Genomic DNA, 112,396 nt, shown 5'->3' with positions numbered 1-112,396 from the left:
GATTAAAAAAAATAATCTATGCACACATTTATCCATTATGCAAAAACACATGTGCAGTATAAATGCCATGGAAAAAAGCAAATAAATTGACGAGTATATATTTAGAATGAATTTTCTAAACTTTAAATTTTCACCAAAAGGCCACTAAATATAGAGTAATCTATAAAAAACTTGAAAGTCCAGGAATTCCATTATATGTACAGAACATCTATGTACACGAAATTTTCTCACATTAAATGCAGTAACACACGCATAAATATAGATTTTAAAAAGTGAAATACAGCGATAGGCAGATCTATAACCAGAGATTGAATCAAAATATCCAATCGTGAAGTGAATCGTTCTCGCTCATAGCCACATTGGATATATAGAATGAGTTTTCGTAAATATTTTAAAGTTTGTTCATCAATGAAATGCTTCAATAGTTTGATGAAAAACAAAAAGTCAAAACAATTCTTCAAATTCCCTTGACTATTTCGAAAATAAAAAACATTTTTTGCCTGCCAAACTGTTTTTCGAAACTTGGTTTTACTACTTTTACTGCATGTGCATACAGAAGACTGCAAGAGTCAAAATGAGAGCATACAACTGAGATAGATAATACACTTCAAAAGAATACTTTTTACCACCAAATAATATTGTAACAACACCACACTGCACAAAGAGATACAGTATAAGTCCTTTATAACAAGAGCTCACAATGTTGTTGGGCATCCATGTCAAGAATGGTCTCAGTGCTAGCGACATCAAGAAAAGCGTTGTAATGACTGAATGCCAATTTTTTGTCATGTAATATAAATTGCTGCTTCACTAGCATTAAAATGACTTAGATAATTTTTTATATGAATGTACAAAACTCCATTCAGGAAATTGATTTTTGAATCTCTTTGACATTTTAACATTATCAAAGCAATTTAGCTGACCAACTGAGCAATTAAAATTCTCAGTTGCTGCTCACTTCCATGCTGTATGGATTCATTAATGGTTTTCCAGGAAATTGGAAAGTTTTTCAAGTCATTCAGAAACCACTTTCATACTTCAGGTTCTGGTCGAATAATTCCAACCGGGACAAAAGTCTAATAAAATCCTTACATAACCTGTGTATATTGGGAAAGTCTAAAAACAGGAAAAGGAGGTGAAATGTGACTTTTCGACAGAGTCAAAACTATCTAAATTTCAATTTGCTGTAATAGGATATTTTATCTTTCACAATCACTTGTTATATAAGACTTTTACTGTACTTGAAGCTAATTTTTGCACATTGACTGATTTGACGATTCTTTAACACACTTTTACACTGATCTTACATCAACCAAAACAATTGAAGGCAGTGTTTTCATTATAAAATGACTTCCCATCATAAACATACAACTTAGTTTAAGATTAAAAATAATTATGATGAACACCAAACAACACTCTAGCACCGGTTCCTTTATGGTGAGGTGAGAAAAGGAAAAAAAAAAAACAACACGAAATAATGTGCAACTGAATAAATAAAAAAATGTAATAGTTTGTTTTCAAAGTTATCCACAAGGAATGACTGATTTTTCAAAACATTCATAAAAAAATAAGTGCATAATATTGCTAAGGCACATAACAACAAAAAACGACACTGATCAATAAATAGGAACACCTCGTTTTTTTCTTTTTCTAAACATGTTATGTAATCAAAACTTCATTGTATTATTGTAACGTGCTGAGATGAACCCATTTTTTAAAACATAACATTCTATAAAGATTTTCATATGCGACAACAACATCACTAACAATTATCATTTGTGTACAACTCTCATGTGTGTTCAACGATCTCAGATGCGTAATTCATCTTAAAATGAACAACAGATATGTTCTGTAAATATCAAAACTTTATGTTATCACCATATTTCTTAGCCTATCTTGTGCATCAGTATAAGTTCTGCAGAAAGGGAAAAAATTTATGTACTTGTGTAACCCCCAACACCTTTCCAGCATGAAATTTAACCGTTTCATTGGTCATGTTTTTCTCTTTCAAATTTCTATCTTTTTTGTGATTTATTATAGATTTAATAATAATATCATAGGGCAGGGGTTCTCAAACTGTGCACCACGGCTTTATAGAAGGTTTTTCGAAAATATTCCTTGTCAAACAGCTCTGGGGAGCTGCGAGCTCGCAAATAAGCATTGAAAAGGGAAAAGGGACTTTGCTGGTGAAAAAAGTTTGAGAACCCTTGTTATAGGGAATAATTTTTATTTTAATGAATATATTCCTCAATGAATTTTTAGGGGAAAAGGGGATATCTCTCCCCTAAAAATTCATTGAGGAATTGGGGGGGGGGGATATCCCCCTCCCAAAATTCACAATCTTGAGGTTGCAAGAAGTGATCCCAGTCACTTTCAAGAAAGAGAATTATGAAGATTTTTGAGCAGATCCGAATTCTGTACAAAATCAGGGAACAGACAGATGACATTGGGCTAGCCATTCCAAATCATCACAAAGTCGGCAATTATTGCTGAACAGTAAAGTAAACTCTCGTCATCACTACACTTAAATCAAAATTCCAATGAAAAACCATCATTGTGCAAATTATGCAGACAAAATGGGATATATGGTCATTCAGGATTTGGGTCACCTCGACGATTCAACGGTGGAAAGTCTGAACTGAAACTGGCTATTTGGCAAACTTTTGTCTTTTCCTCACTAAAATGGAACATTTCTCAGTGATTTGGCATATATGACATAATTTTGGGACAGCAATATAGGCAACCAATTTTTCCCTGTAAATTCTGTGAGAATATCACCCCCCATAAAAGGGTTTTTTCAACCAAAGTCAAAATTTGGGAGACTTGGCAGCTATGATATAACAGCAAAGCCAGACTATTTTAGTGGGCAATGCACTTCCCAAAGGACTATTCGATTAGAAGAAGTGGGGGGAAGTATAGATCCCATGGCCCATGAAAGGGTTAAATTTCATGTAATCAATGGCATTATCAATCAATTTATTGTACAATCATTGATTCTGAACAATATATAGCAAGCATTTCCAAACAAATCTTGAACAGTTTAAAAACACTATTTAATTAATTTATATTTGAATGCTGCACAAAAATTTTCATACTCAATTTCTTTAAGATTGTGTTTTCAGAATTTCAGAAACAGAAATTAATGAAGGTGCCACATCAGTGTAAGCACCATAAGCCATCAAAGAAAAAACCGCATTTACAACGTAACCGCTATAGTAGATAGGCCAAAAAATACAGTTTTTTTATTTTCCCTTGCTCTAACAAACACAACTCCATAGACCATCACGGTGGGACAATTTACTGTGCCACCACTCTGTTGTATTAAAGATTTGGTACCACATATATAATATATCAGGGACATAAGAATGGGAGCACTGAATTTCTGTAAGTTCTGTGAATGTTGTTAAGTCATCATAGATTGTTTCTCATAATTAATTCATAACTACAATACAAAAAAAAAGTTTGTCTTCTCTTCATGGTTCTTTCTCTAGCCATATGTATGCAAAACCATAAAAATACACGATAAAGAAAATAATAGTTAAATATTTTATGATTAGACAAAAAATACCAGACTTTTCAAATATTTCTCCAAGGAGGGGAAAATTTGAATTATAAAAAAATTCTCAATATGATCATAACTTTTTCAATAACAATATTTTGATAGAAGACATATTTTTCTCTTAATTTTAGTCTTGAACATTGAACACACAAAAAATCAGTATGGAAAATTCAGCTCTTATGTAATATGTCAAAATTCACTCTCTAATGAGATGGAATTTATTTTTTCACATTTGAAATAAATTTTTAAAAGAAGAAATTTTTTCTGCACAAAAAATCATTCAACTAGACAAATAATAAAAACACATACATTTAATTTGCTTTCTGCACTGAATTTCACCAAGATGGAACAGAAATTATACAGTAAAGTGACTCAAGATTGCCCGAAGCTTTCTCAACTCAAAAATGTAAATCTGCTATGCAGAATTTGGATACTTAAAAAAACGTTAATAAAGTAAATTTTAACCTTTCATGTAAAAATAATTACAAATTTCAAATGATGATTTGAACATGTTTTTTTTTGATACAAACACTGTATAATATGCCTTATTCTTCTGCCTTATGCTTCTGTTTTTATGAAAGCTGATGTTACAAAGCCTTCTTGGTCATTGAAGAAGGGCAAAATAAAAAGTATTTTTTAATGTCGAAAAAAAAAAAAAATTCCATGAACATGAATCCAGGTCGGAGCTGTTTCACACCATGCAAGAGAAGCAGATAGTCAAACACCAGAAAGCAAGATAAATTATATTTTACAAAATAACCAGTAAAATCCAACAAATAACAGTTTTTTGATGGAACAGTCTTTTAAACCAGTTGCAATTTCACATGGGTTTCTCTCACTAAAACTGACACATTTAGTTTCACACCTTTAAAAAAAAAAAGAGAATAAATTGCTATTATCATGAGTGCAATATACATCAGCTTCTCCATATTCATAGTGCTACATAAGATGGGCTGCGAGTCAAAACTAGAAAAGTGGATTCTGTTGATACACATGTATACACCTGCTTCAAATACCTCAAGAAGGTGTACATGGGAAACACTTGTAATATAAGTACATTTACAATATTTCATGATATATGTTTGTTTTTGTTTAAATTTGCTATATTTGTTCTGTTTAAAAAAAAGAAGAGATATTTCCCGTTCATGAATTGAATATTAGGCTTAGGCTAGTCACACATCCACTGGAAGTGACCACAAGCGCTGAACAAGTTCTCTGCTTGCTGCTTATTTTTTTCTCTTGAGACTGGCCCCAATGAACAGAAAATAATAGAATGTCATCCACTATAAATGGCCTTGAGTAATGGACTTCCTGTGGGAATAGGGTTTTATGGGTCTGGTCAGCAGTTGCAAGTGTAGTTGCGAGCTGATCTCTCCTTTAAAAAGTCTCGCCACAGAGAGCAACACTCCTACAAATGGTACAAATATTCAATCATTACATGTCACTGACTTCACTTCCGAAATATAGATGGCAGTACTGAAAAATCAGACAACATTAGATACACATTCATATTGTTAGGTACATACACTTCTGGCACAACTCACTAGGTAGTAAATTGCCCATGGCGATAGACCTGAGTGTGTTCAGTTTAAAAGAAAAGAAAGAACAAGGTGGAAGTGTAGTTGTTTAGTTACTTTATTTTAAATCTATTTGTGCCACTAGCAACCTTTTTTCCTCCTCTTTTGGTCCAAATACTTTCCTCCTCCACAAGACTATGGAAGCTGAAAATTTAATAAAAATGACTGTTCATATGAAAAACCCTCTTTGTGGGACATGGACGATGTGGAATCATTCTTGTGATACACAACAAAAATTGGGGGCAAAGTTTCTGAGGAAATCTGCTGTAGGTACCATAAATAGCACTTAATAAAATAATAATGCTTACAGTGCTTCAACTGCTTGGTTAATTTTGTTCAATTTTCAAAAAAAAATTGGCAAGTTATTTAATTCTAATTAAAAATTTGTCTAGTCTTTGGATTCCAAAAAATAGCCTGAAATTTGTCGAGTCACAAAACACCCTCATTTATGCATAGCAAAATCTGCTTAGTGTTCTGTGTTGCTTGATATAATGTCTGTACTTGTTGTGTTCAAGTTATAAGTCATTTTTATCTATAAATCTCCAAAATGCATAGAAGCTGAAAATAAACTTACCAAAATTATAATGGTTTTCAATATTTCCAACATCACCAATAATTACACTTGCACGCAGGTGCGGATCCAGGGCAATGTTTTTGGAAGGGTATGATTTATTGTCGGTTTGTTGGATCATCCTGTATTTTACAGGCCAGACCAATTTTTCCCATGTTATTTGCGGCTCTTGGGAGGGGGGGGGGGGAATCGCACCATCACCCCCGGATCTGCATCTGCTTGTACGAAGTGGAATCACAGTAGCATTATAGTGACTCATGCTAAGTGGACGATGTCAGATACCCCTGGTCACATAATCTAATTTAATGTGGACTAGTTCTTGCGTTGTTTGTCACATGTCCTAGATTCCAGAGGACGATTAACTAAAGCAATTTGTTTTTCAAAGTCTAATAATGCTTTTGCTTTCCATCAACACTTAGTCTATTTTTTTGGGGTGGGGGGGGGGGGGGGGGCTCAAGATAAATTATGCGGATGCAGTAATATGATGCATGGATTATGATCGCTTCATTCAAACACACTTTATGAAATTTATAATATGCATATAATATAATAAGCCAACAGCAAAAATGTTGTTTTCACACATGGACATCTGGAGAAAATTAAATTTCATAAATATGGAAAGTGATGTATATTGTCTGCATGATAACACTATATAATGATACAAAAGTTATTTTTATAAAAAAAAAAAAAGTGTATTTGGAGTAATTTTAACAAACAATGAAAACAAAAACGCACTGTAGCTATTTAACAGTGTGTGGTATTTCTATATATAGATAATAATTAGATGAAAAATGCACTTAACACACACATATGAACTGGAGAAAATAGAAAAATTATTGCACTGAATTTTTTTCTCTTTTTCTCACCTAAGTGTAGCAGTCTCAACCTAGTGCTCAACCCACTAGCGTTAACACAGTAGTACCTGTCCATATCAGGAAAAAATTAAAAGCATTCCACATCACAAAATGCATTTGATAACATTGATACTGGAAATGTGAAACGTTTTTTTTTCAAAGCCTTGAAACATAGTGGCACTGTAAAGACAAGATGAAATTTATTTATTTTTTTAAACATGCATTAACAGTGCAATAAGTTGCGGCTGTACTACCCCACATGAACATTACACATACACACACACACACATTACATACAGATATTACCAAAAAAATGTTTGTATTGCATATATACTTTCGTTGAGACAAACTTGAGAAACACTTTAACCACTAGGACAACATAAGTAGCGTATCAGCTACTTTTTTCCCCCGTCTGAAACACTGAGATTGAATTACATTATTTTATAGTCCTGTTTTAATCTATTTTTTTATTATTATTCATAACACATTTAAGGCCATTTTGTAAAGGTAATTACAATAGTGACTGATTCTGTACTGATATAAAATGAAAAGGAAAAAAAAATTGACAAGTTTATTTACACACAACAAATCACTTATAATCATCAAATGATTTTTTTAAACATGTTTATTATTAAGTAAATATTTTTTTTTTCAGAATTAGATATCTGGAACAATATTTTTAGAACTTTTTTGCATAAAAAATACTTTTAACAACTTTGTAATGATGCACACTCGTTTTATATGATGAAAGTTAACTCTTCTGTGTATAATTGGTGATTTCACATATAAAATCACTTAAAGCAAAATAAAACATTTCATCACAAAAAGAAGAAAGAATAAATGAAAATGGACTTATGAAAAAAATATATAAATAAATACGATGACTTTGATGCAAATAAAGGCATCAAAGTGTTTGTGACAGCAAACTTGCTTGAACACTCACTCAACATTATTAAAACTATAATTCCTCTTATGCACAAGAGACATAATAACCAAAAATTCTTTTTTTTAATAAGAGTGATTCCACATTAGCAATTTGAACTGTACACACATAAACTTCATATACATGATGATTATATACATACACACTCAAAAAGGTACATACACACAAATATGTACAAACACAAAGTGAAATGTACATTTGAAATCACAGAATCTGCAAAGTTTGTAAACACATATACCTACACACGCACACACACACTTATTAGCTGTTTAGAAAAAATCTCTAATACAACTTTACAATTAATAAATTCTCTTCATAAATATAATATAAAGGAACTAAGATTTTAAAATTAAAAAAAAAATAGTTTTCATAGCTACATAATGCTTTGTGCTTTATGCACCGCAATGTGTGACAGTTAAGTTTTAAAAGTAAGTAAGGAAATTATATATTTTTTCAAATAACGACAAGTATATATAACGAGACTTTATAAAATTTTTCATTAAAGTGCCATTTATCGCCACAGAACGAGAATGGTTCTTAAGTTGTGAAATAAGTAGATTTGAAGGCGTAAACCGTATAATAAATTTTTCATCATCCAATGACTATTGAGTTACACACACACAAACTAGTTCCACTTCATTTTGAAGCTCACTCTTTATGTACAAACATATTATAGCTAGCTGCATTGAAAGATTTCCGAATAATCCTATAATTAACCGCTTTATATCATATGGAGTACCCACAATAAACATATCAAGTGAAGCATTATGATATATACGATAAGTTCAAATATATATTAAAGTTTTGAGTAAAAAAACAAAAAGCAAAGTATTAATTTGATTATGAACCAGACAAATAACACCACTATCAATATTTTTTAGCATATTATAGCACTTTTAATAAATTTTCACTTTATATATATCACAGTATTTACTAAATATTAAGTGATAATATAATGTTTTCGATTTCAACTAAATTTTGCTGCTGCCTTTTTTTTATTCCTGCAATTTAATGATGATCAAATATTTTTGAAGTAGAAAAAATATTGATTTAAGGAAAAACTGTAAAAATTATAATATTTGCTCTTCCATCTGATGGGAATAAGGTCAAACCTCTGTAACGAGCCATCTCTTTAAAAGGGACAATTTTCTTTTCAGGACAATTTTCTGGTCCAGACATCCCTACATATTAGTTCATCTCTATTGGAACGTCACTTCTCTGAAGAGCCAATTTTCTGACGAATGAAGGGATGACTTATCAGAGAGGTTTAACTGTAATTATGCAAGGGAATTCTGAATTGATAAAAGTTAATGAATGTAAGTGATGAATGCAAAGAAGCTCTCACTATTATCATCTTGTGATGGGGTTTTATGGTGTGCTAACCATGTTGAAAAAGTAACAAGAAATGTTTTTTTTTTTTGTGTATAACCACATATTTGAGAACAATAAATAAATAAAAAGATACAGTTAGACTTTGAAAGTTTCAAATCCCAAAGAGTGTTATTATTCCAATAACTGAGAAAATTTTCTGAATTGTCAACTTCAGTCACATGCAAACATCATAAATCATAAATTAAAACTTTAAATATGTATTATACTTAACACATTGTATTTACACATAATGCCATGTTTTGCGAACCTGAAAATCAAGATGCTCGTAAATCATGCAAATACATTATTTTGATTATGTTTAATCTTACTTTCAAACTGATCTTTGCATGAATGTTATAAAATAATTTTCATTTCAGCAATCAGCATACAGAACTAGGTAAAGATTAAAGGCACAAAACTTCAATGGAACATCACATGCCAATAATTTTGAAAATTAATTTGAATCTAGGGGATTATATTCACTATAGAGCAAAAATAAAATATTTTCAAACCAAAAAATGTGCTAATATGAAATATGCCAATGAGAACAAAAAAAAAAATTTCAGAAAAATAAATATAAAATTAAACCAATAGAATTACACACCCAAATATTACAATGTAAAAAAGTTTTAATTTAAAAAGTACAAATCAACAAAAATAAATACTCGGGCACATTTTCAACAAAAATAAGGGAGTGAATAATCTTGGTATGACATATTTTCATCACCAAAATCTGCTTTATACACCAATTTATCAAGAGACAGATACAAGTATTTTCTTGCAAAACAAGATATACAGGAAAAAAAAATTGAAAGGTGAAAAAATGTTTTTTTTTAGAAATGCTTCTAAAACTGAATATTTTCAGATTTTTTTCCCATACGTTAATAACCCTAAAATTTTATAGTTCATTTTTCTATACAGTCATGAACAGCAAATAGATTGTGGGATAGTACTACCTGGCATTTTAATGGCACTGCAATTAAATGAACTAAGTTATTCTGTAACCTACAAGGAGGGAAGAGTTCATATGAAATCCTCCCCAGCATTTCAGGTTACAGTAATAACTGTTGTTTTTGTTGTTGTTGGTTTCTTTTTCTTTTTTGTAATAGCAGCAGCAGCGAAGAGAAGGTGCAACAAGCATAGATAGTTATATTCCGAGAACACCACCCAAGGTAGAGACTAAAATCACCACAAGGATGATCACACAAATCATAATCATGATTTTCTTCTGCAGAAGGAAGAGAAAAAAAAAGTTATTAGATTTATGCAAGCAAAGTATTAAAATATACATTATATTAATGTGAAAAACGTCTAATGTGTGTAAATTTTAATTTTCAATGACTGAAATAAAAAATGCTAGATGTGTTAGATATATGTACATGTATCATTTAACAAGATATATGGGTTAGTGATCTTTTTGCTAATCAACAAAGTAGTGTATTTGTTTTGTGGGTCATAATTTGAAAGTTCAAAATGTCTCATATATTTCTCTAAAGTCCGATTAAATGCACGACATATGCATCATTGCTTTCATGCCAAAATAAGAAAGAAACAATGAGAAGTTGCATTTGAGCCAGATAACAGAGGTTCTATTCAAATTTGTTTTTATTTCCAAATGGTTATTTGGCTGAAGAGGGGAAATGAATAACTCAAATTAATAGCTCATATGAACAAATTTTCAACAAAATACCATAATATCCTAATTATGTGGATATGTAGGTACCCTAGGAGATGGGAGAAGGCACTCTTAGGGTACTAGCTATTTTACCGCACATCAACTGTGGTCATCACCATACAGCAATGTCTAACCAGTGGAGTTGGGTTGGAAATGAAGGTGGCATCTATTCTGTGGTCGCCCCAGGCTCGGTAGGTAAAAAACTTTACTGACGTTTCTGATGTTCTCGCCCGAATTCGAACCCATGGACCTTGATAACGGTAACCTTCATAATGGAAGAAAGGCATCTTCCCACTGCACCACTTGGGCGCAGGGGGTACTATATAGCTGGAAAATTTTCCATAATACAAAATATTGGTGTTCGTTTACAACCTCTTTTCACATGAAAGCTCCCATGACTTCATCACCTTCACACAACAGAGCACCCCCTAAACAACAGCCACATTTTCTTGGAACAAAATGCATCCCATTAAGGTTAATCTCTGAACAAGGATATCAAAATAATAGTCAGTTTTGGACATGAAAATAAAAGAATGATGTATATCATAAGAAAAGTAACCCTCAATATTTGTGCTGAAGGAGTTTTTCATCCTTGAATCCTACGACCATAAAAATATGCATGGGTTCTTTCTATGTCACAGGGAGGGCTTAAGACAAAATTTTCACATGTGCAAGATATAGCTTTCACACCCATCGCTCTTATAAGCAGCATCAGTATAAATGACCACAAAAACTCCCAGCAAGATAAATGTATCAAAATTACAGTCTTCTCTGTGAATCATTCCATTGAATACATTCTCATAATTTTATTTTCACATACAAAACCTTTTTGAGTGGAAACTTCTATAGCAACATAACAGTGAAAGCGACATAAGAATGAATTTCTGTGAGGGAGAAAAAAATCATTAAAAGTAAAACCCTTTCTTTTCATCAAAACCCATTCCATAGAATAACTGATTGGGTGATGAAACAGGTTGTGGTAGTGGTGGGGAGGATGTCAATATGTACACATTTGACCCTTTAAGAAAATAAAGTTGAGTGGGATGGTAATAGCAGCTATGAATCGGGACAGGGAGCAATGAATATTCTAAAGCACATGCACGGAGCAAGCTACTCTCTCTCATGACCTATTGGCGCTATTAATATTTTTAGTATATTTAGGGGGAATGCAAGTTTTGTGACATTACAGTGATGGCTACTATACTTTTTTCTTACTCTCCACTCTTGTACTAGACTTCAGTCCCAATACAAAGCCCCACCCCCATTCTGATTTAGAGCCAACCACACTTATTTCCAGAAATTTTTAGTGAACAAATCGGTCCAACTTGGGATTTACAGCGGGTTCAATTATGATTTTGTATAATACCAAACTTCTATGGGGTGGATGGTGTCTTAGGGTTTAAAGAGTCAATTAGATCGAGTCAAGTTTAGGAAAAATAAGAGGTTAACAAGATCAATCTTATTCAAAATTTAATTTAAAAATTTTAAATTCAATTTTAAATAATTAAAATTAAATTTAATGGAGGTAAATCTAGCCATGTCCAACCTAGAAGTTTCACTTCTATCACGTGAAATTCTCAGTTTTTCCCTCCAAATTTTTTCTGCAATTATTTTTTTTTTACCCTTGACACCCTTGCTACACGTGTAATTTCTTAAATGCAGTCCATGCTCTCTATTTGCTTCAATATCTCAATGAGATGGGAAGCAGGGTGTGTTTGGTCTTCAAAGTCCATGCTCCCGGGCTTTCACAAGTAGTTGCTAATGGTGTGCAAGAGTTTTTATGCAAAATCGATGCATATTCAAAGTCAAATAAATGTCATGCTGCATAGTATGGATTGTTATAGTTTCACATAAAATAAAAAAATTCTCCTCAGAAATACTGAACCTCTCATCATCAACAACCTTCCAAAAAACAGTCACATTTTCTCTGTCCTGTTAGTGGCCAATGTTGGAAGGTTTCACTGTACAAAGATTATTCAAAGTGGTGCAAGAATGCAATTTGAAGGTTACTGGGCAGTGCTAGAAGTCGAATAAAAGTTCACTGAGGCTGAAACCTAGTATAAAAGTTAGGGACCACAGAACTGAATAGTGAGTTTTTGTGTAATGGGAGAAATTTCCTGCGTTATTATGTTGAAATGTAATAAAAATGTAATAAAATAGTTTTTTATTTATTTTTTCATTTTGGGCTTGAAAATAAATAAATAAGATATGTTTAAACTGGAATCACAAGCATTCAACTTTACAAAATACACCTGAATTACCCCTCAATATAATTTAATTTTAAAAATGAGAAAACAAAACAAAATGAAACAAAGGATAATTCTCTTACAAGATCTTAAGTCTTCATTAAAACATTTTGCACAGGTGGTTACATTTCTACAAAGTAGAAGCAACCATTCTCAGTTGAAAGCTCCACAAGAATATGCTATGATGAGGGACAGGATAAGTAGGAACACTATGCCAGCTATAATAAGACATATCTTTTTCTGAAGAAAAATGAACGAACAGAAGATTTAAAACAAAAACCAAAATCGAGCATGCATTAACATAAAACAAATGTTTTCTTTCAGGGATAAATCATAAATGTAACCAAGGATAGCAAAATAAATAAATTTGTTTGAAAATAAAAATAAATTATGTAAACATAAAAGGCTAGTAATTGAGTGAAAAACTTTGACTGCTAAAAAAATGTCATATATAATTTTATAAATATTAAAAATCTCAAATTAATTACAAAGAACCTGTACTGCCAAAATATTCATAAAATTTTGGTTATTTGATCAATTTTACCCATTAAAATTATTTGGTGCACTGGAAGGTAAACTATATTGGATCTTCAGTCCAAAGGTAAGTACATATTTCAAACCATGGCAGATCAAACCAAAGTATATCACATTAGCCACACAGCTTACAGATGTTAATTTAAATTTTAGTGTAATAAACTTTAAAAAAAATATAGTGTTCATTCCTTTAAATTTGCATGCTTAAAATTTTCAATCTTAATTCAGTCAATACATTATCGAAATGAATTGGAAAACAATAGGAGTGTATGGAGTTTTTTTATCAATTAATATGTTAATTTTTCAGATTTCATACATGTATATGAACTTTATAAATTTTAAAAATTCCTGAGTTTTTGAATTTAAAAAAGTTGTCAACATGATTTCAAAACAAAAATACAAACACCAAAATTCTCCAGAGCCACTTTCCTTCTATACGACAACTTACCTTCCTAGCCTTACTCTGATATGCCAGAGCTTTCTTTGTGTCTTGAACAGCAGTTTCCACGTAATCTTTAGCATGCTCACAGTGGTACTCAATCCTGTCTATCATTTCACCCTATTAATACAGATCGCACATCAAGGAAGGAAGGAGAAAGATAATTGGCATTTTTATATTTTACATATAAAAATATTAAAGCTAGTTTTAAATTTGTATTTCACAACAAATTATACTTGAATGAAACTGAAAATGAAGAGAAAAAGTTGTTGATAAAAGTTAATGATAAATAATTATTTATAAATGAGATCTTAATGATCGTTCCACCATTCCTATTGTCATAGGAATAAAAACAAGCTTTGACACCAATCAGAATTTTTAATATATTACCCAAACTAAAATTACAATGCTGCCTAAAGATTAAATATTTAAACAATTAAAGAATCTTTACTGTAGCATATAATAATAATAACTTCTACATATCAAATTCTTATGTGAAACAAAATTTTCACAAGAATGAAGAATAAATTTATGAATTTGATTCCTGTATGTATTACACAATGATAATGTGTATGTGTGTTCAATAATGGCAGGAGGAACAACTTCTAAAACGTTACCTGGCTCTCTACAAGCATAGCCATATCCATAAACATATCATGCAATTCTCTAATACTGGTTTCCAGCTTCATGATGTCAGCATGCCTTGCCTCTATGTCAGCCAGTGTTTGTTTGGCTTGCTGAGTTTCCATTATAATCTATGTAAAATTGGGGAATAAAAAAATATATGTATCAAGTTTCGGTAAAGTAAACCCCACAAACAAATTAAAACTTAATTTTTTTTCTTATTTTATACGAGAAAATTACTCTGTATTGATTCAACAAACTGGCTATCTTAACATAAGGGTTGGTTAAAAAAAAGTTTTTTGGTTTAAACCAGTTTTTTCTTTTCTTTTTGGTTTTTATAGCATTTACATCAAAACAATAAAAATTTTGGAAAATCATTCAAACTTCTAATAATTAATTAAAATAAAATATCTATTAATGCATAATTGACACTATTTCCATATTAATTAATCTATTAATATTTTTTACATTTTAACAAAAACCAACTTATGCAATTTAATTATTTTACAGCTTTACTCAGGGAATTATTTTGTGTTTGAATATTCCCTTAATACAGTCAACACTCAATATAACAACCCCCTTCGTCCCATCAAAAATGGATGTTATATTTGGAGGGTCGTTAAATTGAAAGTAAAATGTATATGATAGTCATTCTATGAAAACATTTGGGACTAATTCTACTGGTCGCTATAACGAGTGTTGACGGTACATGCTATTATTAACCCTATAATAAGTTAAAGAGATGTTTTCTCCAGTTACTTTCAATATGCTTAATTAGGAAGATATTTTGTAAAAACTATGATGAAAACTAGGTAAATATAAGTGTTTAATGAAGCATAATTAATGCAGATGAATTAGAAATGAGGTACAATATACAGGGTGATTATAACTAAAATCCCAATTTCAAAACACTGTAAAATAAGAATCACTGGTCAGAATATGACTTGAAAAGTTGCATGAACATTCCTGAAGCGATGGAATTTTCTTTGGGGGAGGCAGAAATAATACTAAAAAATATAAAATAGACGATACTGTATTCATCCAACATATAAGAAATTTACTAGCAGGAATAGAAAGGACAGCCAGTCAGGACAAAATGATAACTTAATTAAATAGTATCGCATGATTTCATAATTCATGGAAACATCACAAAAATAAGGTCATTTAAAACCAACAACTTACACAAGAAATGTTCAATGTATTGTCCAACATGTTCAGGATATGATGTGGAAGCGCAAAAATGATTGTTCAACAACAGATTAGAGTATATGTCATTGTAATGATGTGGATGTTCTTTCAATTCAGTAATTACTGAACATTAGTAGCTATATTTCTTATTATTAGCCAACGTTCATCACAAGAAAAGTACTATTAGCACTAAAAGTTTTTTTTTTTTTTTGGAATCAAATTCACTGAATTTTTAACTTTTTTGAACTGTAATGTGTTTATCTTATTAGTGTTCACAAAATTGTGATTTCAGATACAAGACAATCATAATTTATAAAATATTCAGATAAATTTTTCAAAAATTTATTTTATTTGCATTTTTTAATATTTTATACAGTTGCAAGGAGAAAAACTACCCTTTTTATTTTTCCACCATTTTTGATTTCATTCACGATTAATGAAATTTGTATATGTGGATAAATATATAAATATTTTTTTCAAAGCAGTGAAAATCGCATATTCTGATTATATGTGGGAAAATATAATACATGTGATATAAATTATTTACAATAATCTAATCTGAATTAGAGAGTTAGCAATTCTGTAGCGAAATGAAAAACCATCATTATCGATATCTCCGGAGTAGGAAAGAAAAACATAGCTTGAATGAAGTGGAATTTCTATAAAAAGGGGGATGAAGATAACCATTATTATTATTATTTTGCTTATCAAAAACGAAAATTGTTGAAAACGTAAACAAAATAATCCTACTATCAAGTTTTCTACTTCATTAGAAGATCAAAAACCCTACGCCACCTTTCATTCAATCAGCATCGAATCTACTCTTGCCAATCTAATGCATGTCAAATACTCACCAACTGAACCGAGTTTCACTTGATATGCACTTGGTAGTGTTTTGAGAATACAGATTTCATGTTGAAACTGAAATGGGTTTCAACTGATTTGCGTTTAAGCATGCTGAGTGGGGAATACAGCTGTTAAAGTTTTTCCCATCTTTTCTGAATCACCCTGCAGATTGAAAATATTTAATGTAGTCATGAAATTTACATACTCCTTGTGTGAATATTGCTGGATTTCCACTTTCTAACATGTCTTCCAATTCATCATTTGTCGTAACCTTTCCGGCTAAAGAGATAAAAGAATATCATGGCTATAAAATTGAGAGTAAAAAAATAGTCAAACTGATTATGAAAATAGATAACAAGTGCTCAAGATCTTAAATGAAAGGGAGAGGAAGACCTAACAATTATAGTTATAAATATGTAATTTTTGTCAAACTCCAAAAAGGGAACCTTCTTGAGTGAATATGAATGATTCCAATAACTAACATTTAACCAATAAAAATTTCGATTTTTAAAGTGAAAAATATTTTTTAAGATGCAGAATAGATAGTCTGACACAATGTTTGAAAACTGCAGTTCAATAATAATTCAAAATCTTAGTACAAGCAAGCATACTTATTTCTAACTGTCGTTGAATTCTTGCCTTGCACCTTTCTCTGTAATCTGTTTGAGTCTTGTTATAATCTGTCATCACTTCAACAAATTTTTGAGATAACATAGAATGCTGCAACGAGAAAAATATCTTTGTTAAAAAAAAATACAAATATTGAAATGTCACATACAGATAAACCTGTCTTCAACAGAATTGCATGGGGCCGAGATTTTTCCCCCTCAAAATAGGTTTCCGCTTAATAAAGGTTTAATTAACATAATGTGTAAAATTATGCAATGATATTGTACGTAATCGAAATAAAGTAAAAACAAATTAATTGAAAATAAAATAAAAAATTTAAAAAGATAAAATAAATAATGTACAAATTGTTTACTCTACAATTACTAAATATTTATAGGTTTTGACAGCATCTGTATAAAACTTCATGCTACACTGGTTTTTTTCAGAAAGGATGACATTTATGTCCTTTTTTGACTTTCTCCAAAATTTTCAATGAGGGTGTTAATATCTGTCATGTCAGATAAAGTTTGTACATCTATATTTGTGTAATCCTCAGCACCAGGGCTATAACTAAGATTTCTATGAGTAAGGTGGGGGCAACATGATTTTATCGTCCCTACCACTTAAAATTTGATGATTTTAAGTGTTTTTGTTCCTACCTAAAATTTGCTGCCTAGGAAGTTTCCCCTTTCTCCTTCCTCTAATTTCAGCCCAGCTGAACACTGCGATCACAGAAAACGGCAAGTATACAATTTTGTAAGTCTAGCATATCATTTTAAAATCCAACCCTTGCACTGATTTCTCTTGTATAAAAGAAAGCTTTTTCAAAAAAAATTGTTGCAATCTCCCCCCCCCCCCTCTAAAGCACCTGCTTTTGTAGAGCATTTTAACATTTTGTGTGACTTTTTAGTCTATTGGTTGTGAAACACTTGAAAAGTTTGTTAAGGTGGTATAACTTTCTTTTTCGTATTAGGCAGGTTCCATTGTAATACAGGTTGTTTTTTTAAATACATATATTTTGGCAGTGAAATCACCAGAGCAATATTTTTTTTATCCTTTGAAGACAGGTTTCCACTTAGCACAGGTTTCATTAAAGACAGATTTTACTGCACTTTAAAATTTCCAACAAACATGTTTTCATTTGTAATTAAAATGTAATAAAATGTTTTAATGCATAAAAGATACAAAAATCGAAGTAATTTTACAAAGGGGAATAATTTGTAAGTGAAAAAATAAACTGAAAGTCTGCAGTTTAACATCAGCCGGTGCAGTAACATTAGTAACTTATCGTTTCCACAGTTTAAAAATTTGTATTGGACAGATACTATTTCAGTCATACCTTTTCACTAGTCTTTAAAATCTCATTCTTTTTAAAAAAAACCCTAATTAATGTTTCAGTTCCGCATAGAAAGGGAAAAACTGTTTCATTTTCTTTGTAAATATTTTAATGTGTATATGGTAATATTACAATAGACCTCCAGTCCCAGTGCTAGATTTGATAGATACTTTTTACAATGTGACATTCAATGGTAAATTAATTAATCTTTTATTATAACACTTAAAAATCAGAACTTATATCATTACTAGGCTCATTTAGTTCCAGGTCAATTAATAATAATGAAAATGGCCTGTGTTTTGCATAAGCCAATATAATAATAAAGAAATATTATTTTTTGTTTCATATACTCTTATTGCACATATAACTGCAGATTCTTACTTGTGTCTTTTTTATCCTGAAATCAGCAGACATCATGCTGGTTGGTTCCTGTTGTTCGATGTTTTGCTCCATAACTGCAAAAATTTATGATAAAACTATAAAACTACTGTTGTTAATAAAAATATTCAAACTAATAAAAAATCTAAATTATTTTCTTTTGTAATGTAGGTTATGTAAATTATTCTATTATAATAATTATTCTTTTATAATAATTTACACAAACATTTTTTTTTTCATCAATTAATGTTACTATCTCCTTTATCAAAAATTTTCAGCATACATACATTGTCCTACTATTGTGGAACATGGTTTATAAGAGTATTGGGATAATTCAAATTGTTATGAACTCTCCTCGAGTCTCCTATCTATGTAATTTAGTTTTAAAATTAACTACTTAGTTTCACTTTTTCCAAATATTTTGGATAATTTCAATTTGGAGGGATCATGATTTCGTTACAACACAAACATGGGTAGTTCCAAAAAATCCTACAAGCAATGCTAGACTTTGCGCGAATTACTAAACAATTAACCCAATGGAAAGAACAAATAAAACTTTCCAATTTTGACTATCATTTTGTTTAGGTAGCATATTTCGTTATTTATATTCGAGCATTGGGCTTAAACAGCAATGGAATTGATTTGATGCCAATCAACAGTTATTATTTATCGTAATCATTATAATTATTTATTACAACTGTACCAGAAACCATGTGCATAAATGTCAGTCTAGTCCTGAATGGGATCCCAGATTATATAGTCCAGGTTTAATCAAGTTTACTAACTCTAATCTATAGAACTACCTACAGAACTATTTGATATTAAAACTTCTCCCTTTGAAAATGTATGTTCAAATTTTTTATTTGCCTTTCTTTATTTACCATTTAGCAACTCTGTTTGACAAAATCACATATGAAATATGTGTGTGCATGCATAAAAACTCACCTTTTAATTTTGCTCTGACTCTGTTGGCAGTTTTTTTAATGTCAGCCATAAGATCCTCCAGTTCCTGTTTTACCTCTGTTTTAAAAAAGAAATTAAAACAATTGCAGCATTACAATAATGTTATAAAAATGAAAAAAAAAAAAAAATCAAATCAAGATAAAAAATAAAAGCAATGCAAGCATTTTGAAGGTAGTTCAGAAAAAAAACTAAAAATAGAAATTGAGTTATTTATGATGGGCAAAAAGAAAGAATTGAAAAAAAAAAAACTACTTTAAATTAGAATTTGAATTGTGTGAATGAATTTATCACAGCTAGCCAACTTATAAAACTGAAAATTTTCTCACTTTCGTCAGTTTGTGGTGCTGATAATATGGCACTGTGTTTCTTTTTGACTTCTTCAACATTGCCTTGAATTTTTTCGATATTCTCCCTGATTTCTTCCACCTGTTGCATTAAAAAAAATCATAATTTTTAAACTTCGGTGCACAAATTAGCTCAAAATAAAAAAAGAATAATGTACTTGAAAACTAATTTTTTTTATATTTTATAAAAAATTTTTAACTATTAAAAGAATTTTTTTCTAATAATGAGAAATATTATTGGCATTAGCCAATCTATGTAATACAGTCTGTACACTTATAACATATCCTGTTTTTGACAATTGCAACTGCGGTTTAAACTGTCATATCAAAAACCTCAAACACTGCTTTTCAATATCACATGTAATGTTCAAAGTCACCATGTTATACAAAGAATGTATACCATATATACTTGTGTATAAGCCGAGTTTTTTGTGGAAAATTTGTTCCCCAAGTGGGAGGGTCGGCTTATACTCGGGTCAGATTTTCATGAGAAAAATCGACCCCGAAATCAGTAGTCATTTTTGTAGCAGTGTCCGAGAAATTTTCATAATTGGTATGACGAACCAGCTTATATCCCCTCCCCTAGGGGGATAGAGTGGGGGCCACGGTTGGTCTGGAGGCATTATTGGTATGGGATATGTTCAAACCTCACAGAACCAATAATGTCAAAGCCAAGGCAAAGAAATTGAAGACATCATTGGTTGGTGGTGGCTAACGTTTATTGCACAGCCTTTAGATGTGAGCATTAGCAAGCCTCCCAAAGACTATTTGAGGAATTTGTGGATCGAATGGATAAGTTCTGATGATAAAGAAACTACAAAAAGTGATGCCTTGAAGAAACTTGACATTGGTCTAGTGTACCAATGGGTACATGAGGAGTGGAATTCTGTTTCCACTAAGTTATCATCTGATCCTTTAAAAAGTGTTGCATCAGCAATGCAATGGACTGAACTGAAGACGATATCCTCTTTGAAAGTGACAATGGCGATGACAGCCCAGATGAAGATAAAAATGAAGATGCCGCACCCCCCTATAATGATCCGATGGATTACCATGAGCTTGGAGACTTAGAAGAAACAGATTAAAAAGTTTGAATCATTTTCTATTGTAAATTTACGTAAGCTATTCATTTTGCATGAAAATATAAGATTTTTTTTTCTCTGAAATGCACAGATTTTTTGGGATCGGCTTATACACAGGTTTTCAATTTATTGCAGTTTTGCGGACATAACCAACAGTATGTGGCTGTGGTCACACATGGTGAGACTGAGTCAACAGGGAGTTAATGGGGGAGGATAGCTGTCCCTTAACAACTGAATTAAGAGACGCTAGGGACCATTCAAGAATAATGTCAGCAGATTTGTAAAGTACCAAAGGATGTTTAGAGGTGTTGCGAGTTCGATACCAGGTTTGCCCTTTCAGAAAACTTTCCTGACACAGGGGTACAACAAAAAAACGACGAGTTGACCGCAGCAAAAAAATTGTTACCGCAGGAAGTCCCCAATTGAGGGATTAGCGCATCAACCTCTCGATGAGTGTAAAAAAAAAAAACCTACCATTCGGAATTGGTGATAAACTGTAGGTCCCTGTCTAATTAGCCCTCGTGTGCAGAAAATGGCAGTGGTGCAACAAAAATGGTCAGCAGATTTGTAACCATTTTTTGAACCTCCCGTCAGCAAAATTTCTTCTCAGCTCTACCTCACACCTCCTAATGCATATTGGGATCAGAGACATATGCAGGGAGGACGTCACGAGCCCTCCTCCCAGACAATCAAAAATTTATTGTTGATGCAAAAAAATATTTAAGAAATTAAGATATTAAAAGAAATCCTTAAAATGTTATTAAGATAAATTTTTGTTTATTTCAGTACTATTTAGATGCTAGGAACTCAAAAATGTTCTTTAAGATTTTTATTAATTTTTCAAATATTGATTTGCATACCTCCAAAATTTGATTTTGCATACGCCTCTGATTAGACTACTACTACTAAACCAAACATGCAACTCATCCACATGCCTCTGTGGAGCTTTTCATGAATTGATACATGTTGGAATGTGCATTTATGTGCAGTGAACCTTGCGTGAAGTTTGTTTCTGTATAATACCTGTTATTTGTAGTGCTGCCATCTGCCATCAATTTTTCTAACTGTGAGTGAATAATTTTACCACTGTAGGCCTGTTGCTCTCAGTGGTGAGACTTTTTAACAAGGAGACTGTCTCACATTAGAGCCTTGAAGTTGGGAACCACAGAAAACCCACTTCAGTCAACCATGACTGTGGTGACAGTGTGGTTTGAACACAAGTCCTCGCAATGCGAGTTCATCATGCGAATGCACAGGGATTATTACATGATAACAGACTGAAAACACTATATTTTTTGTTTGTTTGTTTCAAGTTTATAAATTATGGTTTAAGCATTGGCGGATATACGGGGGGGGGGGGAATTGAGGGCATTGCTCCCCCAGCGTCAAAGGTGGAGTCGACTGATCTATTGTATATAAGTATATATGAATTGACATCATCATCATCGTGCCCCTTCAGATTTCCAAGTCTATCTCCGCCTATGGGTTTAAGTTAAGCATTAATTAAAGGAGTGGTATCAATTGTCATTGCTAGTTAGTATGAAACTAGTTAGTACCCAGCATTAAGCGTTTGTCATCTTCTTCATCATGGTTTCTCTAAATTCCAGAGATGTTGATCAGTCAATAGCAAGATGGGTACTCAAAAACAACCATTTGAGTAATTCCTTTCTATTTAGTTATTGATGCAATGTGATTAATGGAATTATTATGTTAGTGTCTGGTTTTGGCTAGACAATGATTACCAATTTCTTTCCGAGTGCAATGTTGGCCCACACCATGCATGATCAAGGATACAAGAAAGATAAATTCTAGATATTATACCAAGGTGAACTTGAAAAAAAAGTCAGCAAGTCACGGGACACAAACCCAGGCCATCTTGCATACCGGACCAGCATGATACCATCTGCACCACTGGAGACAACCATACACCAAACGATTTCTTCTTTTTTAATATCCCACCCACAAACCAGCTGCAGTCACAACTTTCCATCATACAAGGAAATTGTTTTCAGGAGCAGTAGTTTCATTGCTTATCCTGTGAATCATCCTAGCTTGTTTACTCGCCTACATCATACAGGAGCATAGACAGTAAAGCAATGGGGGGGGGGGGGCAATCCACCACTCACGAAAAATTGTATCATTAATCATTAGCATAAGCGGCAGGACAAAAGTAGACAATTCGTCCTGTTACCATGCACACTTTCAGTGAACCAACCCCTCCCCCCCATTGTATCCGCTTATGAATGGAAGTCCAACAAATCACCCAAGGACAAAGCATGTGATGCACTGAATGGACACAAAATAGTTTAGCCGACCCCCCTTCCCCCATAAGTGAGATAGGACAGAGGAGGATGTCTACTAGAGAATGAGGTCTGTAGAGAACTTATCGATGGGGGGAATTCCCGTAAGTATCTCACACATTGAGGAGGGGAGGTCATCAAAAATCAGCAAATCAGAAACCCCTTCCTAGTATTGATGCTGATGTAATACTTGAATCCCCCATTGTTTCTACTACGTGGATAACGCGACTGTGTTATAAGGAAAGAAATAGTAGTGTCACTATGGTAAATTGGTTAGTGCACTTCCCTGTATATTGCAGGCCTGGGTTTGATTCCCTGCGGAAACAGCAAACTTTTCTTTGCTCCAAAAAAATGTTTCTACTGTATCCTCAGTATATATTCAGCAGTCATAACCCTACTTCTACATTAATTTGATAAATCATTAATTGTTTAATTTATTCACTTCACAATTCATCTCAATAATTACATCAACTTCTACATTTTAATACAAGATTTTTTGTAATAAAAGAACTATTCATAATTAACCAACTAATTACTCAAACAAACACAATCACTACATATTATATGCACACTGAGTGATGCTAACTTTTATTGCCGCGAGAAAACAATACCCCCCCCCCCACCTTGTGTTCTCACTTTGCGCCCAAAGAAACCAATTTAACATATGTTCTGCCTCCATAGTGGAGGCAGCGGATATGCAATAGTGATGGACTGCCGGAGTTTGTGCTGAGAAGGAAGGGGAGGTGGCGTCATGCAACCTCTGGCAAATTTCCAGAAAACAGAAGAGTCCAGGGACAGAAGAATCAATACGAAGGCAAAACGAGCTGCTGGGAAAACCCCATTCTCTGGTTAGGAAAGGAAAGATGGCGAAAACTTCGTTACACTATACTACCCCCTCTCCGGCTGCTTCAAACTCAAGTCCTCTTCATCGGGTCACGGAGCAAACTTTTCAAGCTTAGCTTTTCTTTAATATTTCTTCCCCACCCCACCGGTTTTTTTCCGGGACATCGAGATCGGAGTTCAATTTTTCAGAATGTTATTTTATTTTTATTTCCTATATATTTTTTCTTGTTCTTTTTTTTCGCGAGCTGGAAGTCAACGCACATCTGATTCAGCTGAAGAAAGTGGTGGTGTGGGGGGGGGGGGGAAGAGAGACAACATTAACTTACGGAAAGAAAAATAGAGGCATCTTTGCTTTTAATACAACGATATATCAAATTAACGACTTTAACATGGACTGCATGAAAGTATTGTAGCCTGGATTACTAGAGCATCTACTTTTCTTCCGCGTTTCACATTCCGGGAATGTAATCCAGAATCCAGCTTAGCTTGAAAACATATTTCGTCGCAACATGGGTATTCCATGTATACGAAGGCTAATTGGGTCAGGACCTAGTTTAAAGTTCACACCCAGACCCTAACGAGCCGTAGGCCAATGCACATATACGCACACACCACTTGGATGCCTGCATAGTCATCGAAACTTGAGGCTCGGGGCACTTGAGCACTTCTCCCCAATAATTCAAAAATATATGCCTTTCCCTGCATACGCCCTCGCATCCCGTATGTACGGGATTCTGGCAACCATAGGCATGACCTTCTAGATGTGTAATTAAGGAAATTAAACAATGTTTCGTGCCATAGAATCCCCTTCCCACCAGCGCTTTCTTTACATCGGCGCCTTTAGCATAATGAAAAAACATTTGGGACTTATCGTACCAGTCGCTATAACCAGCTTCTGCAGTACATTTGAAGTTGGTTTGGGCAGAAGGCGTATGGCACCCTCAATCCTGGCCTGACAGCATGGCAAGTTGAACAAAAGATTTTAAAATTTCGAATAATCGTCTAACATTAGTCATACTAAGACTAAACTACCAGTTAGTATCATGAACAGTAGATTCTGATTATAACAGTTCCGACTTACAACGTTTTCCTGCTTAGTACGACCAGAAAAGTTATGTGAGTTATGTGATCCCAAAACTCTTGCCAATACTCATCGAGATTTCTCGTACAAAGCGTTTTCCTGTTAAAAACGTTTTCTGACGGCTTTTTGAAAAACGTTATAAGCGGGATTCACTGTATTTCAATACGACCACGTGAGTAGTTTTGTGTGTGTGTGTTTCTTTCTCTCCCTTATTCTAATTCTGAAGAAATCAATGGAGATTTAAATTTCGAAACGGAACTCAGATTTTAAAATTGTTCGCAAATTTTTCGAGATACGAAAATAGCGGTTCAGAAAATTGTCGATGTCAATTTGAGAAAGACTTTTTCCTTTATTCAGCAATATGAAGAGACGGGAGAAAACCACAGAGCTTTTAGCGGCCGTTTCTCACGGCAACAGCTATGAATCTCTCGTAACGATCTGTTTGAGGTGCATGGCGAGCTCCCGTTAAAGAGACATGGCGAAACAAACTGCCCATACACAAACGCAACCCGTGTGATAACAACTATAATAACCGTTGCGCGGAGTGTAAAGATGGCACTACTCCCTCCAGTTTCATGTCCGTACTCCTCCTTTGAGACAATATGCACGGAACAGATCATTTTCACATAGGCGGGGAGTGAATATCGATCAACGAAATATCAAAATTGACGATACGTGACTAAATATATGAAACCAAAGAAAACCATTTTTAATACGAAATTTAAAAAAAATCCTTACCATCCACAAATTTTCTTCATTTTCATTCTTTTCAAAGCAATTAAACGAATTTCTCGATCAGCCTAGAGAAGTGAATGTAGTGCCACCCCATTTAAAACAAGTACATTTTTTAAAAATGATGCCCCTACGGTACCACTTTCAAAAGCAAAGTGCAAAATTACAAGATCCGGTGTAAATACGTCAAGGTGAACTGAGTGACTTTACTGTATTGTCCATCCCTTTCTTAAAGGGATTTTGTTTAAATTTGACTGTTCAATACCAGTGTAATTGTTTTTGACAAATGCAGCACTTTCATTTCTAGCTCTTTGCTGCGCACACATTGTAAATACTGTTTATGCCTCTATCTATCTCTTCATGCCTTAAAAATACAGAAAACAACTGAATGCTATTGGATAGCATCAGAATCACCAAACCTAGAATAGGTCTATATATCCAACTGCTTTGTAATGCAAACTGTTGTTTCACCTATACACAAAATGGGCACCATAATTTTGCATGATGTATGCTAATTACTGTGCAAGATCCCAAAGTAGTAAACACAAAATTATTTTTCCATTCAGACAGAAGTTTTTAATGACTATTCTACTTGAACCCCCAAAAAAGCAAATGAAAAATTAATAAACAAAATGGTCCACATACACCCCCTAAAATAACCTTGAAAACGATACAATTTCTGCTTTGGCAGAATCATTAATTGCAATCTACAACATTTGGGGTCATTCAAGTATTACGTCAGCATCGATGGGGGTGGGGGGGGGGTGAATTTCCGATTTGCTGACCTTTGATGACGGGGGGGAGGTGTTTGGATGATGCTTACGTCATCAACCACCCTTTATGAAGATATGAAATATTCTTAATGGCATCTTATTCGGTGCGCCAAAAACGGAAAAAAACCTTTCGATAGTTATTGGGCACCTGAACTAACATTCTACCTATTGATAAGTAACCTACAGAGCCACTTCAGTGATCTCTAAATGTTTTAAGGATCCTTCAAGTGCTCTGGAACTGTGACTCAAGTGATCTGTAATTACGCCACGCATCACTTAAGTAATCTGGGAATGTTCCGCGGGTAACTTGAGTGATGTAGAACTGCACTGGGAGCCGCTTAAGTGCTCTAAAACTGTGCCACATGTCACTCAAGGGATCTCTAAATGTGACATAGATCGTTTAAGTGTTCTGGAACTGTGTCGCGGGTTACTTAAGTGATCTTTGAATGTGAAAATGATCTTTGAGACCTACTTCAGTGATATGAAATATGCCACGGACTCCTTAAATGCCCTGGAATTGTGCCACGGGTCATTTAAGCGAATTGTAAATGTGCCGCTTAGTTCATTTTTACAAAATTAGGTTTGAGGGGGCAAGCCATATCAGATAACCTTCAGGGTCACATTTGGTCCGCGGGCCAAGGGTTTACCACATATGGCTTAAAGGGTAGATCGGAATGAATTTCTTAAAGAGAAATTTTGAGTTCTTAAATTTCAAATAGCATTGAAATTAACAGAAATCGATTATACTAACACACATAAAGGTATTTTCTTTCGAAATTTTAATTTTTTTTAAACATTTTTTTGCATTAAAAAAAATACTTTTTTTTCGTTTGGGGGGTGCACGAGACGGAGGTGGTCAAAAATAGCTAAAACTTTTCAGACGTAATACTTGAACGGCCCCTTTGTAGTATTTGGCAATACATATATCGATGATTCGTTGCTCAATTATCAATCATGTGAATTTTGTTCACAGAATTTGGTAAAAAAGTAGGACGAGTGGGAGCCCAGTAATTTGCATATCATAAAAAAATTGAATATATATATATATATATGGAATATTTTCCGATACGACAGAGAAACTACTGCGGGAGGAGGAGTATGCATTATTATTCGAAGCAGCCTGAAACCTAAGCCGGTGAAAAAAAGATAAGGTTTTACGAATGCTAAACAATAGGAAATTGCATGCTTGGCGTCAATATAGATCAATACCTAGTCAAACCACTAAAGAACAATACAATGTCATTACTAGGAACTATGCAAATTACGTCCAGGAGAAAGAGAGTTTACATCTCCTCAACCTCTGTAAAAATCAAGATCGGAACTTTTTCCACCGAGATGTCCGCGTAGACTTCGTGTATCCCGGGACATACCAACGCTAACTGTGAATGGTACCACGATAACGGAAGATTATGAGAAAGCAAACGTTTTTGCGGACATATTTTCTGGTTGATATAATTTCAGTTGTTCCGGTTACGACCATCGTTATCAAGGCCTTATGAATGATCATCCCTTCTTTCGTGACATGTTCAACACTCAGACGATAAAAGCCATTATTGCTTCTCTTCCTGGTCGATCATCTCCGGGTCCTGACGGAATACCCAGTTGTTTCTACAAACGTCTTTCAGACCCGATATCTTCTCTGCTTAGCTCCATCTTCACATCCTTCTATGACGACGGATCTATCCCATGCTCTTGGAAATCTGCAGTTATTAGTCCAATTTATAAGAATAAAGGCTCCAGGGCAGATATATGTTTCATATATGTTACGTACGGCATACCGTAAGTGTGATGCGCATACGTTGTCATATGCTTTCTGTGTGTACGTTCGCCCGACTCTGGAGTTCTGTTCGCAAGTATGGAGCCCTTACAAAATCAAGGACATAAAGCTCCCCGAAAAGCCACAGAGGTCGTTAACTAAACGAATACCTGGCATGAGCGGTCTATCTTATTGCCAGAGACTTCAATTTCTGGGTTTACACTCGCTGGAATGGCGTAGAATCGCTGCAGATCTGAAGATGTGCTACAAACTAGTCCACCAAATTGTTTATCTACCATCGAGAGAGCCTTTCTTTGAGATCATAGACAGGCGAGTTAACCTACGTAGGCGTCGCTTCCAAATAAGAATACCAACGGCTAGAAGGGATTGCTTTTTCCACGGATATAGATGCCGTGTGCCTCCTACGCAAGATTTGCTTCCGCTATTGGGGATTTCGACCCGACTCCGTATGCGAAGTGCTTCCCGTTCTATCTTTTTTTTTTTTTAATTCTTCCAGTATAAGTGAATTTCATGCCTTCTGGGGTTATTATTGTAAAATTCAACTGCCCTAGCGGGGAATCGAACTCACGTCCTTTCACTTTCCGGGCGAACGCCCTAGATTACAAAAGCAACGAATATTTCAATCTTTCCTTGGAGCTCGTTTGCACTGAACGGGACCGTACATGGACGGTCGGACCTAACTCAGGCCAAAGTTCATAATTGCTCACATTGCCACCAGATGGCGACTTAAACAAATATTTCGATTATAAGTAGGGTGACCATATTTTCTCGAGAGAAATAGGGGAAATTGAGATTTCAAATACGGGACATCGCCATATGACGGCAAAAGTAAACAAAGTTGCCAAATATTACTAAAATTACGGAAAAATCATAACGGCGGGAAAGGAAACGTTACTGCAAATCGCAGTGGATTAAAATGAATTCTACAAAATAAAACGTTCCAGACAAATGCGGGAAATTAATATTCTTATATATTTATAGTTGTAATTACCATACTATAATTATGAGCTGAAAAATAATTAAGATCTTTGACTTCAATAAAGAATAAAAATTCAAGTAGGCTTGATGTAAAAAACAGGAAAAGCCGGGACACTTTTGCCAAAAAGTCGGGACGGTCAGAAAAACTGAGACTGTGCCGGGAAATAAGGTACGTATGGTCACCCTAATTATAAGTATTGCATAATCGACTAAAAATAAGTCGATATGTATAGGGTTATCAACCATCCTCCTTAGGAGAATATGTCCTCCTTTTTTGTCATTTAAAGCGGCGTCCTACGTTTCGGAAAATTTGTCCTTTTGTCATCTTTTTCAAGTTTCGGGATTTATTTTTATTTTTCTCCGGGAAAGTTTGTTTTTCTACGCTTTGAAACATATATTTCTTCATTGATATCACTGTTTTTTGTTCCCAAACGCATTCATCGATAGCCGTTGAAATTTCCAGAATTTTTTGTGTTTCTGCTTTTTTTTTAGTAGTTCTGTTTTAGAGTTGAAAAAATTATTTTTAGGGCCGGTTTTATATATAAGATATATATATTATATATATTTTGGTCGGAAGTGGCGCCATCTATTGAAAAAATTAGGATAAGTGATGTCACTGAGGGTGAGTGCGCAGACGTCCTCCTTTCCCAGTTTTCAAACCTGGTAACCCTAGATATATGTCCAGTATTTGGATAAGTCGACATCTGGTGGCAGTGTCAGAAACTGAGCTTTCGCCTGAATTTGGTCCGACCGTCCAGAGATGCCATTGACGCGCAATATCGCATCAAATACCCGAAATTTCGGGAAAGGGCGCATAAAAATTTGGTTCACGCGTTCTTTCCTAGTTCCAAGATGAAAGATGCATATAGAGAGAAAAACCTCCCCAACACTTTTTTCCATTTTCAGTCTTATCAGGATCGCGCGTGCCCTTGAAAAAGTGGTTTTACTACTTCGTATACTGTACTGTATTGATATACACGCTGGTTGTTAAAGATATTTAGTTTCCTTTAATGAGGGGTTTTCAAAGAGAACTTCGGAGTTTTTACTCCCCTCCGCTTACATACCGGAAATTACGGTACTTTCGCGGCTATCTGCCAGCATTCAAAGCCAGCGGTCTATACGGCGTAAATCCGCCTTGTTCTTACAAGATTTCGAATGCGCATTTTTGAAAAATCTTACAGGATTTGGAACGCCCGTTCAAAGTGTGAAACATTTTGGCAAATTAAAATGTGTGTTAATAAATGCCAGGAGCTTGGGTAACAAGAAAGATTTTTTAGAAACTATGATAGTTGTGGAGGACTTGGATCTTATAGCCATTACAGAATCTTGGGCAAACGATGGGGATGAATCTTTCTTACACATCTCCGGATACGATACTTTTTTGAGAAATAGATCTGATAGGAAAGGGGGTGGAGTGTTGATATACGTGAAATCATGTTTGAAGGCTAGAGAGTGTAACGTGCAGAGAAGTGATATTGAAACCATATGGGTTGAACTTGAGAACAAAAGACGTCATAAGCTTATTGTTGGGGTTTGTTACAATCCACCGAATAGGGATCAAAACTACATCGCCAAAATGCATGATGAAATTTCCTACATGTGTAAGCGAAAGAGGGTTCTCATACTAGGGGATTTCAATTACCCGGGTATTGATTGGGAGAACCTTTCATCTGGAAATCAGTATGAAAGAGACTTTCTTAAGTTGGTGCTCGAAAATTTTTTGTATCAGCATGTATCAGAAGCCACTAGGGGTACTGCTATTTTGGATTTAGTTCTTACTAGTTCTGAGGATCTAGTTGAACATGTTTCGGTGGGGGAAGAGTTTTCTTCCAGTGATCATCGTATCGTCAGATTTCACTGTAACTTTTCCTCGGGTAAGGTTGATAACAAAAGACTGGTTCCTTGTTTTCGGAGAACTAACTTTGATGTTTTGCGAAGAAGGTTAGCGGAAGTTTTCAAAGACCGGTTGGAATCAGTAGGGGTGGTAAGTCAATGGGAAGAATTTAGTACGAAGCTGTCCTCTGTTTTGCACGACGTCATACCCTTTGTTCGAAAAAAGCGTGTTTGTACATCACACCCTCTATGGTTCACGGATAGCGTGCGGAACCTTTATCTTGAAAAGAAAAGAGCATTCAGGGAGTATAAAAGTGGACGAGGTGACCTATCATTGTTTACTGATAAAAGAGGACTGTTGAAGAAAGCGATAAGGGATAGTAAAAAGCAAGTTGAATCTAGGTTGGCAGATAACATTGGATCTGACCCAAAATCATTTTTTCGATACGTCAATAATGGATGTAAGGGGACAGTTGGCCCCCTCTCGATAGGAGGCTCAAAAGTAGAGAGCAATGTAGGCATGTGTAGTGCTTTCAATGACTTTTTCGCGTCGGTTTTTAATGGAGATAATGATATTCGATATACGGGTGTTGCATGGGGTAATAAAACGCTCAACGATATTCAAGTGGAAGACGTGGAGGTCCTAAATCTTCTAAGAAATGTATGTGCAAGCAAAGCACTAGGACCAGATGATATCTATCCCAGGGTTCTCAGGGAAGGTGCTAATGAATTGTTGGGGCCAGTCGCACAGATATACAGGAGTAGTGTTGCTGAGGGTATCGTCCCGAGAGATTGGAAACTGGCTAACGTTGTTCCGATATTTAAGAAGGGTAGTAGAGAAGTGGTGTCTAATTATCGTCCAGTGAGTTTGACGAGCTCCCTCTCGAAAATTTTGGAAATTATCATCAAAAGGCAGTTTGTGAAGTGGATAGACGAGAATAATGTATTGTCGGATAATCAGCATGGGTTCAGGAAGGGGAAGTCATGTGTAACTAACCTCCTTTGCTTCTATGATTACGTGACTAAGGCTTTGGGTAAGAGCAAAAATGTCGACGTTGTTTACCTTGATTTCCAGAAGGCATTCGATCGGGTCCAACATGGCAAACTCTTGAAGCGTTTACATGAGATTGGAATAGGGGGCAACTTGCTGAATTGGATAGAATCGTGGTTAAGAAATAGGTCGCAACGAGTTATGGTGAACGGGGAATTCTCTGGTTGGACAGACGTCACAAGTGGAGTTCCTCAGGGAAGTGTCCTTGGCCCCATACTTTTTTCACTTTTTATCGACAAACTCGATCAGGGTATCGATGGAATTACTAGCAAATTCGCAGATGATGTGAAGCTAATGGGGGTAATCGGAAATGAAAGCGATAGGGAGTTGCTCCAGACCAACTTAAACAAGATTGCAGCATGGGCAAATGAATGGAGCATGACGTTTAGCGTAGATAAGTGCATGGTCGCTCATTTTGGTTCGAACAACCCACGGTTCTCTTACGAGTTGAATGGTGTCACTATCCCGGATGCAACTAGAGTCACCGATTTGGGAATTCTCATTGACGAGCGACTTAAGTTTTCTGAACATTGTTCAGCGGTTGTCAAAAAAGCGAATAGAATGCTTGGTCTCATTTTCAAAAAGGTCTCTTCGCGTTCTCCTAAAGTCATTCTTCCGCTTTTTCGAGGCTTAGTTCGTCCTGGACTGGAGTATGCTGTAAGGTTTTGGAGACCATACCTACAGAGGGACATAGACTTGGTTGAAGGGGTGCAGAGAAGAGCTACGCGTGTCCTTATTGGCACACAGGGCTTGAGTTATGAAGAAAGACTTCATTTTTTGAATATGTTTACATTGGATGAACGCAGGTGTCGAGGAGATATGATCGAAGTGTTCAAAATTTTCAATGGGATGGATAGGATGGACCATGAACTTTTAGTACACCGCCAATCGACTGCTTTTACAAGGGGACACCAGTATCGATTGGTGAGGGACAATGCAAGGTTATGGTGTCGCAGGGAATTTTTCTCCAATAGGGTTGTTAATAAATGGAATAGCTTACCCCCGGAGGTAGTAAATTGTAACACAATTGACACGTTTAAAAAGAAATACGATAAACATGTTGGGGTAAATCGAGAAGCTATCCATTCTTAGAATAAGACAACCATAAGTATTCTTTATGGGCATTGTATAATATTTTATCATGTGTATATATTGTTTGTAATTTGTGTTAATTGCATTTTTAATTGGGTTGCTGTATTTTTGAAACATATGACAACCATATTTTTATGGGCATCTTTTTATCAGCCACCTCGTTGGGCATTTTGCCTGTTGTGGCGTTGTATTTGTATTTTCCGAGATCGTTCAAAAAAAAAAAAAAAAAAATCTAAAAACTCTACCTTGAATATTCACAGTTTTGTAATCTAGCTGCTATGTGGTAGTCACCGTTTCGCATCGCAAAAATCACTAGTGTGTACGCAGAATCGGCTTTAGGAAGGCAGAAGGATTTCTTCCACAGAAATTGTGGACACATTAACGATTGAAAAGAATTTTAAATTAACAGTAAAGACTATTTTCTCCAATATTTTTAATTTTCTACAAAAAATATTTTTAATTTTCTTGGGGCGAGGGCCTCCCTCCATACCCTCAATTTTTGCCTTTGGTGAAAATCCGAGTTTGGAACCCGCGATTGCGTAATGGTAATCGGCTAAAAATACGATTTTCTAAGGTTTTCCTATTTTGAGTTGGCTATTCCTTTGAAAAAAGCTCTAGTCGCCACGAATATCACACAGACCTACAACACAAATATGTATACGTTAAATTTCAAATCCATGAAAAACCAATTTGGAGGATAGTTTCAGTGCCGCAACTAGGGTGGGGGGAGAGCAGGCGGGTCTAGTTCCTCCCCGGGATCTGGGGATTCACCCTTTATAACTACTGCTTTTACATTACACAGGGTGCCAAAATGTGTGCTTGCCCCATTTGAAAAAGTATCTAGTTGGAGCCCTAGGTAGATGGCACCACCTACTGAACACAAAACACGCTGAATACTGGGCACACAAACACACTTGAGTTTCACCAACACAACAATCTGACATAGCTCCCATATTCAGGTATGCAAATATGTGGCAGTTAAATGGCGACAGATCAGAGTGATGGACCGACAGGGAGGGGAAACCTGGGCGGAGATACACCGTCCCCCCAGCGTCAAAGGTGGAGTCGACTGATCTAATGTATATACATATATATATGATTTGACATCATCATCACCGTGCCACCCCAGACTTCCAAGTCTACCTCCGCCTATGGAGGGAAAATAAAATCATTCTACCAGGAAATCACTTCGCAAGGATTGGTATGAAATCTTTGCTCGTATGAATAGAGAGAATCGAAAGATAAGTGTCTGAGAGTGTGTACTGAGAGAGAGAAAATCTTATTTGCTTTTTAAATTTAAATCAGAAGATATTATTGAAAGAGCTAAGATTTTTTTTAAAGAAATGAAAAATCAATCAGAAGGGAATTTATAGATTGATTTATTAGTAAATACATAAATGTGTGCCTCTAACTTTTAATTACAGTGGATCCTGCTTATAACGCTTTCCGAAAACTGTCATAAAAAACGTTGTAAGCAGGAAAACACTTCAAACGGGAAATCTTAATAAGAATTACTTAGAGTTGGGATCATGAAAATCAGTTGTACTAAGTGAAAAAAATGTTCTAAATGGGAACGTTATAAGCTGGATCAACTATATATTTGGTTTAGATTTGTTATATGTGCTACATTCCATATGTTAAATTCTCACTAATGGGCTTCTTTGCAAGCTTTTCCTACTAGTAGACAATGAAAGGAAATGAACCTTTGGATAGAACGTTTTTAGAAATGAATCATTTGATCCACAGAGATACCTCCTCCTCCTACCCAGAACATGGCCCGCTGCTCTGTCTCAACAGAGATAATAAGCAGGTGATGAAAGACCTGGGGCATGCTGGAAAAAAAATTCATAGAGATACCAGTGAATTATGAGGAGAAGCATACTTTTTTTCAAGATAATTTTTTTTCACTCAAAAGGGACCCAGATTTTTTGAAGACCCAGGTAAATTACAGTGGCATCTCTGCCGTTCATGTACGGTCCCGTGCAGCGCACACGAGCTCCAAAGAAAGATTGAGATATTCGTTGCCTTTGTAGTCTAGTTTCTAGTGTGTTCACCCGGAAAGTGAAAGGACGTGGTTTCGATTCCCCGCAAGGGCAGTTGAATTTTCCCTCTTTCTTAAATATAACTTCGCATCAGCCAGCTGTGTGTGTTATAAAAACCTTCGTAAAAATTAAACCAACAACAAAAACTATTACTGTGCAAGTGGATATGCAGTGGAACCTTGTTAATTCGAATTAATCGGGACCAGGACTTTTTTCGGACTACCGAAAAATTTGTATTACCGAACGATAGACGACCTTGTCAGTGGCCTACTAGAGCTACAGACCCAATTATTATGTTCCGTACAGAGACAATCGAGGACCGATAGGGCCCAATAGTTCTTTCTTCAGAAATACAGCACATGCACCGAATGGGCGATATCAACGTAATGGCACAGCCCCGGGGCCCCGCGATTAACACTTAAAATTAACATAATATATAATAGTGGCAAGATTGTAGAGGTCGTCAGAGAGTCCATCTCACTGGTCTTTTCACTAATTATTCGAATTATAGCAACATTTCTCTCCGAGTGGAATCGTCGCGTAGTCAACGGCACAATTAATAAACAACTCTGTTAATATGCAGTTAATCACGCCGTATTATTGATAATTTTCTTGACACGTGTTTATATAAAGATCAATCACACATAACCACTGTCAACTTGTTATACCTCAATATTAGAAATAAGGGAAGAAGAATAAGCTATCTTCACTTATAAAACTAGTTCTTAGGGCAGAAAATTAATACTTTGACATTAGATGCCACACGATTTAAAAGGAGATCCTTAAGTAGCGCCATCGACATACCATCTACCCAACTCATACTCTTTACACATGGGGGGGGGGGCTTCCGGTAGATTAATGGCACGTTGATAGAGGAAGAGCACTTCCATTTCAGAAATGAAAAACGACACTGGATTTTTTTTTTCTAAAAAAAGCGAAAAAATTATTATGGGAGGTCGAAAATAAATATAAAAAAAAGAGCAAAAACTTTTGCTTCGGAATGAGAGTAAATTTCTGCGGGGGCAATTCCAGGAGATATTATATCGATTATGCAATCAAGAGAAAGAGACTAGCGTCTATATGGTAGTGCGCCGCATTACATGCCTCAACGATCACGAAGGAAGGTAACTCAATTCGTCGATATGTATATGTGAAACGGTTTCTGCAAAGAAAAGAAGGGGGGATGAAAAATTACTTACTTGTTCCCTTTCATGATTCTTTTCTTACTTAAATCGAAAGCAAACGGAATAATAAGATTTAACTTATTTTATTCTGACTGAAATGCGATATGATCAGGAATGTTTAACCAACCAAAACTCGAATGTTTACTCGGCAAACTAATTAGTTAACAAAAAGAATTTTGCAAGAATAGAATCACCACGAAATAAAAACTGGATATAATTAAAAGTTTTTAACACATTTGAAGTAAAACTAAATATTGCACATTGTAGTTAAATAATGAATCAAACGTTAAAATAATCAATGACAAAGCACTCACGATCAATTCCTTTGCACAGAGTTTATATCTAATATGCACATTCAAATAGATCAGAACGACTTGACTCTCTCTGGTCCGGAAAGCGGTTAAGCAGTTTCAAGCTAAGTAATACTCACTTTAATCGTTGATCATTGATCAATTCTGTCGCACCACGGTCATTTTCTATACACGAGGGGAATTAGAACGGACCTACAGTTCATTGCCGGTTCCGAACGGCAGCATTCGGAACTCCCTGAAACAGCAATTTTTTATGTGGTCATGTTTCCACCGTTTCTGTTGTAACCCTCCCCCTCCCCTTTCAGGAAAGATTCTGACAAGCTAAATAGTAGCAGTTTGATAGGCTGCCGATATATGAATCTTAGATACACGGTGAATATAAATAATATAGAAATTTCAGCGTGTTTGTTTGCCACGCGAATTTTTCGTCGAACAGTCAAGAACTATATAGGGTTCCATGCTTTTAACGCGCTTTCTAAAAATCTCAAACACAAAAAAATATTTTGTAACATTCGAAGAACCTCACCTCCCTGACGTACCAAAAAAAGAAAACCGAGCACACACACAAGTGCTAAAAAAATAAATCAAACTTATTTTATGCCCACCTGGCATTCGGACGTCCAGTGATAAAGAGCGTGGATTAAACAAGGAGCTCCATAAAGTCATTGAACTATTGGATCTGAGTTAATATCAAGTTGCTGGCAGGGCCGTCTTAAGAGTATCATAGGCCCCCGGGCCAAGTGTTTTTTCGGAGGCCCTACCTGGTAAATCCTAGAAAATTTCAACCGGATCTCATTTTTGTGAGGCCCCTCTTCTCTTGAGGGGCCCGGGTTGGCCCATGCGTTAAGACGGCACTGGTTGCTGGCGCAAATCATACCACGAAGTAAAAGAAAAGTAGTTGAATCCAAATACAGATCCTCAAAGCAAAACAAAACTGATATTGAGGAAGAAAACTTTGATGACAGACTTTCAACAGAGTTAGACGGAAAAATACCGTCATTCAACACATTTATTAAACAACTCCTGAAACAACAAATTTAAGAAAAGATCTTTTTGAATGCATGAATCACATGCAAGTACATTATTCATTTACCAGATAACTGCTATAAATAAAACTCGACGGTTTTTTTCCCCCTTTCAATTCAATCGCAATTGTTCTGAATCTTTTGCGGTTTCAAAAAATGCGTGTTGGCTATTCCCCTCTCAACCCTTCTCCTTGTATTCCTCAGTAGATTGTTGCGGTATGACTACTAAAAAAGGGTCATGCAAAGGCCATTATTAAAGAAAAATTCGAAAGGAAGTGAGTGGTTTATTCAAGACCAGATAGGATGACGGTGGCCATATCATCAAGGACAAGGTAATTTCACAATGAACAGTAAGAAAATTAAAGTTACCACACGCGCAAGCAAAACAAAGCTATGTTTCTGCTTTTTTTTTTCAAGGAAAAGAATTTATGCACATTTCAGGGCGGTGAGGAAATTGAAAGTTGAAAGGAAAGTTGAAAAAAACAAATGAAATAAATAAAGCAGAGATTTGTCAAGTTCTTAGCACAGACCTTAACAAATTGCAAAAAAATGTAGGCGTCAGCAAAATTTTTCAGCAGCTAATTTTTTTTTTCTTTTTTGAGAAAAACAGATAAAAACAGTGTTTATTTCAACTTTCCCAGTACTTAGCAACCTTCCTGATGGTAAATACGCCATTGTGCCCCAAAGCAGAAAGTTTTATATTGTTCTGCACAACAAGCCCTCAACTGACTAGAAATGCTCTTCGGTAAAAATTCCCATATTAGTGTTTTCTACATTTTTCTAAAAATTCTTCTAGATTGTTCTGCAGCAGCATTGATTGTTCTTCGGTTATTGCGCTTTGGGACTGAAGTGAATTCCAAAAATTATGAATCCCATGGCGACCTGGCTTTTTTTTTTTTTAATTTTCTAACTACACTGCTCAAAACAATTAGGGGAAGCACATGGTTTTAACAAAATTACGCAAAGATGTATACCGATAAGTAACATAAAATGAATCATCCATAATTTAAAGCCTAGCAGGAAACGGAAGAAGAAAACTTCATATGCAAATTAAAGTTCATGACGTCAAAAACCAGAAAAAGGAGATAAGGGCATAAATCGGGATGTTGCAGAAACGTCTGTTTTACTGCCGTAACTGTGAAATTCGGTTGCGCAGTATTTTTTTTTGAGACAAGGTGACTTGAGGATGTCTCAACAACGTGATTTACCGGAATCCATGGCATGGCGTGTTATAGGCAGACTAGAATCCGGGCAAACACAACGTAGTGTCGCGGACGCTGTTGGAGTCGCCAGAAGTGTTGTTGCAAGGCTGTGGAATCGATTCCAAGAAACAGGAAATGTTAGACGTCGACCAGGGCAAGGTCGGCCACGCGCCACTACAGCAACTGATGACCGGTATGTACGGTTAACAGCCCGTCGAAACAGAACAGAGAATGCTACGCTGTTGCAAAGACGGTTGCTCTTGGCAACAGGACGAAGGGTGTCCAGCCAAACAGTACGTAATCGGCTTCATGAGGGAGGGCTCTATGCACGTAGGCCAATGGTCTGCATTCCGTTGACCCCACGCCACCGTGCGGCCCGAAGAAGATGGGCTGCTGAACATCGAGATTGGGAGCAACATGATTGGAGCCAAGTGCTGTTTACAGACGAGTCCCGATTCAGTCTGGAGTGTGACACCCGACGTGTTCTGGTATGGAGGGACAGGGGAAATAACTCGAAATAACCCCGCATTCGTTCGTGAAAAGTCACAATACAGACGAGCTGGTTGGATGGTATGGGGTGGAATCAGCATAGGCGGACGTACGGACCTGCATATCATTCGGAATGGCACTTTGACGGCCCGAAGGTATGCAGACGAGATACTGCGACCTCATGTCATCCCTTACGCTGGAGCCATTGGAGATTCCTTTGTTTTCCAGGATGATAATGCCCGACCGCATAGAGCTCGTCTGGTGGAGAACATGCTTGGAGCTGAAACAATACAGCGTATGGAATGGCCAGTGTGCTCTCCTGACCTGAATCCAATCGAGCATGTTTGGGACATGTTCGGACGACGCATTGCTGCGCGACCAAGGCCGCCTGTTACTGTCCGAGACTTGCAGATTGCACTTCTTGAGGAGTGGAACAGTATTCCCCAAAGTCTGATCGATAACCTCATCGCATCCATGGCAAACAGGTGTGCAGCAGTCTTAGCTGTTCGAGGAGACCACACGCCCTATTAAAACTCATGCATCGTGTCTAAACAGTACTTTTTTTTATCGTTTACATGCAACCAAATTGTTGCCCTAAATCATCTTTTCATGTTTTTTCCATATTTTCAAAGAATTAAAGCTTAATTCCAAATTTTTTTACGTCTTTTTTCTGTATTGCGCATTGATACGCGTGTACTATCCATTGTATGCCAATACGTGGCTGTCTCGCACGGTTTCCTTCACTTTTTTGCTTGCTCCCCTAATTGTTTTGAGCAGTGTATAAAGTGGCTGCGGTACATTCCCACATCACTTGAGTGACCTGCAGTCTTGACAATTAAATAGTTTGCTGTTCCACACCACTTTATTGACATGCACACATAAGTCCTTTTAAAAATCTATAAAGTGGTCCACACTCACTTAAACATTTTCAGTGCTCCCACTCAAAAAATTAGAAAAAGTTGGATCAAAAAGTAGGACGGGGAGGGATACCTACCTTAGACACCATAATCATAGTATAATTTAAAAAAAAATTCCTACAAAAATTTAAATCCCCCCCCCCCCCATAGCACTATTTCAGTGTCATAAGATTGACTCAAGCCAAAGAAAAATGACAGAAATGACGTGAATCTCCCAAAGTCCAGTCTGTCAACTCTCTTCGACAATGCACAGCGCAAATTATGAAGGCATGCAAGGTTTTTTTTTTAGATTGACGCTCTTTCGAGACCACTTCAAAGGCACAGTGATAAATATGCAAATTACAAGGTCCGATGTAAAGGAGTCAAGGTGAACCGGATGGTTTTACTGCGCTGTTTTAATACTTTTTTAAAGGGTTTTTTTTACATTTTACTGTTCAATGTCATCATTTTTGACAAATGAAGCACTTTCATTTCTAGCTCTGTGCTGATCATTGCAAATATCGTTTATGCCCTAAAAATACAGAAGACAATTAAATGCTATTGGGTAGCATCAGAATCACCAAACCTAGAATGGGCCTATGTATCTAACTGCTTTGTTATGCAAACTGTTGTTTCACCTATAGACAAAATGAGGAATATAATTTTAAATGATTGTTACACTTCATGGTCTTGGACCATGAAGTGTAGTAAATACAAAATTATTTTTCCATCCAGACAGAAGTTTTTAATGGCTACTGACTCTACTTGCTGAACTCTCAAACTAAGCAAATTAAAAATTAATAAACCAAATGGTCCGCATACACCCACAAATAACTTCAAAAACGATACAATTTCTGCTTTGGCAGAATCATTAATTGCAATCTACAACATTTGTAACATCTGGCAATATATTGATGATTCCCTCATCAATTAAAATCAATTAAACGAATTTTGTTGATAGGATTTGGTAGGAAAAGTAGGATAACACTAGAAAGTAGGGCGAAACTGAGAAAGTAGGACATTTTACTAAAAAGTATGAAAAAAGAAAAAGTAGGACGAGTGGGAGCCCTGCATTTTATACCCTTGCATTAAGACATCTACGCATTCATTCATACTGTATGGAGAAAAAGAAATAAGGTTGTATGTAGTGCGTAAAAGACTTTCACTCTGATACTGATGAAACACTGTAGTTTCTAATAGGCATACTCTCGTATGAAAACTATAAATAGTGGAATACTTTTGCATTAATGCAAAAAAAAAGCTCGAGACATGCTAATAAATTTCAATTCCTACGGATAAACTTCTGTTAACGGTAGAATATACTAGACGCTATGGGAAGTATTTCTGTAGCAGGAAATGATGAAAATGAAGGAATTCTGATGCAAGTGGGCAATGCTGTGGGGTGGCAAGCTAGACACGGAGGCATTCGAGCTATAAATAACATCGATATCCAAACATCGATCGACTTTACGCAGACTGATAAATCCGATTACATTCTCGAGCACACGATTCGATTCCAGAGGTGGTAATGCAGAAATCAATATCCCGTTTTCGTTACACACGCACGCACGTGAATGGGGATCTCGCCTGAAAAGATCCAGCTATCACTGCTTTCAGGAAAGTTTCACGGCTCAAGCACGCGGTGGTTTTGCTTTGTGTTATGATAGCTTTAAGAAAAGTCCGAGTATGCACTCGTATATATAACATACTATTCATTTATTTTCATATGAAGTAAACTCCCACTTAAACACTACATACACGGTGATTATAATTAAACTGACACTACTCAGACCTATGTAGCGCCTGTTCTGGAGGACGTATTTCGTTGAAACTTTGTGTGCTACCCTAGGACAGGGGTCTTCAACCTTTTTCTAGTCGCGTGCACTGCCTGTACTCATCATCAAAAGAGGAGCACCCTTACAGCAAATTTGACATACGAATGCATGAAATCAGGATGATTTCAATCCTTGAATGCAATGTGTACAAGGTATTTAATTGGAACTGTTGATCAAGTGCTCGTGAGCTCGAAATCGGACACAAGTATTGAGCGTTCTGGGTGGTTCAGGGAGCACCGCGGTGCTCGCGAGCAAAGAGTTGAAGATGCCTGCCCTAGGAAATAGAAAACTGCAATAAAAATAATTCAATTTTTGACCATCAGGTGAAAAAGCGGAACTTTTTTATCGCAGCTTAAAAGCCTGCAGAATATGTAGAAAACGTTCTCTCAGCCTTATTAAAAAAAACATTTTCAAATTCACGCTGTGCTCAAAGGGCTATAATGCAGCCACCATGATCCATGAACGTGCGTTCGAAATAGACTTCCTATAGTTGAAAAAATTAAAGGTAAAAAAAATTCCTTTAGTTCTTAGTCAGTTTTTATCAGATCACCAGGCTCTCAGTTCCTGGGCTGAAAGCCGTTCTCAAGGGATCTATGAAACGTACATGTAAAATCTACCGTAATCTACATTAGACAGTTATATTCTAACTCCTCATAATGGCTGAATAAAAAAAAAAAGCCGTGTTAGAAAAGTATAAAAAAAACCAAAAAAAAAAAAAGCCAAGAATGCATCAGTTAAATGCACACATGATTTGAACCAGTTTTGTTTAAAAAATACCAAGATATTCCCTTATTCACAAGAAACGGGGTTTCAATGGTCATCATATTTGCACCCGAGTTTGTTTCCAATATCAATCGGTTATTGTTAGCAAATCCCAGAATCCAGATGTGATAACATTAAGCGGCGTGCACTGTAGTTCGATTTTAAGCCATCTACAATTTTTTTCTGGCGTTAAAAAAAAAGTTGCATTATCATAAGTAAATCTGAATTTCGAGACGAAAAATTTGAACTTCCATCGACCAGTTGGTGGTATGGATTTCTTTGGCTGAAAAAATCTCGGTATAAATTTCAATTCGAAGGAAAACAATGACAAAAAATGAAATTCGTAAAATCATAAAAAAATAAATTACGTAATAAGAATTTGAAGACGTCGATTCAAATGATGTTCGACAATTCATTTCATAATTTCGAATTTGGTAAATATATGGTATAAAATAAAACATGATTAGCCTACTCAAGTACAGTCTCATGTCCATTGCCCGCTGATCCTTCGTCGATATACAGTATTAGCTCAAGTTTTCATAGATTATTTCAAACTTTGAAGATCGGAACAGGCCTTGATTTAGCCAAGATCAAATATTCGATGATATTGTAAATGAAAGTGTCTCACAAGATTTCACATTACACGAGAACGAATCCTACTTTACGTTACAGATATCAAGTGAAGAAACTAGAAATTTATTTATCGTCTCCCCCCAAAAAAAAATTCAATGAATTTATATTTTATACGATCATGAAACTTCGTGGATTCCTAAGAAAGTTCGAGTTTTCAACCATGAGAGAAGAAAAACAAATTGAGTTATGAAGCGGGAATTTTAAAATTTGGAAAATAAGGGGTAGTCAGTTTTATTGAAAAAGTTTATGCCCTAAAACTAGGAGAGGAGGAATCTTGCTACGCTTATCAGCAATTCATGACTTGATTTGTATGCGGCCTTAGCATTAATATATTCCTTCGAAGAAAATTAAGCGGTTTTGTCCCACCTTTATGCTCTAGTCCATTCATAGATATGAAATGCAACACCGTACAAAAGAATCAAAATTTCCATTTATATTGCCTAAACTTGATGCGAATCTGTTCCCCCCCCCCACTTAAATATTTAAAAATAACGATTTTCTCGATACTAAATCTAGGTAGCATTAATAAAAAAAAAAGCTGCGTATACTGTTGTAATCAGCAGGTGTTTTGAAAACACTAGAATGTAACTTCAAATATGATCACGTTTTAAAAATTAATAACTGCTTTTATGTAATATAAACAAGGTATCATATATTTATTTAATGATGTATTTGCAACCTAAAAAAAGTAAGTACTGTACATCTCTGCATAACATTAAACTCAGATTTTTATGATTGGAGATGGCTGCAGATATGAAAATATAAAGCATCTCTGCCGCTAATGAATTCGTAGAATGGAGAAAGTTGATTCTGTTTGAGAAGTTCCCGCTTACCATGCCTCGTAACTACGGAATGGTGAATATATACGGCCATTAAAAGACGTTTTTTTCTGTTCAACAAGTCAGTTTTCCCTTATTAGTTCCGATTCCCCTCTTCCCCAAGTGGAAACATTTTTCTTTTAAAAATGCTTTCCACGTAAAATTGATTTTCTGTATGTGTGTGTGTGTTCTCTATACAAATCTACAATTTTGGATCGATCATCAGCAAATTTTGCATATATACTGAATGGAACCCGACTTGAACGATAGGTTACTTTAAAATTTCGTCAGAGCAGGGAAAAATGCCCTAAATGGGCAAAAAACTGTCGGACAAAAATGGTTTTTGGGCCTCAACAATCACTTCCGGAACGTTTACTTTGGTTACCGTGGTACCCTAGCAATGCGTTTCAGACGTGTATATGCCTTTACAATGGTTTGTCACTTCTTTAATGCTGCTAGCATATGAGGCTTTCTGGATCACGTGATATTCCCCTTTTTTTGAGGGACATACAAGGTAACCAATATTGCGACTTCCTGTGCGATTCATGAAAGAAACAAATCGAAATTAAAGAAACATAGAAATGAATTGTTTTTTCTTCTTTTTAATGAGAGCTAGAAATTTCGATTTTTTTTTTTTTAACTTCAAGTTATCGATCAGCCTGTTTTCCCTTCAAAAAATGCTTGATTAAAGGTGCGGTTCTTCGATGTAATTTATATGGGCCTATAATTAATTTAAAAACATCCTTAACTATTGAGATGCAATTGGATAATATAAGACAATACGGAGACATTAATTCTCATTTTCTCGCTTGGGAAGATATAAATAAAAATTTGAAATCAATGTTATTGCATGAATATCCACCTCAAAAGTGGGTCTGGCTCATTATTTTATACATAATTTTCTAGGTTTTGTATCTCTAAGCGAGCTCAATATTTTGAAAACCAAAGATTCAATTCAATTTTTTAAATTATTGATGTGGCGGAAAACTTCACTAAATTTCCGCATTTCTACACTAAAATCGGCAATTTTAACATTGATCTCTATGTCCCTCAGGAGTGATGCTGATGATGATTATGACTCCTATTCGAAAAGCCTCATTTACAATAGTTTATGCCTTTATACTGGTTTGCCACTTTTTCAATAGTCGTCAGAATCATCATCAGTATCACTTTGAGGGTTAGGCAAAGGATGATCCCCCATAGAAATCAGTGTAAAAATTGCCGATTGCGCTGTATAAATGCAGAAATTTAGTGGGGTTTCCTGCCACATCAATAATTTTTAAAATTGTATTGAATTCTGGATTTTTGAAATATTGAGTTCGCTTAGAGATATGAAGCCCAGCAAATTAGATATGAAGTAATTGGCCGGATCTACTTTTGAGTTGGATATTCATGCAATAACATTGATTTCAACCGTTTATTTATATCTTCTCAAGCGTAAAAATTAATGTCTCCGTATTGTCTTTTAATATCAACTGCATAAATTCATATAGTTTAGATTGTTTTAAAATTAATTATGGGCCATCGAAGAAATTCCACAGTTTTAAGTAAGCATTTCTTGAAGCAGAAACAAGCAGATGGATAACTTGAAGTTCAAGTGGGGGAGGGGGCGAATCGAAATACTTAGCGACCCTTAAAAAAGAAAAAATATATTTATACGTTTCTTTACATCTAGATTTGTTTATTTCTTGAGTCGCGCAGGAAGTCGCCATATTGATTAACTTAGACACGGTTTGTATGTCCCTCAAAGAAAGAGGGAGATATCACGTGATCCAAAAAGTCTCATTGAAGAAAACCCGGGCAGCGCCGGGTATTATGGATAGTACGTTTATATTTTATGGTTCCGATTACAACTTATTAAACGGTATCCATTGCACTACGGGTTTTCCCCCATGATTCTGTATTTGACATGATTTATGTATTTTCAAATAGATTTTACATTATAGATCAGGAAGGGTTCCGAGACTTGGCAGATATACAGGAAAATGTACAGGATCAATACCCGTATAGCGTATATTTTCCCACCTGTCTGAAGGCCCGTACCACGCTCAGTTATACCTATGCAGGTGAAGTTTCTGGAACCGGTTCTAGGTGATCTGAGAGGGGATATTTTTTATTCTTCGATCTCTTCGAAGCGGTCTTTCAATCAGTTCGGATTATTTATTATTATTTTATGATAATCCTTCAATTTTACCTGCCACCAGTGCCGTCTTAACGCATGGGCCCACCCGGGCACGGTCTGGGGGCCTCAAGAGAAGAGGGGCCTCACGAAAATGAGATTTGGTTGAAATTTTCTAGAATTTACTTGGTAGGGCTTCAGAAAAACCACTTGGCCCGGGGGCCCATGATGCTCTTAAGACGGCCCTGCCTGCCACAGATATTTTTCACTCTCTCATATATTCTAATAAATTCCTCCAAACATTCACGCTGGCCATTTCGAAGATCACTCGTCATTTTAAATCTCGAGTCGAGAAAACTAAACTCTGAACTGAACTCGTTGAGTGTCTCGTTGCTTTTCAACTCGATTTTTTTATGTGTATTGTTGGAAGTACTTTCTGGATTCCAAGAGTAATTCGGATAAATAACTTCTTCTAAAATGAAAAAAGCTTTGTAAATTCGTATCCGTGATTATCCGAATATTGAGAAAAAGGGAGTAAGATAAAGGTCAGATAACTCGTTCCCCTGTAGTTAATAAACAATTTCTTTCTCTTCGCACACATTGTAAATAACACAACACTCCTCTAAGTAGATATTGAATTTTCTTCCATTCATTTACTTATTGGTATACAGGGTGATCCAAAAGTCAACGTACAAACTTTTAGGGGAGGTTAGAAACACAAAACAGAATTGCATAGGAATGTATGAACAGAAGAGCGAGGTGCGAACGAGTCGGTGTCAAGAAGAATACTATTTATTATACAAGAGAAAACACAATACCAGCAACACACACACACACACACACCTAGGCAGATAACTGCAAACGACCCGTTCATGGACATGCAGCGTCATCTATACACATACATATATAACATAAAATACAGTGCGTTACATTTCTAACAGAAACCCCAACCTGATCAGCTGGAGCATAGTTCCCAACCTTTTTTGTCTCATCGCCCCCTTATTCAGAAATTTTTTTCTCCCATCGCCGCCAACGAAATCTAACCATAGGATCCTATGTTATACCCGTAGCTTCTACCGCCCCCCTGGAACTTTCCATCGCCCACGTTGGCAATCACTGAGCTGTAGGATAAATGAAGATGCAAAAATGACAAGCCAATAATGGGTGGAAAAAAAATTAGCGATACTTTACACGAGGGAGGTACGTGAACATGTTGTTTCACGAGTGCTCACAGTTCTTACCATCCACAGTTATACAGATACTTTTTGAGGGACCCTTTAAAAATTTAATTATGGTCAATGGCCCTTTGCGCGATTGACCATTTACAGATCGTAACATTGCCCCCCCCCCTTTTAAAATTTGTTCGTCTCGACAATTCAGTCTTTGGCAAAGTGCGAGCCGCTGACTCGCACTTTGTCCATCACCGTGGTAAGGAGCTAATCGGTTGAAGTGGACCACCTTGCACTTCGATGATGGTGTCTTTTGAACTCGAACCACGACATTGTTCAGTCTTTTTACGATCCTTCAGGATCCTTCCCGTGACGTCTGGAGTTTCGGGCAAAGTCCTTCCCGGCGCATGGGGGTTCCAGAGCGAGACAGCCGCCTTCCTTGAAAACATGAGACGTGGCCTTCGCATCATAGCGGTTCTTCATCTTTTCAGAACCGATGTTGATCCTGTCCCTGGCGATTCGATGCACGTCCTCGAGGCACTCCTGTAGTCCCTCGACGTATTCTTCTGGTGGAAGAGCAGCATCTCGCGGTCGCCCAAACAGCAGATCACCTGGCAGTCGAAGATCTCGTCCCATGAGCATCTGTGCTGGTAAAAATCATGTGCTATGGTGGACGGCAGTTCGGTAGACTAGCAAGAAAAGCGGTAACGTTGCGTCCCAATCTTGTTAATTCTGCGACACGAAGAGCGAGAGGTGGTTCAGGATGGTTCTGTTGAATCTCTCGACCATCCGTCATATTCTGGATGAAGCAGCGTAGTTTGCGTCTCTTCCATTCCTAGAAGTTTGTACATGCCGCCGAAAACTGCTGAAGTGAAGTTTCTTCCCCGGTCGGAATGGATCAGCATGGGGACTCCAAATCGAAACAGGCAATTTCGTACTAAAACTTTAGCCAGCGTCATTGCTTCTTGATCAGGAATGGGATACGCTTCCGGTCCGATGGTAAAAAAAAAAGTCCATCACCACAACTATGCACTTGTGACCATCGTGAGTTCTGGGTAACGGTTCCAGGATGTCCGGGCAATTCTCTCGAACGGCGCACCAACGTTGTATCGTTGAAGACGGGACCGTGTGCGTTTCGGAGGACCTTTGCGAGCAGCGCAGGCATCACAACTCTTGCACCATTTTTCCACATCGGTCCTGGACTTGTCCCAATAGAATCGTTCACGTACTTTCTGGAGAGTATTGGTTATGCAGAAATGTTCACCGGTTGGCTTTCCGTGCAACTCTTTCAAAATTTCTTTCATACGGCCTCTTGGTAGAATGAGTTGCCATCGGAACGTCTTTCCGTCCTCCGACTCCCATTTGCGGTACAGCACGCCATCTCTCATCTCCAGGGAGTCCCATAGCGCACAGCATCTTTTGGTCGTCGGACTGGAAGAAGCGACGTCTTGCCACGTTGGTGCATTCATGGTGTATTCCTTGAATACAATTCCCGATAATTGACTTGTATTTTTAAATTATTTTCAACTGAAATTTTTTGAATTAACTATTTTCCTTGGGGGACGGGACGGTCAATGGGCACTTTTCCCTTATTATCACTCCACGGGTTCACAAACTTTTTTAACCTCTAGTGCATTCTCTAATCAACGCTTATCCGCGGCTACCTAAAGCCGTTTAACAAACAATTGGTTCGAAAAACATTTGTCTGGGCTACCGCCCCACGTCGCACAGTTTGAGAACCCGTCTAATCGTTTGTGATAAAATCAAACTATCCTTGAATTTTGATGCAGTTGTGGCTTAAAAAAATGTGTGGGGCCACTGTCTGCATGTCAACTTCGAGGCGCGAATACAAGCCGGTTTCATATTTGAAAAGTTGCTCCGCAGAGAGCAGGTACACCTTGAACAGGATATTAAAATAACATGAAATACAATACAATACAAATACAACGCCACAACAGGCTAATTGCCTAACGAGGTGGCTGACTTAAGAACATCATGGATCCCCGAGCCATTTTTTGGAGGCCCTACCTACTACTGCTACACCACACATGTACCCCCCCCCCCCGCGGAACCCCCAACGAATCGGTACATGCGGGAATGTGCGTGTACTGCAACCTGACGTAAAGTTTGTTTCTGGGTAATGTTTGTTATGTGTAGTGCTGTCATCTGCCCCCAGTTTTTCTAACTATGAGTGAAGTGTTATGGTTGAGTGATTCACCGTTGTAGGACTGTTGCTCTCTGTGGCGAGACTTTTTAACGGGGAGATCGGCTCGCATTTGCGCCTTGAAGTTGGGAACCACAGAAAACCAACTTCAGCCGACCACCACTGTGGGGTTCGAACCCGGATCCTCGCATCACGAGTCCGGCACTATAACCACTCGACCACCACAGCGGCAAAAAACGATCAAATATCTATGACAATACTATGATAATTTTCTAATTACTGATAATTTTCTAATTATAGATAATTTTCTAAAAATTCGAGCATTTGTCATCTTCACATCCAAATATGGAAGCCAGATGGCAGCACTAGTACAACACAAAACAATCATAACTCTAACAACATGAGCACGTTAGAACCACGCATATACATACACTGCACGTACCGATTCGCTAGAAACTTAACTGAAGAATGTTAACGAAGTCCATGCACGGTAAAGTAGTAATATTAATCTAAACGCCTGAAAACTCGATATTAAGATAACAGATAAAAAATGTGTGTAGAACTGTTACGATAAGGTTCAGAACTTCCTTCAATCTACAGCGCCTGGAGAGGAGGGCGGCTGACTCATCGTCCTCCGATTCTGCACAAAAACTAGTTTTGTTGCTCTAAATGACATCTAATTGTTAAAAAAGAGCAGGATAGGGAACAGCGATTGGCTATGGCGATAATACTGATCCCAAACATTCGCTTAAAGATGGCGAATGAGCCAGCCTGCCTGGAGTTTTGAGGAGCCCTAGTTCACAATTCACTCAATCGAAACGCAACTTGAATTCAATTCAGAATGAAAACAAAATTCAATGTACCTAACAAACAACTTATGTTATTAAGCTACGTTTCGGGAGGAAAATAAAAGCCACCAGTTCGATTTAACTTCCATGTAACGTATAACCGAGTGGGGTGGGAGTGGAAAGAGCATATAATGTACGGATAATGCAGCCACATGAAGCATATTTTTTACTTTCCCTTCCACAGGGATAATTTAGTGAGATACATAATGACACAGAAACAAAGAAAAAGCATTGCATTTGATGTTCAGACAAGGAATCAAACACAGGAATGGAATTTTAGATTATGTAACACCAATCCCTACCCTTCTCGGACTGGCATAATAAAAGCTAGGGAAGGGGGAGAATTCACACAGACAGAATGATTGTTTTCTTTCTTTTTTTTGCATGACCCCGTTGCCAAGAACGAAAAACAACCTCTCGAGCTGCAGGAAAAGATCGATTTCCAGGACATTGTAAATCCTTGACGTCATGGGAAGCTCGTTTCGTTTTCGGTGTTCTTTTCATCTCAAGAGGAATTTCACTTTTATTTTCTAGAAGTTGCACCATATTACTCTAATCAGACTGGGAGAAAACTATATCATTTGTCATTATCATTACATATAAGAAAGAAAAAAAGTGCGTTTTAAGTTTTTTTAATAAAATTTTTTACATTTTAGAAAAAAAAAAAAAAAAAGAATTATGAGTTGAAAGAGTGAGAATTCATCTTTCTCGAATGCCTGGTTTTTTTTAGTCTTAAAGAAAATTCTGATCACCTCTCAACGATGAGGAAAAAAATTGAAAAAGAAATAGATAACTAAACCAAACAACATAAAATGCACCAGTAAACAACTCTTAAAGCTAATAAAAAAATAAAAAAACGGAAAGATATAAAAGTTTTTATAGCAAAGAATTTATGACCCTAAAAGCTTGTGTACTCGGAAAAGGGGAAAGAATAAAAATTTCCCATTGCTCATATATATATATATATATATAGTTATAAATCTTTCGTTGAGGATGAAAGCCAGAGAGAGAGCTAAGCAATCGGGGAAATCTAGGAATCCCTGTTTCATGTGACTAAATCTGATTGGGATTCTTACAAAAAAAAAAAAAAAAAATTGAGAGAAGCTGTCGGAAAATATATAAACTTCGGATACGAAATTAATTTTGTCAGTATCTTACTCAATTTGCATAAAGGCCCTTTCTTAATTTAGTAAATTCCTCATGTCATTGAAGATAAAACATTAATTTATTCGAATTATTTCTTGTTGAAACTACTAAAAAAGAACTGAATGAAATGAAGCCATACTTCATTTTTTCAAATCTAGCACAAAACATGTAGTGAAGATTGAACATAAATATTTATATTTGCGTGTTTAGAATTCAATTCATTTGATTGAATAAACATAAATACCGAATTCAAGCCTCATATTTCATTGTCTTGAGATAGCAAATGCATTTAAAGATGAAGCAGCCTTAATGAATGCACGAAAGTTTCTTTCAAGTAAAAAAGTTCAAAAGGAGATTCAAGGATAAAAAAATTGTGAAATTCATTAGTGTGAATTTTTCCTTTTTTTTACAGAAAGACTTCAGTTTTTTAAAATAAAATCATAATTTTTTGTTGATACGAAAATATATACGAAGCTATTTAAGAAAATATATACAGTGGAACTTAGGTTAACGAGAAATTTGCATGACGAGCAGGCCCGTCATTTGGGGGGGGGGGGGTGTCAGGGGGCTTTTGAAAATATACTAAAATACTAAATATATATAGGGTTTCTATATATATATATATATATATATACACACACATACACATTGAGTACATGTTGTTTGCCCCCCCCCCCCGGAAAAAGTTGAAATGACGGCCCTGAGATGATGAGCAAAAATTTTGAAATTATTTTGACTCGGTTAACGAGCGATGAATAAGAGCAAAAATTTTGAGCTTTGTTTATTTTCACGTTATCACAACTGAGCTGATGGTTTTTCGCTTCCATTTACTGCAGAATTGTTTGTAATATTCTCCTCTGTGGTCTCCAGACAACGTACCTCACTCGAAAATGAATACACGTGCGAGCATGATTGTTTAGAATACGAAACTAGATGCGAGTAGCATTGTAATCACACGTATGTGCGCTCGAAGTTTTTTTTAAATTTTACTTGAAGAAAAATGTGAGTTGATTGTACGTGACATTGAGGGGCTACTTCACCGAACACCAACTCTGGCCATATCGCTATATTACAATTTACTGACACTAATGAGATGTGCTGGAATGAAAGCGTAATCTATCGGTGGTCGCCTCAAGTTCGTTAGGGAAAATATCTTATCTATATCCTCCCTCGGGTTTGAACCTGGGACCGGGGCGGCAACTTTCACGGTGGTGGACGAGCATTTTACAACCACGCCAATCGGACACATTGAGGGGTTAGCTCATGAACTGGAGCTAACATTTGTAGAAGAGATTATGTTCCTTGGGGAAGACCATGAGACTGGAGGTGCACGAGGATGGCATTCAAGAACTAGTTGACCGTAGATGAACTGATGGTCCTCCTTTGCCCGCAACAGCACGCGTTTATGGACGGTATCTCATCTGAGGAAGAGAAAAGTGAGAAGTCTCCCCTCACTTTTCAAATGAGATTAGAGAGATGTATAGAAAGTGGGAACCTGTGTAAAATTTTGTAGAAAAAAGAACCACCTAAATAAAGCTATAGCAGCGTGCGAGCAATGGATCTGTCGAACGCGGCAATGCAATTTTCCATTTCCGAGAAATCCTAAAAGGAGGCAAAAGCAAGCGTCATTGGATAGGGTTTTTTTTTCAAAGTCACACATATAAAGAATAAATTTGCAAACAACAGAGTCCGTAAATCTTTCTCTCTCTCGCCGTTTAGAGCCAGTGAATTTGTGAATATCATCGTATTGTATGTGTTGTTTTTTTTTTATGGCATCATTATATTCTATATATTTTACGGTAGTATTTATTATATTATTGTGCTGTATCATTCATTGAATGCCGTTTGTATTAATCATTTTCACGTGAATGAATAATTGTGGAACGAATTATCCGAGTTTACATTATTTTCTATGGGGAAGTTCGAATCAACGTTGGCGGAACGATTTCAGCTCGTTAACCGAAGTTTCACTGCACGTACTATATTTGTCGAGAATAAGGGGTTATTCAAGTATTACGTCAGCATCGATGGGGAAGTGTGTTTCCGATTTGCTGACTTTTGATGACAAGGAGGATTTGGATGATGCTTACGTCATCAACCACCCTTTATGAAGATATGAAATATTCTTAATGGCATCTTATTCGATGCACCAAAAACGAAAAAAACCTTTCAATAGTTATTGGACACCTGAACTAACATTCTACCTATTGATAAGTCCCCTACAGAGACATTTTTAATGATCTCTAAATGTGTCACGGATCCTCCAAGTGCTCTGGAAATGTGACACGCATCACTCAAGTGATCCGTAATTATGCCGCGGATCACTTAAGTAATCTGGGAATGTTCCGCGGATAACTTGAATGACGTAGAACCGCACTGTGGGGGCCGCTTAAGTGCTCTAAAACTGTGCCACGTGTCACTCAAGGGATCTCTAAATGTGCCACGGATCGTTTAAGTGTTCTGTAGCTGTGTTGCGGGCTACTTAGGTTGTCTTTGAATGTGAAAGTGATCTTTGAGGCCTACTTCAGTGATCTGAAAATGTGCCACGGGCCACTTAAATGCTCTGGAATTGTGCCACGGGTCATTTAAGCGATTTGTAAATGTGCCGCTTAGTTCATTTTTACAAAATTAGGTTTGGGGGGCAAACCACATCAGATAACCTTCAGGGCCACATGTGGTCAAGGGTTAACCATACATGGCTCAAAGGGTGAGTCGCAATAAATTTCTTAAAAAAAGAGAAATTTTGAGCTCTTATCCTTCAAATAGCATTGAAATTAACAGAAATCGATTATAACAACACATATAAAGGTATTTTCTTTCGAATTTTTTTTTTTTTAATATTTTTTGCATTAAAAATTTTTTTTTCGTCCGGGGAGGGGGGGAGACGCACGAGCCCCCCATGCACCCTCCCGCATACGTTTCTGATCCCACCATTATGCGTTAGGAGGCAGTGATGACAAAATTTTGGTGACGGGGGGGGGGGAGTAAAAAATGGCTAAAAATTTGCTTACGTAATACTTGAACGGCCCCTAAACAAAGCAGAGTGTTGGTTTTTAGGGGATGATGTAGTACATAAATATTAGTTTTTTTTTTAAAAATCATTGAATAATTGACTCACTACAGATCATTCAAGTGTTAAAATTTATCGAATACTCGGTGTTAATGATATTTAAGATTCACATTATAGCATGGATATAATCAGCGGTTTGGTAATCAAGATTTATCAACCCTTGTATTATAGCGATCAAGGTGATAAAATCCCATACTGAGGTTAAGATTTTGTTATTTTATAATGGACTATGGTTTTACTATTGTTTACTGCTAATAGTTTTTCGTCCGTAACATAAACTACGCACAGATAAACAAAGCTTAAACCTCTCTGAGGTGAGGTCTTATACATAAAAAAAAAGAACACATTTTTGAAAAGTAAATAGATAACAGAAGTAACAAGTAATTATTTTTTGAGTATTCCTTAAAGTAGCCTCCTAAGTGAAATTAGAAGTTCCTTGTAATAAATAACAAAGCTGAAAGAGATGACAAATGCACAAATCAAACGCTTTATACCCGGAGAAAAAAAAGCAATAAGAAAAATTGTCAATAGAATTCCACGGCTTCTAGAAACTCTGCTTACGTACAATGGATGGAAACCGAACAATGATTGACTTTCAGCAAAAAATCTTATTTTTATTTGTCATAGTGAACTTACTGTCATAGTCATCAATAGAAAAAAGCAACCATCTTCAAAACGTATTGCGCTCAAATTCAAAGAATTTCTTCGAAAAACATCACAAAAGCGAAGCGATGAAAAAAAACCGTGCCGTTATATCCAAGGCTTAAACAAAGCTCATTTTCGTTGGAATTAAAAGCGAGTTCATTAACAGTAGTCTCTATTCTATATCAACCAGCAGGGAACGCTGTTCATTGACGTTATTGCCTAAGTTTCGATAACTTTAAGATGATAACCGAGGTCACATTACAACCGAGTTAATTTGCTTATCGAAATACAAAAAGCGTTTTAATTGGTGTGTGAAGCGGAACAGTGTCGATTTATCTCGCTAAAAATTTCGCGAGTTTTCTCTGTCTCTCAACAGCTGAAACTAATATACAATTCGCGTATGAATAACGATGACGGGGATTCTAATACTACTGCTTAACTGTACATGCACCTCTCAAAAATTTCTCTGGGAAATTATACCAAATTGGTACATGAAGGAACGTGTGTTCTGAGTGTATGTGTATTTCTAAAATATTTATGTTGTCAGAGTTATGTGTGTTTCGTGTTCTAATGGTGCTGCCATCTGTCGAGTTTGATAAATCGAAAAAATTTGTGACAATCCACAAAGACAAATTTTTTTCCCCCAAGAGGTAACCGGTCAAAAATATCGCCCTCCCCTTTTATTTTTTCGGGATTTGGAACCTTTTTCAATGTTAATAGACGCGTTGACTAATATTCAAAGAATTTCGACTTGTTCTCTTTCAGTAATCACTAGGGCTACGATTTTTATGCTTTAGAAACTTCTAAAAAATGCTCTATAAAAATGCATTTATACTCTTCAAAAACTAAATATGCCTTATAAAACGAAAAATATTTTCCTAAAAATGTTTTCATTCTTATCTCAAATAACATTGTTATATGATAATGGGAAATGTTTATGCAGTTCTATTTTGAACCATTACTTGAAGAAAAAAATTTTCGTATTACTAAATAATATCATCCCGAGCAAAAATTTCCCTAAAAAATTTCTCCCCCACAAATTCAGAATTAATGTGCTGCCATCTATACGTAAAAATATATAGCCAAGTACTGTATTTAGCTTTAGAAAAGCATTTCACAAATTAAAAAAGTTTAAATAATCCTTACATTTCATAAAAACTCTCGAAATTCCCCCATTTACCAATTGTCACACACTGGTGCCGTTGAAGGAATAGTATTGCTGATTGGTTGAAGAACCTGAATTTCAGTACAGTCAAACCTCGTTAGTGCGTCACCCGGGTTTAACTCTTATCACGTCAGAGATCTATGGGTATACCTAACATTTCAAGCAAAACCACTGAAAGCCTCCATCACCCCTCCCCCCACTCTTCTATGATTGTACGCGTGTTGACAGATCTTTCAACATTGGGCTATTTCTTACAGGTTATTATTACAGGCTATTTCTTCATTGGGCTATTACTATTACTTCAATGGTTCAGTTGGAATTTTTTTTCTTCCTTACCCAGTTGTGTTTCTTTGGTCAGCTAAAAGCCGAGAAAGAGTCCATGCCACAAATTCGCCGTGTTTTTTTAGAGGGGAAAAAAAGTCGCTCAATATTTTTTATCAACTTTTTGTGTGTGATGTTTAAACCCCTTTACCGGCCGAATTAAGATTTGAATATATCTATATACAGTATTTTAATTTTTTTTTATCATTTTCCCTTCTGATCCTTTTGTTTAAAGCATATCAACCATAAAATGAAAAGTAAAAAAATTTCCTGTATGTTTTCTGGTCTTGCCCATCTTAATAGAAACATTCAAATTAAAACAAAAAAATCAAAATTTTATTTTTCCTTAAAAATTGGCTATTTAAAAAAAAATAATCAAATTTATGACATAAGCGTTGAAATGAATGAAATTTTTGTTTTGTAAATTAGGTTTGGAATCTCACAAGTTCGGGAAAAAAAATCAAGTATTTTCATGTAAGAAAATATTTTTTCTAATTAATAAAACTGATGTTCCCAATTGAACAATGGCCGTAAAAAGATTACAAATTTTAGCTGAACGATTGTAATGTACTGGACATCTGTAATCCTGTGTTCATCCTACTGCCAGAATGTTCTTCAAATTTAAAAAGTTTGTTCACCTTTACAGACAAAGCGACGCTATAGAGGAGAAACAGGAAAGATCGACCCATTAAGAAAATTTGTATCGGGACTGAAAATAACAAATAGACTGACTTCTAATTTCTATCTTCTTTGGAAAAAAAGATCGCTTCAACTGCCAATTTCATTCAAACAAAACTCACCAGTGTTTCTCAAAGTGAAAAATATATACTTATTTTTTTGAACTCAAATAATATTTTATTTTCATTTACAATGCTCCAAAAGAACTAAACTGCAAATACAAGACGACAATACTTTGGTTTCCATAAATATGCGGGAAAATTTGCCAATTTTGAAAAATCGGATAAAAATATAGTTGTGTTATTCAAATGCGGAATAATGACGCATATAAACATTAATTGATTAAAGAAAAACTCTACTAATGTAACTCTAGTCTCAATTTTCATGATGAAACTCGTTTGAGTAACTCAATTTTTTTTTTTTTTGGCATGAATGCATCAATAGGGAGACAAGAATCAGTGCAGCAATAGCTTATGAGGTCATATTTTTAGTCTCCCAAGAGTGACTTATTAACGAGGTTTGACTGTATTTTTTTACCAATCAGCAACGACGTTCTATTTTTAATGCATAAAAATCCTAGCCCTAATACAGTGTTTCCCAAAGTGGGTAATATCACTCCCGATGGGCAATGAAATGATGCAGGGGGCGATAGAAGCTACGGATAGAAGGATAGGTTCACTTGAGTTGGGGGGCGATAAGGGGTAAAAAATTTCTTAAGGAAGGGGCGATGGAATGAAAAGTTTGGGAAACCATGCCCTAAGAGCTTTTCCCCCAGAGGCGAGAACCGAAAAACTAGTCTGAAGCGGGATTGGAATAGCGAGGAAAAAATTTACTTTTATCGACAATTATGAAATATGCAATGTACGTCTTAAAACTTTCAAAATATGCTCTATCACGTAAAAATATATGCAAAAAAAAAAAAAGAAATATGCAAAGACAGAAATCCAAGCCCTAGTAATCACACATAAAAAAATTTGGGCATCAATACCAATTTTTTAGTCGGAATGGCAACCTAGTCGAGCACCGATAAAGAATAATAAAAATTTTAGAACGACAGTTTTTTACACGATCTATCGTTCCATCTTCATGAATTTTTCAAAGCCCCCCCTCCCCATGACCTATTAGAAAATTTCGTAGTTTTTCTTCTTTTGCAAAATTGGAAATATACTTAATAGGCCTAGCGCCTTATATTATGATAAATATAAAATATTTTACATCACTAGCACCTTTTATCTTTTTTTTTTTTCATTGTCATAGAGATTGCACAATCGAATTTCGGAAAAATAAAACAGCAGTGCATGAATAAAAAAATGTGCACGCCATTTATGAAATAGATCAAACACACGAGGGGGGGGGGAATGTAGCGAACTCACTCTAAAACGGGCGAATGACCACACAGTAAAGACTAGAAATAAATAAGTAACAAACCACAATAAGTAACTTGCTCAGAATTATTTTATATGCGAGAAGCTTTCAAATCTTATGGTAAATTTGCATCAAATATGCACAGAAAAAATTTCATCGAGGTCGAATTCCAAAGAAAGAAAAATAAAACTCGTCTGATTTCAAGCTGGATTAAAATATCCAAAATCGCAGGTCACGTTCCTAAAAGAAGTCTTTCTCGGTTTTCTAGAAAACAGTCTTATCCGAGTATGTGCGTGCGACTGCTCGCACGAAAATGTAATCTAATTCAGAAAAGACAGCAAAAGTCAAATAAGAATAAAATATCTTCAGAAGGGGAGAAAATATCAGTATCCGAGGACCAGGAAAAAATGAACCGAATTCAGGAGCTTGCTTGCTCAGGAAATAATATATACGTGTGTGTTTATTATTTTTACCGTCCATTTATTATTTCTTGGTAAAAAAAATATGAAAAGCTCGACATTTCTGTTAAGTAACACACACACAAAAAAACGATAACTGAGTTTTTCGTTCTACTAGTTTCGGTTCTGGAAAAATGATTCAGCTCTGAAAGAGTAAAGGGGGAAAAAACACGGCTATAAGTTTCAAAAGACAATAATTTAAAGAATCTACGACAATTCAGACCATGTTTTTGTTACGAATTTCTTACGAGGCGAAACAAAGACTCCGAAAAATGTTACGCCTCCACAAATGTTCTTCTTTTCCTTTCTTTTAATTATTTGGAAAAGGCCATTAACAATTCATAAAGAATGAATGGTTTTCAAAAAGTTTTTTCCATCCCTTTCGTGGTTGGCACTCGGCCAAATATGTTATCATTCGTTGAATTTAATAACGTTCCAAAGTTGACGGCTGTGAAAAAAAAAATATTATTCTAAATAGTTTGTCATAAAGCCATTATGACATCATACATGAAAATGATTTGTGTTAGATAAAAATATATATTTACACCCAGCTAATTTATCCGATTGAACAAAAAGACATCTTACATAACAGCGGATATGTGGCCAAATTATAGTCATTTATGATGGAATTTACCACTTTAACTCACCTAATACATTTATATAGCAAATATTTATACATACCGGGGATTGAGTACCCATAGCTCCGACACGTTTGACCAGGGGTCCTTAAAGAGGTTTGGGGGGGGGGGGTCCGTGAGCTTGAATAAGGCCATATTAACTTGTTTTTGCATTATAATGAGCTTAATTTTGTTCTGTGAAGGGCTTCATGACTTTCGTCTTACTAGAACAAAAAATCCGTGGAAAGCAAAAGAATAAGAACCCCCCCCCCCCACCTTGGATAAATGGACATGGCACCACAATCCTGCAACCTGATGGAATGCACAAAATGTTTTGACTTTTCACTATTTAAACACTTCTTCTTTCTTTCAAACCGAGCACCACTTAGGTCTATCACCATCTCTATGGGCGATTTACTACCTAGTGAGTAGTGCCGGAAGTGTAACTGTGCGTGTACCCTAACAGTCTGAGTGCGTATGTAGTGTTGTTTGATTTTTCAGTGCTGCCATCTATATTTCAGAAGTGAAGTGAGTGATGTGTTATGATTGAATTACATTTGTACTATTTGTCGGTCTGTTGCTCTCTGTGGCGAGACTTTTTAAAGGGGAGATCGGCTGGCATTCGCACTTTGAAATTGGGAAGCACAGAAAACCAACTTCAGCCACCACTGTGGCGACGGTGGACTATTTAAACACTGCACTATTGTAATTTAAAGATGGACTTTCATCATTAGGTCATTTTATTCATGTCAGCAAAGGGCTTACTTGACAAGTCATCATGGCGACTAAAAAGTACCAGGTGTTAATACTAAATTCAGGTCAGAGGACAGCGCAAAGTTTTCGGAGTTTTTGCAAGCATGTAAACTAATATGGAAAGAGGTCTTCAAGTGCCGGAGCACAACATTATTTTGAATCATTTTCTCTCGAAAAAAATATGCTTGGCTCCAAAGAAATTTGGCTGGTGCCTAATTTTTTATTCCAGCTGTCAAGCCCTGTGTTAGCATGTTCAACTCTTGTTATCAATATACCATTTACACACGTCATATTCGTTTCCGATTCATTTTGCAACATTTTCTAATTTTCAAATCACGTCAGTTATTTGCTTTACTGTTTAAATTATATTCATTCAATTCTAAAAAGTAAAATGAATAAAAAAAATTGAGGATAACGTCACCAGGTGAACGAATGGGAAAGCAAAACAAATCATGACAGGAATTTGACAGGAGCACACATACACACAAGCTTATGAGATGAATGATGATAGTATAAGGGAGAACGTAGAGCGAAAGAAGGACAAGTTCCCGCAAAAGAAGAGAAAATTAAAAAAAGGCGATAAAAGAAAATGGCGGAGATGGGGGACATCTAACATCGAATATAGAGAGAATAGATGTACTACTCTTTTCTTCATCAATCTTCTCCTCAGACAACAACAGTAAGGAGCAGTCCGTGATTCGGAAGGCTAGTGATCGGATTCTCATGCTTGGATAACATGGCTTAGATAGAGCCTGTTCCGTCTTATTTCATCGCGGACGAGAGAATTATATCTCTATAGCCACGTGTTTGCCTTATACGTTTGAGAAAAATATTTCTTTATTAGCATTCCTATACACCAAAGGTTCTCAAACTGTGCGTCGCCAACCTTTGTCACGGGCTACCCCCGACAAAGATTTTTCGATGTTTCTTTGTTAAACTGCTCTGGGAAGCCGCGTGGATTAGGGGAAAAAGGGCGCCGCGGTGGAAAAAATTAGAAAATCCCTACTATATACAGTGAAACCTCGCTACAACGATACCCAATATAACGATAAATCCTTCCACGACGATATTATTTCTAACCTTGGTTGGAATTGCTTAGTCTAATGTTAAACTCTTCTGGCACAACGATATCTTACGATAAATCTCTCTATAACGATATTATGTTCAGATATTTTGAAACCGCAACAATGATATTGTTTTGCATTTCGCTCAGAATAGTCTTGAAGTTTATTTTAACTTCATCACTTATTTTCGTTCTTCTGAGAGCATCTAACAACATCGGCATTTTTTACCACATAATCACCGAAAGTATATATAAAATTTTTGGTATTACACTTTTATGTATTACATAGAAAGTAGCAATACATTGGGCCCCTTTACGGGACGATGCATTTTACTAAATTTTATCAATCAACTAATTAATGACAATTTTTCACTTCGAATAAATACGCAAAAGTTCATTGTCTGGCGGCACTAACAATGCCGATTTACATAAGATGTCAACAAAAGCATAAATTTGGTAGCACGTAAAGATTATGTTGACTCTCGTTGTAACGATAATCCCTCTACAACGTAAATATTTTTTCTTGGACCGCAGAGTAGTTATGTAGAGTTTTCACTACACTACATATGAACTATACATATTCTAAATTTATTATAAAGCACTTCAAAAATTATACTACTGTATAATACATTTTTTCAATGCTATAGCATGGGAAATTAATGATATAGGAATACACGCGAATTTTATTTCCTACGATGTTGACCTACTGATGGAACTGGAATTCATTTATCCGCCCCTAACATTTTCATCCTTAAAGATGGTGAAAAGTACCATTAATGCCTTTGATAAGAAAGGCTAGAGAACGAAAATAAAAGAAAAATCAATAAATTATAGCCATTTTTTATTTTAGCCTAATATGCTAAGAAGATTTTTCACCTTTAAGCCGATTTATATAATTTTTTTTCCCCTTCATATTCTATTTTCACTTGAATGTTACAGCGTCTAGCATTTAACTCAAGTGGAAAGGAAATCTTTAAAAAAATTAGCATAATACCAGGGTTGACGCGGTATTTACCGTTGATGGTTTTTACCAGCTTGGTAAAAACATATTTTTCCCGCGGTTTTAATTGCCCAGAAAAAAATTTATGGTTTTACCACCTTCACGGGAAAAAAATCACCGTTTCTGCTTATTATTAAAAAAGTTATATATTTTTTTTTCCATTTTTCCTGAAAAAAAATGCCTAATTTTGATACAATGTGTTTTGCGAATACAGAACACTAAAATTATTATATTCTTACTATATAATATGCTCATTTGATCTTAATGCTATAAATGTTCTTGCCATGAAGCAGGGCTTGACAAACTTTAGCGTCAGATCATCATGGCAACTAAAAAAATCTGCATTGGCACCTAAAAAAATCTGCATTGGCACCTAAAATTTTCTTTATGTAATTGCTCAATTAAGTCTATGAACAACACAAAATTTTCTGATTCCACGACCGTGTGTCTTTCAAAAGCAAAGGGGAAGTGGGTATATTTGTAAAAATCGGAAAAAAAAACCCATTGTATTTAGAACCATTTCTCTTCAGCAAAAAATTATGCTTGACTTTTAGGAAATTTGGCTAACGCATAAATATTTTTTTGATTCGTCAAGCCCTGCCATAAAAATAGTTTCATATTGTTATCGTACGCAGATGGATTAAAAGAGAAAAGTACACGTTATAAATTCTAGTGAGAGTATCTGTTTATAAATAGCAGAGGCAAGTTTATGACTCGCCTGCTGGTTATTAGAATTTTTCCGCCCTTATCCGGCTTCAATTTGCTGCTTTTGACCACAAATCACTTAAATTCACCGCCCTGCACTACAGACCACTTATAGTGCCCCCTTCCTCCGTAAATAATGCCTATGATAAATAGTCATTTAAAAAATTATTATACGAGTTCTTAGTTATAATAAAAAGTGGGCAAAGAACCAAAATATTGGTTACATCATTTATCGCAATTAAAATTGGTTTGTAAAAAATAATCAATTGACACCCATATTAATCAATAATAGTTTTTATAGTATAGAAATAATAGGCCTCTCTATCTCTATACTAAAAGTAATATACGGTGAAACCTTTTGATATAGCAATAGCCTACTTTTCGGACCACGAAAAAATATTGTTGTAGAGGAATTTATCGTTACATCGAGTATCATTGTAGCGACGTTTCTCTGTACAATAATCTTACATAACGATCTCCTCTATATCGATATTACTTTCTGGTCTTGATTCATGGTATCAAACTATACTCTATTCATAATGATTACTCCCTTCTAACGATATATGTTTCTCTGGTCTCTTTGATTATCATTACATAGTTAAAAAATTTTACAAAAATGAAGTTATTAGAATTTATACATGCAAAAGAAAAAAATAGGTTTTTACATCAACCTAATTCAAAGTTGTCGCTGATAAAGACCCAAACATTGGCCGTGTTACAACAGTTTCTGTTTCTACAATTATTTTTTTTCTTTTTTAATTAAGGCTTAACTATAATTGAATTTTTTTATAATTATTGCTTAAACTATTAATCATTAGTTAACAAAAAAACTGTTAATCTGCATATTTAATTATCAATACGAAGAGGCCAATTGTATGTACAAGGTTTTTACCGTTTTCACCATATGCTCCGGTAAAAACCCAACCCTGCGCAATACGAGTAGAAAAGTTGACGGACATCACATCATAAACCAGACCCAAAACTCACATAAAATTTCCTGAGTAAAATGATACTTCCAGAAACAAAAAAAAAGGGTAAAACCTACGCCATACGAGGGTGATGAAGAGCTACAAGTTGGACAACGAACACTTGCAGCCGAAAGCACTTGAGACTCTGGATGAAGCGACTTGTCTTAAACAATCATTAACAACGTAAAATGTAAGTGGCTGCCATCGCTGCTTAAGTTAAAGGCCAACGAATACAATAAGAATTCGAAACTTCCACAGTTTTTAAGTACATATAGTGCTTATACAATCAAACTCAGTTATAACGATATTCAAGGGAGCAAAGTGGGCGATGAAATAGTCCAGGGGGTGATAGAAGCTACGGATTTGACATCGGATCCTATGGGCTCACTTATGTTGGGGGGAGATGAGAGAAAAAATTTTTTGAAGAAGGGGGCGCTAGAATAAAAAGTTTGGGAAACAATGGTCTACATAGATACAGGCTATACATCTTGGTACTCTGAATTGATGATAAAACGGCGATTTTTATCGTTAGTTAGGCGTTTCAGAAGTCCCTTCAAACAAAATAAAGTGCAGCAAGGATTTAAGCCAGAGATCAACGAATGGCCCGCGGTCAATCGAGCTCTTTGATATCGTGTGTAATAAGTATAGTTTAATAGCCCGCAGCCCTTGATAAAACGTCAAATGTAGCCCATGGTGTAACAGCGGTTGAAGAACCCTGATTTAAGCAGATTCAAGGATCGCAATTTCTACATACAGAAAGCTCACTACGGTTTTCAAAAAATGGGAAAAAACATTCATTGAGGTCTAATGAAGTGGCCACTTGTGTAATCTGACAACCTGGTTAAAGTTTCTGCAATGTCTGGGCAAACATAATGCTTGATTTAAATTAGTGGGTCTTTGGAAGTTTTGAAATTCCACTTAATACGTGAGCTGGCTCGCATTTCAATAAGATAATTCTATAAATGATGGTAATTTAATAAAAAAATTAAGTTCAAAAAGAATAAGTCGTTGTAACCGAGTTTGGCTGAAAGAACACAACTGGGCTCGTCATTTAAAATTCTAACTTTTGTTTTAACTTTCTTACGAGAAGAGAAAGGTCATAAACAAGCATTACAGAGTACAAAAAAAAAATCACAGAGAAAAATTCATTCGAACCCAAATTCATCAATAGATGGATGGTACGTTTAACGTACGAGTATGTGTGTGTATGCAATGAGCTACAAGTGTTATTTCGAAGAGGGAGGAAAGCATAAGATTAAGAACTTTCATGCAGAAGCGGACAACTTCATTCATCGCTTTCAAAGGGACAAGGCGACGACGGCGCTCGGAGAAAGTCGTGCTTCGACCTGTTCTTCCTCTCTGTATAAATATCGATCATAAGCTAATAATCAATACGGACGAGGTATGCTGTAGGTAGGAGGGCGGCAGCGGTGGATGTGGAGACGCTGGCATCCTTCCAGTCTCGACGGCGAGAAAAGCGTAGGAATTCCCCTACCACTTCACTTCGAGCTCTGCACAACCGCGTCCACCCTCATCCTATGAAGGAACACATGGGTCCTCGCACGACCAATTCAGTAAATCTTTTCCCTCCGAATCGATTAGAATCCTCTAAATGCCGCGATTCGAACCCTTTTGCGACTTTTTCGCGGTGAAATCCTTTTAAGCATGATATTGTCTACCGAAATTACGAATGGGCGGGAAAGTGAATAGGTTACGGTGGAAGATTAACATCTAATTACAATGAAACAGTACCGATATAACTGCTCAGACTATTTTTAGAATATTTACGGATTTTCCCCGTTTCATCAAATCAATCCGACAGGAGTACAAGTATATGTATACGTATAAGATTAGCAAGGTTTTTTTTTTATCGTGGAATCTTTAAATAATATGTTTAATAATAATATATGTATAATACCAACCAATCATGTGATGATGTGGTGTGTTCAAAACACCATTATCGCATAAGAATGAACAAATATGGGTATATTTCTAAAATTATGAAATTTCCATCGAATAAATTTGGAAAAAATTTAATTAATGAAAAAATTAGGGTTGGTACAATTAATTGATAAATCGGGGCGGTTAATCGATCAACTGTTAATCACCGTTAAAATTTTAGTTGAGTTAATCGACTCGATCAATTTGATTAAAATTATTAAAAATTGGTGAATTGATTTGTTTGAAAAAACTGATTAGATATGTCTTATAAATCATGTTTAATACAGAATAGAAAATTGTAACCATGGATCTTAGTTTAACAAATATACCTGATATGTAATATGTGATAAGTATATCCACAGAAATTATTGCTTATTTATAATACAATAATTTTTCACACACACTCACAAATCTTTGTATAAATAAATTGAAACCTCTGTGAAGAAGTGAACCAATGTATGTAAACTGAATTTTCATTCAAAAAATATTTACATGTTTACATTACTTCTCTTATAAGTTTTATACAGGTACATCAGACTTTCATAACTGGAATATCAAGAGACAAATGACCATTTTGGATAAGTGACTAAATTAAAGAATATTTGAATCAATATTTTGACCGAATTCGATTCATCGAAAACTGATGAAAATAATTTCAAATTGAGTGTGATTGGAAGTTTAGAAGAAAAGACTAAAATCTATTGTCTCCATTACGTGAACAGTAGTTTTTCGTATTTTTGCAAGCATCACCTCATCTCCTCATAAGTACCATTCGAGAGGAGTTTCTAGAAAAACAATCCACAGTATGATGAAAATTGTTTGTACGGGTTCGAAGACCGTAATCCGTTTGAGTCCGAGAGAATTGACAAAACTGGATCAAAAGTCCATTTTATCAATTCTCCCGATGATGCAACCACTAGTGTTGGGGAAACGTTGAGAACTAAGTCAAACGGACGACGGTCTTGGAACTCGAACAAACAAGTTTCATCGAATAAAAACCTTATCAACAATAACAATATAATCAAAAGTAATTTCGAAATCTGTGAATAATAACCAAAAATAACAGTTTAAAAAAAAAGATAAGATCCAAGTGAAGAAATAACAAGTTTTTGCAATTATTGTATTTAGCTTATTAAATTGCTTGAATCAGGCAGCCTTAATTTCTTAACCTATTCCTATATATGTTTACCTCTACCGAATCGGTGAGTGAAATGAGTGAATTATATTTTTTATAGCATCTATCAATATTATATGGTCACAAAAAGTATTCGATTAATCGATTAAAAAATTTTGATTAACCAGTTAAAATTTTTAATCGATTCCCAGCCTTAGAAAAAATGTTTTTAGCGATATTTAACAGGTGTTTTTGATTGATAAGAAATATGTTGACTCGATCATTTTAAAAATTAAAATTTGTATGATAAATTTATGTACGTTGTCTGTTTTTCGAAATTTCTTACGATTTTTTTCAACTTTAAATTGAGCAAAATAAATATTACATATTTGCCCTACGAAAATACGCAAAAAGACCCAAATACATATATAGTTTTGTTCAAGAAAATCTGTGATGTAACCTTAGGAAACTTTACAGAAAACACCTGTAAGGCTTGCTTTGCTGCACTTTTGAGTCATACGTAAAAAAACAAACGTTACATTTTCGCGGAATCAGGAAATAATTCTCTATATAAAATGTTGACAACAACAACCATATAATCAAGGTTGTGAAAAAGTGTGTGTTTTGGAAAGGTTGCCGAATTTGGTCATGTAAAATAACTCATTTTAACATATTGTCCAAAACTTTTGTATCCCAAACTGTCCTCATTTCCAACGTCCAAACAAAACCTCCACCTCATAACGGGAAAATGAAGCATGGAGTTAAAATATCTATAAGCAAATAAAAACATTGTGAAATTTAAAAAAAAATTGAAAAGAAATGGAAAAATTGGTTGCTGTTTGTTTAGACTATTTGAAAATGCCTATGGCCAACATTAGCTTCAAGCTTGTCAGTAGTGATGAATTTTCAGCTTTGTCATGGGGGGGGGGGGGGTACACCCCGTCGAACAACATAATCATAGTACAATAAAAAACAATCACTCAAAAATTCAATTTTTTAATTTTAATTGAAAGTTTATTAAACACAACTCCTCATTGGTACTGGAACCTAGAGGGCTCATGTCACATGAACGCCCCCCACAAGTTCCGCGAGCTCGCCAGTGCACTATGGAAATAAACCGGTTCCCGACCCGCCGCGCTGAACCACACAAAAACCTGTTTTTAGCTCACAGTGCGGGGCGATTTCCACAGAAAACCGGGTTTTTGCGCGTTTGGGCATCAAGTAGAGCGACGGGTTTAGACACGGATTTACCGATTGATTTCCGCGCACAGACAAAACAGATCGGCTCCGAATTAATCTTCTAAGGGCGGTATTCACCGACATGGTTTAAACCAGCGGTTCTCAACCTTTTTTGACTCGCGGAGCCCCGTAGGCCAATTTTTTAATTATTCATCAAAGTTACAGATTTATTTTTACTATTTGAAAATATTTATAATTATTTTTTTAAATTTTACTGTTTTTTTTTCAATTTTCCTCGAGTGGCCACGGAGTCCCTGGAGAGTGCACAAGGAGCCCCAAGGACTCCGCGGTTGAGAACCACTGATTTAAACTATAGTCACATTTTTTGATAAGAGATCCACACGGATTGGTTAAATTCAGGTTTTTAACCAATTTATGTTGATCTCTTATCCAAAAATGACTACAGTTTAAACTATGCCGGGGAATACGGCTCTAACTCTCTCCCATGCGTATACGAATTCATCATTATAGTAAAGATCCATGCAATTTTAAAAAAATAATAAAAATATGTAAAACACCGCTAAAGAAACTCGAGAAGACCCGATCTTTTTTCAACCGATTTCCTTAGTATTGAGCGTCTCCCGTAGCTCCGTAGTTTATAGCGGCCGTCCGTTGAAACTACGGACAATCCGTAGCAGTTGACAACTCTGTTATGCTAAACTACTCAAAATGGGGAAAACTCATATCAACAAGGCAGTTGAAACAGGTTGCGTGGCTAAAACCACGGATCAAAATGAATGCAACCCTGTTACTAACAAAAATATTCTGATATTTGTAAAAAATAAAAACTGGTTTCAATTTAAAATTTAATATTAAAAAAAACCGTTAAAATCACAATTGTAATGTACGGGGTGATTATAAAAAAACTATCCCGACATATGGGCCCCTAACTATCATACCATTCACAGAAACTGAATGAAATTTTGGCATAAGGTATTTTGAGGTATGCGCTCAAGAATGATATGGAAAACAACAGTGTCACTCTAACGGTTACGGTTACAGTGAGAAAATTTCGAAAATATCAAATGGCAACACCAAGTTTTTTGTATTGGAATGCGATCTCCATACTGAAAAACGCGTTGGAATGGCACCTGTAGCACGAAAATCCCCGGAGCTAGGCAAGGAAAAAGTAAAAAGGACTTTGCCGTGCATCAGAGCATTAATGTTCGTTTCATTCGTCACACCGTTTCTTCGGCTGAGATCCCAGCCTGATTAGTCCTCCACAAGGTCATGTGGAAAATTTGTGAAACACAATAAAATGCTTTATTTTATGCTGCTTCTCTGCCCTTATTGGTTGTCCTCACTTTTAGCCTATCTACCGCCGGTGATTTTCATGCTACAGTTGCCGTTCAAACGCTATTTAGGGTTTTTCACAATGGAGATCACATTCCAATACAAAAAACTTGGTGTTGCCATTTGATATTTTCTCACTGTAACCGTAACTGTTAGAGTGACACTGTTGTTTTCCATATCATTCTTAAGCGCATACATCAAAATACCTTATGCAAAAATTTCATTCAGTTTCTGTGAATGGTATGATAGTTAGGGCCCATATGTCGGGATAGTTTTTTTATAATCACCCTGTATTTCAATCGTTTTGACCAGTTAAAACCACCTTTGGCCGGTGGCGTGATCGAAATTGGTTTATATCGGCCAAGATTACAATTCGCGATCATAATACCGCGACTGTAAATATGTATGAAATATTTTAAAGATGAATATCTGAAACACCAGGGAATATATTATTTGAAAATCTCTGCAAAATTTACATCATTCATAATTCACGAAGTGAGTGGAATTCAGAAAGTCTGTAGAATCAGAAATATGCAACAACATAATTTTCAGCAAAAAAAAAAGACTCGTTGGGAACTATGAATAACAAAAATTATATTTGAAAGAAATAATTATCCAAGCACGTAAAGCCATAAAGCCAGGTTTTCCTAAGAAAAGGTTTTCGACGGTGCGTGCAGCGTGAAATCGCTGATTGGTTAAAAACCTGAAATTCACGTGTTTTAACGCTGCACACGGTGTAGATAACCTGCTCCTAGGAAAACCCGGATTAAGGAATACAGATTTAAAATAGCAGTGTTCTAGCAAAATAATTGAAAAAAATACAAAATACAGGGGAAAAGAAATAAGAGTCTAACTCGGTTACAGTAGCACTTCACTATAACGTCAATAATTGGCGGTCTCGACTGATTCCCATGGGCAATAAAGTTAATAAGGTTGGCTTATAACGTCAATAAAACGCAACAACCTCGGATATAACAAAAATGGAAGCAGAAGCGTCAAAAGTGTCATGTTTTCTTAAAAAACGAGTCAGGGCTCATAACACTGAGGGAATGTTCATCCGTTGTTCTATTGATACTTAACGATTGATAAAACAAGCAAAATGCAGTACATGTTTGATGTTCCGACTCGTTCATTGGTATGACCCGTTTACGGGACATTCCCGTATTATCCGGTAATTTTGCTCGACTTACGTCGATGAAATAAAAATGTTCCCTTTATGTCAAAGAAGTTCACTTTAATATTTAATTCACAATCTTTACTAAAATCGTAAATGGCAATAATTTATTTAATTCATGAATCCTATTAAAGGAATATAGCTATATAAATAAGGTATAATATTCATCATATTCGTAGGTATAAATATTTATCTCACATATTTGTCATGCCCAAATTTTTTCTTTCGTGAAACACATTAATTCACTGCAGACTTGCTGTAGCTCTACTTTCCACCAAGAGATATTTACAGGCAGTAACCGATGATTTCGCCAAAAATTAGTAAAGCTTTTTCTAAGATTTGGCGAAGTCCCTTATTTATGATTCTGATTTCCATATTTTTCATGCTAAGATACGGTTACCCAAACCATAATAAATTAACAACTTCATATTTAGTATTTGATTGCATATAATTATATTTTTCATGCTTAAAAGGTCTTGGAAAGGACTAGATTCATCCTGACTCCCATCTTTTGCAAGATATCGAAGCGTGAAATATTCTCGGTTGTAATGGCAAAACGTCGTGCAATCTTCAATGCCGTTATAACAAAGTTTGACTTGCAGTGTATTGCTTTTTTTAAACACCACTACCACCCCGTATGCAAGAAAAAGCTGCACGGTTTTCCCATTCATTCTGTTATGAATATTTGTAAGACTCAAATCATTTTAACTTTTCCATTTTATTTAATTAAAATGTTTCCTTTTTTACTAGAGGTATTTAATTTACGCAAAAAGCTGGAATGATTTCTTTTTCAGTGAAATTTACAAAGAATTTGGATTTGCGAGAAAAAAAAATCACAAATTTTATTACACATGAGCTAGCGGAAAAGTTTTATACAAACAAATAAAATGTGTGCATGTATAAATTAGTTTCCGAAGCAATCATACAGGACCACAGAAACTACGTCGGTCATTTTTTAAGCTACGGAAAGGCAAGAGATCAACTAAAAATACTTAAACGCTCGATTAATTCCTGAAATTTCCTTCCTATAATTCTCTAACATGTCCATTTGGAGAGATTAGAGCGATTCCATCTAGAGAATTAAAAAAACCTACTATGAAAAAATCTAAAAAAAAAAGCAAAGAAACATCACTTGGAAGGATTCTTTTATAAAAAAAAAAATACCGTCATATGAAATACTGGGAAAATGAGAGTTTTCTACCCACGGAAATTACAGACGATCGTGAATTCTGCTGCTGCTTAAAAGTTATTTGAAAAATATTGTTTACTACTAAGAGAACGATCGATGACGCGAGTGAGATGTTCGACGATTTCCATTATAATCTGAAGTGTCCCGTAAAGTTTATAAGTCAACCAAGAATAACTGAGCAGGAAAGTCTTATGCTGAAGCGGAAGTGCGGGAACTGATTAATAATCTCGTGTGGTCATCTCACCCCATCAACATATTCAATGCTAATGCGATGATCAAGTAGAATATGGGGATTAAGCGATACTAAATCCAAACCAGAGGTTCTTAACTACAGGCCATGTGGGCCCCTTTGCGGTCCTGGGATTTTTAAGGCGAAAATCAGATGAAAAGGGAACCACGACAGGTGGTTAAGGGCGCCACAGACAGCTGGGAGGAAAAAAACTCGGCAATGAAGAAATAAAGCTTTCAAGTGAAATATGATGGGAGAAAATGCGTGATTAATGTCAGAATCCAGAAGAGCCGCTCATATATCCTGTACTATCTTAAAGCATGGGTCTATCCGGGCCTCTCATGCTCATGGGACGATAACATGATCTCATCATCTATACCTTGATCTCTCTTAAGCAGCTTGGAAAACACAACGACCCTGTCCAAAGTATACACAGACAGCCGATCCAGCCTGGAAGCCATAAGAGACCCCCTCACGAGACACGAGGACGCCAGGACCGTCCGCAGGGCTCTATTAAAAAATCCAAATATCCAATTGAACTGGGTTCGTGGCCATGTCGGAGAAAAAGGGAACGAGGAGGCGGACCGATTGGCCAAGGCAGCAACCTTGAACCGTACGATCCTCCTGGAAAAGAAGATTCCAGCAGCGACTGCAAAAAGGATAATAAAGATTCACATCCTTGGAGAGTGGCAGAAATTCTGGGACCACCCCGCCACACATGGGAAGTTAATCCATAGGGTCCTGCCCAAAATACAGTGGAGAGAGAGATCTTGGAGCAGAGAGAAGACGATATTCTTCTCGGGCCACGGGCCGTTCCCCACCCACTTCCTCCGCTTCGGGATCTCAAACAATGACAAGTGCCTGTGTGGAGGAGTCGGAAGCCCATTGCATTACGCAACAGAGTGCGAAAAGACCTCAGAGTTCCACCTGGTTAAGCCGCTCCCTCAGTTGGAGCATGAATGGTTCAAAAGGATGGAGAGAGATGGAAAAGCCCTGGAAACCATCAAGGACCTGGTTAAATTCCTAGAGGCCAACCAGGAACATCTCCACACCAAAAGGGATGAGACCATCCAGACTCCACATAAAAAACAATAACTGAGGAGGAGCGAAAGACTGAGAGCAAGGGCAGAAGCCGAAGACAGCGTCGATAGGGTACTCTCCCAGGAAATAGAAGAATTAGAAGACGAAGAATACGACACAGAGAGAGAGCAATCGGAGAGAGAAGAAGCGGTCGAAATATGGGAAGACTCTGACTTCAAATAGGATGATCCAGTGAAAGAGTAATCAAGAAACAAAGTCCCAATGATCAGTGTTTAAACTGTGAAGCACCCAACCAAAAGCTGAGCAGCTATTGAATAATCGAACAACCCCCTCCCCTCATGCTGAAGGACCTGGCACCTGGTCGGACCAATGTGACACGAAGGGCTCACACTAGCCAACAAGCCAACGAGGGAAGACATTGTCCAGGACCTGGCCTGGACACGGCGGAGGGCTCACCCGAGCCAACAAGCCAATGAGGGAAAACATGGTTCAGGACCTGGCGCTTGGCCACAGAGAGGAACGGGGGCTCGGGCTCAATAAAGCTGGAAAGGACATCAGAAGAGCTTATCGGAGTATATTGTATAATAGAAATATTTAAATCTGTATATAGTTTTTTTTTTTTTTAATAATGTGTTTTTATATTAAATGTTCATGTATTTTATATTTTATATGCATAATAAAGCACCCGACATCGCCCAGCCCCTCATCCGGGCAATGGCTAAAATTGACAATGGTCGATAGAGCCTGGGCGGTGCACGGAATGAAATGAAATGAAAATACCTTGATCTCATCATCATACACATCCTACCTTGATCTTCGCGAGTAAATATGCAAATATGTATGGTCTTGCTTCCCACTAAGTATGCGTTCTAGAACATGTTTTGACCCATGCTGTTGAGACACGTAGAAAACTTCCACAAAAAGCTCACAACTTTAACTTTGGGTAGGAGCGAAAGCAGTGACGTGTCAGGAGGGGGCACCTAATTGTGTGGATTTCGTTGGATCATTCCGTATTTCACCACGCAGACCAGTTTTTCCATATAATTTGGTTCTTGGTAAAGATGATCCCTCTTCCCCCCCCCTCCCCGGACTGAGTCACCACCACAGAGTTAGAATAATATATCTTTAGTCTGTGGTCACCACCTTTTACAGCAGAAGATTGTCTAGAACAGAGTTTCTCAACCACCGGGCCCCGACATCAGTCAAACCGGGCAGTGAATAGCTCACCGATTCATTTTTACCCCCATTAGGCATGCATATGACCGGGCCTTCCACTCACATAAAAGAAATCAACCGGGCCGTGGGCTTCCAAAGGTTGAGAACCACTGCTCTAGAAGGTGTTGACTCAGTCCGTGTTTGGTCCAGAGATTCAGCTTTTCTTTATTTGCAAAACTTTCGTTCATTATAAGTTTGGTTTTGACTAATTTAAATTCAACAGTCGAAATGGTATCGCTCCTGGATGGAAGTAGAAAAGACAGGGACCATGAGAAAATATCACAAAAGAATTCGATAATCAGAATGGATATCCCATTCTTTAATCAAAGAATAGTACTAATTTTCATTAAAGAAAATACAATTCAAATTTTCTGCAAGAGAATTCAATTATTTGCTTGAACAAACTCATTTATACCCAGTTCTAATTTTTTTCACATGATTTAAAGCAAAGTGCCAATATATCGTCCCCCAAGCAAAACTGTTAGTTCTGAAAATTTGTTTAGAATTAAAAATAATTTAAAAACTGATTTAAGTAACTCAACTCATCACCTAATAGTGCTGCAAGTGTGTGATTGTACTAAATTTTTTTCTCGCCAAAAAATAATCAAAACAGAAATTTTGGATTTTCATCAAAGGTGCCCAAACCCCCCCCCCCCCCCGCCACTATCTACACATTTATCTTATCCAAGGATGATGTCACTCTCCGCTATCCATACGAAGTCTTTTAACAGCTGGCTGATGCGAAGATATATTTAGGAAAGAGAAATTTAACTGCCCTTGCGGGGAATCGAACCTACGTCCTTTCACGTTCAGTGCACACGAGTTCCAGGGAAAGATTGAGATATTCGTTGCCTTTGTAGTCTTGTGCGTTCATCCGGAAAGTGAAAGGACGTGGGTTCGATTCCTCGCAAAGCAGTTGAATTTCTCTTTTCCTAAATATATTTCTTCGCATAGACTTTTGACCGTCGATAGCTCAGTTGGCAGAGCGGTGGACTGTAGATGGTTAGATTCAGAAATCCATAGGTCGCTGGTTCGACTCCGGCTCGACGGAAAAACACTTTTTTCGGCTGAAGTTGGTTTTCTGTGGTTCCCAACTTCAAGGCGAAATGCGAGCCGATCTCCCCGTTAAAAAAGTCTCGCCACAGAGAGCAACAGTCCTACAACGATAAATCATTCAATCATAACACTTCACTCATAGTTAGAAAAACTGGTGGCAGATGGCAGCACTACACATAACAAGCATTACAGAGAAACAAAAAACTTCACGTCAGGTTTCACTACACGTACATTCCCGCATGTACCGATCCTTTGGGGGTTCCGCGGGATGGGGGGGGTGCATGTGTGGTGTAGCAGTAGTAGGTAGGGCCTCCAAAAAAAAATGGCTCGGGGATCCATGATGTTCTTAAGCCAGCCACCTCGTTGGCCAATTTGCCTGTTGTGGCGTTGTATTTGTATTTGTATTAGCCAGCGGTTAAAAACCTTCGTACATTTATTTTAGTTGCTTATATTTATAAGTTATATTATATGTAATAATTAGTTAATATATATTTATATACATATAATTAGTTATATTGCTTATATTTCATACTTTAGTACAGTTATATATTAGTTTTTTTTTCCATGAATAAGACATAGAAGTGTTAAACAAAATATAAGAAGGTCGACAAGTGATTGATCATACATCAATCATAATGAATATAATTAGTCAGGAAAAATATATATCACAAGAATAAACATGAGTTTTCCTCTGATATTTAGAGATGATGGATTTATGAATTCAGCTATCCTCAAAAAATTATGAAAAAATTAAAGTACATTCATCTCACCCAGAAAAACAAAAATTAGCGGCGGAGTTCAATTATTAAAGCAGCAAAAAATTATTAAAAATTACAACAGTTGGCTACTTATAGCCTCTCGAGCTTTTTGGCGATATCTATGAAGAACTTTTTCAGCTTTTTTCCCGTAGAAACTCACTAGTAATAATGGAACCTCGTTTACACGACGAGGCCTAGCCAAAACGTCCTATTAATGTGTAAGTCTTAAAAGACTTACTGAGACTTTTAAAAAAACACTTCTCTCTCTCCCTCCCCCCACCACCACCACACACACGCTTACAAAATATTATAAAATTCAAAGTGTTTAACTGCATCTCCAACTCTTATAAAAAAAAATTTCAATAACACGTGAGAAAAAAACAATTAAATCGCAAATCACTAAAATAAATAAAATTTAGTGGAACATTACCTTTACGGTAAGACATTGGGTAAAGAGTCGCAAAAAAATCTCGACTTGGAAAAATTTCCCATCTTGGACTCTCATTTTTTTGGCAGTAGATGATTTGCAACCAGCAGCTTGGTCTTTGATTTTGTTTCTCTGCTTTATAATCGTTTTCAAAGTTCCCACAGGGATATTCAACTCTTTTGCAAGATCGACTTTCGTCATGAACTTATAATTCAAAATTCTTGTTGAATTCTTCCAAAATTTCCAGTTATTTTTTTTTTAAAGAAAGCACTTTTCGTTTTATCGACATTATGAACGGCAGGTTTGACACAGCAAGCAAGCAAAGCACACAACGAAAGAAAATTCAACAGGAAATTATCTAAAGAACTTATTGTGTATGTTTACCGTATGTCTCTTATCGGCAGACCTGTACCCTCCAAATGCTTAAAATGTGTGAACTTTCTTACCCTTTGAGATAACGCTGATAACATTGGGAGAAGAAAAATTCTGAAAAGACATATGGCTGTCAAAACAATTGAAACTCGTTTCTTTTAGTCTGCGTATTCTCAAAAACAAGCAATAAATATTCATCATTCATTCAAACCGAGCACAACTCCCGTCTACCATCCTAGCAATTCACTACCGATTGAGCTGTGCCGGAAGTATGATTGCCTCCCCCTCCAAATCTCCTGGGTATTATATACAATATTAGCTATAATACCCGGCGCTGCCCGGTTTTCTTCAATTTCTGTGAAAGGATTGATGATGTGGCAAACCATTATAAAGGAATAAACTATTATATATAATACTGCTAATATCGAAGAAGTGACAAACCATTGTAAAGGCATATGCATGTTTGAAACGCATTGCTAGGGAACCAGGGAAACTAACTTGTTCCAGGGAAACTAACAGTTTTTCGGGCATTTGCCCAGCTCTGACAAACTTTAAAAGTAGCCTGTCGTTCAAGTCGGGTCCCATTTGGTATATATGCAAAATTTGACGACGATAGATTTAAAATTGTAGATTTGTATAGAGAACATACACACACAGACAGAAAATCAATTTTATATATAGACTAGCTTATACCCGGCGACGTTGCCCGCCCTGTAAAAAATTTACATATATATATAGCTTATTAATTATTTCTTAATCAAAATATTTCTGCATTAAGTAAAAAAGAATTACTTTCATTTTTAAATGTTTTAATTAAAAACTTCAGGCAATCGCTTGTGGATACACAATATTTTTGTTTGTCCATCTGGTGTGTAGATGTACAAATTTTTGGGATTACCAACACGCGAACAGGTGACGAAAAGCTGTCCGTGTGAAAAACAGGGCTCATGTAGGTTGATACCTGCCACTGCTAGCAACTGGCCTTGCGCTTTGTTGATTGTCATGGCAAAAGCTAAACGAATCGGGAACTGTAATCGCTTTAAAGTGAATGGCATTTCTTCAGTGATAATTGGGGTACGTGGAATGGAGACGTCTTCTCCTCCAGCACATCCAGTTAGAATCGTTGCTTCAATGATGTAATTGTGCAATTTCTTCACGCAGAGTCTGTTGCCACTGCAGAGTATCGGTATCTCCAAATTTCTTAAAATCATTATAGGTGCTCCATCTTTGAGGGTCAAGATGTGTGGTGGCACACCCGGAATACCCAAAGAGTTCAGAAATTCTGCAGGATACAGAACTGTCTGCGCTGTGTCTGTGACAGTGTCAACCGATTTGTAAGATGTGGAGTCTCCCGGAATAATTTTTATGATTTTTCCGTTGATTTTGTTCACACTGTCATTTTTCGATGCCAGAATCGCTTTCTCACAAAGCCACTCATGGTTTTGGTGATTTTGTTGAATGTTTGGGAGGACTTTGTCTGCAAGTTCTTGAACTGAGTTTATATATATAATAACTGGCAAAATCCATTTGGGAACGTTATCAGTCCAGTGCTTGGGTATATGGGAATTCTTCCATTGCCAAGTTTGATCAACTGATGTGAAAATGATAGCAGTGCTGAGTCATTTTGCAGTTGAACTCGCATGTTGGTGGATAATGGTAATTTTTTAGCTTCGTGCCAGAGTGTTGATGTCCTAACGAACTCGAGGCGACCACCGATAGACAGCACCTTCACTTCCAACCCATCTCACTAATGGCAGTAAATTGCAATGTAGCGATATGGCCAGAGTTGGTGTTTGGTGAAGTAGAGTGCTGATGATTTGAGGCAAGCATTGAGTTCATCAGTTGACGTTGAACATTTTTATTCCCAGTTTTGTCGTCGTAGTTGTTGTTCTCTATTGTTAGCGACGTCATACGTCCAACTTGTGCAGCGAATATTATTCAAACGCTGATATCCGGCGACGTTGCCCGCCTCGTAAAAAATGTATGTAAGCATAGCTTATTAATTATTTCTTAATCAAAAACATTTCTGCATAAAGCAAGAAAAAATTACTTTTAAAGTAACTTTGAAGAAAAAACTTCAGGCAATCACTTGTGGATACATAATATATTTTGTTTTTCAATCTGGTGTGTATATGTACAAATTTTTTGGATTACCAACATGCAAACAGTCCGTGTGAAAAACAGGACTCAAGGTTGATACCTGTCACCGCTAACGACTGGCTTTGCACTTTGTTGATTGTCACGGCAAAAGCTAAACCAATCGGGAACTGTAATCGCTTGAAAGTGAATGGCATTTCTTCAGTGATAATTTGGTTACGTGGAATGAAGACGTCTTCTCCTTTGGCACATCCAGTTAGAATCGTTGCTTCAATGATGTAATTGTGCAATTTCTTCACGCAGAGTCAGGTGCCATCACTGAGTCTCGGCGTCTCCAAATTTCTTAAAAGCATTATAGGTGCTCCGACTTTGAGGGTCAAGTTGTATGGTGGCACACCCGGAATATCCAATTCTTCCATTGCCAAGTTTGATGTGAAAATGACAGCAGTGCTGAGTAATTTTGCAGTTGAAACTCGTATGTTGGTGGATAATAATATTTTTTGAACTTCGTGTCAGAGTGTTGATGATTTGAGGCAAGCATTGAGTTCATCAGCTGGCGTTGAACAGTTTTGTTCTCAGTTTTGTCGTCGTAGTTGTTGTTCTCTGTTGTTAGTGACGTCATAAAGTATGTCCAGCTTGTGCAGCGAATATTATTCAAACGCCTTTTAAGCATTTTTTAAATTGAAAGTATACCTCTACGATGGGCGGTTGATGAGATAAAGGTCACATTAGCACTTTACAGGCCACCATGTATATAGCAAAAATACCCGGCGCTTCCAGGGTTTTCGTTTCAATTAATGGGAGGATAAGAAAAGGGCCAAACCATTATAAAGGAATAAACTGTTATAATGGCAGCATTAAAGATATGACAAACCATTGTAAAGACATATACACGTCTGAAACGCATTATTGAGAACCACGGTAACCAAAGTAAACTTTCCGAATGTGATTGTTGAGGCCCCAAAACCATTGTTGCCCGACAGTTTTTCGCCCATTTAGGGCATTTGCCCAGCTCTGACGAAGTTTTAAAGTAGCCTACGGTTCAATCCCGGACCTGTTTGGTATATATGCAAAATCTGGCGACGATCGGCCTAAAACTGTAGATTTGTATAAAGAACATACATACATTCATACTTTCACATTTATACATAAGATGTACATCACACATAATATACAAAGCTGCCTCACGACATTAGGCCAGTCGTGGCTCAGCTTCAAAGTTCAACCGCTCCGCGAGCAGTAGCCTAATTAGCGCGGTTTTCATTGCGCTGCCTCACGACAGTTGTCCATACGGCGCAGCTGTTGCAAGCAATAAACAAATCACTTAAGAGTTTACTCTAAATGACCATCAGCTAGCTCACTGGCTATTTCTGTACATGTCAGCAATCATCCTAAAATTTATGGCTATTGCGATGGCAATATGCAAGAGAAACTGTTGCAGCAACGATTTTCACTGCATACAAAAATTGTGCGCGTTCGATGGACGTTTTTCAAAAGATTCGGTGTGCGAGTTGAAGTGAAAACGTCGAGTAATTGAGGTTTTGTCATTGGTGGAAAATTCAGAAATTATTAAAAAAACAATTCCAGATATGGTGGAAATTCAGAACTATTTTTTTCTAAATGAAAATGCAGATTTCCAGAATTTCTGAAAGAAATTATTCCTACTGTAAATGAGGGCCTCCCAAAACGCAGAACCCAATGCGACCGCACCTGTCCCACACCCTTAAGGAAGGCTCCGATTCCCATAAATGCAGATCGACCGCTGTCTGGTGAGCTAACACTTATAGCAGAAAGCCTCCGAGCGAAGCTTTGACGTCACTGAAGTCGTCCATTTCATCGGAAGCCACTGAATATAGCAGTCCGCTTTTTTTTGCAGTATATTCAATGACTATAGGTGAAATGGTCGACTTCAGTGACGTCACGACCTTCGCGCGGAGGGTTTCAGCTATAGATGGTGATGATAGGGTCATACAGCAGAGAATTCGACCGAACGTGTTCAATTAGTTCCTCTTTCATCGCCAAAACGCGAACAAAAAAATTAAAACACGAAAAAAACCCAAATGAATCAAAACACTAACAAAAAACAAAATTTATCAAAACACGAACGAAGCAAAACGAACGAGAAAAACAAGTATGACGTCTTCACATGCCATCACACAATTGACAAAAATCTGAAAGGTTTGATTTTTTTGTGACACGTAATAAGGCGTGTTACGACAGATTTCGTAACCCGACACATTCCCACGTCACGTCAGTACAGTGTGACCGTACCTACAAAAGACTCATAGGTGGAATTTATATCGCACGCATTTCGACGTGGTCCCACGTCACGTCAGCGTAGCGTGTTTCAACCTTTAGTCTTCTATAACGTCCTGATGGCTGCTTGCGAAATAATCAGACAGCTCCATTTCGCACCTTAAAAGTACACTGGTGAAATAAATTAAGAGAATTTGCATATTTTATCGAATTTCATGAAAAGAACTGAACTGAATGTAAACCCACTGCTTCTAGACAAAAATGCAAATCTTGTACGTCAAATACGTAAGCGTACAAGTGTGTGTAGGTGGAGCCAGTAGAGAAACAGGCTTTATAACCGCGCGTAAGTTAAGACGCATTTCGTTCGCTAGCACACCTCGGCGAATTTCTTGGTGTTATTTTGCAACAATCGGTTAATTTCAAATTGTAACAGCAAAAATGAGTAACCACCAACGTTTAGATGATGGAATGAGGTGGCGAATTGTGGGGAGGCTAGAAGCCGGCCAATCTCAAGTCCAGATTTGTAGAGAGTTCAATTTAACGCCCAGCGTCGTGTGTAACTTATGGAAACAGTTCCAGGATACCGGATCCATCGAGAGAAAGCCTGGGCAAGGTCGTCCAAGAGCCACGACGGCCAGAGAAGATCGCCATTTGTCGATTATAGCGAGGCGTAACAGGAGTGCTACAGCTTCTCAGCTCTCTCGTGACTTGTACCCGTGTATCAAGGGTGACTGTTTCCAAAAGACTTCATGAGAGAGGGTTGTTTGCAAGAAGACCTGCTGTTTGCGTCCCGTTCACTTCTACGGACAGGAGAATCCGTTTATCATGGTGCATAGAGATAGGAGTATGGATCAATGGACGACCGTTCTCTTCACTGATGAGTCCCGGTTCAGCCTAAGCACCGATTATCGCCGTACGTTCATATGGAGAGAACCAGGGACCCGCTATCTACCCTCCAATGTCCGCGAAATCGACCATTATGGCGGAGGAGGTTTAATGGTCTGGGCAGGCATCATGTTGGATGGCCGCACACCTCTCCATGTCTTTGAAAGAGGCACTGTGACTGGTGTGAAGTATAGGGATGAGGTCTTGGAGCCCTATGTTCGCCTTTTCAGTTGGCCCCGAGTTCATTTTAATGGACGATAACGCGAGGCCACATAGAGCTGTTCTGCTCGACGATTTTCTAGAGAGTGAGGATATTCGCCGGATGGATTGGCCTGCCAGATCTCCAGACCTTAACCCTATACAGCATGTCTGGGATGCGCTGGAGAGGGCATTTGCAACTCGCAACACCCCTCCAGGAACCATCCAGGGAATGAAAACAGCGTTGCTGAACGAGTGGGACCAATTGCCACAGGAAATGATAAACTGCCTTATTTCAAGTATGAAATTACGCTGCGAGACCTGTATATCTGTAAGAGGGGACCATACCCCCTATTAACCCACTTTTTTGTTTATTCTGCAACCGCTGTTTCATACCTTCCGACTCCAACGAGTGTTACGTACGATCATGCGTGTGTATTACAATTATTGAATGGTTATTTGTTTTGTATTGAATCAATGTATTATACATATCGAATTTCATTAAAATCGGTACAGTAGTTCTAGAAATAATCTACCAAGTCTGCAAATTCCCTTAATTTCTTACACCAGTACACCTTCAAGTTGCTCGACTTGGCGGAAGCACAGTAGTGCCTCCCAGATTATATCGCAAACATCATGTATAAAAGATCACATTCTTGTTTCTCTTCCTCTTTCATTCATTCTTGGTAATTTTAACACAAAAATTCACTTCGAACTTTCAATTGCAACCTACTTAACTAAGTACTTAAATTATCTATTATTTACTTTTTTCACTTACGCCTCTGAAATTCGGATTGGAAAAGAAATTAGAGCTGTACATTTTTCCCAATCAAACTGAACGCCTATCACCGAAAAGTTACATTCACTGTGAGAGAAAGAGGAAGAACGCTGCAGTTTCCTGCTTCTATTCAAAAAGCACATTTGAAATCCAAATCCATTTTCGAAAAAGGGGGAATAAATGCGATACTTATCGTAAAGATAGTTAAAAGCTTCAATTTAAATATATATATATATATATATATATATTGGCTCGACCGAGAATTCAATAACGTTTTCAGAAAAAAGGAGAAGAAGCTCTTTAAATATCGTAAAAAAATAAATAAGAATTGGAGAAATATATACTTCAATTGCGGCAGAATCTGGCGTCCAGCCAAAAGTCTTTGACACTTTACAGCTAACCGACGGGTAACGCCCCCGTAATTTCCTTCACGGTGCCGCCATAACGACTGGCCATTCATGGGACATTACACAGATACACAAACACATTAAAAAATTTACTTATATATTTACAATTTGTCGTATCACTATAGTGAGGTGCTGATTTCGCGCCCGATCTGGCTAAAAGCAAGAAAAAAAAATCACGCAAACCAATGTATTCCTTACATAATTGTTCACCAGACTGACACAGTACCATCCCTTCATTTAGGTCACCTAAAACTCATTCATTATTATGACTAGTCCACTAATAGTACCTGTGATAAAGCAATGATCACTAAATACATCTATTTTATATCCCTTTTATTCCATTTGAAATTTCTTGATCAAAAGTAAAAACTGTACCAAAAAATATATCTTTTAACTAGACGACTAATTCACGATCATAATTAAAAGAAAAGTATGATTTTGGTGCAAAATTTGCTTTTGCTCGAATGCATTCAATAGCGCGATGAAGGGTGGTGCGATATTACGCAGCTGTATTTGCAGAAGTACTTAAGGCGCATGAGAGCATTACAAGATGCAGTGTGAGGGGAGACCATTGTAGAGACCTACTACATGACTGTAGTACATTTGAAAGCAGTGTTCCATGCTATAAAAACCTTTTTACGTATAACACTATCTCATTCCGATTATTTCTATTATTTTCACAATTTGATAGGTTCCTATATATTTTTCGTATTCGAATGAACATGCAATTGTTATTGAACTATTATCAAAAATTTTAAACGTGCTTCACATTGTATAGTTTTCTTTAGAGAGTAGTACCCTCTAAGCGACATTAATCTCCTCACGGCCTCCGACAAGGACTACTTGAAAGCCTCTTACTTTATAAAATATATGGGCTTGTCAATGCATAAGTTTATTTTTCAATAGAACACTTTTTCTATACCCTTTGATTTGCACCTGCTGAAAATCGGAAAAAAGCCTACTTCAATACGAACGATTTGGCATTTTACAAGGGGTTTACTGATTTCTACGGAAAGGGTAAAAGACTTGAATACGGCAACAAAACGGAAATAATGAATACGGAAATGGTAGGTACTTATGCAATATAAACATAATTTATGTATTCATACTGCCATTTTAGCGCATTATTCAATGAAAATCTTTGGACTCCGATCGGTTTTAGAAGGCCGGTGTAACAAAACAGTGCATACTGCGATCCGAACGGAGGAATGTTCTTTTTTTTAACGATGCTTCATAAATTTCTGATATTTACTTTTTTTCTTTTAAATAGAGCACAACTCAGGTCTATCGCCATGCGCAATTTGCTACCTACTCAATTGTGCGAAGTGTAAGCCTAACAGTCTGAGTGCGTAACTAGTGTTGTGTCTGATTTTTCAGTGCTACCATCTATATGTCAGAAGTGAAGTGAGTGAAGTCTAATGATTGTATATTTGTACCGTTTATAGGCCTGTTGCTCTCTGTGAGACTTTTTGACGGGGAGATCGCCTATCATTCGCGCCTCGAAGTTGGTACCACAGAAAATCATTTTCAGCCGACCAAAAATGAGGCGACGGTGAGGTTCGAACACGGGGGGGGGGGGGGATGGGGGGCCACGGTGGACATAGTGGGCATAGTCAACCGTCACTATGACCACTCGACCACTACAGCGGCATATACGCTTTTTCAATCATGGGAAACTGTTTAACACGGAAACGGAAAGCATATTTGGTCTATTTGTAGATAAAAAAATTTACTAGTTACTGGTCATTTTTTTTTGTGTTGAACGTTTTTTTCGTGGAAATCATTTTAATTAATCGAGATTTATGGAAGCCCTCAATTTCCCACCCATCGCCAATATTTTGTTCGAAATATCAATGTAAATGGCGGCTCGTTCACATGGCAAGTATTTTTATTTTAATGTGCCATGTTTGTTTAAATTGATAAATTTGTGCGGCTTTGATCACTATTCATACAGAAAACGCACCCGTGTCTGCTTTTCCGCGTAAATGGAGGTGGAGGTCGCTTTTTCGAGAGTAACAAGTGACAGCGGAAAAACAGCAAACTCATTTCTTCATTAAGCTAGTATGGTTTTAACTCTTAATGACAATAATTTAAAACCAGGCAATATAAATATATAATCCGGAAGTTCTGTACACGTTGCGAAATCCGGCATCGCTGGCTAAATACGGAAAGTTGGTAATTCTGCTATTTGCTTGCCATTGCTTTTGAATGCAAAATACTGATGATGTTTTGGGAAGATTTTACATAAAAATCGAATTCTAACAGTTATCACCTATACTGCATAAAAAGTCGTTACCTACGAGTAAATAAAAAAAAGAAGAGCAAGCTTATCAAATTTCATCATTCCCTTTTTCAAACGGATCTTTCGGTTATGCATTTACCGTGTTGTATATTTAAGATACTGCTAGTAAGCGCGTTCTACTACCGTGTGGGCAAAAAGTCCGTAGAAACTTTAAAAATTCATAAAAACCGGAAAAATAACCGAAATAAAAAAAGGTTTGCAGGGTTACTTTCATCGCTAGGTCACGTATCAGGGTCTTACTATTCATCGCTAGGTCACGGTAATTTTTTTAAGACCGGAAAAAAAAACTAAAAAACAGCCGATAGGTGGCGCTGGTACGAGCGACTTCGGTGGGAAATATGCAAATGAGACGGTTATAAGAATTTGCGCTCCTAATCATAGATATAACTATAGATCGCGCATGCAGGGTTGCTTTGTTTCCTACACCTAACGAGTGGTAGTAAGAAATTATTAGTTACTCCAATGGCCACTCCTTGGGTGAACACCGTGTTTAAGAAATCGCTCTATATGTCGAAATCCTGCTGTATTTTGGGGTTGCAATTTATCATTTATTAAAGGTGGCAATATTACCTCTCACAGGCGAGTTAAATTTCCTTTCTCTTTTGTATTAATATTTATTAATTGGAGATTTTGTTCCGCGAAATGTCCCACCGATAGAAGATTGACTCACAACGTCGTTTCCGACGAAGCTTTTTTTGCTTTGTTATGCACTAAAGTATATTATTTAGATAAATAAGAATGTTTATTATCATTGTGTATTGATTTAAAATAAATATATTACGATTAACATTTTTTTTAAATTGATAATTTTGTGTCTTCGAATGAGAAATATGTTTGCGCGCAAAGATTTTGACAGTTCGTCAGCTGTGCATATTCTGGGTCCATAAAAATTACTTATGGCAAATTCATAGCCGTGGCTCATCCAATTTTTTTTTTCTTAATGTTCTTTCTGGCCATGGCCCGCACGGCTCCAGTTCGGGAGAGCCCAGAACAGTACGTATTATTTTATTTTTTTTTTTTTTTGGTTTTCTCACAACCCATTTTTGACCTCTCCTCAAATTCATGACCACATTGCACAATTTTTTCATATATGATAACTGGTTACTTAAATAACATATTTGAGAAGGTTCAAAAGATTAGCAATTAATTCAGCATGTTTTTCTTCGTAATTAATGTAAATTTACAATTAATTAACTTTCTAATTACTATAAATTAACATAATTAAAATAATTAGTGATTATGATACTGGATCACATGATACATCATGTATGACAAAAAATTTAAGAAAAAAATCTTTTCCTATTTTTAAAAAAATTATTTCTATTCATGGTCATGGAAAAAAAATTCCATATCGAAAATCGGGATAAAATTTCCAAAAATTTTATTTTTCAAAAAAGGCATAAAAAATTAAATTTCTTTGTAAAAAAATTTTAAAAATACTACGGACTCACTGAACCTTCTAATTTCGGAAAATGTTTTCATACAAAAAATTTTATAAAAATTGAAAAAAAATTTAAACAAAGCGTTTCGCAAATGCAATGCCAGTCAAAAGTGGGTTAAAAATCTGGTCTAGGATCCAGAGGCGTACGTGATGGGGGATAGGGGTTCATCGGATGCTTGTGCCCCCCAAGCCCAGCAAAAAATTAGAAAAAAGGAATTAATATTTCGATTAAGAAATTTGAAGTACCGAAAAAAAAAAAAACCTATGTGCAATTTTAACAAATTTCTGTAAATTTAAATGCATTTTGAAGGGTGGTAACTCTCTCTCAAAGTTTCTACGGAAGAAAATTTTTGTGTCCTTTCCGAAGGTCGATCCTGCGTACGTCCCTATGTACTATGTATGAAAAAAAATGGAAGGGGGGAAAAAGAAATTTATATTACAAAAGTAAAATTACTGCACTAATTTTGACCAGGAATTTCATATGTGAAAGTTAGGCACCGTATACTTATTGCTCTTGTATATTAAAATGCACTTTATTTCCGCTTTTAAATAAAGCCACTAATAACACGAATTAAAATTTTCTTCACTCATTACAAGGAATGTGTTGCCAAGTACGAAGATAGTGCGCCAACTTATGGATACCATGGTTGTATTTTTCAACTCGTCATGTTGGGGGGTGCTTGCTTCAAAAAAAAAAAAGAGGTGACCGGACAATGGGACGCGCAATCTAGTTAATCTTATCTCTATGCTCCTAATCCACAACCAGTTCATCGTTGTAACCCGTGTATGTGAACAAGGATGCTGAGTGCGAAGGATAAAGCTTTGTTGGTGAAGTTGTTTTACGTGAACCTGTGGTGGTCATGTGGGACACATACTGCTGTAATAACCGATTTGGAGGCATTCTGTTCGTAATTTGAGTATCTTTTCTTTGACTTGTGCACGTCAGCGCCATCTATTGGCTGTTTTTTCTGTCAAAAAAATTCCCGTGACCTAGCGATGCTAACCCTGAAAACCTTTTTTTCGGTTATTTTTCCGGTTTTTATGAATTTCTACGGACTTTTTGTTTGGCTTAGTGGCTCGTACGGTCTCAAAATTTAAAGAAGCTGGCTATAGGGTATAGTGAGCGTATTGTTACATTTTCCAAGGAGTTCTCACTAAAATAATTTGACTGACTCGAAAAAAAAATTAAAATTCATGAGAACAAGTACTACGTACAATTGGTGCATAGATTCTCCAATTTTTCAGAAAAAGTTGCTGGCAACTTCAAGAAAGAACTCTGAAATTCCGAGTTGGCAAAAAAAATTTTTTTTTCGAACATTGAATCAGGAATATGCGTATGTTCTATTCAATTTTCTAACAAATACCATAAATCAATGATATTTCATAGATCACAACCAGCCCTCATATAATATACTACGACACTCCATTAAACTGAATTGTCGACAATCGATTACTAAATAACGATTACTACAATAAAACGTTTAAAATTACACACACACACATACATCCAACCTATCTCAAACACTAAGTGCAAAGGCACAGTTTGCAAATTACCAAATGGTGGGCGATTTTGAACACATTTCAAGAATTAACGGAAACTAAATGATAAAGAAAACCAACGATAAAGTAAAAACTCCTTATAGCGGGAGTCACTCGCGGTTGTAGACGAGTCAAATTCATTTTGAATAAGGCGTTTTTCAATATTTTCTTTCTTCTTTGTTTCTGCTACTGATGAAGGAACTTCATATAGTTCCGAAACGCGTATAGCCGTGTTCGTTTTGGAATTTTGGGTATATCCAACGTTTATTCAATTGTATTATCAAACCCAAAAGGTAATTCATTTCGATAAAGTAAATAGTAGGAAAATACAAAATCCTAACGCGTTTCGGACACAATATAGGTACCGTCTTCGGAATCACGCTAACCAGGACTTTTATATGGTTACAACCCAATTTTGCCGTCGTCTCTCTCTCGTTTGGGTTTTCTTCTTTATGGGGGCTATTATCGGGCACAGAAATTATAGTTTACATTAACAAAAAATCTCGTGATTTTAGAACTCATGCAGTATATAACGGAAAAACATTTCAAATTACAGTAGAGTCTCAAAGCTTCAAGGTTTCGGATAATTCGAAGAGTTGGGACTTTTCTCAATTCCTTTTCCAAAACCTTTGTTTTAACTTTTTTCCAAATTTTAGGTCCAAAAAATCAGGAAGTTCCTTATACACATTAAAATACGATAATTCCAATCTGAAGGATGTTTTAATCTCTACAATGAGTTCTCTGGTGTTCCCACGCCAGAGTCTTTTACAGGTCCCTCTATAGTAAATTTATACTGTACGTAAAAAAAATAACATTAGTATCGGGGTCCCAGTCCTGGAGTCCCCGTCAGCCTCTTTTATGCAGAGTTTGTAAGTCTTGGCAGTTGTGCAATGAATTAAGTTGTTGAATTAACGCTAAAACAGTTAGACTAGATACTTCCTGCCCACTTAAAAAGTCGTTTTCTATTTTAGGATAATCCGAGGTGATCGCGGTTCTGTTTATTTCGGATTATCGAGATTTTATCGTAGGTGAATACTGATTAATACGTATCTGCTATTTCAACACACAAAAAAATGTTTTTTAAAATCAAAAATACAATATCAAATGAAGCCAGATGTACAGTACCTCTGCGAAGAACTCTTCCATAAATCCGCTGCCCCTTGTATCCTCAACAGACACGGCAACATCGTCGTCGCCTTGAGCCTGTAAATAAAATGGAGTAAATAAAATGTATATTTCTCATATATTATAAGCATAACTGAAATGGTGAGTATAAAATAAATAAAAATTATGCGACTTGATTTTCAGAACTTACTATAAAAAATTTGGTTGATTTCGATTTCTTTCTCTCCCCCCCCCCCCAGCTCTTTAACCCGTGCTGCAATTCAACCCGATGACCATAAACGGTGCAGAGTAAAATCGAGCGAGACAGTCTCATCTTATTATCGCAAGACATCTGGGATCCCACCCAAAGCAGGATATTATCTGAATTGTATATTTTGTAAAGTGAAATAGATTCAATAAAAATTCACTGCCAGTGTGTCTACTAAGCTTCTCACAGAACAACGGGACATTAAAACGTTCAAGAGGACATTTCATAGATAATAGAATCACGGGGAAAAAAATCAGCTTGAATGTCTCAAAATAGAAAAATAAATTAAACTGCTAGTTTCAAGAGAGAAGTGTTAGATTGTTTTGAAACAATTTTCTCTTGGAGTTAAGATGAAATCATTTATATATCTTGTTATAAGTTACGGCAAAATGATTTACATTAAGACCTACATTAACTGAGCCTCTGTGGAGAGAGGTAGACAGGACAAGATTAATCTGTTTACGTATCCCTTTCACTCCAACAACCTGACAAGTTCCAGTAACAAACGGAAAAGAAATGTAGTGCCTTTGGGGGAGGGGGGGGGGAATCAGAAGCAATTAAAAGGCTCGAAAAATGAAAAATCTATTAAGAGAATCACCCTAAAAAATAGGGTTGGTGAGACGAAATCAAGCAGAAATTGAAGGCCAACTCAAAAATCAAAACAGGATTTGGAAAAAAATTGCGCGTTAATAAAGAAGCCGGATTTAACTAGCTCTATGAAGCGATTTTGTTTAACCTCTTTCAGTACAAGATTTCATCAACAAATTTGAACGATATTTAAGGCCCGTTTACAGGAGTTTTTACAAAAACACCAACGAAAAAGGCAAATACAAGGAAAATGCAGGAGTTTTATATTTCCCTTGTATTTCCCTTTTTAATTGGGGATTTTTTTGAGTATTATTAGGCAAAATTTACCTTCGTGTTATTGAAACACCCGCTTATATAGGCCCATTGCCAGAAATTTTAGTTCGGGAGGTAACCAAAGTGATAGAACAATAGATTTGGCCATCAATTTTTCCCTTTTTCGGTCATTTTCTCGCATTTCGGGGGGGGGGGGGGAATCCTCAAGCCCTCCCGCTCGCTACGGCCTTACGCTTATCCTCTGGTGACTTCACTTGAGCATTTCTCTTTTCATGGAATGAGCATATCCTCTGGTATGACATGAAGAAGAGGATTTTTTCATCAGAAACGCTATAAGTTTTCTGCTCCTAAGAACATGTTTTCCATCTCCCCAACTTGTCAGAGCAATTGCCAGTGGGCTAAGTAAGCTTTTGTTCAAATTTTTATAACAAAAGAAGAGACGGTGTTTGAAATATACATTTTTTCCCCTTTCGGTTGGGGGTAGTACAGTGATACTTCAGCTAAAAAGATAATTCGTTCCGGAATCGCGTTCGTTAACTGAAATCTTCGTAGGCCGAAACGCGATTTTCTATAGGTTTCTATGTAAAATTGTTTAATTCGTTACAGAAACGGCCCAAAATTTGAAGTTACATAAAATACTGAAAAGCACTGTAAAAAAGGGCAGAGACTAATCGAAGGCTCAGATGAACAAGATTGGATGAAGGAGAATTTATAGAAAGATGAGATACTGAACATATCTTACAATGCGCTATGTAGTCGAGTTCGTGTGTGAGCCATAACAACAAAAAAGTGTGTGAAGTGTGCCATGTGAAAAAGTCAGCTGATTTCTTTTCACACAAATGCGAATGGAAAACATAAGTTTCTAGAATGTCCAAACTGTTGAGTTTTGTATTGGAAGTCTTACTGTAGCCACTGAAACCATTCATCCAAGTTTAAGTTTTTTTTAAATTCATTTTCTCTTAGCTTAACCCTTCATTTACACGGAATAGCTCAGTCTTTCTGAAAGAGTAACAAACTTAAAAGCGATTCCGATTTGGATTACTCATCGGATTCATTTTGATTAGCACGAAAATTTAACTCAGGACGCGGCTGTTTTATGTTAGTGCGTACATCCATATCAACTAAAATGTTCGTTAGGTGAGGCAAGAAACGTCGAAAAAAAATTCGTTAGCCGAGGTATCACTGTACAGGAATGTGCGTATAGTATGAATAATAGAAAAAATATTCTCAGTTACTGTCCGTGAAGTTGGGAGGGAGGGGAAGCAACAAATCGGAAAATGTCTTGGGGAAAAAAACATGTGGCATTTTACAGAGGGTTTGATTATTCCCATTGTGCCAGTTATAATGCGGATCAGTGAAATTTTTAAAAACGCAGAAAGGATGAAATTACACACCGTGCCCTATCCCTTTCACACCTTGTACGCATAAACGTTTGGGTTGCTTTTCCTCGCTGTAGACCAGAAATTTTCTAGTCGCGAGAACTCACTGTACTCATCATCAAAAGAAGAGCACGGTTACGTCAAGTTTGAGGTGCAAATACATGAAATCAGGATGCTTTTGATCCTTGCATACAATTTGTACAAGGTGCTTGATCGGGACGGTGATCAAGTGCTCGCGAGCACGAAATCGAACACGAGCATAGAGCACCGTGGTACTCGCGAGCAAACAGGTTGAAGATGCTTGTAGTAGAAGTTCTTTTTTAACCTCAGGGAGTTCAGCCCTACTTCCATGATTATGGGTTGATGATTATGTCGTTGAAGTTGGGGCTGAGTTCCTGGAGGTCAAAAAAAAATATATCCACAGCGGGAGGAGGAACACTGGATCTGAAAGAGCTATGAGCTCCTATCTCTGATGCTATTTTGCAGAAGTTATTGAATGAACTTCAATAAAATACTATTTGGTGACAAGTGGTTCACGGCGAACCTTGCTTCACAAATCTAAGAAGCGGTATGAAATTATGATATGTACGAAGAAAAGGCATCATGAGCAAAAATGCATTTTTCCCTTGATCGGTATACTTACATTTTCAAGAATTTTTTCCCTTAACCAAGGCTGTTGATACTCTGGACTAATCGCCTCCGGTTAACAGAGGAACATTGACAAAGAATTACAAAACGATACTCAAATTAATGAATTTAAATCATTTTTTGTTTTTTAAATAAAAACTAAAAATTATCATAGAAGGAATTTTTCAAATTTCAACTATTCATACATAAAGCACAGAAATGAAACGATCTTTAAAACTGGATATTTTTTTTTTCGATATTCAGGTGAGAGTTTGTATAAGTTAAAATGATAAAGTTTTCTATACTTCCGATGCGAGATATGTTTCCAACCAACAATTTCATCCATTCGCAGAAGAGTCTATACAAAAAAAATAACTATCAATATACATTTTTCTCGCTTTCATGGAAGATGTCGAGACCTTCGATAAGCAAGAAAAAGATCACCTGAAAACATACGTCAGCAGCAAACCCGCCGAAAACAGCATCAAAAGCTCTTTTGGACTGGATGATCAATGATGGGGGCTGCATTTTTGATATATACATCTCTAGGCATGTTTCTCTATTTTTCAACTCGTAAAAATTGAGAGAAAAATTTAACATTACTTATTCAATCGTCCAAACTTCCAATACCAATTCTTTTCCATACACTACCCCACTGACTGCGATCTATACCTCGAAAAAAAATTGAATAAATTTGTCCATAAAAAAGAATGAATCAACCAAACCCTTTACTCCCTAGCCTTACCATTAAATATTAAATAGTAGTCTGAACACTTTTTTTAGAACTTTTTCTTGCCTCTAGCACACAATCTCCTTACATGCCCACTCACGCCATCTAACACTAAAAACAGCTAGTACACATCTTATCACGATAGAATCTGCACTCGGGGGAAAAATCGTATGTAAATTTTTCTTTCAAAAAAAATAAACTGCCAAAAATAAATTAAAAATCTTCAACATATTTTTTCATTAAACTTTTCCTTGGACAGAAATATTGAAAAAAAGTTCACGTTCCTAGCCAGAAAGTCATTTGTTAAGTTTTTCTTGTGCAATGCGGGTATGTGTAAAAAAATGGTCGAGACAAGAATAAATTTTTTCTGTCTTTGAATATATCGAAGAAAATATCAAAGCATGTATAAAACTTTATTTTACCCCCTTGACTTTAAACAAAAAATGTTCTTTAACCATATTTTTTTAACTAATTTGATTTAAAATTAACAAACAGAAATGCAAACTATTTACAAAAATAAAGCAGAAAAAAAAACTGATAAATCTTTTCTTGCAGTTACTGCCATAGCCTATGTTCGAAGTCTGGCCAGTTCACTAATTGGTCGGCCAATACCCGAAAAGCGTCGCAAACTCGTATGTTTCGGACTTGGGTTCATCGGCCGCAACAGTTTATATCACAGGGCTGGCGAATCGAGAAAAAAATCTAGGAACCAAAAAAATATTTTAGGAGCCAAGTGTATTTCTTTCGCCCGAGCTAGAAATGACCTATAGAAAGTTTTAGACACCAATATCAATTTTTTAAATCACCATGGCAATCCAGCGCCTGGGATTTGTCAAGCCCTCTATTATATCACAAAAATAATTCGAAAAGATAACGAAATTCGTTGTGGTCACAAATAAAAATTACAACAATGGTGTGCGTGCGTGTTTCAACAACGTATCCTCAAAGAAAAAAAACCGCATGTTAATTTTTTCTTTCACATCAAATTTTTTTTTTTAAATCGCTGTAGCATTTTTCTTAATGGGCTTATAAACTTTTGCTTCAAAAAAAAAAAAATCTAATACACTTGCAAGCACAGTTTAGATCTATGCCGAAGTTCGGAAGTACATTTCCACAGTATGTCGGTTATTTGCATCTCAGATTTTGAAGTCTAGTTTGAAGATGGAAATACTATTTCCTACCAAGATTTTTAGCAGAAAGCTGCATCATGTTAGCTTCGTGACATGATTGTATTATTGAGGAATTAAGGTGTGATGCTTCTGAAAAGCTGGCTAACCAAATACAAGCTTTATTTCGTCATTGTAATTCACAAATTACGACGGCTATGGTCGAGATTCACACACGATGCATACGGGAATGTGGCATCTATTCGATGCCCATGATGCATAAAACCAGGGCCAACGGTGACCGTTCAGCGCATTCTTACAATATCAGCACGAATTTCTCCACACAATCGAAGAACCATAATAACTACTTTCTCTATGATGTGATAATCTATCTTGTGCGTTTATGGAAATTTTGAGTGTCACATACTGGCAACTAATTTAATTGTAAACTCTAATTTGTATAGTATTATTGAAATTGACTGGGGACAAATAAATTCTGTTATGTTAGTGATACCTCGGCTAAAAAACGGCTTGACTTGCGAATTTGTCGGCAAACGAAAATTTTTCAGACGTTTTTCTGCCTCGGCTATCGAACATTTTAGTTCATATGTGGATGCATGAGCTGACATAAAACAGCCGCGTCGTGAGCTAAATTTTGGTGCCCACCAAAATGAATCCAATGAGTGTCAGACTAGACAAGGCTCACGCTGTCCCGTTAAGGATATAAGCCCTTTACCTGGTTGAAGAAACGGGCCAATGAGTAACCGTCGCTTGAGCCAAATTAATTTCTCTACCTCGGAATCGCCTTCTAGATATACCTTTCTTTCTTTTTAAAGGAAGATGTTGAGCCCTTTCATGTAAAACGGATGATTAAGCTCACGAAAAATTCATTAAAAAAAGTCCTTTTAGATTTGATACTGTACCAAACTTTTTTTTTTTTTTTTTCAAACCGAGCACAACTCAGATCTATCACCATCTATGGGCGATTTACTACTTAGTGAGTTGTGCCGGAAGTGTAACTGTGTGTGTACCTAACAGTCTGAATGCGTATGTAGTATAGTGTTTAATCTTCAATGCCGCCATCTATATTTCAGAAGTGAAGTGAGTGATGTGTTATGATTGAATTACATTTGTACTGTTTGTAGGTCTGTTGCTCTCTGTGGCGAGACTTTTTAAAGAGGAGATCGGCTCGCATTCGCGCCTTGAAGTTGGGAACCAATACTGTACCAAACTGGACAGTCTGGACATTTTAGCAACTTATCTTTCCCATGTGCATGCATGTGTGTGAAAGAGAAATGAGCTGACTGCACAGCACAACACCTCACATACTTTTCACTATGACTCACGAACTCGACTGCATCGCGTATACAGTATAATGTAAAATAAAAGATATGTGTTCAGTATCTCATTTCCGATGAAATCTCCTTCCAATTGTGAAGCTGTTTAGCTAAGTTAAAACTTCAAAATCTCTTAACTAAGGAAAATTTAAATCATGGTTTCCATTCTGTTGCATTGCTTGTTTTTGGACATTTAAGATAGGAAAATTATCGGGACACGGACGAAAAAATAGTTTTTCATAAGAAAAAAAATTCAAAATTTTATTGTTTTATTTATCTTTGGCATATGATTCCAAGTTTGTTGAAAAAAAATCTGTGTGTGTGTGTGATTTTACACCGTCTTTTTGTTCAACACTTTTTTCAAGCTCGGACAGCAAGATTTTGAGGTTTTGCTACAATGATTTTAAAAAAATTAGATACCATCTGAAACAAATCAAGAAATGCCATATGACAGAGAATTAAATGAACTATAAAAAAAAATTAAAATTACAGTACCACAATGCTCTGAAATTCTGAAAAAAAAAATTAGCCTCGAAAATAATTAGTAATTTTTTTTTGGGAATGACCTACATGCCTCACACATTTGTGTACATACCTTAGAGAACACATATTTAAGGACCAGATATTACACATCCCTTCATAAATTACAACAGTACAACCCTTTCCAGCACATTGCTGGAAGTTAAACAGAAGAATGTTTGCAAGATACATGTGCATAGTAGCAGACTAATCTGTTTTTTTTTTGCTGTATACAATAAAGACCCAAATGCAAATGACCGAAAACATTTAATCACATATAGATTAGGTAATTCAATTTTGTGATTAAAAATTTGTTTCACGTCTCAGGCTATTTGGAAAGAGATACGATAAAAAAGAAAACTCCCTCTCTTCCAAAGTTAGGATGTTATAATAAAAGAAAATTTTTATATAGGATTATGACAGCAGGGAATCCCAGGTGCCAGGTTACCATGGCAACCATTATGACAAGACTAAAATAATTTCATCGAATAATTACATTGCAATGCAGTCTATCAGAGGTTGTAAATCGGGAGTATTTCTTTTACAGAAAAGAATTTTTATATAAATTAAAGAACTTGTTAAAATCATCTGATAGGAAGAATACGCAAATATTAGGATTAGGCAATTCAAAGCCAATTCCAAGTACAGTAGGCCCTGGATTATCTGACCTAATGTGAACCAGACCTAGCTCGGATAGCTGAAAAAAACCTCAAATAATTTGGACATTCCAGAATTTCAGTATTAATGAAATAAATAAAACCATAACTTTTGCAAAATGTATCTCCATCATTTATTTTTGATTACTGTAAGAATAAAATTATGAAATGAATACAATGTAAAGTTACATGGGATATTGTTATGTGCAGTGAAACCTGCATGAAATGGAACGTTAAAAGACAAACAATATTCCATTTTAGACAGATTTCTATTTTATAAAGGTGCAAATTAAAGCACTAATCATTGAACACACTATATTTAGATTCCGTTTTAAACAGGTTGTCGTCTCATACAGTGTCCATCTTAGACATGTTTCCACTGCATTTGTAGTTTGAAACATTATGAATTACACATAGTAGGCTACTTCAAAAACTGGTTTTTCAATGTCTTCTGTCATTAAGAATTTTTTTAAGTATTTTTCTGTCATTAAGTATGAGAGTCTAATCAAGAGTGTTCTAAACTAATTTTTCTCATCAGTCTCCTTCTTGGGGGGGGGGGGGAAATCTATCATCAACAGTTAAGCCAACTCTCTGCAGAGAGCAGGCAGACCCACAACACAATGCCACAATACTGTTAGAACAAAAAATTCAATCATTTGCCATCGTTACTTCAAAATATGGGAGACAGGTGGCAGTGCCAGCAAAGAAATTACTAGATAATTTGGATGATTTTTTTTCCAAGATACATGAAATCAATAGGCAGAGGTGAACTTGGGAAAAGTGTCGCTCTCTCCACTGGGAAGAGAGGTGTTTTTCCTCTCTTCTTGTTTATCTTTATTTTCACTTCACAATATGGAAGACCCACTCATATTGTGAAGTTGGAAAGGCTAATGCCTGAATTTGGATTTAAGCATTGTGTTGAAGATCTGCCAGTTGCAAAATGCTAAGCAGGGCCTGTTTCTCGCAGGGACAAACAGGGCATTTGCAAGGTCCCCAAACTTTAAGAGGGACCCCCAAAATTTAAGAATTTGCTCTGAATATGTACTTTCTCATTTTGTTGAATTTTGAATGTAAAACTGAATACCCTAATGAAGAGAAGAAAATCAAGTAAATGCTGCCGAATACTTCAGAATTTATTTTAGCAGTAATCACATACGTAATTGCTATACAATAATACCCTGTAGCCACCCCCCCCCCAGCGTCAATGGTGGAGCCAACTGGTCTAACGTATATGAATTGGCATCATCATCATGCCCCCCCCCCCCAGCCTTTCATGTCTATCTCCGCCTATGATAGTAATGTAGTAAGTGATGTGTATTTGGAGCAAAACTGTTTGAACATGGTTTTAACAAGCTCGTTTCCCGTAACAACAACAGAAAAGTGCTACATGCCAAAAAAACCCTTTGCTTTTTATTCTCTGTTGTCCTTTCAGTGTGGTGAATTTAAATTTTAGTTGTTGTGATTATATACTAACTTGAGCAACAGGGAAAAGATTTATAATACTACAAAAAAAACTGTCATACAAGGTTTATAATTGTGTTGCTCTTTTGTGTGCTTTCATCCTGTCTGTAACTGTTACCTTGCATATGGCCAAATTTCCCACATTTTGACCCATCTCTTTTTATAATCGTTGGAAATAGTCCTCATATAATCTAATGTTAAAATAGCAAGCTATTGTTTAATGTTTGCTTTTAACTTAAGCAGCGCCAACTAAAAAAAAAGAAAAAAAATTGACAAAAACCATAACATAAAGGTTGAAAATTAAACTACTGTGGGCTTAGTCAATGATGGTGATCTATATTTGCATATTACCTATCCAATACTTTGGAATGCAACTTTGTGGCACTAACTTCTTTGACCCTTATCAAAACTAATGAAATGAGAAGGAATTTCTATAGTGTTATACAACTAATATTAATTCATATTGGGTTTCATTAAGAAAAGACATGCTTCATTAACCTTTTAACAGCCAATGTTCCCAATTGGAAACATCAGTTTAATTAATCAGAGAAAAAAAAATTTCCATCAAAAGCATTTGATTTTTTTCTCCTGAAGGTGTAAGATTCTAAACTTAAATTTACAAAACAAAAAAATTTCAATCATTTCAATACATTTATGCTGTCAATTTAATTTTTTTAAATCCCCTATTTTTAAGGAAGAATAAAATTAATTTTTTTTTAAGTTTTAATTTGAATGTTGCTTCTACAGACATGGGCAAGTCCGGAAAACATACAAGAAAAAAAAATTTCATGAATTTTCTGATTGATATGTCTGAACTAAAGAATCAGAAAGGGAAATGAAAGAAAAAAATGATGAAAATCAATCTAAATCTGAATTCAGCTGATAAAACATAAAGAACTTCTTCACAAGCTATTTGTTTGGCAAAAATGGGTTTTATTCATATTTATTTGCAACTCTTTTGTCTAATTGAAAGGAAAACAGTTGATTGAAGTAAAAAAAATAACAAAATATTTTGCTTTTGTGAAGTAAGATTTTTACAACTTGCATCATGAATTTTGAAAAAAAAAAAATATGGCAAAAAACTATTTTTGTCAGGGCGGTTTTTTTTCTGTGGTTTTTACAGCAGTTTTCTCCACTATAGCAAAAACTTGTCAACCCTGGTCATGGCAACCTAGCATCTGAGATTTCAGAAGTCCTGACTTGTGTTGTGTTTTTTAATGTATTGAATAATGATATATTTATTAAATGTGCAAATTTCAGAGAGAAAACCCATAGCCAATCCAGCTTTGTTTTATGATCAATTTTGTCAAGCACACAGAATCGAATGACTATTTTTGTTTCGGACACAGAAACTTATGTCAAAATTTGTTGTTCAATGCCCTAAAGTAGCCCTAATTATGCCCTAAATTATTCTGTGATGCACATATTTCAGCATATTCTGGTTTGGGGCCAAAACATCATATCTGACTTCGCAGACAAGTGTGGGCATCAAATCAATTGTTATATAGACAAGAATAAATACATGAATCTAGAGAAAAAAAAGTTAACGTTTTTCTCATCCAAAGAAAATTTATAATCCACATAATCAGTTCGAATGATCATTTAAATGTAAAACACTCATAATTAGCAATATTAATTACAATAATCATAATAAAAATTTCATAATCTGCAATCTGTTGATAAAGTGCTCTGTGTCCTAGTCTAATGTATCGGATGATGATCTTTTACGACATTGATTTCCATAAAATAACTAGTACTACTCACTGCTTTCAGTGCTGTGACTTGCATACTACTACTACTGAACCATACATGTAAGTCATACATATATTCCTCTGCTAAATTTCCAACATATCAGCAGATGCCAGAATGTGAGAGTATCTGGGTGTATGTGTGGCCCTAACGTTTTGATGTTGTCAGAATTATGCTTGTTTTGTGTTCTTGCTGGTGTTCGCCCTCTGTTTTCTGTATCTTAAAGTAAAAATTGCAAATACTTGAATTTTCATGGGCACTTTTCCATTATAATCATCAACTTGGTGCATTTTTTATCTTGGAGACCACTTCTCGGACAAATTGGTGCCTTTTTTATCTTGGAGACCACTTCTCCAAGCCTTTTTTGTGTTGGTGAATCGACGTGGCCCATTTTGCTCAGCTTCTTTCCTGGTGAGTTTTCTTGGAGTCACACACAGTTTGGCCCTTTCAAGTAACCACATTTTCATTACTTTTCAGTTAAAACTACACACTTCCCCCCCCCCAACTATGTAACTAACAAACAGAACTAACAACTCTCTGTTGCAACATTGAAGGTGTTGCTTGATTCAATCGAACTCTGTTGTTATTGGTGTGAAGATGAAACGTCAGCCAAAGGTATATCATTTTTGATACAACTTTCATTTCAGCAGTGCTGGATTATTCCGAGATATTCCAATAAAAACTCTGTTATTTTAAATCATAATGTTCTTGCTAAATATAGCAACAACAAGCCTAGTAATGCACTGAAAAAGTGCGGAAAGAATCAAGAAAAAATGTGTCACTTTGATGTAAAAAATATGTGTGGATGGTTATAATGGAAAAGTACCTTCTCAGGATATGTTCTTTCATATGTTAAAGGTCTGCCTGCTCTCTGCAGAAAGATTTCCAAATGAGGCACAAGGGCCGCAACTAGAGGGGAGCATAGGGTGGCCAGGGCGCCAGACTAGAAGGGTGCAAATTTCATTCTTTCACCTCTCCTTCAACATATTACAAGGGAGCGCCAAAATGCTTGCCCCGGCTGAACGAGCATCTAGTTGCGGTCGTGTGGGGCACTGGCTCACATTTGGGCCTCAGAGTTGGAAACCCACAGAAAATAAACTTCAGTTGATCACCAACAGGGTTCAAACCTGGATCTTAGTGATGGGAGTCCAACATAAGACCACACAGTATCACCTACGGGTTGACTAAAGTTGGGGATGGGCAATGAAAACAAAAATATTCTGACAAAGGGCGTCTTGTGGCAACTCTGAAATAGATGAACTAAATTTGCAACCAGCTGCCTCTTACTGCCGGTATTTTCTTTTGATGAATTTGAAACATGTAAAACATTATTGATTTATGGTAATTTCCATAAATTCATAGAACCATAAAATTTCTTAGGCATCTGTCTTTTTGATGTAATTTCAAGCGTCTTCCTACATTTTAGAAATTGTCCTCCTTTTCAGGTTTTCAGTATTATTTTTCGTATTTTTCAGGGAAATTTTTTTTTTCACTCTAAAACATTTATCTCTTCATTGATACGAGTGTTTGTGTGTGTTTTCCCCACACATTTTTACCTGCTCAATACTACTTAACCATACATGCATCTCTAACATATTCCTCTATGGAATTTCTAACAAACTGGTACATGCCAGAATGCTTGTGTACATGTTGTGAACCTAACATGAAGTTTGTTTCTGTGTAATGCTTGTTATGTGTAGTGTTGCCATCTGCTGCCAATTTTTCTAACCACGAGTGAGGTGCAATAATTGAGTAAGCCTGTTGCTCTCTGTGTGGTGAGACTTTTAACGGACAGATTAGTTTGCATTCACATCTTGAAATTAGAAACCACAAACCCACTTTGACTGAGCCTCGTCAATACTCCAAGAATCATTGTTTGCTAACTAACAGCAAATGCCATATACTGAAATGGGGAGGGAGGCGATGTGCGTCACCTATTTCATTCAGAAATAAAAAAATAGGATGCAAACAACACCCAATGCTGATTCCTATAGCAAACGGGTAGGTAGGGGGTCCCGGGTTCCTCTCCCCCCCCCCAGCAAAAACAATGCTCCCGACGGAAAAAGAAACCTTCTGAGAGCAGAGTTAATAAGACTATGGATGCTTTTAGAAATGCTAATAAATGCAACAAAAGACAAGGTTCTTTGCTAAGGAAGACCTCTTGCTCCAGGCAAAAATATAAAACTGACCAGACGGTGGAAAGAATTAATTATAATTGAAGAGAGATAGATCATTATTTGATCTGTTTTAACCCTCTGAAGGACAGACATTTTTCCTAAACCCATAGGAAAGCATGTAAACAGGTGGTACACCATTTGTACCACCGCCCTTAAAAGAGTTAAGCGGTTTTGTTTTAGTTGAAAAAAAATTGTGGTGACTGGTTTACTTTGTTAGCATAGTGGCGCCATCTGCCAGTAAAATTGGGGAAAATTATGTTACAAAGCATATGTGTGGGTATTCTTCTTTTTCAGTTTTCAAATCTGAGAACCATAGTGTATTTTTACTTCGATAGTATTCAAAGCGATTTGAAATGTTTAGTTATAGTGATAATAAAAATTAGATAAATTTTCAAAATGCTGATCATATGTTTAGTACAAACGCTAGACTTTTAAAGTGAAAATCTTATGCAACGTATAATCCTATATCACTCTCAATGCACTTTTAATAGTGCTAATACAGTGGATCCAGCTACCAACTACAAATCACTCAGTGCTCCATTAGAATTCATTTACCACCATTTTTTATAAAAATTCTGCACTCTCGACTTTGATGTGCCAATCATTTTAGAGCAAATCAGTTTTTACTGTAATAACAGTGCAATCAATTTTCGTATCAGTATGTCCCACCATACTGAACTAACTTGACAAGAAATTGTTTTTCCGCTCCTCAGACGTGGAAGTTGTCATGTGCTTTTTTTTATGTGGCCTTTTCTTCTCCTTGCATGTAGGCCTACAGTAGACTCTTGATAATCCAGCCGTGCATTAATTTGGCCCATCCAATAATCAATCATTTTTAGGCGGTTTTTAGAGCACAGAAGACGAAAACATACCACTGTATATCTGCGTGCATTTTAATAACATAAAAGTTTATATTATTTAAATGGGCTTTTCAATTGACTTCCAGTAATCCGGCGATTTTGATAATTCGACATACCGTGGTGCGATATGTTCCAGATTTATCAGATTAACGAAAGTCTATTGCATGTAGGCCTACACATATTTTGTGATATATATATTTCATGTACTATATTTATTTGCATCAAACTTTATTATTATTACTTGTATATCACTCCTTGTTATGTATATATATATATATATATATATATAATGTGCTGTTTACGTACATTTTTCATTTCACTTCAATATAATTGGGCATGTTCCTGTTGTGCTTGTGACGTGCAATAAATAAATAGCCTTGCCCACTTAAGCACTTTACCACTCAATATACAACTTATTTTCATGGTCCAACTCTTATTATTTTTTTGCAATATCCCTTTTAAAGTGTTTACCCGCTTATAACGTTTTTCATGAAGGTTTATAAAAAAAAACGTTATAAGTGGTATCCACGGTACATCCCATCTTTATCGATAAATCCTTTATAACGATACGTTTCTCTGATCCCTCGAGCGTGGCTATAAAAGAATCTCACTGTATTTCAAAGCTATCAAATCTTTGAAATTCCGAAGCCATACTGTGACTTCACGCACAAGCGTGGGCTTCAGATCAATTGTTATATACAAGAATAAACACACACAGGGGGGAAAAAAAGAGTGTTTCTCTCGCATCCAAGGAAAATGCATAATCCACGTAATCGGTTCGCGATCATTTAAATGTAAAACGCAATTCGCAATCCGTTGATAAAGTGCTCGGTGCTCCTAGTCCTCTCTCTAATGTATCGGATGATGATGATCTTTTACAACATTGATCTCCATAAAATAACTAGTACTACTCACCGCTTTCAGTGCTGCGAGTCTATCCTTAGTCATCTTTTCTTATAAATGTCCTATGTATATTTGGAATTCCACAGAAATAATAAAATAAATATATCTTTAGTATAAACTTAAATATTAATCACAACACAGAAAAGCAATTTTTAATGACACACATCACGGAACACACAAAACACCAACAGCACAAAATTTTCATTGATTTTTTTCTGTCAGTGGAAAGAGAGAGAGTTTTCCCCCCGCGCCCGGTGTGTGTCTGTGTGTGAAGATATGATGAGGGGAAAACGCTACTCCAGCGACACCTATTACGGAAACTGTGCTTTAAAAAAAAAAAAAAAAAAATTCTACAAATCGTCTGCAGCAGGTGCACGTATGTTACCGATAGGTGTGGTCTTTTCCAAATAAAAATAAAAAATTATTAAAAAAATTTAATATATTGCGTAAAAAATTGAAGAAAATGTATGAAATTAGGATTTTATGTATTATAATTTTTGGTTGTAGATGGTCTTTTCCTAAATATTTTTCGTTTGTGAATGGAAATGATGAACGAAACTAAATTGATGACAGGCTACGGAATATTGAGCAATCAAAAGAGTCCTTACATTGGAAAACCAGACTTCAGAATACGGATATAGCTTCTGATTCGTTGTTAATAATATTCACTTCGAAGTTGTCTTACAATAAAAATTTAAAGATTTATGAAATAATTCGGAAGTGGATACACCGAGAATGCCTAAACTTTCCGGTTTGTCAGTAGGGTCACCAGCTTTGTAAAATAAAAATACGGGACGCATATTTCTCCGACATCTGTTGACCTTCAAAAAAGATGGCAGCACCAGTCAACACGAATAATCATTTGTCTGGGGCAGGGGTTCTCAACCTTTTTTGACTCGCGGAGCCCTTTTTGGCATATAATTTCTATGGCGGAGCCCCGTAGACCTATTTTTTAGTTATTCAGCAAAATTACTGATTTACTTTTATTATTCTAAAGTAATTATAATTATTTTTTCAAATTACTGTTTATCTTATTTTCCTCGAGCGGCAGCGGAGCGCCGGTTGAGAACCGCTGGCCTAGGGTTAGTAGGTTCGAAAATTGAGAAAGGAGGACGCCTGCGCACGCATTCTTCGTAACAGCACTTTTCTCAATTACCGCAACAGATGGCGCCACCATACTAAATAAATAAAACCTCGCCCACGATAATAATTTTTCCAAACTAAAATAGGAACCGCTTAAAAGAAGCAAATGCTTCTGTCAAACCACTGAGCTATAAGTAAACTGGAGTGAAGACTCCCTATTCAATAACACAGACGTTCGCGAGCCGACGCGGAGGAATACAAAAGTGGGCGTGACGGAGCGAGACGGGCAAAACATTGCTATTTCAGCATGTAATTTTGTAAAAAAATAGTTTCTCTTAAGTTTTGGAAAAGAAAGGGTATTTCGTGTACGAAAGTAAGTATTCATTTTTATACATTTTTTTGAAGATAAAGAATACATAATTATTGGCCGAGAAGTGAAAAAAAGTGGAATGTACATGTCTCGTATTTGGAATTGCCCCATTGCATTAACATGGTCAGGAAATGTTTTGCCCGATTCGCTCCAAAAGGGTGATGCGGTCGCGTAGGATGACGGCTCGCGTAGTCCTCACTCCACTTTACTTATAGCTCAGTGTGTCAAACACAGGAAAAAAAGAACAAATACTGATCCGTCTCCCTTTGCTTATAATGAATACCCCCCCCCCCCCCACTGTCTAGTCAATTATATTGCTTTGCAGCTTTTGCCTGGAGTATGCCGAGATTTTCTTTGCAAAAGAACCTCGTCTTTTGTTACATTTATTGGTATTTCTAAAAAGCTTTCATAGCTTTGTTGAAGCCCTACTCTCAGATTTCCTTTTTCTTTCGTTAACGTTGTTTTTTCCCTAGAGGTGATTTGCCATAGGTATCAGCATTGAGTATTGTTTGCATCCTTTTTCTTTATTTCTTAATGGAAGAGGTAACACCCTCGCCCTCCCCATCTCAGTACACGGCATTTGCACGGTGAGCAAACAACATTCCGTGGAGAAGAGAAATACTCTCCGTGAAATGAAATAGAATGAGTAACAACTTTAAATTTATCATGGCTTACGTTATCTCGTCGCAAAAGCGTTTTGGTCTTCGCTTTCGAGAAACAATGTGTTTTTCATATTGAATCATCGCTAAAAGATTACCCAAAAAATTTTGGTCTTTCTGCACTATCAAAAATATAAATGTTCCTCTAAATATGAAGTTTAATAATAATGTTTTGTCGACTACTTCTGATATTGCAACTGCATTTAGGAATTTTTTTCAAGTCTAGTTACATCCAGTACGTCAACAAATGATAATATATATTTCTCCAATACGGCTCTTGCTAATGCTTCTAATGTTGTTACCATTGATAATGTTTCTATAGATACTGTTGTTCGCGGTATAAAGAAACTTAAAAGCTCTTCTTCTCTCGGTATGGATGATGTTCCTTAGTTAAAACTTGTGCTATAAATTTTGTTTTTCCATTGCTAATTATTTTCAATTTATCAATTAATACCAAACTTTTTCCTGCCGAGTGGAAGAGAGTAAAAAGTGTCCCATCTTCAAAAAAGGTGATAAATCTTGTATTGAGAACTGTAGACCTGTTGTTATTTTATCTCCGTTCGCTAAAATCTTCGAACCGATATTAAATAAAAAGAATTTCAATCAGATCAAGTCCTGTATTTCCGCGAATCAACATGGTTTTGTTAACGGTAGGTCAGTCACTAATTACAGTCACTAATCTCCTGAGTCTTAATGCCTGTATTACGACGCCATACATAACAAACGACAACTTGATGTCATATATACTGATTTTTCAAAATCTTTTGATCATATCGATGATGGAATTCTTATTAGCAAAATTAGTAAAATCGGTTTTAACTCTGAATTAGTGAATTAGTTCATTTCCTACTTATCCAATAGAGTGTTGTATGTATCCTATAAATCCAATTTAAGCCAAGGTTTTGTTGCTAGTTCTGGTGTACCTTAGGGATCTGTCCTAGGCCCGTTGTTATTTATCGTTTTTATCAATGATCTATCCGCATTTTTATAAAATTTACTCTTTGCTGATGATTTGAAGATTTTTAAAAGTATTGATTGTATTGATGTATGTTATTGCCTACAAAATGAGTTGTCTTTACTTCACGAATGGTGTTTACTTAGTAGACTTAATCTCAATATGCATAAATGTTTTGTTCTTTCATTCATTCACAAAAAGAATCCAGTCTTTTTTACGTATAACATTAATAATAGCCAGTTACTTAGAGGAACCTCTGCGACAGATTTTTGGGCGTTATTTATAGTACTGATTTTAATTTTGCTGATAATATTAGAAATTTTTGTCCTGTGTCATATAAAAAATATTCTATCTGCCATTCATCTACGAAACTGTTTCAATGTTATTAGTTTACGAAAACACAGAGAATACTTGCTCGTTATTTTTTTCAAGAAACTGGTGACTAACCAAATTGATTGTGTAGTGATCGATCATAAACGATGCTCTGTGACGTCATGATGTCACGTTTTCCCGTGGTAAGACGCTTTCATATACGCCTTCAGTGTATTAAGGAGTTCTATCCCGTGGTAGCGTTTTTCGCCTTGCGATGGATGGTAACCTAGCAACGGATTACCAGAGAGTTTTTCGAACGTTTTAATCAGTTGATTTTATTTCGTCGTAGAGTATGGATGTCGCGTATAACTTGTCCGTGTGTGTAAATAAAATGTTCATGTCTTTAAAAATGTAATTGTCTATCTTATCATTGCCGTCGCCTTTAATTGCATACCCATTCTTATCGAAATCTGTTTCAATATTAAGTGCCACAATACAAGATCTAATTGCTTATTTGCCGTCAAATCATTCAATACTAATATTGGTAATTACTGTGTTGTAAACAGATTTTCCGAATTTTATAATGAGCTTCCTCGACATCTGGATATTTTTCTTTTGTCTGTTACCGACTTTAAAAGATTTTTGCTGTAATTGAGATACTGAAGCTTCAGTATCTCTCTAATGCATAAAAGCTTCAGTATCTCTCTAATGCACAAAAGCTTCAGTATCTCAAGAGTTCAGTGAAAGAAACCACTTTCAATCAATCAAATCAAGTTCATTCAATCATTCTCCATATGACCGATGCTAATTTTGAGATACCTTAGGACGTACTGTGCGCGAGGTATTCGAATAAAAAAAGAGCGTGCATTTGCTATTTTGAAAGCTCTAACACAAGTGCAGAGTGAATCACCAACTGCTATCTTGGGCTTAGCTGATTCAACGACTGAATGTGTTCGGTCTTTAGAGACTCTAGGACAGTACGTTTCGGGCTTCGCCGAATCATCCTGTTCATAGTGCAAAACAAGCTGAATTCGTCGACGAGGAGCTGGTGGGAGATGTCTCAGAAGGATGATGGCATTCCATCTCTACAACAACTGTTCCAGAGTTTCTCAATAAACATGCGAAGGCCTTGCAATCGAACAAAGCCTCATCTCCGCAGATGAACAAACAAGAGGTACATTCCATCCTAAGGTTACTTCGCTCGCTTCGGTTAGCCACTTGTGTTCTTATTGTAAAAGCAAATATGAGTTGTGCAAGTGCGAAACATTCACAAAACTTTCCGTTGAGAGGAGCGTAGAATTTATGAAACATAAGATACTGTGTTCTAACTGCATGATGAGCAAATATCGTACTTTGTCTTGCAAGAGCATATTCAAATGCAAATTGTGTGGTAAAAATCATCATTCACTCTTGCATTTCAAAAGAGGGGAAAACACCGAAAGAAAATGGGTGTCTGGCAAAAAGCGCCTGTCTCCAGTCTCCCAAGAGTTTATTACCCCCAGGAGCGTCACAACGCGAAACAGCGGTGAAATTTAAAGGGGATTGTATCTTACCAAAGACGCCATCTGAGACTGAGATTACAACGTGTAACTAACTTTAAACAGTGCATGTGTTGTGCATGCTATTGTTGCAGCCGTAGTCAAAGTGGGAGATTCAGCAGGACAGTTCCAGTTGTGTCGAGCCTTGTTTGATCCCGGAAGTCAAGCAAGCTTCATCACAGAGAAATGTGTAAAAAGGCTTGAACTGTCACGAGAACAAGCGAAAATTCCAATTTCGTGTTTAGGTACATCAAGTTTTTACACCAATGGAGTAACAAATTTGTGCTTTTCTCCTCATTTTACATCAACGTCGAGTTTTTGTAAATCCGCTCATGTCTAGCGTAAAGTTGTAAAACATATGCCGCATGTTTCTGTGTCATCGAAGTTACGAAATTAGTTCAATGATCTCGTGTTGGCAGATTCTAAAAAGTGAACCTATTAATATTTGCTCGATGTAAATGTGTCTCTTACCTTGTTGAAGGGTGAACGAAAGTGTTCCGTTTCAGATTCGCCGTTTTCTGTACGTTCTGAACTTGGTTGAACCATCGCGGGAGCAGTGTCCTCTCGAATAAGTGGGAAAGAGAATCCCGTACTCTCTCAGTCAATTGTATCCAAGCTAATGATGATTCACGCTTGAAAAAATTCTGGGAGTTAGAGTCGGTGCTTGATGTGAATCGTATGACTGAAAAAAAGCAATAATGTGAAACGCATTTTAGGAATACACATTTGAGAGATCAATCTAGAAGATATTGTTCCTGATAATGTCTCACAAGTCCTTGAAATGATCAGAGGACGAAACAATTTGTAGGACGTCACAGATTTATTCACAGAAAACAGCTATTTAGAAATAAGAATCTCGCATTGCGGATAAAGTCCAACAACTGACACCATCTAATGATCGAATCACTTTTTATAAGCACGAAAGAAGAAAAAAGAGGATTCCAGAAAACTCCATCTCAGTTTCTAAATTGGCGGCGCTACCAGACGGGAAGAAAACCAACATTCGAAAAGAATCTGGATGTTTCGCGCCGTACCTTCGCATTTCTCGTTCGGCAACAGAACATCACCACGTTTGTAAATTTTGGGGATTATCAACAAAATGCGCTATCGATAATTTTCGTAACACTGCCCCCCCCCCCTACAACTGTTCATCTCGACAATTCAATCCTCATTTCGGCGGCTCGCACTTTGTCACTCACTGTGATAGGGAACCAGTCTGTTGAGGTGGACTACCTTGCATTTTGACGTTCGATTCCTTTGCATTCGAATTACCACATCATTCAGTTTCTGCACGACTCTGTAGGGTCCTTCTCAAGATGTCTGGAGTTTCTGGCAGTCCTTTCCGGCACTTCGGATTCCAGCAACACCACACTAAATATATTTCTAGTGTGGTGTTGGTTGCAGAGCCAGACGAGGTCTTTTTCTTTGAAGTCGTGAGACGTGGCCCTTCGCATCTTAGCGGTCCTTCATCTTTTCGGAGTCGATGCTGATCCTGTCTCTGGCAATTCGATGCAGATCCTCGAGGCGCTCTTGGAGTCCCTCGACGCAGTATCGTGGGAAGGCGGGTGCGGTAGGTGCGGCCCGCACTGGGTACCAGCTCTGAGGGGGAGACAAAAAATTGCCGGCTTTGTGTTAATGCGCCTTTTTGTTACACAAAATAGCATGTCAAATAATTTACATGGGGCTTTACAATCGCTTACTGCAGCAAATTGCGGGTGAACGATGTGATACTGAAATGGTT

At 36.3% G+C, this 112,396-nt stretch overlaps 1 protein-coding gene and 1 non-coding gene across 3 annotated transcripts; one reads left to right on the top strand and one right to left on the bottom strand.

The window, feature by feature from the left end:
- Positions 1 to 9,921: 9,921 nt before the first annotated feature.
- Syx1A (Syntaxin 1A) lies at positions 9,922 to 106,038 on the bottom strand. Of its 2 annotated transcripts, none has more exons than XM_089234753.1 (10): positions 105,751 to 106,002; positions 91,127 to 91,204; positions 20,040 to 20,139; positions 19,696 to 19,770; positions 18,754 to 18,827; positions 17,039 to 17,147; positions 16,633 to 16,706; positions 14,387 to 14,524; positions 13,779 to 13,889; positions 9,922 to 10,103 (listed from the first exon to the last, which is right to left on the bottom strand). In XM_089234753.1, exons 1-10 carry the CDS (start codon positions 105,781 to 105,783, stop codon positions 10,023 to 10,025), a joined length of 873 nt encoding a protein of 290 aa, XP_089090879.1. In that variant the 5' UTR covers positions 105,784 to 106,002; the 3' UTR covers positions 9,922 to 10,022. The 2 variants fall into 2 exon arrangements, with proteins under 2 accessions (XP_089090879.1, XP_089090877.1); XM_089234751.1 differs by lacking the exon at positions 9,922 to 10,103 and adding an exon at positions 12,880 to 13,036 and having other exon boundaries at positions 105,751 to 106,038.
- TRNAY-GUA (transfer RNA tyrosine (anticodon GUA)) lies at positions 76,448 to 76,536 on the top strand. The gene is given in 2 exon segments: positions 76,448 to 76,484; positions 76,501 to 76,536. It is a non-coding gene; the product is annotated as a tRNA-Tyr (tRNA).
- Positions 106,039 to 112,396: the final 6,358 nt, after the last annotated feature.

The sequence above is a fragment of the Pholcus phalangioides genome, unplaced genomic scaffold (genome assembly GCF_987345545.1).
Source record: "Pholcus phalangioides strain wild (caught in Gottingen) unplaced genomic scaffold, Ppha-v1.0 ptg000008l_1, whole genome shotgun sequence".
Lineage (NCBI taxonomy): Eukaryota > Metazoa > Arthropoda > Arachnida > Araneae > Pholcidae > Pholcus > Pholcus phalangioides.
This window is presented reverse-complemented; position numbering and strand designations above follow the sequence as displayed.

Excerpts from the sequence above, each read along its gene's own strand:
- Syx1A (XM_089234751.1), bottom strand. The coding sequence starts at position 105,783 with ATGACTAAGGATAGACTCGCAGCACTGAAAGCG. Across the intron at positions 19,771-20,039 it reads AGCACCACAAACTGACGAAA|AGGTAAAACAGGAACTGGAG; the intron begins GTGAGAAAATTT and ends TTTTTAAAACAG. Across the intron at positions 13,037-13,778 it reads ATCAGAGTAAGGCTAGGAAG|AAAAAGATATGTCTTATTAT; the intron begins GTAAGTTGTCGT and ends ATTTTTCTTCAG.